This window comes from Schistocerca piceifrons, chromosome X (assembly GCF_021461385.2).
Source record: "Schistocerca piceifrons isolate TAMUIC-IGC-003096 chromosome X, iqSchPice1.1, whole genome shotgun sequence".
NCBI classification, from domain to species: Eukaryota; Metazoa; Arthropoda; class Insecta; order Orthoptera; family Acrididae; genus Schistocerca; species Schistocerca piceifrons.
Genome location: NC_060149.1, coordinates 891,057,356 through 891,201,534, shown reverse-complemented (window position 1 = coordinate 891,201,534; position 144,179 = coordinate 891,057,356). Strand labels below are relative to the sequence as shown.

The 144,179-nt window shown below is 41.3% G+C and overlaps 1 protein-coding gene and 1 pseudogene across 1 annotated transcript; both read right to left on the bottom strand.

Moving 5' to 3' along the window:
• Nucleotides 1–35,456: 35,456 nt before the first annotated feature.
• LOC124722760 (structural maintenance of chromosomes protein 4-like) lies at nucleotides 35,457–106,102 on the bottom strand. The gene is made up of 9 exons (XM_047247898.1): nucleotides 106,090–106,102; nucleotides 100,452–100,653; nucleotides 66,678–66,818; nucleotides 66,450–66,600; nucleotides 52,356–52,577; nucleotides 48,391–48,512; nucleotides 47,949–48,006; nucleotides 35,667–35,906; nucleotides 35,457–35,564 (listed from the first exon to the last, which is right to left on the bottom strand). The coding sequence occupies exons 1-9, from the start codon at nucleotides 106,100–106,102 to the stop codon at nucleotides 35,457–35,459; spliced, it is 1,257 nt and encodes a 418-aa protein (XP_047103854.1).
• Nucleotides 106,103–115,244: 9,142 nt separating this feature from the next.
• On the bottom strand, nucleotides 115,245–124,098 carry LOC124722759 (annotated as a pseudogene).
• Nucleotides 124,099–144,179: the final 20,081 nt, after the last annotated feature.

Here is a 144,179-nt window from a genome sequence, read left to right as displayed (position 1 = left end):
GTACTATATCCTTTGTTTTATCATTTCACCAGGGTGTTTCTTTCCATCTCTTTTGTTGCTTGTCCTCCCACATATTGCTTCTGCCACACTTACTAATGTTCCCTTGAATCTACCCCATTCCTCTTCTACCATTTTTGGTTCATCCTTTGGAATGCTTTGCTCTACTACTTGCAGATACTGTAGCCTGCTTTCTTCCTCCTACTTCCATATCCTTATGTGTGTTTCCTGCTTTCCTGTCCCTTTATTATCCTAAGTCCCTCTCAGGTTCATTACCAGCAAATGGTGGTCACTATTCAATGCCTCTGATGGTATTACCTTAATGTCAATGATGTTCCTATTCATCTCACTATCATACAGGAAGTAATCTGTTACCGACTTTCTCTTTAAGTCTTGACTGTACCAGGTAATTTTGTGGCTCTCTCTTTTCCTGAACAAAGAGTTCCCAACCAGCAAGCCGTTCCTTTGACAGAACTCCAACAGTCTTTCACCTTCCTCATTTCGGCAGCCCCAACCCTCTGGTTCAAGTACACTTTCGCAGCCTTGTCTTTCTTTTCCAACATGTGTGTTTAAATCCCCCATTACTATCATATTCTTCATTCCCCTCTGCTTCTACATTTCCTCTTCAAACTCTTGCTTCTCCTCAGAAGTGCAACCCACCTGTGGCGCATACACTTGTATTACCTCTATGGTTGTACCCTCGAGTGATATTTTGGTCTTCATCATCCTATCATTTATTCTCTTCACTTCCTCTTTTAATCCATATCTTACTACTATTCCAACTCCATTTCTCCTTCCCTCCTCATTTCCACTCCAGTACAGTCAGTAGCCTTTCCTCAGTTCTCGTCTTCCTTCTCCTTTCCATCTCATTTCAGCTAACCCCAATAGATCTAACTTCCTTCTCTCCATCATGTCTACCATCTCCTCCACCTTTCCAGTCAATGTTTGTATATTTAATGTCCCAAATTTTAGTCCTTGTTTATAGACAGTTTGTTGTCAATTCAATCCGTCCTTTCTGAGGTCCATTCTATTTTTGAAAGCAGAAATCACATTCCAATACTGGCTTGATAGGCCTATGATAACTTCACCAGAGCCCCGTTAGCCATCACTTTTCAGGATTCCTGTAGGACCTTTGCAGCTACCGTAGCAGTCCCAGGGCACACACAGTCCCCACTGTACCTCGCTTCTGAAGGCAATCCCATACTTCAAGCCGTTGCCCATCTCCCACGACTTGTGCGACAGGTTGGTCTCGAACTATACACAATAAAATCACCATAACTTTGGAATGGTTTGCAGTAGGATTTTCAAACTTCACCGTTGGCCATGGGGCATATTTGGAATTGGTATGGTTTGGTTTAGTGATGAAGCCGACTTTCATTTGGATGGGTTTATCAAAAAGCAAAATTGGTGCATTTGGGGGACAGAGTCCACATTTCATAATCAAGAAGTCTCTTTACCCTCAATAGTTGCCTGTATGTTGTGCAATGTCCAATCACAGAAGAACTGATATGATATTCCTTGATGGCGTGGTGACTACTGAATGGCACATGAAGGTTTTGGAAGATGATTTCATCCCCATCATCCAAAGTGACCCTGATTTTGACAAGATGTGGTTCATGCAAGATGAATCTTGACCCCATCAAAACAGGAGTGTTTGATGTCCTGGAGGAGCACTTTGGGAACCGAATTTTGGCTCTGGGGTATCCAAAGGCCACTAGCATGGGTCTTGATTGGCTGCAATATTCTTCAGATCTGAACATATGCAACTCCTTTTTGTGGGGCATTATTAAAGATAGAGTGTACAGAAATAACCCCAAAACCATTTCTGAGCTGAAAACATCTATTCAGAAGGTCATTGAAAGCATTGATATTCTGACACTTCAGCAGGTCGTGCAGGATTTCACTATTTGTCTATGTCACATTATCGCCAATGATGGGAGGCATACGGATCATGTCATAACCTAAATCTGAATATCTGTAGTGATGTTTACATGATGAATAAAGTGTGTGTGTGCACACCATAGTTTGTAACCAATGTATGTTGATTTTTCATATAGTTCAATAATCGTCACCCTGTATATGCACCAGAACTTCAGAAAGAAGTTGTAGTTTCTGGATTGATAAAAATTAAATCACTCAGAGTATGTCTCTGAACTCCTGTTTTTATGTAGTTTACGTCAGGAAAGTTTAGTTATGCCCACTTTGTACTTTGAAAACTCTCACAATGTGTTGACCTACACACAATATTGCTAGTACATTTTAGATGTGTCCACACTCACTGCTGCCCTGCAGCATAATCTTCTAGGGAAATGCAGTTAAAATAAAAAAAATGTATTTATTCTACAGACATTTCCAGTAGGAGTATTATGTAAAGGTAATTGCGAAGTATTTTGAAAAAGTTTTTTGCAGGGACTTCATGCTTTTTGCGCTTATGTGGCAATTCATTTAATGATGAATGGTGTTCGTGATTAATAATAAAAGTGGAGTCTGTTTATACTGTGAAATTCACAACCACAGTGCTAGAAACAAAAAGTATTTCCATGGAAATTATATTAACCTGGCTGGGGTTGTTAACTACTACTACTACTCCTCTAAGTTAGCAGAATATTTAAACTTTGGGACCTAAGTTACAAACACTAAAAGTTTATATTGAAATAATTTTTAATTTCTTTGCTTCATAAACCATTATGATGGTCTCTGAAATCAGTAAAGGCAAATACGTACTTGAAAGATGAAGAATAACAGCTTTGTTCAGAGAAGTTACTTTCCTGCTGAGGTACATAGCAATTAAACACAATTAAACACAAATACATCTGTCTATATTGAATTTGATCTTGGGAGGCAAAAAACTCATGAAAACCAAATCTTAATGGGTGACAAATACATTAAAAAACAATACTCGACCAAATTTCTTGGCTTGACACTTGATGCAGAGTTAAACTGGTCTGATCATGTGAATGATATTTGCAAAAAGCTATGTCCTAAAAAAACTGACACCTTTTTGTAGCACCAGCACTCTGAGGCAAATATATTTTGCACTATTTGAATCCCATCTAAGTTATGGGATAGAGGTATGGGGATCCAGCAGTAAAGATAATATGAAAAGTGTATTTATCTTACAAAAGAGGGAACTTTATGTGCTGAAGATAATCATTATGGCAGTAAACAGTAACAAAACACTTAATAAAGAAATACACGATCACAACACTAGAGGTAGAGACACCCCACATCATCTCTCATAGAACAAGACTTTATGAGAAAAGCCCTCACTATGTAGGCATAAAACTACTGAATTGCTTCCATCCTGATATCTCCAAATTGCCCATTCCAAAACTAAAAATGAAATTAAAATGATGGCTCCTAAACAATCCTGTATATTCAATAGATGAGTATCTAGATTTAGTACACTCGTATGATGGAAGACCATTTATCTAAAAATATTTGTAATCTCAGATCTTAGACTGTGTCACAAACTGTATATAGTTGAATGTCAGATATGAATACTGTGTTACAAACTGTAGATTCCTTGATCTAAGTATGGCAATAACACATTTTTTCATGTATAGTCCATATATGTAACTCTGTTCTCTCAACTAAATTTAGAAAAAGTTGTGTAGATAAAAGTGCCAGCCAATAATATGTAACCCTAGTAAGTAAGGCTCTGACTTATCCAGAAGACTGGAACAAAAAAAAAAAAAAAAAAATTTTTTTGTAATCAGTTGATGTTGGATCAAAATAAATAAATAAAAGTATCTGGAAAAAATTCCCATACTTATCAGTGTTAATTGATTAGCACTCATTGTGATCTGTCATTAGTACTGTACACACAACTTGCTTCCAGTGACTGTTTCAGTTTGTTAATCACTAACTTGGTTCATATTGCATCAATGGGCATGTTGGCCTTGGCTGTATGTAACATTTCCAATTGATCCACAGCCTCATGCAACTGATACAACATGCAGTTCACCTGAACAATTTTCAGATTTAATTGGTGAATTAGGTTGAAATTTGTAAGTGCTAAGTCTCCAGTTAGCTTGATGAACTTAAAAAAATATTTGTCATTAACATTAGAGCCAGCCTGACTGTATGGTGATGATATCTTTTTGCAGATTATTGTAATAACTACAAATTTTTCAGAGGCATCTTAGAAAAAAAAGTTTAAAAATTTAAAACTTCAGTTTTCCTTTTGCTGTCTTTTTTAGCCACATCAGATTGGTCAATGAGTGACTGGATAGAGTCCTTCAATCCACTTAGCCATTTCATGTGGGACAAGAATTTTCTCAGGTTCCCAGCAAGATCCATCAGTAAGCCACGATGGTGGAAATTATATGCTATGACATCAATCTTATTATTATTTCTGCATTCTTTTTTGACCTGAGAATGCAACAATCTTTGCTTCCACACCAATCCCTGAAGTTTGTAATTCAACCACAGTAGTCTTTTCCATCCTCAATACCCTTATTTTGCACATCCTTCTCAAGAGCATGGTTTGCAAACAATTTAACCTTCATCCAAAATTCCTCTACATCCACCATATTTGAACTAAATTATGTCCATTCATTGATTAAGAAGAATGTTAACAATGTTATCAGCTCTTCCCAGAATGAAAACTCTCCTAACTTTCTTGATGGATTTATGAACTTCAGTGGTCATAGTCACTATGATAACATGATTGCTAGTCCCTATCTCTATACTGACACTGCTGATAAGATCAGGCATGCTTGTAGCTATAGGGACTAAAATACTTTCATAGAGAGTGAATTGTTGAACTAGCAGCTGAAGACAGTCTTGGAAAAACGTGTCCATGACTACTTCTCAAGACAGATTGTCCACAGTACCTGCAATAAATCCACGAACATATCAGTCTATACTCTGTAGGTCAATGTTGCCTCCAACTAATATTATGTGACTGCAGTATTTCCATTCTACGTAACATAGACTTTGTTTGAATGATTATACAACTGTTACAAGAAAATTGGATGGCCAATAAAAACATCCAATGATTAACTTGAGTTCACCATGGCTAATCATGTATGTCCAGATAACTTCACAGTCAGACTTAATTATACCTTCACAGACACAATATTTTTGTCTATTTCAACAAACACTGCCTCTTATATGGGGTCTAAGCTGTCTTTTTGAGATAAATTCATGCCTCATTAAATATTTTATCTACTGGCCATAGAACCAAGTCAGTCAAAGCTACTTGTTCATGGAATGAGTCAGTATGTATTTACAGAATACTGGATAGAAAATCTGTAAACAAAAGAGTATAGAACTGCCCCAAAGTAAGATACTACAGGAAATTATAGAGTGAATTAACAAGTTTTCATGTTTCAGTATCTGAGACAGTGGATATTATTCTTAAACATTTTCCATGCAAGATCTTGACACTTCCCAGTAGGCTTTTCATCCACCATAGTCCTGCAAAGACAAAGTGGTAGACTTCACTGACTGTTCAACTACTGTGTGACAATAAAATTTTACATCTACAATGGTTCCATATCAGAAACTGTATGCACTATGTTTAGTTGCTCCAAACTAACATTTTGCCATGGATGCAGGCCAGTAAAGGCTGTATTATACTAGGGAAGACTTTCAACGGGTGATACAACAGACTTGTAGAAATTGAACACACCAACACAGATGTGGACTATTTGAACATTCATGCATAGCACCTGTATCCCTTCAGGCTTGATGTTGACCTTGATGGTGATGGAATCTTCCAGCAGGCTAACTGTCCATATCACAGTACCAGAATCACGCTACAGTGGTATGAAGAGAATGACAGTAAACTTAAGTTGATATCTCTTCAGCCAAATTTGCATGATATGAACCACAATGGAAGACATCTGAGATGCTATTGGACACCAGCTCCACTCCCACAAACCGCCATAGTTTATGAGAATTGTGTGACTTGTAGCTAGTGCCACACACTTCTAGAAACCTACCAAAGACTTGTTGAATCCAAACTGTGTAGAAGTTGATTTGTGGGGAAGGGACCGGACAGCAAGGTCATCAGTCCCCTTACATTAGGGAAGGATGGGGAAGGAAGTCAATCATATCCTTTCAAAGGAACCATCCCAGCATTTCCCTGAAGTAGTTTAGGGAAATCACAAGAAACCTAGATCAGGAAGGCCGGATGCATGTTTGAACCATTGTCCACCTGAATGCGAGTCCAATGTCCTAACCACTGCACCACCTCACTCAGTATGACAAGATGTCTATGAGCTGCAGTGAGTACAGAAATGAGATGACTGAAATATGCTTCATATTTAAATTTTTGTCAAGTTACATTTTGTCATATTCTTTACACAGATTTGACTGGAGTCCTGCTCTGTTCTAAAACTCTTGCTGATATAAACATAACTTCTTCACAACTTTTGTGAATGACTTAACATACCTTTTTTGGCTTTCTCCAAGACCAATGTGAGAGCTGCAACATTTGCTGGGTCAACTGTAACTTCTAACACTCTCTTTTCCTGATTCTTTACTTCATGCTCGAGTTTTGGGTGTTCTCTCTGAAGTGTCTGAAAATAATTGTCTTAAGTGGCAAGAAACTGTTCATGAATAGCAAATATGTGAATAAAATATTTATGCAAAAATATCAGATTATAAAAAAAATATGGACATTTTGTTATTTCATGATAAATTTGGAATCAAGTCAAGTTACACAAAACCAAGTAAAAAAAGTTAATTTTATCCTAATGAAAATGCAAGTAAAATTTTTGAAAGGTGTATCCATACACCTTAACAGTATTAATCAGCAGGGCTTTGATATCTGTGTCTTTCCCAAGAGACTGATTCAGAATTTATTTACTGTTCAAAATAGCTGTAAGGTCTATGTTGTGAAAATCATGAGACAAACTTGTAAGAGAAACATTTATTACATCATCTCCTCATATGCACTCTAATCAAAATAATGGGACATCTCTGATTCATTACAAAGTGTATAAAATGACTGTTCTCAAATCTAGACATTCAGGATGAGATGTTTTATTTTCGAAATGGGCAAAAGTAGGACATGGAGACAATTTCAAAGAGAAGTAAGACTAACTCAGGATATTACCTCTGATATAGCATGCCTGAAAACACCTTACCATAATTTCAGTTTCCAACTTTTGTGTTTTGGTTTTCATATTATTTATCTCTGGTGTAAGGAAACACATTTTTTTGTCAATCTCATGAATTTTCCTAGTAAACTCTTCAAGTTTTTTCTGGCATTCTTGCATCTTTTTTCCAAGGTCCTCCACAGTTTTCTGAGTAACTGGAGCTTCAGGTACTTTTTGACTCATTAGACCTTTTTTCACAGTATGGCCACCACCTGTCATTTCACCTGTAAAAATCACAAATCCAAATTAGGACAAAGAATACTGACAGCTCTTGCACATTTCATTGCAAATATGTTGTAAATGAATTCTCTACAGAAATGTTGATTTAGCAAGTCTTATGAAATATTTACTATGTATACAAAAATACTTCTGTCAGTCAGTGTACTGTGCTTTATGATGTTTAGCAGCAGAGCCACTCAGAAACACACAAAAAAATGTACAGTTTAACAAATCAAGTTCCCAAATTCCAGCATTTATTTCTAAGAAAGAATTTAATCTGCAATGTATGGATTAGGTGTTGTCATATGTATGGGAATTACTGATTAACACTGATTTTAAAGATCAAGATAGTTGTTTGTTAGTGTGTTTTGTAAAATTACAGTAAGAGATGACTGATTAAGAATAAGTATGTCTGTATTAGATTAAGGTTACTGGAGTCATCAAGGCCATTCCAAAATAGGAAATCAGAGATACAATGCACAGAGCAGACAAAGGTGGTAGTTTTTAGGTTACTGTAGCTAAATAGTAGCACTGGAGCCCTGAAAATTGCAGACACTCTGAGCAGCTGTTACAGGGGAGAACTTTCACTTCAGAGAATTAACTGGTAATACCATCCACCACCTAGACACTGTCGTACAGCCTCACAGTAAAAGATGGCCATGAAAAGGCACATCTTAGCAGGGGCAGCAAGCTTGATACATGCTCCTAAGGACTGCAATGTCAGTGGGTTTACACAGGTCAGATTGCTACTGCAGCAGTCCTCACCCAAAAAAGGACTGAGGGTGGGGCCAAGTGATGTAAAACATTGTTGTTACTGGCCATAATAGGAGTGGCAGTGATGTTTAGTTTCCAGCTGAACGCTGCTGCTACCAAACTTGGAGTTTGTTAATTTAAAGTCCAGAAACATACCTACCTACCAATTAGGAGAATGGGAGGAATCTAAATATGGTTGGCCAGTGGTGCCCTGGAGGTGCAGAGCAACTTGTCAGATTAGCTGAAGCTTCTTAAGTGCTGGTGGATTGGTAGGATGACTATAGGAAGGGAGTAACACTGCACCATCATGATTCTTTAAAGATCTAAGCTTTTATATTCAAAGGGAATTCTCACTCAGATCATTGGGGCATTGACTTCATGTTTCTTCTGGCCAGCCTCAGTAAAGCTTACTGAGGCTGGCCAGAAGCAACATGGATTCAATGCCCCAATGATCTGAGTGAGAATTCCCTTTGAATACAGAAGCTTGGGTCTTTAAAGAACCATGATGGTGCAAACATGCCTGTTTTTTCACTTTGAGTGCTGCTCTCAAGTTTGTACCTAACATGCTGCCAGTGTCTGCTACCTCCGTTAGTGCCTACTCCCATGGAGTTAATCAGACCCCTGAATTCCATGGGTCTCCTGCTGCAAGCATCCTACCAAATCCCAGAATCCGTGCCTCTCATAGGTGCATTGTGACAGTGTTTGGCCTTAATTAAAGTCATCAACCTGCCTTCATTGGGAATTTGTCTTTCTGCATTTGCTCCTCACCACTCGGAAATTGCAGATTGACTAGTCAGGTTCCAGCTCTTGTCTGTGATATGAGTATGCCTACAGAGTGGCAAGTTAAGGGTTTATCCTTTTCTGTGTTTTCCACATAGTACATTTATTAAATTTCATGCATGTTTCTCTGTTTAAGAGGATTAACTTGCGTTTTTGTAAGTGTAAATTCATTCAGTCTTTAGCACAGTAGTTGCTCACTGAACAACCAGCTATGTAGCTCTTTAACACATCAGCATGCTTTGGTGCGATGTCAGGAGGGTTGCAAGTTACATATCTAAGATCAACTGCTTTTATAGTTCACTTCTTCAGTTAGTCTTGCTAAGATGGATTGGATGTGTACATGCTGCATGCGGATGCAGGAGTAGCTGGCCACAGTTTGTGAACAGTTGAACGTGCTGTTGGCTACAGTCAGTCACGTTCGGACTGCTGCCTCAGATTGCAACAGAGGCAGAGAATCTGGTGCATCACACAGGACATCTCAGGTATCATTTCTTTTGCCCTCAGGCTCTGCTTCTGAGGTGCCTCCTAGTGCACACAACAAGGTGAATCTGCCCTCACAGGAAGGTGATTGGCAGGTGGTAACATGTTCGCATTGCTCAAGGCAGAGGACCAATGTGGAGACTGGCCACCTGGCCTTGCCCATTCATCCTATGAGTGGACAGGTGGATGCTCCTTCAGCAGGGTCCAAGCGGGCTCACAGGGGAAGGGTTTATTGGTTATTAGGAGCTCCAATGTTAGGCTCATAATGGAGCCTCTTAGGCAGATACAATTCAGGGCTGGAAAGAAAGTGGATGTTCACTCAATATGTCTGTGGGGTGCCTCATCTGAGATGTGGAACCAGCCTTGCCAGTGGCTATCGAGCATACAGGGTGCAGTCATCTGCAAGTTGTGGCTCATGCCAGCACAAACAATGCCTGTTGCGTGGTACTGAGGTGATCCTCAGTTCATACAGGCAGCTGGTGGATGTGGTGATGCTGGCCTCAGCCAGAGGGTGCAAGAAGAGCTTGCAATCTGCAGCAATGTTTCCAGAGTTGATTGAGCTTGTAACATCACGAGTCAAACCACAATAGCATTTTATTGAAGTAAACTACCTTGCAGTACGGGCTCATAGCTTAGTAGTTGGTGGCGGTGACAGCCGCTTGTATCTCGGTGTGATTCACTCACACCTGTTGCTAACACAACCATGGGAAGCGCCACTTGTGTCAGTTCCAGAGACAGAATATTCAAACCCTTAAGCATTTAAATAAACAATACTAAATCTTATTCAATTTCGAAAAAACTTTTTATTTAGTCTTTTGATATTTAAAAACGGCACTAGTAAGATTAAAGTCAGTTCGGATGCATAACAGTTTGTCCTTTGCTATCAGTTGGAATCGTAACTAGAGTTTACAAAATGTTAGGACAGTATGTTTGAATTTTTATACTTAAATAACATAAATTATTTTTCATTTTCGTAATAGAGAATTCATTAGGAATTGATATTCATTTAATAACTGTTTATTTTGTTGTGTAAATTACTGAGAGTGTGCATGTGGGGCATATGTAAAGATTCAATATTATCTCCTGTTGAACATTATGTTACTTGGTCAAGGGAAAGTATGCAACAAGCTGTTGCAACAAAAGCTGTAATTCCCCTTACTTTCTGATGACGTATGTCCAAGTGTGCTTGTTTTTGTAAGAAGGCTGCCACAATAGTTATTTGAAGAGTAAAGTTTTTTCGAAAGTTAATTCAAGATTAGTTTTTGTTTGGTTTGGTTTGGTTTGGTTGGACATTTTATTACTATTTGCAGCATAAAATGATGTAAATGCATCTGTGAATGTTGATTGGAGTAAAACAGTTTAGGTGCTAATATTTTTTGAAAGATTGACCTGATTGGCTGTTAATTTGATCAACCAATCAGAGTGAAGTCTTTCCCGCACTCTATCAAGTAGTATATGTGCTGTGAGCAACAGCATGGAGGCAGTCGTAGTCTCGCTGTCAGATGCGCAGGTCATGTTGAATGTTACCGAAAAAGTTATATGTAAAATGAAGAATGTACTGTTATTTTGTGTTCATTTTATATTGCTGTGAAAGCAGATGCATTTACAGACAGATTGTGAAAATTTGAGTTTTGTGAAGGAATTAGTTGGAGAGATAAATGTTTGTCAAGTCTCGGCCTTTGTGAAGAAATCTGTGTGGCATATTTTACAATCATTTATGGAATAGTTGGTGAGCAACGTCTTTTAAAGAAATTCACTGAAAAAGACCAAATGTAAAACTTATGTTGTAGCGGAGTATAAACAGTGAAAATTGCATAATAATTCAAGTTGAACTTTGGTACATTTCTGGCTGTCTTGCATGAGTACTAGAGTGTATGAGCTGTGAGATGAGGACAGTGATATTAGCTGTTAGTTTTAAATGCGGGCTGATGGCACCTATTTAATTTGGCATCTAAAGCAAATAATGAACTATTTGCCCAATTTTTACAGTTTTCTAAGAGATGAAACAATCACCCTCCACCCAAAAATTTTTATAACATGTTTGCATGACATTTCGCTATAGAGTTAATGCAGACTGTGCTAACATAAGTATTGATGATGTTTTTCATCGACGCTGCTTTTAACATTGCCAGAAAAGTATCTACATTGCAGAGAAGTGGGTTGGTGACCAGACGCTATACTGAGGTAGGTGGGACTTTTGAGGTCGACAGTATGACAAAAGAAGCAGTAAGCAGTTACACGAATTTTAGCCAAGCAATGCTGCAGTTGGTGCTTTATCGGCCAGGAATTACAATATAGAGTTTGGAAGAGTAGGTACTGTATATAAAAGCAGCAGTGTTAAATGAACTTGTTGAAATGTTTGACATGTGAGTGAAAAAGGAACTACACTACTGGCCATTAAAACTGCTACACTACGAAAATGATGTGCTACAGACGCGAAATTTGACTGAGAGGAAGAAGATGCTATGATATGCAAATGATTAGCTTTTCAGAGCATTCACACGAGGTGGGCGCCAGTGGTGACACCTTCAACATGCCGACATGAGGAAAGTTTCCAACCAATTTCTCATACACAGACAGCAGTTGACCAGCGTTGCCTGGTGAAACGTTGTTGTGATGCCTCGTGTAAGGAGGAGAAATGCGTACCATCATGTTTCCGACTTTGATAAAGGTCGGATTGTAGCCTATTGTGATTTCGGTTTATCATATCACGTCATTGCTGCTCATGTTGGTCGAGATCCAATGACTGTTAGCAGAATATCGAATCGGTGGGTTCTGGAGGGTAATACGGAATGCCCTGCTGGATCCCAATGGCCTCGTATCACTAGCAGTCAAGATGACAGGCATCTTATCTGCATGGCTGTAACAGATCGTGCAGCCACGTCTCAATCCCCGAGTCAACAGATGGGGATGTTTGCAAGACAACAACCATCTGCATGAACAGCTTGACAACGTTTGCAGCAGCATGGACTATCAGCTCAGAGACCATGGCTGCGGTTACCCTTGATGCTGCATCACAGACAGGAGTGCCTGTGATGGTGTACTCAAGGATGAACCTGTGTGCACAAATGGCAAAACATAATTTTTTTTTGTATGAATCCATGTTCTGTTTACAGCATCATGATGGTCGCATCTGTGTTTGGTGACATCGCGATGAACGCGTATTGGGAGCGTGTATTCGTCATCGCCATACTGGCGTATCACCCGGCGTGACGGTATGGGGTGTCAGTGGTTACACGTCTCAGTCACCTCTTGTTTGCATTGTTGACACTTTGAACAGTGGATGTTACATTTCAGATATGTTATGACCTGCGACTCTACCCTTCATTCGATCTGTGCGAAACCCTACATTTCAGCAGGATAATGCACGACTGCATGTTGCAGGTCCTGTACGAGCCTTTCTGGATACAGAAAATGTTCGACTGCTGTCCTGGCCAGCACATTCTCCAGATCTCTCACCAATTGAAAATGTCTGGTCAATGGTGGCCAAGCAACTGGCTCATGACAATAGTCCAGTCACTACTCTTGATGATCTGTGGTATCGTGTTGAAGCTACATGGGCAGCTGTACCTGTACACGCCATCCAAGCTCTGTTTGACTCAATGCCTAGGCATATCACGGCCGTTATTATGGCCAGAGGTGGTTGTTCTGGGTACTGATTTCTCAGGATCTATGCACCCAAATTGCGTGAAAATGTAATCACATGTCAGTTCTAGTACAATATATTTGTCAAATGAATACCCGTTTATCATCTGCATTTCTTCTTGGTGTAGCAATTTTAATGGCCAGTAGTGTATATTAGGACAATAGACACATGTGCTAATGAATGTGCATCAAGAATCGGCAGCCATTGAAATGAGGTGGCAGAGTATGTCGGTGACCACTTGGCAAAGAGAGGTGACATTTCTACTGCAGTGAGAACAACTGATGGTATGCAGTAGCAGATGACGTGCTGAAAGCTGAAGATCACCAGGTGTCATTATACTGCGGTGACCAGCATCCGGGGCAGTTGGCGGCCAGTTATGCAGCAGGGGCCTGGAAACTGTACTTGGGTGGCGCAGAGCTTGGCAGATGGATACGCAGTTTCATCTCGGCATGCAGTCAACCAGATGAGATGAAAGATATGTAGTGTTCTACTTTATTATCTGTGTGCATGTGGTAAGAAACTAAGAAGAATTGCTGAAAACAATCAGGAAATTGTAGATGAGAAACAGGAGGTAGGTTTGGGAAGAGTTAAAGCTGGAAATGATTCCATGAGTACTGGTTTCAGTTTTGATATGTCACAAGCTAATGCGAGTAGCAGTTTGACAGATTCAATGTATGCTAATTATGGACCAGTTAGTGAGCACAATATATTGGAACCTAGTGTCCCACTTACACCTGGCAATGTTAAAGAAATAAAGCAGGAGCCAATGTCAGCTGCTAGGAAGCAGAAGGACAATGTGTCAGATATGTTGGCAAGCATCTTGCAACATATGGGACAAATAAATGCTAATATGTGTAAAATGGAATTGGATATTGATAGTAAGATGAATGGTTTGGGTTCCAAAATTAAAACATCATCGAGTTCTGATATTGATGATAAAATGAATAAAATTGGTAATGACATTGATACAAAAACAACAAAAATGGGGTCAGATATAAAAACTTCACTAAGTTCTGAGATAAAACAAATTACATATGAAGTGGTCAAAATGGAATCCAAAATGCAAAATAAAATTTCGAATTTGAGGGATTCAAGGAAAAATGACCTGACTTCGTTTGGTAATAACACTAAAATTGACATTAATCAGGTAAGGCAAGAATGTAATGCTGCAATTGTAACAGTGGAAAGTGAACTAACGTCACAGATAAGGCAAGTTTCTGAGGATAGTGTAAAGTTAGAGAAAAGAGTAAATCCTGAATTAGATAAAGTTTATGAACATATTTAGAATGTAGAAAAATGCAGTGAAGATTGTCACATTGTCTTAGAAAGTAAAATTAAGGAAGGAAATGTGTGTACAGAAACTAACATTAATCAGTTTAGTACTGAGGTAAATGGACAGCCATGTAACCATGAAGGTAGACTAACAACGGTTGAACAGAAAGCTAACAACAATAGTGTGTGTGTAGTGTCTAATGGTGTTGTGGAATCTACTGAAATTGCCTATGTGATGCAGCACCAATATTTGAAATTTGAGCCAAATAAGAATGTTCATCCAAAAGAGTTTTGGAGTGATTTCAAAGATGTGTTGCCTAAAGTGTGGAAGACGAGCAAAAGATTGGTTTCATTATGTCAAATTTAATGGGGGAAGCTAGAATATGGGCGAAGTTAGCTTCTGATAAGTATGATAGTTTAGGGGATTTCAAACAGGCTTTCTTCAAAGACTATTGGGGAAAGAGAAAGCTGATGGAAGTTTTAAACAAGTTTTGGTTTGGGAAAAAATATGACCCAAAGAAAGATAGCATCAAAAGGTTTGTACAAAAGTGGGTGACTACCTTGTCATATTTAAATGCAAAGGTAGAAACAGAGCAGATCATTATGGGCATAGAGAATATGTTGCCATTATATTGGCGGAATAAGATCATTTCAGCTCCTCGAGATGATATTGATAGGTTTATCCATTATTTAGGAAGAGTAGAAAACATTTAGAAAGAGTAGAAAACATTTAGAAAGAGTAGAAAACATTTAGAAAGAGTAGAAAACATTTAGAAAGAGTAGAATACATTTAGAAAGAGTAGAAAACATTTAGAAAGAGTAGAAAACATTTTGAAAGAGGAGGAAAATAATAGGAGAGAATGTAGGCCTCCCATGAGACCCAATGACAATAGGACAGAAGTCAATGTAAATAGAATAGGCATACAGAGAGGTAATGGATACCGGGGTTGGTACAGAGGAAGAGGTGGTGCTGCTGGAAGTAGGTTCAATGACAGAGTACAGTATTTTGATTGCAATCAGCTACGAGTCGATGACGTAATGGATGAGCATCACCTATCAGGTAATAGAAATGTCAGAGGCAATGGCATCGCATGACAGAGAAACGTGTAGTGATCTGTGATGACACTAGTGTTTGCAGACTGCAACCGTATAGACTAAACCCTTTGTAAAGAAGGCACCTACTAAATAATGTACTGAAAGTAATGTTAATGAAATAAGAAGGGTAGAGGAGAGTGACACTGAGAAGCAATTTATTTCTTTAGAAAAGGAAGTAGCATTTTGTGTAAAGGAAAATTTTAGTAAAAATCGCAGGAACCATGCTGAGAAGGAACTTGATAGAGAAAGTAAAGACTCAGGTCAGGAGGTGGGAGTGAATCAGCACTGCGAAACCAATGTGAAACTACATGTAAATGGTGGAAGTGACACTATGGGGGTACAAGAGGATGTTGTTAATAAACTGAATCAAGTAATTTCAGAGAGTGAGGATGAAGGGACAGAAGAGGAAGAAGTAGTAAATTATTTAGATAGTTTTGATGACACCTTGGATAGGGTTGCAGAAACAAAGATTATTCTGGAGGTTGAGAAGTTAGGGAAATGTTTTGATTTGTCTATAGTGGAACAGATAGTAAAAGCCACCACAAATAATGAAGTGAAAGAAGGGGCCAGTTAAGTTAAATGTACTTTCCACAGAAGGTGTAGGCTTTGACAGGCGCGAAGTAGTGCAAGATTTATTAGAAGGACCTAAGTCTGTAATCAGAAGTGAATACGTGGGACAATCTATAGTAGAAGTAACTGTATTTGAAGAAAAGGTTCCTTGTTTGATAGATACTGAATCAGAAGTTTGCACATTGTCACAGAATTTTGTGAATGCTCTTCCAAAAAGTAAACAAATAGTGATAATGCTTGTGAGTGGGTTAAAAATTGTGGTGGCCACAGGTAAAAGCAAGAAAGTAGTTAAGCAAGCAATATTGTTACCAATCACTGTAGGTGGGATACAGATCGAATTGAATTTTTTAATTATCAATGGACTCAGTGTGGAAATGTTAGTAGGTGCCAATTTCTTGAATAAATAAATAAATTGAATAAATTTTGGAACCAATGATGCAATGATTAGGGTAAATGGAAAACAAGTAACTATAATGTTTATAGTAAAAGACATAGTGTGAATAATGAAGTAAGTGATACTCTGATCCGATACTGTAGGACTGCTGTGGTGATTGAAGGTTATAATGAATATGGTAAAAGGAAGGAAGTAGATCCTCTGAGCTAGAGAATGTCACAGTCAGAATCAATGTAAAATTAGAGGAACTAACTGATTTGACTAATGTACAAAGACAAGATCTGAGGCAAATTTTAAATAGGCAATGTGAAGTATTTTTGGACCAGCCCAGATTAGTTTGGAACTATGAATGCTATTTAACTGTGAAAGAAGATACACATTTTTTCTGAAAACCCTTTGCTGTTCCAGAAGTACGTAAGGAAGCTGTTTGTGATTTGATACAGAACATGCTCGAATGGGAGATAATTAAAAAAGCAATTAGTGTCTACAATAATCCATAGGTTCTAGTACCTAAGAAGGATGGCTCAATTAGGCTAGTTTGGGATGTGAGGGTATTACATAAAATTATCTTACCAGAAAGTGATAGACCTGGAAACATAGAAGAATTATTAAAAAAATTTAAAGATGCAAAATTTTTTACTTCTGTGGATGTAACTTGTGGTTACTGGAATTTAACTTTGGCTAAAGAATCCAGAAAGTACACAGTGTTCCTGGTTGAAGGACGATGTTACCAGTACAAGGTAGTGCCCTTTGGGCTGAACATCAGTGTGTGTGCTTTTGTTAGGGCAATGCCCCAGGTCTTAGGTGATAACTTATTAAGGCAGCTAACTGTTTGTGTGGATGACATATTAGTTTTGACTCCCACTTGGGAAGCGCATTGCATATTGTTAGACAAGGTATTAGTAGCAATTAAAATAGGGGGAATGAAACTGAAATTAGACAAAACCAAATTTGTGAAGAAAGAAATTAAATTCCTGGGACACATAGTTAGTGGTGAAGGGATTATGCCCAATCCAGGTAAATTAAAGGCTATTAGAGATTATGCAGCCCTAAGTACGCATAAAGAGCTAAAGAGTATGTTTTGCCTTTTCGGAATTTACTGAAAATTTGTACCAGGTCAGTTATTTAATGAACCGTGACTGAGGGAACCTTTGAAGAAGAATGTGCTTTATAAATGGACCCCAGGAGTGTCAAACAGCTTTCCAAAAACTTAAAGAAGCACTGGTGAACAGTCAGAATTTGAACCATCTTGACTTTTCAAAACCTTTTTGTTTAGGATCAGATGCTTGTGGTTATGGTCTGGGGGTGGAATTGATCCAAATCAAAATGGCTGGTGAAGAGCCAGTCCACAAAACAATCGCCTTTGCAAGTCAATTGTTGCAACAAGTGGAGAAAAATTATAGCATTTCGGAACTGGAAGCATTAGCCATTATTTCCGGTTTGCAGAAATTCGAGCAATATCTTTTAGGACAAAGTTACGATTCTTACAGACCATAATGCTCTAACATATTTAGATACTTTGTCAGCTTAAGCATAGCAGACTGAGGTGTTGGTCTATGTACTTACAGCAGTTTGACTATGAGATGAAGTATATAAATGGTTCTGAAAACATTGTGGCAGATGCATTATCTAGCTAATAAGTCAATTGTATGAAAAATAGTGAAAGGCAAATAAAAATATTCTATTCTATTCTATTCTATTCTATTCTATTCTATTCTAGAAGTGTAATGGAAAAGGAACAGGTGGTGGATCCATTAAGAAACAGGAATTGTGATGAAATTCTGCTGGTGGTAATTCAGCTGCATGAAGAGGGAGTGATTAAGCACATCTGTAAGAATCTTAGATGGGAGCAAAACCATGATGGTAATTTGAAATTAGCAAAAAGCAGAACAGTTCACCCTGACTTTCGAAAGATAGCCGAATATTACCAGGTGTACAAAGATATCCTTTTCAGAAGGAGAAAGAACAGTGAGGAGAACTGGCACATTTACTTCCCCAAACATGTGGATTTGTTAATTGATTTTATACATGGGAAGTATGGGCATTATGGAGCCCATAAATGTATTGCCAAATTGGTGAAGTGGTGATTTTTGATAACATGTGGCGTCAAATGCAAAAGAGGCTAGAATACTGTGACCGATGTCAAAAGGTACAAGCAAACAACAGAATTGTGCCAGGACAGATGTACTCTGTGGAACCTCAAAACAGATTAGATTTAGCAGCAGTGGATCTTTTTGGCCCTTTGCCAGTCTTGACAGAAGGTTGTGAGTAGGTGTTCGTACTGGTAGATGGTTTTACTAAGTATGTAAAATTTTATCCAATTAAAAAGGCCAGTGCTAAGGTAATAGTGAGTAAATTGGAAAAGGACTATTTTGTAAACATTGGGGTTCCAAAAGCAATTTTGTTAGATAATGGGCCTCAATTTATTTCTAAGCATTTTGAGAAATGTTTAAAGAAGAAAAATGTGGAACACATTAAAATTTCGGCCTATTTTCTACAGGGTAACATGTGTGAAAGAATCATGAAAGAACTTAATCATCTCTGTAGAACATACTGGCATTAGAAACACTCTGCCTGGGCTAGCTACTTGGAATATTTTGAGGAGGTACTTAGCAGTTTGAAACACGAAGCCACGGGTTTAGCACAAGTAGAATTAATCGGGGGAATCAGACCTAATAATTTCCTTTTTATTTAGTGGAATTCCCTAAAATTACAGAATTGGCTATGGAAGAAAAGAAGAAGGTAGCTCATGCCAATATTAGAAAAAAGGCATTGGAAATAAAAAGGAGACATGATGTGAGAGCTAGTCCAATGAACTTTCAGATTGGTGACCTAGTGATAGTAAAGACTTAGGAAAAATCTAAGAAATTTATGGCTGAAACTAAAAAAATTTACAAATGAATATGCAGGACTCTTTAGAGTTATAGAGAAACCGCATGCTAATGCCTATAGACTGGAGTATGTGAAGCCACATAAACTATTTGGATTAAGAAAAATTATTGATTTAAAGAGATACATTCAGAAAGAAGTCTAAAACCATAGTAACGACACTGGATTACTACCCAATTCTCTGTCCTGTCTTATTCCTCCAGGGCTGTGTGTCTTGAACATTGTTGTTAGCACCTGCAGAGTGCCCAGATGATTGGTTTATTCCTTCAGTTTTGGTTTTTGTAAACTGGTCACCTACCTGTCTCTTTAATCTATGCATCCTTGCTAGCCCCTCTCCCCCCTCCTTTGGGAGTGCAGAAGGAACACTTTTCTATCTACCCATTGCAGTTCCTTGTATTGCCACTTAGCACTACGAATGGGTTACGGATCTGTTGAGTGATGTGAACACTGAGGCAACAATGCTTCCTGCATTTTTCCCTGGCTCAAGGAAGAAGCAAAACCAATTTACAGCACTGTTTCTTGGTTAAACCATTGACAGCGTCCTTATATGGTCTTCCCATTCTTGTCCAGGCCCTTGTGTGAACTCGTAATAATACCATCTCGTTACGGACTTGTCGAGTGATGAGATGACTGAGGCAACAATGCTCCACCCTCCTATCCCTGGCTTAGGTGATCAGCAGAGCTGTTTTTCAACCAAACAACACAAACCTACATTGACACATTTGTTCTAATAGTGAACTAAGATTGTGACCAAAACTAACAAAAATGTAAATGAGATGACTTGAAAGCCACGGAATATTGTCAGTAATTCTTGAATGAAGTTGTGTTTGATGAATTTGAGAGTTATAGAAGTTGGCTTGAGTTATGCTTAGTAGTTTCTGTAAGGACCTGTTGTATATAATGTCTGTTTAATAAGTATTTTGGTATAGGTAATAATGAAGAACCACAGAAGTGATCATGAAAATATATATTTATTTTATGGTAATGAAGAGCCACAAATGTTGGCCTGAGTTATGATCTTTTCTGTATGTACTATATATATATTGTAAGTTGGATCATGAATGATGAAGGGCCGCAGTAACTGGCTTTTATTAGAGGTGTTGTGAGAGCCACGAAGTTGGCTGGAGTTAGGTTCAGTTATGTGTAATGAAGAGCCATAGTAATGAGCTAACAGGTTCAGTAATCCTCTATAAGGACTTTTTATATTTGTCTGGAATATGGTGTATGAGATGTACAGAGCCACAGAGGTGGCATGAGTCATGTTCAAATTTTTTACAAGGACTTTTGGTAATTCTGTATACCAACAATGGTGAGTATTCGTTATATAAGATGTGTGTAATGTGTATTGCTTAAGCCACAGAAGCTGACATAAAGTATTTTCAGTCTGCAAACCACAATATAGTAAATTTTTGTATATGGGATATGTGCGAGGACTTTGCTAAAACCACAGATGAGGGCAAGGGAATTTTTTAGTAAATTTATATAAGGACTTTCTGTGAAGTATATAGTAGTATGTAAGACGTGCTTCAAAGCTACTGAAGAGGACATAAGTAATTTTAGCAATTTTCTGAAATTGTTCTCTCTTTTTCTGTGTTGTATATAGGAAATGTTGCTGAACTGCAGAAGGTGGACTGAATGATTTTTCAGTGAATTTAATGATTTTGGCATTTCCTATATAGCTTGTAATGACATTTTTTCAAAACCGCAAGGGGTGGCAAAAGTAGTTTTTCAGTATGTGTAATGATGTTATATTTTTTCTTTGCATACAATAGCTTATTTGTATGAAGTCAAGCAGTTTTTTTTTTTTTTTTGGATCAGCAGGTTTTGTAACAGTAACTTGCTTAATCATTAACAGATTTTAAGAAAGTTTCAGTAATAGTGCCAATTTCAGGTACTGTTAAAGATGTGAGGGAGACAATTCATTCTCCACCAAGTTAGTTAATACTAAATGTAAAGAATTGTTTAATTAATAATGAATATGAATTTGCCCAAGAAAGAGTAAAAATTTGAAAAAAAAAATTGAAAAGTTCTTTGACAAAGTTTTGCTTTTACCTCTGAATCTGACAGTCAAGCAATGAGAAATTTGTAATTAGGATAAATGTGTGTGTTAGGTTAGGAGGTAGATACTAAGAATGGACATTAACACGTACTGTATATTGCTGGTATGAATAACATGACAGAACCAGAAACGGTACTGAGAAAGAACCTGATTGTTGAGAGAGAGAGCTGAACACTGTAACCCAGTGACAAGCCATGATATGAGCCATATGTAAGTGTTAGTGATCCACACCCATTTGTTTCATCAGCGAAAGTAGTCGAGATCCCAATTTTGTTTGGAAAAGTGTTGCAGGGATGTACGACCCATGTACTGCCATAAAAGATTATGTTTCAGTGAAGTTTTAGAACGCTCCATAAGTGATGAAACAGAATATGTGTTTTTAGGTTAAAAATTAGGTACAAAATGAAAAAGTTTCCACATGAGTGTTTTGTAAATTTTAAGTGAAAGAAAATGATGTAGTATTGCATTCTGGGAGAGAAAAGAATTGAAAGTTATTTTGAATAAGAATTTTCTGTATGCCATCAAGCCCTAGCCAATGATTATTTGACGTAATTATATAAATTTTATAATGTAATCTGAAATATTCTGTTTATTTGTGAAAGACTTTAGTTCAACATAGAGTTTTTGTAAGAACTATTTTAGATTTGACAGTGTTGATATGGATATTGAAATTACTAATATTCGCTCCGTATTTTGTAAGAACCATAAACATTCATAAAAGAAATTTTGGGATCTTAGGGGGTGTGTAACGTCGCAAAGTCAATCTGCAATAGTATTTTATTGAAGTAAACTACCTTGCAGTATGGGCTCATAGCTTTGTAGTTGGTGGCGGTGACAGCCGCTTTTATCTCGGTGTGATTCACTCACACCTGTTGCTAACACAATCATGGGAAGTGCCACTTGTGTCACTTCCAGATGGTGGTGGTTTTTGGGATGTTTAAGGGGGACTAAACAGCTAAGGTCATCAGTCCCCCATTCCAAAAACAGGCGAGACAAAGTCGCGGAGCAGATAAAACCCCAAGGGGGAGGAGACCCCCCCCCCCCCAGGCACTAAAGAACACAAATTAGGCAACGAAAAGTACAGAAAAGAAGATTACAGATGAACACAAGACAGAAAGAAACAGAAGAAAAGAAGATGGCCGGAGACTGGCTGACTGACCACAAGAACAAAAAAAAGGGAAAGAGTCAACCATCCGACGACACACCAAAACAGAAACAAATATTGAGAGACGCGAGGTCAAAAGACACAGAAAGGGAAAGGAGCAGGACCCCCATAAATGGAATCATAAAAAGGACTACCACGGATAAAACGTAAAACATTGTCAGCCATGGAGGCATCGTCGCATAAAATCAAAGGCAAAGTGCCCGGGAGATTAAAAGACTGCCGGAGGGCACGCAGTCGGGGACACTCCAATAAAATGTGGGCGACCGTCAGCTGGAACCCACACCGACACAGGGGGGGATCCTCCTGACGCAAAAGATGGCCGTGCGTCAGGTAGGTGTGGCCGATGCGCAGCCGACACAGGATTACAGAGTCCCTGCGAGAAGCCCGCAGGGAAGAGCGCCACACATCGGTCATCTCCTAGACAGCCCGCAGTTTATTCGGGGCTGTCATGCCATGCCACTCAACAGACCACATCCCAAGCACCTTACGGCACAACACCAGCTGCTGATCGCGAGCCGTAGGGCCGATCTCCAAAGCTGGGGCGCCGATCGCCCCTTTGGCCAGCCTGTCAACACGTTCGTTCCCTGGGATGCCAACGTGACCTGGCGTCCAAACAAAGACCACCGAACGACCAGAACGGGTAATGGTGGAAACAGACTCCCGAATAGAGGAAACCAGGGGAGAAGAGGGATAGCAGCGGTCGATGGCCTGGAGGCTGCTCAGGGAGTCACTGCAGATGATGATGGACGTACCTGAGCAGGAACGCATATGCTCAAGAGCGCGCAATATGGCCACCAACTCTGCAGTAAAAATACTGCAACCAGCCGGCAAGGAGCGCTGTTCAACATGGGCAGCGTGAGCAAAAGCGTAGGCAGTGCGACCATCAACCAGGGAACCATCAGTGTAGACAGGCTCACAGCCCGGAAATGAGGCAAGGAGCGCAAGAAAACGGCGATGGAGGGCCACAGGCGGAACCGAGTCCTTGGGTCCCTGTGCCAAGTCCAGACAGACGGACGGCCGGGGCAAACACCAGGGAGGCGTAGGTGCACGGATCCGGAAGGGAGGCAGAAGAGGGAATGACCCCAGTTCGGACAGCAGGGACTGGACGCCGACAGCTATGGAAAGCCCAGACCTAGGTCGCCGTTAGGGCAGATGGAGGACCACGGCAGGGAAAAGCAGGCGATGATTGGGATGGCCGGGCGAGCAATGCACGTGGACAGCATAGTCGGCGAGCAGTCGATGGCGGCGAATCCGCAGCGGGGGAACCCCGGCCTCCACCAGTAGACTATCCACGGGGCTCGTACAGAAAGTGCCAGTTGCAAGCCGAACCCCACAGTGGTGTATGGGGTCTAATGACTTCAACACTGAGGGTGATGCAGACCCATAGGCCAGGCTCCCATAATCCAGCCGGGACTGCACAAGGGCTCCGTACAATCGCAGCAGCGTGCAGCGATCTGCACCCCAAGACGTGTGGCTAAGGCAGCGGAGGGTGCTGAGGTGCCGCCAGCACTTTTGCTTCAGCTGAGTAAGATGAGGAAACCACGTGAGCTTGGCATCAAACACGAGTCCTAAGAAGCGGCAAGTCTCCACCACTTCAAGCAGGTGGCCGTCGAGGTAAAGTTCAGGATGAGGGTGGACCGTCCGACGCCTGCAGAAGTGCATAACTCGAGTCTTGGCTGCAGAGAACTGAAAACCGTGAGTCAGAGCCTATGATGCTGCCTTGCGAACGGCTACTTGCAGCCTGCATTCGGCGACTCCAGTATTCGTGGAGCTAAAGGAGATGCAGAAGTCGTCGGCATACAAAGAAGGAGACACCGACGACCCCACGGCTGCAGCCAGACCATTAATGGCCACCAGAAATAAGGAGACGCTCAACACCGAGCCCTGCGGGACCCCATTTTCCTGTATATAAGAGGAACTAGAGGCGGCACCCACTTGCACTCGGAAAGAGCGGCGCAATAAAAAAGTTTGAAGAAAAGCCGGGAGCTGACCATGAAGACCCCAGTCATGTAACGTAGCAAGGATGTTATGCCTCCATGTGGTGTCATACGCTTTCCGCAGATCGAAAAATACAGCAACGAGATGCTGACGTCGGGCAAAGGCCGTACAGATAGCAGATTCCAGCCGCACCAAATTGTCCGCTGCAGACCGGCCCCGACGGAAGCCACCCTGGGATGGAGCGAGGAGACCGCGCGACTCAAGGACCCAACACAAACGCCGCCCCACCATATGTTCGAGCAATTTGCACAAAACGTTGGTGAGGGTAATGGGACGATAGCTGTCCACCGCCAGTGGGTCCGCACCAGGCTTCAAGATGGGGACAATAACACCCTCTCGTCATTGCGATGGGAACACGCCTTCGCTCCAAATGCGATTAAATATCGCGAGAATGTGTCTCTGGCAGTCTCTGGAGAGATGCTTCAGCATCTGTGCGTGGATGCAGTCTGGTCCTGGTGCTGTATGAGGGCAATCGGCAAGGGCCGCGAGGAATTCCCTCTCACTGAAAGGAGCATTGTATTTTTCAGAACGACGCGTGTGGAATGAGAACGGCGTCCTCTCGGCTCGCTCCTTTAGAGAGCGAAAGGCGGGGGGATAAGATGTAGTTGCAGAGCTCTGAGTAAAGTGCATGGCAAGCCGTTCAGCATTGGCGGCAGCGTCTGTGCAGACAGCGCCGTCCAAGGAGAGCCCAGGGACACCCATAGGGGTCTAGTATCCATAAATCCGCCGGATCCGGGACCACACGAGCGAGGGGGAGACATGGGAACCCAAGGATGAGACATACCTCTCCCAGCACTCCTGCTTACGCCATGCAATAAGACGACGGGCCAAGGCACGGAGCCTCTTAAAGGCGATGAGGGTCTCTAGAGACGGGTGCCGCCTATGACGCTGGAGAGCCCGCCGACGGTCGCGAATAGCCTCAGCAATCTCCGGCGACCACCAGGGTACAGCCTTCCTCCGAGGGAGGCCAGAAGAGCGGCGGATGGCAGCCTCGGCAAGTCATGGAACATGTTTTAGAAAGACAGATTAGAGGCCATGAGAGGGGGAGTTTTCATTGCAGTTGACAAAAATGTTGTCTCCATTGAGGTCGAAATTGAGTGTGGCTGTTCTAGATTCATTCAAAGCAAGTCTATGGTCAGTAGTGCATAAATATTCAAATCGTTCAATACTAGTTGGAGGTGACTTCAGCCTGCTGAGTACAGACTGGGACATCAATGGATTCATTGTGGGGGAGTGGGGGAGGGAGATGGGGGTTACAGACAGACAATCATGCAAAATACTTCTGAACACGTTCTTTTTTAAAACGTGCCTTGAGCAGTTAGCTCGGCAGCCCACACACAATGGAAATACCTTTAACTTTGTAGCTACAAATAGACTGGGCCTTATTGACAATGTCAGTATATAAATGGGGATTAGAAATCATGGTTTCATTATAGCAACTGTGATTACAAAAGTTAATAAATCAGTCAAGAAGGCTAGGAAAGTTTTATGCTATGTAGAGCAGATAAGCAGTTATTAACATCTAGCTTTGACCATGGATTGGCATCACTTAGTAGCAGTAAGATGAATGGAGAGGAATTAAGGGCAAAGTTTAAGCAGATTATAAATTGTCGTCTGGAGAGTTATGTGCCTAGTAAGTGGATGAAGGATGGATGGTTTAATAATAAAATTTGTAAGGTGCTAAGAAAGCAGAGGCTGTTGCACTCTAGGTTCAAAAGGAAATACACAAATGCTGATGAACAAAGGTTAGCAGAGATTTGTATGTCTGTGAAAATATCTATGCATTACACCTTAATGAAAGATCTAGCCAGGAACCCGAGAAAATTCAGGTCTTATGTAAGACAGATAAAGCAAGTCTAATGCTTCCATTCACTCCCTTGTTGACCAGTCTGGTGTGGCTGTTTAAGATAGCAAAACAAAAGCCAAATTTTTAAATTTCACGTTCAAGAAATCATTCACACAGAAGAACTGTACAAACATACAGTCATTTGACCATGACAAAGACTCCCATATGGATGACATAGAAATAAGCATACCTGGTGTAGAGAAGCAAATGAAAGATTTGAAAACAAATAAATCACCAGATCCAAATGGAATCCCAATTCAATTTTATGAAGATTACTCTATGATATTGGCCCCTAACCTAGCTTGCATTTATTGTGTGTCTCTTGTCCAGCACAAAGCCTCAAGTGACTGCAAAAAAAAAGTGCAGGTGACACCAGTATATAAGAAAGGTAAAAGAATGGACCCGCAAAATTACAGACTGATATCCCTAACTTCTGTCTGCGGCAGAATCCATGAACACATTCTCAATTTGAATGTAATAAACTTTCTTGAGGCTAAGCAGCATATTTCCACAGATCAGTATCCTTTTAGAAAGCATTGCTCATGAGAAACTCAACTTGCCTCTTTCTCATATGATATACTGAGAACTATGAATGAAGTGCAACAAGCAGATTCCATATTTCTAGATTTCTGGAAAGCATTTGACACAATGCCCCACTGCAACCTGTTAATGAAGGTATGAGCATACAGAGTAAGTTCACAGATATGCGAGTGGCTTGAATACTTCGTAAATAATATAATCCAGTATTCTGTCCTCAATGGCGGGTGTTCATCTGAAACAAGGGTATTGTCAGGAATGCCATAGGGAAGTGTAATGGGACCGCTGCTGTTCTCTGTATACATAAATGATTTGGCAGACATGATGGGCAGCAGTCTGCAGTTGTTTGCTGATGTTTCCATTGTTTACGGTAAGGTGTCAAAGTTGAATGACTGTAGGAAGATACAAGATGACAAACAATATTTACAATTGGAGTGATGAATGGCAGCTAGCCCTAAATGTGGAAAAATGCAAGTTAATGCAGATTAGTAGGAAGAACAAACCTGTAATATTTGTATACAGTATTACTAGTGTCCAGCTTGACACAATCAAGTAATTTAAATATCTGGGGACAACTTTGCAAAGTGATAAGTGGTGGAACAAGCATGCAAAAACTGTAGTATGGAAGGCAAATAGTCAACTTCAGTTTACTGGGAGAATTTTAGGAAAGAGTGGTTCACTTGTAAAGGAGACTGCATATAGGACACTGGTGCAATCTATTCTTGAGTACTGCTTGAGTGTTTGGGATCCATTCCAGGTCAGATTGAAGTAACACATTGAAGCTATTCATAGGGGGGCTGTTGGATTTGTTACCGGTACATTTGAACAACACGTAAGTGTTGTGGAGATGCATCAGGAACTCAAATGGGAATCCCTGGAGGGAAGGTGCTGTTACTTTCAGGAAACACTATTGAGAAAATTCAGATAGCTGTCATTTGAAGGTGACTGCTGAATGATTCTGCTCCTGCCAACATACATCATGTGTAAGAACCACAAAGATAAGATAAGAGAAATTAGGGCTCATACGGAGGTGTACAGACAGTCCTTTTGCCCTTGCTCTATTTGCATGTGGAACAGGAGAAGAAATGACAGGTAGTAGTAGTAGTAGTAGTAGTAGTAGTAGTACAGGGTACCCACTGCCATGCACCTTACAGTTGCTTGTGGAGTATATATGTAGATGTAGTTGCAGATGACCACAAATCTCATACTCTCTCTTCCCTGTGTTAGTACACGACATTATTCACATTACTTATTGGTGAATAGCTGCAATGCCAGCTTTTATGTATTTACACTGTGTGTCACTGGTTGAGTGGCTTCCTAACTATTGATATTTTACACTGCTTTTCACTGATTATTTACATTTTCAATCATGAGATTATCTGCACTTTAAGTTTCATTATATTTCATAATCTAATTCCCTCAGAATCACCCGATTTAATTAGAATACGTTCCATTATCCTCGTTTTGCTTTTGTTGATGTTCATCTTATATCCTCCCTTCAAGGCACTATCCATTTCGTTCAACTGCTCTTCCAAGTCCTTTGCTGTCTCTGACAGAATTACAATGTCTTCGGCGAACCTCAAAGTTTCTATTTCTTCCCCATGGATTTTAAAACCTATTCCAAATTTTTCTTTTCTTTCCTTTACTGCTTGCTCAATATACAGATTGAATAACATTGGGGGGAGGCTACAACCCTGTCTCCCTCCCTTCCCGACCACTGCTTCCCTTTCATGTCCCTCAACTCTTATAACTGCCATTTGGTTTCTGTACAAATTGTAAATAGCATTTTGCTTCCTATATTTTACCCCTGCCACCTTCAGAATTTGAAAGAGGGTATTCCAGTCAACATTGTCAAAAGCTTTCTCTATCTCTACAAATGCTAGAAACATGGGATTGCCTTTCCTTAATCTAGCTTCTAAGACAAGTCATAGGGTCAGTATTGCCTCACGTGTTCCCATATTTCTACGGAATCCAAACTGATCTTCCCCGAGATCAGCTTCCACCTGTTTTTCCATTTGTCTGTAAAGAATTAGTGTTATTATTTTGCAGCTGTGACTTATTAAACTGATAGTTCAGTAATTTTCACATCTGTCAACCCCTACTTTCTGTGGGTTTGGAATTATTATATTCTTCTTGAAGTCTGAGGGTATTTCACCTGTCTCATACATCTTGCTCACCAGATGGTAGAGTTTTGTCAGGACTGGCTCTCCCAAGACCGTCAGTAGTTGTAATGGAATGTTGTCTACTCCCGGGTCCTTGTTTCGACTCAGGTCTTTCAGTGCTCTGTCAAACTCTTCACGCAGTATCGTATCTCCCATTTCATCTTCATCTACATCCTCTTCCATTTCCATAATGTTGTCCTCAAGTACATCGCCCTTGTATAGACTCTCTGTATACTCCTTCCACCTTTCTGCTTTCCCTTCTTTACTTAGAACTGTGTTTCCACCTGAGCTCTTGATATTCACACAACCAGCTCTCTTTTCTCCAAGGGCCTCTTTAATTTTCCTGTAGGCAGTATCTATCTTGCACCTAGTGAGATAAGCCTCTACATCCTTACATTTGTCCTCTAGCCATCCCTGCTTAGCCATTTTCCACTTCCTGTCGATCTCATTTTTGAGACGTTTGTTTTCCTTTTTGCCTGCTTCATTTACTGCATTTTTATATTTTCTCCTTTCATCAATTAAATTCAATATTTCTTCTGTTACTCAAGGATTTCTACTAGCCCTCATCTTTTTACCTACTTGATCCTCTGATGCCTTCACTACTTCATCCCTCAGAGCTACCGATTCTTCTTCTACTATATTTCTTTCCCCCATTCCTGTCAATTGTTCCCTTATGCTCTCCCTGAAGCTCTCTACAAGCTCTGGTTCTTTCAGTTTATCCAGGTCCCATCTCCTCAAATTCCCACCTTTTTGCAGTTTCTTCAGTTTTAATCTACAGTTCATAACCACTAGATTGTGGTCAGAGTCCACATCTGCCCCTGGAAATGTCTTACAATTTAAAACCTGGTTTCCAAATCTCTGTCTTATCATTATGTAATCTATCTGATACCTTCTAGTATCTCCAGGATTCTTCCATGTATACAAACTTCTTTCATGATTCTTGAACCAAGTGTTAGCTATGATTAAGTTATGCTCTGTGCAAAATTCTACCAGACAGCTTCCTCTTTCATTTCTTACGCCCAATCCATATTCACCTACTATGTTTCCTTCTCCCCCTTTTCCTACTCTCAAATTCCAGTCACCCATGTCTATTAAATTTTCGTCTCCTTTCACTACCTGAGTAATTTCTTTTATCTCGTCATACGTTTCATCAATTTCTTCATCATCTGCAGAGCTAGTTGGCATATAAACTTGTACTACTGTAGTAGGTGTGGGCTTCGTGTCTATTTTGGCCACAATAATGCATTCACTGTGCTGTTTGTAGTAACTTACCCGCACCCCTATTTTTTTATTCATTATTAAACCTACTCCTGCATTACCCGTATTTGATTTTGTATTTTTAAACCTGTATTCACCTGACCAAAAGTTTTGTTCCTCCTGCCACCGAACTTCACTAATTCCCACTATATCTAACTTTAATCTATCCATTTCCCTTTTTAAATTTTTTAACCTACCTGCCCAATTAAGGGATCTGACATTCCACGCTCCAATCCATAGAATGCCAGTTTTCTTTCTCCTGATAACGACGTCTTCCTGAGTAGTCCCCACCCGGAGATCCGAATGGGGGTTTATTTTACCTCTGGAATATTTTACCCAAGAGGACGCCATCATCATTTAACCATACAGTAAAGCTGCATGCCCTCGGGAAAAATTACGGCTGTGGTTTCCCCTTGCTTTCAGCCGTTCACAGTACCAGCACAGCAAGGCCGTTTTGGTTAGTGTTACAAGGCCAGATCAGTCAATCATCCAGACTGTTGCCCCTGCAACTACTGAAAAGGCTGCTGCCCCTCTTCAGGAACCACATGTTTGTCTGTCCTCTCAACAGATACCCCTCCGTTGTGGTTGCAACTACGATATGGCCATCTGTATCGCTGAGGCATACAAGCCTCCCCACCAATGGCAAGGTCTGTGGTTCATGGGTGCTCTTACCAAATGAAATTGGGACTCATCTGACCAGACTATGGTTTCCCAGTCATTTATGGTCCAACTGATATGGTCATGAGCCCAGGAGAGGTGCTGCAGGAGATGATGTGGTGGTAGCAAAGGTGCTCACGTCAGTCATCTACTGTCATTGCCCATTAATGTCATATTTCACTGCACTGTCCTAGCAAATGTGTGCATTGTACATCTCACATTGATTTCTCCAGTACTTCATGCAATGTTGCTCATCTGCTAGTGCTGACAACTCTACACAAATGTCACTGCTCTTGATCATTATGTGAAAGTGTCAGCCACTGCATTGTCCATGGTGAGAGGTAATGCCTGAAATTTGGTATTCATAGCACATTCTTTAAGATAAATAGCTCAGAATATTGAATTCCCTAATGATTTCTGAAATAGAATGTCCCATGCACCTAGCTCAAACTATCATTCTGCATTTGAATTCTCTTAATTCCCACTGTGTGGCCACAATCAGGTCTGAAACCTTATCGCTGGATTCACCTGATTACAAGTGACAGCTCTGCCTATGCACTGCCCGTTTATAATTTGTGTATGATATACTACCACCATCTGTGTATGTGCATATCACAATCCCAAAACTTTTAGCAGCTCTATAACTTTGTACTCTGTGGTCTATTTGCAGTAATCCAACCTGGTGGCATATGGCAAGCCCTCTATAGCAGAGGGTCATCGTGGCTCATTTAAATGTTTCTTCTGCAAAGGTGTGAGTGGTGTGTGATGCTGCATGTGTAGTTGACATAGACACCATCAGTGCTGCATTGATTATATTTAATGGACCATGGCAGAGAGAATATGAGCACAGTCTTGAACCAGTTTTTTTAATGCACACTGTCAGTTTAATTTTTAAAATTTGTCAACACATTCAAAAATTGGTAAAAGAACTGCACCTGCTATGCGTTTTGGTAGTTATTTATTTAAAAAAAATCATCTGATACACAGTAATAACTGGACTGCAGGCACAAGTCTTGGAAACAAATAGTTATTATGGAAAATTAGATGTACACCTGCTACTGAAGCAACATCATAGCAGTTGTACACCTGCTACTGAAGCAACATCATTGCAGTTAAATTAAGTAAGCTGCAGGAGGCAGTTTACAGTGTGTCAGTGCATGTGCATGCATGCATATCCAATTTATAGAGCTATAATGTTCATTCAAAATTCAGGAAGTCCACCACAATTTATTATTTCTTTTCCATCTACATGTCAGTCATTTTCATGAACAATGTAGTGATATCACTTACCGAACGAATATTCTGAAATTGCATCAGTGAGATTTCTTACAATATTTTGCAAGCTATAAAAATAAAAGCATTACCTTCTATTCACTCCTAACAGATGAATGCCTAAAATGTTTTGTCCTTCCTTTGTACATATTCATGATCATCCAGACACACACACTCTGCCATTACAGTGTCATATAACCCAGCACACCATTACTCCACAAAGTGTCTGAAATTTTTCATTGTTTAGTGGTATCATTCTATTGATCATGTGAGAGAGTGCCCCTGACCTTTATTAATGAAGTGTGTGTGTGGGTGATGGGCAGTTACTCAGCAGAGGATACCAGTTTTTTACAGAGTTTGCAAAACAGTTATAGTGCATAAAGTAACTCATAAATTATTGAATCCTCGAGTGAAGTATTGCTGTCACTTCATTTGATTGTCTTTAGTGCTCAAGGTTGTCTGAAGATCAGTATATGTTAGCTTATAGTGGATTCTGGAAATTTTGTGCATCTAAACTTCACTGTGAAAAAGGAAGCACTTCATGTGAATATGTGTTGCAGGTTTGGAAAGGCAGTGCTGATTAGTCCCACCTGTGGCACCCACTTACATAACTACACTCGATGTTCAAAATTTCTACAAAATTAGTCATATTAAACATGGGAGACAGTTGATAATAATTCTGAATTAATCACCTGTAGCTTCAATGATGTGTCCTTGTAAAGTAACTACTCTGTTACAATTTCCTCCAGAAAAAGCAACTCTTGTTGCTTGTGCTACATCATTTGCAACAAGTGTGTTACGTAGGGCAAAGTAAAATGCCACACAAACTCTCTCTCATCTGCTAATTTGATTAAGTCAATTAACCGTGGTGCATTCTCAGGCCTGAAAAATATTGATATTTTTTTTGTTTTATGTACACTTGAAAAGTAAGCAAATTTGACAATTACATCCAGGTAAAATGCCAAAGGAATGCCACAATATATTTTTAATTGACTTTGTTGTCATTGCCCTACTAACAACATCAAGTAATCAATATTATAGCGCAGTCATTACTATGGGTCAGTTTCCTTCCCATTCATAACATTATCCCTCGAGCAGGGGCACCATTTTTCATAATACAAGTGGGTGTGTGGAGCACTTTGTACACATGTATAGAATAGCTGTCTTTATGTTAACAAGGTAAACATGTATTATCAAAATTACAGTTTAATCTTAATTTAATTAAATAAATAACAAGAAAAGAAACTTACATAATATGAGCTAAACCACTGTTATATTAAACAATACTGAAATAAAGTTTTACTGTAACACACTGTTGCCAAGGACAGGTGTTACAGAGACAGTAATGGCCCACTCAAAGCATTAAACAGTGCAGTTGTATCAAATCTCAGCCAGCCACTTATTTGATTACTAATTATCTCTTTGACAACTGCTTCAGTGTGGGATTATGTTGGTAGGTGGGGTCATTTTTTTTGCACAGATCATAAATTTTTTCTCGCCTAGATTACTTTTATTTTATATTACTGCTGCTTGCTTGGACACATGACAACAAAATTTATTGCTGTGCTACCTGAAGGAGTAATTAAGGAATAGGTATGAGTTTGCAGCTGTGAAACAAAAATGGAACCGCGCAAAATCATTTTAATTTTGGTTGGCGCACTTTATATGCAGGCATGCCGACTTGGGGGGGTTAAGGACAATTTTTAGAAAGTAGTCACTAGACTGTAAAATCAGTGTGTCAAATGATTTACACACTGCTGCCAGTGATCCAATCAATACTGACTATAAAAATAAATATGACGTAAATTAGCAATGATCACATTGGCTTGTTACAAGTCATGGTGACTAAATTGTCAGAGTCACAAGGAGCAACAAAGCTTTACATCATCTCATGAATAACTCTATGTCATGGGTATTAGTAAATGAATCAAAAAATGTTCTGTGTGTGATTGGAGGAGAGGGAGATTAGTGTTTAACGTCCCTTTGACAATGAGATCATTAGAGATGGAGCACAAGCTCAAATTAGGGAAGGATGAAAAAGGAAAGTGGCCATGCCCTTTTGAAGGAACCTTCCCAGAATTTGCCTTAAGAGATTTAGGGAAATTATGGGAAACCTAAATCAGGATGGCTATATGTGGGGTTTGAACCAGTGAAACCCTGCACTACCCTGCTAAGTGTGAGAGATTGGATCTATGAAGGTACCTTCATAACCAATTGACATTATATAACAAATGCATGTTTAAATTGTGAAACCACACTACTGAATCTTTTGAAGCATCAAGTATTAATATGTTTAAATAAACTTTTAATTTATTTGCACTATGTTGATAGCAAATATGTTGTATGATATCTTCAATACCATTATAGATGTTGTGGTATTACCGCCAGACACCATACTTGCTAGGTGGTAGCCTTTAAATTGGCCGCGGCCCATTAGTATACGTTGGACCCGCATGTCGCCATTATCAGTGATTGCAGACCGAGCACCGCCACACGGCAGGTCTAGTCTAGAGAGACTCCCTAGCACTCAACCCAGTTGTACAGCTGACTTTGCTAGCGAAGGTTCACTGTCTACATACACACTCATTTGCAGAGATGACAGTTTAGCATAGCCTTCAGCTACATCATTTGCTCCGACCTAGCAAGGCACCATATTCAGTTACTATAATTACTATCTTCAAGAATGTATTCTGAACAGATAATATTGTGAATCATGTACCATCAAGAGCAACGTTCATCATTAATGGATTAAAGCTAAGTATCAAACTAATTACATCCACTTTCTGAATTCTCATTCCTTGTCATGTTCCAGACCTGACGTCAGTATAGTTCTTCCCTCCTTACGCCAGCCTGCATGAGCTAAAACGCGTGCATTTCGGCCTCCACTTGTAACATGGTGTTGGCTCTTCTGCTAACACAAAAGATGTCATTCAGCATATTATAACTGCCCTGGCAATTACAGTGGTGGTGTTAATTTGGTACAATAAATTATGCATATTTGCCACAGGTTTACAGTAACTGGCTCTTCAGCCTCCCCATCTCTACATCTTCCTTCCCAGCTCTTCTTTAGTCAAACGATTAATTTCTTATTGACAAACTGACAAAAAAAGCAAAACCATATATTCACTAAAGTGCATGGCACTTATTAATTGTAATTCTTAAAACCGACTGGCTGGCATTAACTAAAGAAGGGAATACAAACGTTTCTGGCCGAGTGTAACAGGGTGAATGATACTTTTGTTGGTATTCAAGAGCAATGAATGATGCCTGGCCGATGTTTGACTGACGCAACAGCTCTAGGCTTTCCTGTGCTGTTTTCCTGTATCAACTACCATGTAGTTTAAATAACCACAGGCTGTTGAAACTGCCACATAGTACATCTCGTCTATGGCACCAAGGTCTCCCTGCAATGTTTCACATGAAAAAGTTGAGATAGCTTTAAGAATTACACACATCAATTGGGAAAAAGTCGATGAAAATTGCATCTTTCCTGTACAATGACTTACCAATCTTCCAAAGAAACCTGGTAACTTATTCTGCAACTTGCAGTTCGTCAAATATTCGACAACTTTATTACTTGAAACTGATTTTCTCATTGTTTGATGAGATTCATGTAATTTCATTCGAATAACATTCAGTTGTTTTGAACATATTTCCTCTTCATGTGCCAGTTGTTTCTTTTCATCTTTGGCCAGCATTAAATCCTTTTCCACAACAGGGAATCTTTCCAGCATTTGTTGTTTTTCCTTAGAAGAATGAAGTTTTATGTCATTGACTCCTAAGAAAACTGATCAAGTTAATGAAATGGCTGACAGCCCCTACATATTATTGAAAGGTTTGTGTGTCATTTTCTTGTTATAAACTTCACAAATATTACTGTGTTATAGTGACTGCAAGGTGACAGAAGTAGAATGCTGTTTAGATCGATTAACATTCATTCACTACTGTGAGTAACACCTGACACTTTGAGTTTTCAGCATCACAAATTTTGACACCATGGGTAATTTGACAATTCAGAAGAATTCACATTCACTCACTTTGTATCTGCAACTCATAAGACACGTCAAATCACTAACTACTTAGTAAATTTTTAAGAATAAAGGAGACAACTCAGCATAGAGGCAATGCATGGTTGACAGGCTCACAAAAAAGAATGAAAGCTTTGCTAACTTTCAGCAAAGGTATATGCACGAGGGAGAGGCAGCAGGAGCACAAGATAGGAATGTGACAGATGGGCACTAGAGCCCGTGAGTTTGTGTGGCACTTCACCATCATTGCCCCCTTTCACTGTCCTGTACCCTACCAGATCATCCCTTCTCATCATTGGGTGTCTCATGAACTCGCAAGCTCTTGTGTGTCACATCCCTCTTCAATGAACCTGCAGCCACTTCCTCATGCAGTCCTATCCCCTACATCTTCTGCATCTCACCTAGACATAATCTCTCACCCTAGTGTACCTGCCAAACTGCAATGCTGGCATTAAGCTTTTTAGGCTGCCTAATGTAAGACTCAGAGGGCCATAGACATGGGTTCCCAGGTAGATGACATGTTTCTTGACATCCGCAAGGCATTTGATACAGTTCCCCACAGTTGTTTAATGAACAAAGTAAGAGCATATGAACTATCACACCAATTGTGTGATTGGATTGAAGAGTTCCTAGATAATGGAATGCAGCATGTCATTCTCAATGGAGAGAAGTCTTCCGAACTGATTTCAGGTGTGCCACAGGGAAGTGTTGTAGGACCATTGCTATTCGCATTATACATAAATGACCTTGCGGATAACATCGGTAATTCACTGGGGCTTTTAGTAGATGATGCTGTAGTACATCGACATGTTGTAACAATGGAAAATTGTACTGAAATGCAGGAGCATCTGCAACGAATTGACACATGGTGCAGGGAATGGCAATTGAATCTCAATGTAGACAAGTGTAATGTGCTGCAAATACACTAAAAGATCCCTTATCATTTAGCTACGATATAGCAGGTCAGCAACTGGAAGCAGTTAATTCCATAAATTATCTGGGAGTAGGCATTAGGAGTGATTTAAAATGAAATGACCATATAAAATAAATCGTCAGTAAAGCAGATGCCAGACAGATTCATTGGAAGAATCCTAAGGAAATTCAGTCCAAAAACAAAGGAAGTAGGTTACAGTACACTTGTTCGCCCACTGCTTGAATACTGCTCACCGGTGTTGGATCCGTACCAGATAGGGTTGATAGAAGAGATAGGGAAGATCCAACGGAGAGCAGCGCGCTTCATTACAGGATCATTAAGTAATCATGAAAGCTTTACAGAGATGATAGATAAACTCCAGTGTAAGACTCTGCAAGAGAGACGGTATGGGCCTTTGTTGAAGTTTCGAGAACATACCTTCATCAAACTGTAGATTAAAACTGAAGAAACTGCAAAAAAGTGGCAATTTAAGGAAATGGGACCTGGATAAACTGACTAAACCAGAGGTTATACAGAGTTTCAGGGAGACTGTAAGGGAACATATGGCAGGAATTGGGGAAAAAAATACAGTAGAAGAAGAATGGGTAGCTTTGAGGGATGAAGTAGTGAAGGCAGCAGAGGATCAAGTAGGTAAAAAGACGAGGGCTAGTAGAAATCCTTGGGTAACAGAAGAAAAACTGAATTTAATTGATGACAGGAGAAAATACAAACATGTGGTAAATGAAGCAGGCAAAAAGGAATACAAACGTCTCAAAAATGAGATCGACAGGAAGTGCAAAATGGGTAAGCAGGGATGGCTGGAGGATAAACGTAAGGATGTAGAGGCTTATCACACTAGGGGTAAGATAGATACTGCCTACAGGAAAATTAAAGAGACCTTTGGAGAAAAGAGAGCCGGTTGTGTGAATATCAAGAGCTCAGATGGAAACCCAGTTCGAAGCAAAGAAGGGAAAGCAGAAAGGTGGAAGAAGCATATAGAGGGTCTATACAACGCGATGTACTTGAGGACAATATTATGGAAATGGAAGAGGATGTACATGAAGATGAAATGGGAGATACGATACTGCATGAAGAGTTTGACAGAGCACTGAAAGACCTGAGTCGAAACAAGGCCCCGGGAGTAGACAACATTCCATTACAACTACTGACGGCCTTGGGAGAGCCAGTCCTGACAAAACTCTACCATCTGGTGAGCAAGTTGTATGAGACAGGCGAAATACCCTCAGACTTCAAGAAGAATATAATAATTCCAATCCCAAAGAAAGCAGGTGTTGACAGATGTGAAAATTACCGAACTATCAGTTTAATAAGTCACGGCTGCAAAATACTAACGCAAATTCTTTACAGACGAATGGAAAAACTAGTAGAAGCCGGCCTTAGGGAAGATACCCTACGGCTTATCTTAGAAGTTAGATTAAGGAAAGGCAAACCTACATTTCTAGCATTTGTAGACCTAGAGAAAGCTTTTGACAATGTTGAGTGGAATACTCTCTTTCAAATTCTGAAGGTGGCAGGGGTAAAATATAGGGAGTGAAAGGCTATTTACAATTTGTATATAAACCGAATGGCAGTTATAAGAGTTGAGGGGCATGAAAGGGAAGCAGTGGTTGGGAAGGGAGTGAGACAGGGTTGTAGCCTCCCCCCGATGTTATTCAATCTGTATATTGAGCCAGCAGTGAAGGACACAAAAGAAAAATTTGGAGTAGGTATTAAAATCCATGGAGAAGAAATAAAAACTTTGAGGTTCGCCGATGACATTTTCATTCTGTCAGAGACAGCAAAGGACTTGGAAGAGCAGTTGAACGGAATGGAAAGTGTCTTGAAGGGAGGATATAAGATGAACATCAACAAAAGCAAAACGAGGATAAGGGAATGTAGTCGAATTAAGTCGGGTGATGTTGAGGGTATTAGATTAGGAAATGAGACACTTAAAGTAGTAAAGGAGTTTTGCTATTTGGGGAGCAAAATAACTGATGATGGTTGACGTAGAGAGGATATAAAATGTAGACTGGCAATGGGAAGGAAAGCGTTTCTGAAGAAGAGAAATTTGCTAACATCGAGTATAGACTTAAGTGTCAGGAAGTCGTTTCTGAAAGTATTTGTATGGAGTGTAGCCATGTATGGAAGTGAAACATGGATGATAAATAGTTTAGACAAGAAGAGAATAAAAGGTTTCGAAATGTGGTGCTACAGAAGAGTGCTGAAGATTAGATGGGTAGATCACATAACTAATGAAGAGGTACTGAATAGGATTGGGGAGAAGAGAAGTTTGTGGCACAACCTGACTAGAAGAAGGGATCGGTTAGTAGGACATGTTCTGAGGCATCAAGGGACCACCAATTTAGTATTGGAGGGCAGCATGGAGGGTAAAAGTCGTAGAGGGAGACCAAGAGATGAATACACCAAGCAGATTCAGAAGGATGTAGGTTGCAGTAGGTACTGGGAGATGAAGAAGCTTGCACAGGATAGAGTAGCATGGAGAGCTGCATATACCAGTCTCAGGACTGATGACCACAACAACAACAACAACAACAACAACAACCTTCATCGAGGAGTCAAGCGGTATATTGCTTCCTCCTACACCACCTACATATATCTCCTGAAGATACCATGAGGATAAAATCAGAGAGATTAGAGCTCACACAGAAGCATACCAACAATCTTTCTTTCCACAAACAATACGAGACTGGAATAGAAGGGAGAACTGATAGATAAACTCAAGGTACTCTCTGCCACACACTGTCAGGTGGCTTGCAAAGTATGGACACCACTTCGAGTGGGGAGGGAGGTGGTGCAGGGCAGCAGGGGTAAGTGGAAGGGATGATGGGGAGTAGTGAATGGACAGGAGAGTAGTGGGGGCAGAGGGGCAGCATGCACACACCTGTATTTATACTTTAGTTCATTAAACATTTTGTCCAAAATCTGGCAAATTTTTTCATATTTTTGTATGTCTGCTTATTAACAAATGTCTCCACTATTCAGTGAGTTGTCCTCAGTCCTCATTTATCATATATGCTAGCCTTGACTTTTATTTTTTTATAGCTCAGGCAATTAACTACAGCTACTGTGCATCACTGTAGGAGGTACTTTACACCATTTGCATGTGCTTTCTGTGCATCACTTTTTTTTCATTTCTGCAAGCTCCCAGTAGGTTTCAGACTCTATTGTAGAAAGCTGTTTATCACCATTTTAGCATGGGTTCAAGAAATATGGTAATTTCAGCTTGTTTTAGTCGTATCTCCACAATCTACTGTAACATGCTTATATACGAGGGTTGGAACTTAAATAATGTCAACTATTTATTCACAATTGATACAAAAGAGTTACATGTTTTCCCTGTTACTGCCCTTCAAAGTAGTCGCCAGTGTTGTGTAGAACCCGTTGCCAGCAATGCAGAAGGTGTAGCATACCATTAGCAGAGCCTGTTCTGGTGATGGTGCAAATGGAGTGGTCTACTGCCTGTCAAATCTCTGGAACAGTTCTGAAGCAAATGCCACGAAGTGGTTCCTTCATCTTCGAGATCAAATCAAAGTCACAAGGATGTAAGTCTGGGTGTATGATAAATGGCACAGTACATCGACCAGAGTAGCCAAGCTTGTGCTGTATGGGCCCCTCACATTGTTGTGCAAAATGATGGGTGGGTTGCGCAGAAAGTGTTGCCACTTCTTTCACAAAGCTGGTCACAGGTGATGCTCCAAAAATGAACAGTAATACTGTTCACTGACAGTCTGCTGTGAAGGAATGTAATGCGTTAGGAGAACACCATCACAGTCATACATGAGAATCACCATAACTTTCACCATACTAGGACTCTGATGCACTTTCTACTTTCGCGGTGACCCATAATGACGCCATTTGTTGGATTGGCATTTCAGTTTTGGCTCATACGATGTGGCTCATGTCTCATCCAGTGTTATGATTTGGCATAAGAAAGCCTTTCCTTCACACTCATAGACCTCCAAGGGCATCTGAGCAGCACCGCAATGCATCAATTTCTGCATTTCCATGAAGTCATGCGGAACCCATTGGGATACTATTTTTTGTATGCCCAGGTGTTCCTTCAGGTTGTAAGACACAGTTGTATGCTAATCCGGTTTTGTGGGGAAGCTCACGAATCATATGGCATTGATCACTGTCCACTTATGCACTAACAGCATGCACTACTTCTTCAGAAACGCAAGGACAACCTGCCTGATGCATGTCTGCCACAGTTTGCCAACCTTTGTTGAAGGTTTTTACCCAATGTGCCACTGTTCTGTATGGCAATACTGATTCCCCACATGCCTCTTGAAGACCTTGATGACACTGTCATGCTGTATGACCTCTGGCACATTCAATCTTGATCCAACTCTGTTGTTCCTGTTTCGCAAATGTAGTGACACCATTACGTTAGACTGCTCGCTCACAAGTGACTGTGTTTCCCTTGATTGTGCACTCGCCAGTGATGTGGGACATGTGAGTCCATTTGCTTGTAGGTAAGGTAGGTCAACAACGTGTGGTATCAGCAACAATAGTAGAGTCCATTGCATAGTGTTTGCAAAGCAGTGTTGTCACTATTTAAGTTCCAACCTATGTACTATTTATCATTAAGTGATAGTTTATGTCATCAAAAAAAAAAAAAAAAAAAATACAGCAATATATTGTCTTTGAAACAGAGCTGGTTCTACATTGGGCAATGACCTATACTTTCTCATTCTGATAAGAGAATGCAAAGGAAGATGAGAGTCCAGAAAAAAATGAGGAATGTGATGGCACAGATGATGCATTTCCAATGAGGGAATACTCCAGAACAACAAAGCCTGTGTCATCGTCAACAGAAAGGATGTTCCATGACATGCATCTACCTAAGATGACAGATAAAACCAGAAAGTCATATCGTTGGTGGGTTGTATGGACATAAGGGTTTCACATTTGTGTAGATGCAAAATTTGTCTCTTTTGCAGGAAAATGGAACTGTTTTTTACAGTTACATAAAAAATGCAGAATAGACCTTTAGACAGGGACTTCAAAAAGTAAGTTATGCTTGTCATTGTGTGCTAAGGTCATTGCAGGATAAGAGTAGCTCACTATTAGAGGACAGTATGTGTTGAGGGTTTTTTGCACACACACTTCTGCTGTGGTTTGGATAACAAATGCATTGCACTGTGGGAGTGAAATGGTGTGCCAACTGGGAATATACTCAATTTCAAGTATACAGGATGGTATGATTCTTGTGTGAGAACCATCTGAATTGCACACAGATTCACCATGAAACTTTGGCAGTTTGTGGACCACAAGCAATGTTGCATCCAGCCAATGTGAAATGTTGCCAACAATTAAACCAAGGTGACGCAGATGTGGGTGATTCCATTAAATAAGGAAGGCCACCAACATTGACACTGACCACAGATGGGAAAGTTCAGGCAATCTAAGATTTCCTGATAAAGATGTTCGCACATTGGTTCTTGAATGACTATGACCAAGTATTGGATTTTTATCATTAAGGAACTGAACAATTGGTAGGATGTTCTGACAGTTATTTGCAGAGACTTGGTGAAAATGTTGAAAACTAGTGTCATATCTCTGTGTCACATTTGAGTGTAGTGGAGCATTCAATAAAAGTGACTTGACCTGCCACAATAATGTGTATCTTACTTTTTGAAGTCCCCTAATATGAAAGATGTAATAATAAAATGAAATTTTGTGGTAATTACATAAATACAGTGGATGGACAAAAATATGGGAACACCAGAAGAAATACATGCTTGAACGTAAATGCAAATGCTAATGAAGCCTGGAGCCTGCACTATTGTATTTGACAATGAATGGCACCTGTGGAATGTCCTCAATATGCTGTAAGCATCAGGTGTTGTCAAAACAATGTTCTGGTAGTTTCAAGTGTTATGTCAGAGCTAAGGGAATTAAAACATAGGTGAATTGTTGATGCTCATATTGTGGGTGCTTTCTGTAACCAAGGTAGCCAAAGTGTATGGTGTTTCAAGGAGTACCGAATTGAAGATTTATCAGCACACAGGGAAAGTGGGAGATCATCATCCTCTAAGTCTCAATGTGTGAATGATCATGACACATGGTCACTGAAGAGAACTGTGATGAAAAATAAAGGGATGACAGCTGCAGAAGTCACTGCAGAACTGAATGTGCCACTTGTTAATACTTTCAGCACCAAAACAGCACAAAAGCAGCTCCATAAGTATGGAACTGCAGTGTGAACTACAGTTCCAAGACTACTCATCAATGATTCAAGTGCCCATATGAGGAAAACATGGTACCAAAGCCACAAAACCTGGACTATGGACCAATGCAAGAATGTTATTTGGTTGGATGGTCTTGTTTCACATGGTTTCCATTTTCTGGCTGAGTTTACATCCCGAGAGTGAAACATGGTGGGGGTTCAGTGATGACTTTGGGAGCCATATCATCGTACTTGATGGGTCCCATGCAAATACACTTAGTACCTGGTAGAGGTTTCGTAGAACACCTTCACAATAATTATTTTTCACACTCTAACAGCTTGTGGAAAAAAACAAACACCTATGTCTTACCATGCAAGTTCTGATTTCCCTTATTTTGTTACGTTGATCATTTCTCCCAATGTAGCTTGGTGTCAACAAAATATTTTCACATTCGGAGGAGAAAGTTGGTGACTGAAATTTTGTGAGAAGATTCTACCACAGTGAAAAATGCATTTGTTGTAATGATGTCCATCCTAAATCCTGTATCATGTCAGAGACACACTCTCCAATATTTCTCTATAATACGAGACTTGCTGCTCTTCTTTGAACTTTCTTCATGTACTCCATTAATCCTATCTGGTAAGAATCCCACACCAGGTAGCAGTATTCCAAAAGAGGACAGGCAAGCATAGTGTAGACAGTCTCTTTAGTAGATCTAGTGCATGTTCTAAGTGTTCTGCCAATAAAACACAGTCTTTGGTTCGCTTTGCCCACAATATTTTCTAGGTGGTCTTCCAATTTAAGTTGTTCCTAATTGTAATTCCTAGGTATGTAGTTGAATTTGTGGCCTTTAGATCTGACTGATTTATTGTGTAATCAAAGTTTAATGGATTCCTTTCAGTGCTCATGTGGATGACCTCACACTTTTCATTATTTATGGTCAACTGCCAATCTTCACACCATACAGATATTTTTTCAACATTTTGTTGCAATGTTCCTTGATCTTCTGATGACTTTACTAGATGATAAACAACAGCATCATCTGTAAACAATCTAAGACGGCTCCTCAGATTGTCACCTGATTCATTTCTGTAGATAAGGAATGGCAGATGGCCTGAGGACTGCCAGAAATCACTTCTGTTTTACTCAATGACTTTCCAACAGGTAATACAAACTGTGACCTCTCTGACAGGTAACCACTAATGCAGTCACATAACTGAGATGATATTCCATAAGCATGCAATTTGACTGCAAGCTGTTTGTGAGGTACAGTGTTGAAAGCCTCCTGGAAATCTAGCAATATGGAATCAATTTGAAATCCCTTGTCAACAGCACTCAACACTTTGTGTAAATAAAGAGGTAGTTGTCTTTCATGAGAATGATGTTTTCTAAATCCATGTCAACTGTGTGTCACTAGACCATTCTCTTTGAGGTAATTCATAATGTTTGAACTCAATATATGTTCCAAAATCCTACTGCATATTGATGTTAATGATATGAGTCTGTAATTATGTGGCCATTTTGCTGGTTTGGGTCCATCCTGTAACACAATTTCTGATCCCCAATGGTGATGCAGTGTTCCAAGATGACAGGGCCTCTATTCACACAGCTCACATCATCCAGGCTTAGTTTTATGAGCCTGAGAATGAACTGTCATATCATCCAGGATTAATTTTATGAGCACGAGAATGAACTGCCACATCTTCCCTGGCCACCTCAGTAACCAGGTTTCAATATTATTGAGCATATGTGGTCTACTTTGTGGGGAGGATGGATGATTGCCAATCTATAAATAAAATCCACCAAAGGTATCCTTGAAAATAAGTAATTACTAGGATAAGTAATATATTTGGATCTTGTTGTAGCAACACAGTAGATGTGATGTACATGTACAGATAAACAAGTGATTAAAATTTCAGAAAAAATGGGTGATTTATTCAACAGAAAGAGATTCACAAACTGAGCAGTTGGCCCTTATGCAAGCAGCTATTCAGCTCAGGATTGATCGATAGAGTTGTTTGGTGTCATCCTAAGGGATATCATGCCAAATTCTGTCCATTTGGCTGTAGATCGTCAAAATCACGATATCATTGGAGGGCCCCATCCATAATGCTCCAAATGTTCTCAATTGGGTAGGATCCATTGATCTTGCTGGCCAAAGTAGGGTTTGACAAGCATGAAGATAAGCAGTGAAAACTCTTGACATGTGTAGGTGGACATTATCTTGCTGAACTGTAGGCCCAGGTTTGCCATGAAGGGCAGCAAAACAGGTCATATAATATCATCAGTGCAGTTCTGTGCTGTAAGAGTGCTGCAGATGACAAACAAAGGGGTCCTGCTATGATAAGAAGTGGCATCTCAGATCATCACTTCTAGTTGTTGGACTGTATGGTGGGCCACAGTCCTGTTTGCATCCTACTGCAACCCAGCACATCTTCAGATACATATTTGCTGGTTGTCAGGGCTCAGTTCAAAGTGGGACTCATCACTGAAGACAATTATACTCTAACCAATGAGATTACAGGCCAAAGATGTTTCTGGATCTGTCCCCAGTAATGCCCATCTGTGCATTGGGAGAGTTTCTATTGTTTTTCTTTGTACTCACTAAATACTACCTTGGCCAGTAAGATTGCCAGATCTCTCCACAGTTGAGAACATTTGAAGCATTATAGGTAGGGTCCCCCAACCATCTTGGGACTTTGACAATCTAACATGCCAATTGGACAGAATTTGGCACAATATCCCACATGATGATATCCAACAACTGTGTCAATCAATGTCAACCAGAGTAACTGATCGCACAAGGGCCAGTGGAGGAACAATACATTATTGACCTGCTCAATTTGTAAAGCAATTTCTCTCAAATAAACCATCTAATTTTTCAGAAATTTTAATTATTTGTTTGTTTGTTGTGTACATGTACATCACATCCACATAGATGGGCATAGCTTTGCTTTATCTATATAAAACAATTTTTTTTAGTTCATTTGATGACATGAAATTCTCCTCATGTTGCATAGAGAATCTGGCATTCTTTGTTGTGCTTGGTGATACAACAGAGATGTTTCTGTGTTCTATCACTGGTGTCTCAATGTGAACCAGTTAAGGTGCTTCCACTGCTGCAGATTGTTTCTGTGGAATATCATGAGTCACACTGCATATCATATTAAATATCATATAGTTCCAGTCAGAACTATGCCTTATTGGAATCTATCGCAGTAAGAGTTCCAAAATGGAGAGATTGCTGGAGCCTCACAAATGCTAGCTTCAATAAGTTTGAGTAGCTACATGGCAGACTGACTGCCTGGTGTCTACTGCTATAACCACGAGCTCTCTCAATGGGCACCACCCAGCCATGGCAATAGTCACCTGGCACTATGAGTGTTGCCCGAAGTACCAGTGCCCCAATGGGAATGACCACCTATTCCTTGATATAAATGCATATTGAAGTTCAGATGCCAGCAATACAATCCCAGCTTTTTTTAGGTAGACTGAAGTTGTGGAGGCTCATGATAGTTCCTTCCAATGAACTGGCTACCCAATTAGGTTCTGAGTCTAACAGGTGGTTCACCCAGAACTGGATGTCAGGGTTGAAGCACCCTGCCAGGTACCTATGTGCCACAGCATCTGGCCTTTTCTGCACAATTCATACTTCAGAGAAATTTGGAGAAGAATGGATTTTAAATACGGGTAGGGACTAGAACAAGTTAAGAAAGGTAGGAAGTAACATAAGGCCTCAAAAAGGAAAAGCCAAAACAAGACCAAGGTGAGATCTAGATTATCATCAAGAGAGCAGGCAAAGATAGAGTGAGGGAATAGAATAAGAAGAGACAGTAATTGCAGCACAGAAAAAAGTTGTACTATGTTGGTTCAGTGCCTTGTGGTCAACACACATGTAAGAACAAAACAGTCACTGCCCTAGGTGGGGTTTACAGAAGAACCACTACTATGGGAGACTGCTCCTTTTCCCATTTAAAATTCAGGTTCTGTTTTGCTACAGTTGCATGCTGCTTATTTTCAAATTTTCAAATGATACCAGTTATCTATTTATCTACTTATTTATCCATGTATGTATATCTACATACATACATAATAAACCACTATGAAGGGAATGGCCGGGGGTACTCAAGCATACTATGACATGTTAGAGGTTCTTCCTATTCCAGTCAAATACAGAGCATGGGAAGAAGGATTGAGTAATTGTATGTGCATGCTGTAATTAACTTAATATTGCCTTCACTATCAATAAAGGAGTGATACACAGAAGGATGATGAATAAATATAGTTCTTGACACTTCACGAGTTTTTGCAGTATAAATGGTGTCTATCTTAGAGAAATGGAATGAAGGAAAAACAAGTGTCTATATGCCTCCATACAAGCTCTAATGTCTCTTATCTTTTCTTTGTGGTACTTATGTGAGATGGATGTGGGTACCAGTAAGATCATTCTGTAGCCTGTCACAAATGCAGGTTCTCTATAAATTCTCAATAGTTTTTCATGAACAGAATTGTTACTTCCATCCAGGAATTCCCATAACACTTGCGCAGTGATCAAAACAACCAGTAGAAAATCTAGCAGCATGTCTGTGAACTGGTTCAATATCTGTCTTTCATCCAACCTGGCGATGATCTCTAACATTCAAGTAGTAGTACCTCTTGTACTGTAAGAACTAGGACTTCTTTAAAAAGGGCATTACCACTCACAATACCACTGTCAAGAAACATTCCATGAATTAAAAGAAGCAAGTAGTTTACAGAATATTTTGGTGAGATTGTTTAATTTTATTCCAGCAGGACCCACTGTATTGTTTTATTTCTGAGGGAAGGAAGTTGAAGAGTTCTGGAGTAAAATATAGAGTTTCACTCTGAACATTACATGTGGGTATAAATTCTACATAAAGATTGTATTACCTATTTTAAAGTGTTTGTGTACATCACAATCAGAAAGAACTTTGATAACTTATCAAAATTAGACATATGGCCTTAATTCTGAACTGTCATGATCATCAATCTTCTTTTTTTTTAGATTGCACTTAGAATGTACAAAATACCATAATACTCCTGTGAAAACGGTTATCTAGTTGAATATACTTACTCCTTTGTTTTTAAGAGACGTTCAGTCATTTTCTCAAGATTCTGAATCAAAAGCTTCAACTTTTCTTTTTCTGTACTTTCAGGAAGAACATATACTTCTAACTCAGATTTTGCTACTTCATACTGAAAAGAGAAAAACAGAATAAAGAGAGACTGTGCCAAAGCAGAAAACAAAAATTTTAGTATTTGAGTTACTAAATGAATAATTTTGCTTCCAAAGATAGCTTTTCTATTTTACTGGTGTTGCAATACTTCAAGAGTGTGTGTGTGTGTGTGTGTGTGTGTGTGTGTGTGTGTGTGTGTGTGTGTGTGTGTGTGTGTAAATTCTAAAAACCAATGTGCTGTGACTGTCAGGGGTACTTTGCACAGTACCACATGTTAGGGATTCTTCTCATTCCAGGCACATATGATGACTGTGTGTGCTGTAATTGATATAATTTTGTCTTCATGATTCCCCATTGGGATCACAGGGTATTAGATGGTTGCAATCACTGGACATGCTATGATGCAGCTGTAAAATTAATAATGTTTCAAAATGTTCACTTGCTACAATTTCATATTAGTTTCTTAATATTTTTGCATATGTTTATTTTGTATATCATTTTTCTGCCTTACAGGCATCACAGTTTTACATAGTTTTGACGTAATCTAAATACAAACATCAAGAAAAGTTTTGCATCACATCGGTTCAGAGAGTTCCACCACCTGTACAGAAAACTGGAATAGAGATCAACATAAACATCATTTCCACCCTTTTTATTGCTCATGAAAACCCCACATTGCATGTTGTACCACCTTCAGAGGTGGTGGTCCAGATTGCTGTACACACCAGTACCTCTAATACCCAGTAGCACGTCCTCTTGCATTGATGCGTGCCTGTATTCGTCGTGGCATACTATCCGCAAGTTCATCAAAGCACTGTTGGTCCAGGTTGTCCCACTCCTCAGTGGGGATTCAGCGTAGATCCCTTAGAGTGGTTGGTGGGTCACACCATCCATAAACAGCCCTTTTCAATCTATACCAAGCATGTTTGATAGGGTTCATGTCTGGCGAACACACTGGCCACTCTAGTCGAACATCATTATTTTGAAGGAAGGCATTGACAAGATATCCACAATTGGCGAGCGATTTGTCATCCATGAAGACAAATGCCTCACCAATATGCTGCCAATATGGTTGCACTATCAGTCAGAGGATGGCATTCACCTATCGTACAGCCATTACAGCACCTTCCATTACCACCAGCAGCATACTTTGCCCCCAAATAATGCCACCCTAAAACAGCAGGGAACCTCCACCTTGCTGCACTCACTGGACAATGTGTCTAAGGTGTTCAGCCTGACCAGGTTGCCTCCAAACACATCTCAGACGATTGTCTGGTTGAAGGACATGTGACACTTATCGGTGAAGAGAACATGATGCCAATCCTGAGCGGTCCATTCAGCATGTTGTTGGGCCCATCTGTACTGCGCTGCATGGTGTCGTCGTTGCAAAGATGGACCTCACCATGCACATCAGGAGTGAAGTTGTGCATCATGCAGCCCATTGTGCACAGTTTGAGTCATAACACAGCGTCCTGTGGCTGCACAAAAAGCATTATTCAACATGGTGGCATTGCTGTCAGGGTTCCTCCAAGCCATAATCTGTATGTAACAGTCATCCACTGTAGTAGTAGCCCTCAGATGGCCTGAGTGAGGCATGCCATCGATAGTTCCTGTCTCTCTGTTTGTCCTCCATGTCCAAACAACATTGCTTTTGATCACTCTGAGATGCCTGGACACTTCCCTTGTTGAGAGCCATTCCTGGCACAAAGTAACAATGCGGATGCCATCAAACCATGGTATTGACTGTATAGACATGGTTGAACTACTGGCAACATGAGCAATGTACCTCCTTCCTGGTGGAATGACTGGAACTCATTGACCGTTGGACCCCCTCTGTCTAATAAGCGCTGCTCATGCATGGTTGTTTACATCTTTGGGTGGCTTTAGTGAAATCTCTGAACAGTCAAACAGACTGTGTCTGTAATATAATATCCACAGTCAATGTCTATCTTCAGGAGTTCTGGTCACTGGGGTGATGAGAAAGTCTTTTGGATGTGTTTAAATAAAATTTACTGTTCAGTGGGGAAGATGATGATTTGCAAAAATTTTCAATTGATATAATGAAGATGATGATGATGATGTTTGTAATTGTTCTGTAACAGTAGCAACACCATTAACCTGAGAGGAAATTTCAAATCATTCATAGTGATTATTGTAGTCCAAACAAGCCACTTCTAAAGAAAATTCTCAACTAGTATGATTATATACACTCCTGGAAATGGAAAAAAGAACACATTGACACCGGTGTGTCAGACCCACCATACTTGCTCCGGGCACTGCGAGAGGGCTGTACAAGCAATGATCACACGCACGGCACAGCGGACACACCAGGAACCGCGGTGTTGGCTGTCGAATGGCGCTAGCTGCGCAGCATTTGTGCACCGCCGCCGTCAGTGTCAGCCAGTTTGCTGTGGCATACGGAGCTCCATCGCAGTCTTTAACACTGGTAGCATGCCGCGACAGCGTGGACGTGAACCGTATGTGCAGTTGACGGACTTTGAGCGAGGGCGTATAGTGGGCATGCGGGAGGCCGGGTGGACGTACCGCCGAATTGCTCAACACGTGGGGCGTGAGGTCTCCACAGTACATCGATGTTGTCGCCAGTGGTCGGTGGAAGGTGCACGTGCCCGTCGACCTGGGACCGGACCGCAGCGACGCACGGATGCACGCCAAGACCGTAAAATCCTACGCAGTGCCGTAGGGGACCGCACCGCCACTTCCCAGCAAATTAGGGACACTGTTGCTCCTGGGGTATCGGCGAGGACCATTCGCAACCGTCTCCATGAAGCTGGGCTACGGTCCCACACGCCGTTAGGCCGTCTTCCGCTCACGCCCCAACATCGTGCAGCCCGCCTCCAGTGGTGTCGCGACAGGCGTGAATGGAGGGACGAATGGAGACGCTTCTGCCTTGGTGCCAATGATGGTCGTATGCATGTTTGGCGCCGTGCAGGTGAGCGCCACAATCAGGACTGCATACGACCGAGGCACACAGGGCCAACACCCGGCATCATGGTGTGGGGAGCGATCTCCTACACTGGCCGTACACCACTGGTGATCGTCGAGGGGACACTGAATAGTGCACGGTACATCCAAACCGTCATCGAACCCATCGTTCTACCATTCCTAGACCGGCAAGGGAACTTGCTGTTCCAACAGGACAATGCACGTCCGCATGTATCCCGTGCCACCCAACGTGCTCTAGAAGGTGTAAGTCAACTACCCTGGCCAGCAAGATCTCCGGATCTGTCCCCCATTGAGCATGTTTGGGACTGGATGAAGCGTCGTCTCACGCGGTCTGCACGTCCAGCACGAACGCTGGTCCAACTGAGGCGCCAGGTGGAAATGGCATGGCAAGCCGTTCCACAGGACTACATCCAGCATCTCTATGATCGTCTCCATGGGAGAATAGCAGCCTGCATTGCTGCGAAAGGTGGATATACACTGTACTAGTGCCGACATTGTGCATGCTCTGTTGCCTGTGTCTATGTGCCTGTGGTTCTGTCAGTGTGATCATGTGATGTATCTGACCCCAGGAATGTGTCAATAAAGTTTCCCCTTCCTGGGACAATGAATTCACGGTGTTCTTATTTCAATTTCCAGGAGTGTATGTTTTTAAATGATATGCGATTACATATCAGTTCATTTCCTTGCAGTTTTTTGTGTAGCAATATTGGTTTTAAAGTAGAGAAGTTTATCAAAATAATCAGTTTAAAAAACTCAGTTAACTACAACTGCAGATCATTTTGATAGCTTATAGTGTTAATAATTAGTTGAACATTATATATCTGTATGTAGAAATATTAATATATAAAATGACATTGTAAAGAATTATCTAGCAATCAGTATGGACTACAGTAAGTACCTGTGATTTTTTCCCATCAACAACTTCCTGAATTTTAGTGAGCTTGTACTGGAGAGAATCCTTTTCCTCACATAGGTTAGCAATATCTTCCTTAACGTGTTCCAGAGCTTCCTTCAGTTGGGCATCAAGTTGAATACAGTCACTATTAATCTGAATTTCTTCATCCTTAAATTTCATCAACTGCCCTTGATATTTCTCATACAGCTCTTCATAATCTGATAGCTGTTATTTAAGAGTAAACTTATGTTATGAAAGGAATGGACTATTGTAATGATTTCAATTTAGCAATGAACAGTGTTTGCAGTTATCTCATAAATAAAGCACAACTGCAATTCAATGGCAATACAGTGACTAACATTTAGTTTCATGCATATCAAAATATGACTAAGAAGGGAAATAATTTTTCTCCTTTAGATACCTTTTTCCCTCTCTAATCCTTTCCTCAATCTCTATTCTAGGTAGTTTGCACATGAATACCAGACCACCCACCTGCTTACCAAATCACAGTTAATTTATTGGGCAAAATACAACTTAATCTCTCTTCTAATGAACATTTAAGAAATTCCATACATCATTAATTGATAATGGTCTAATTTCCTTTTGTGTGCTTTCTCTCCATTTACTTCTGTGATTACCAATTTGGGATGTTCCATATGTTTATATATTTAACTGTAGCCATCCATTTATTAACTTTGATAATGAAAGAGCAGATTTCCTACACATCTTCAGCAGCTTTAGAAGAATCTCTGTTGATAATCGGTCATACAAACCAAGAATTTGATAACAGCATGTGTAATGAATCATCATCCTCTAACATTACCTTTTGTTTATAGAGGCAACTGATACCATGATAATCTCTAATCTCGCATAGGTTAAAATTATCTCAGCTGTTTCATTAAAAGAATTCATATGATTTTATATACGATGTATTATATTTCAGACTAAAATGTATAAAAAGGAAATTAATGTGTTACAATCGATGTGTACTAATGGTTAAAATTACTCTTCTTTTAAGAATAATCAAAATCATGAAATTTCTTGTATACTTAAAATTCATATTATCAATTGCACAATCTAACACTAATTATTAAATTCATTTCTGGATTAATTTATGAAACAATGATATATTTTAGCAATGATTCATCTTTTGTCTTGTAAACTCTTTTGCTTTATGAAGCCTTTGGAATATTGTGAGTGCCACAGAATGTAAGTAGTGGTGGGCATGTCTCTAATGGAAACACATGTAGTTTGCTAAACTTGTCACCAACAATGTAATTACTGGTTTTTGGAACGTGTAAATTGTAAATTCAGCATGATTTAGAAGAATGGGAGAACAGGCAACTCTTTAACATTTATTTTGAAAGCACGAATCTAAGAAATCAAAATTTTCATCTGCAAGAAAGTACTCTTAGACACGACTGAGCCATCAACAACAACAACAAGATAATCAAGATAATAAAGATAAGTAAAAAGTTCTTCTTTTGTAATATTACTCCTCTCAAAGTTTTGGAAATTTGTGCAGGGAATGTGACTTTAATGGTGTGTGTGTGTGTGTGTGTGTGTGTGTGTGTGTGTGTGTGTGTGTGTGTGTGTCATTTTAAATTCCCCTTGGATTCCAACTATATATATATATATATATATATATATATATATATATATATATATATATATGTGTGTGTGTGTGACTTACCAAATGAAAGTGCTGGCAGGTCGACAGACACACAAACATACACACAAAATTCAAGCTTTTGCAACAAACTGTTGCCTCATCAGGAAAGAGGGAAGGAGAGGGAAAGACGAAAGGATGTGGGTTTTAAGGGAGAGGGTAAGGAGTCATTCCAATCCTGGGAGCGGAAAGACTTACCTTAGGGGGAAAAAAGTACGGGTATACACTCGCACACACACACACACACACACACACACACACACACACACACACACACAGATATCCATCCACACATATACAGACACAAGCAGACATATTTAAAAGACCTAACGTGGAATGTTTTCCTCTATTATATATATATTAAATACTGCCCACAAAGTTATAATCTAATAAAATTGGCAAATTTTTGGAATACCCAGTATCTTTAAAGATGTAGATATTTCCAAATATTTCATGTGTGCCATGTATCCGCTGTTAATTGAAAGGGATTGGCAGCCTCTCAGACACTGAAGTATCATGGGTTTGCATACATACAAGGCACTGCCTCCACAGACTGTCGATCACAACAAGGACGACAGATGGCAGGACCAGTAACATCAGAGATCTTCCGTGCCAGGGACCTATTTCCTCCACCATGTCACATGTCCAGGACTCGATCAGCATGAATTCCTCTGCACACAGGCTATATAGAGTGGCAAAAGCCAACACATAGGCAGTTCACTCCACTGGAGCTGTGGGACAATTCTGTACCAGCTCTTAGCAGCCCACCAGTCAGAGCCCAGTCGGAAGCCACCACAGTGGGGCAAATAACTTTCCAGCAATTTCCTGAGACATACTTGGCCAACTGTGCCAAATGCTCAGCTCCCATTGTTAGACATTATCAGTCGCATAGTCTTCATGACTCACTACCTTTATTCACCATGTGTTCCTGGCATATGACTTAGTGCCTGAGAAGTTGTATTATTTTTTCTGTTCCTTTTTCTCCCAGATCACTGGATATTCAGTTTATTTCTCTTATTTTTCCAAGGCTGAACAGCCAGTATCTGGACCCTTTGACATGACACAACAAATGTAGCTCTTTCTGTGGGGCATGCAGCAGGTCAAGCAAGGGTTGGTTGCCATGGTAGTGAGCTTTATGCCAGTATTTGCTGATGGCTCTTAATCCCCTGCTCAGCTGGAACTCACAGCTACAGGACTTTGTGGCACACCTCTACCCTTTCTCCCTGTTGACAAAGTCAAACCTTGGACGAACTATGTTGCGCACCTTGAGCAGTATTTCCTGGCATATGGTAACTCAGGAGACATCCATCATAGTGTGTTTCTCCTTGACTATTATGGACCAGAGGTTTTCTGCCTCCTTCAACAACTAAAACCTGAATGAGAACCACATACCCTATCATATGAGGAAGTAAAATTTTGACTCTGAGGAGGACCACATCACTGCAGTGCAGCACAAATTTTTCAGTTGCGATAAGCAACTGGGTCAGTCCAAACAGGATTTGATTGTGATGCTCCAAGGTCTTTGTCAGGAATGTCAGTTTTGGTGTTTCAGCAAAGCCTGTAAACAGTCTTATGCCATGTCTGTCATTTGGGACATGCTCCTGGTACAAGCACTCAATCAGGGGCTTTTGACAAATGTGCTGAAACTGAAAGACCCCACACTGGAGGCTTGTCTTCAGATCGTTCAAGCATTTGACCACTCATTCATGTATTAGGTTCCATACAAGATCCTTCTTCTATCTATGCAGTCAACCCTACTGCCTGCTACCCTAGCCACACCTGCTCTCTGCAGATTTTCCGCCTATAAGTAAACAGGCATTCCCTGCGTGCTGCACTCCTGCACTAACCATTTCATCACACATTCTCAGCACCATTGCCTATTTTGTCATGCCCCACATGCCTCCTGCACCATGTCATGCAAAAAACAGAGGTCTGCAGGGCTACCACCAAGATGTGGGTGGTTTCAGCTCAAGTGGACACTTTCCCAATGGAGGAATCAAACATGGTGGCCCCAGAGGTGCTTCACGTCCACGCCAATCTTTCTGTCTGAGATCAACAAATTTCCCTCCAGGTGTTCATCAATGATCACCTTGTTGACTGCCAGATGCTATTATGTGGAACACCTACCAGCAGTAAGCCTCTCCTCCACTACAACCATTCTCCCAGCATCTCTGCAGTTACAGCAGTGACATAGTGGCAGTCAAAGGAGAGTTCATCATCATATTACAACGGGCTTCCTTGTTGATACCTCAGGGGTGACAGACATATTAGGACTTGACCTCTTCACTGTTTTGGGACTAGAAATGCACAATTTGACCAGTAGCATACTGCCAGTCATTGACAATCCTTAGTTCCACACTTTTCACGAGAAGTACCATTCAGTGTTTGAGCCTCCTACTACAGGTGTTGTGAGGTTTGAAGCATCTATCACCCTCCTCCAAATAGCCATACCCTACTTTTTAAAGGCTCGGAATGTCCCATTCACCCTTCAGGATAAGTTACAGGTGGAGCTGCAATTTTGCAAGATCCTGGCATCTTGACAGCTGTTTCCAATAGTTAGTGGGCAACACCCACCATACTGGTCAACAAACTGGATAGCTCCCTCCGAATATGTGGCAATTTCAAGAACATGACAGAAGTGCAATCCACTGTGGATGCTTACTCCATCCCAAAGATATACGAGATTCTTACTGACCTCAAGAATGCATATCTGCAGCTTTCACTGGATCAGGTGTCATACGATTTGCTGGTAATCAACACATCTTTTGGTCTCTTCTACTACAGCCCTCTCCCCTTTCGGACTGCAGGCACCCCATCAATATTTCAGAATATTTGGAACACCTTACATGGGAAGTGCTGGCACAGCCAACGACCTAGATGATATTATCATGGCAGGATGGTCTTCAAAAGGCCTGGCTGGTAATCTAGATGCTCTTTTCTCCATCCTCTATTCTGCAGATCTTAATTATAATTAGGAGAACTACCAATTTTTTGTTCCATTTGTGGGATAACTGGAACATATCTTAAGCACCTCAGGAATCTGGTTGACGCTGCAGTATGTCCAGGCTGTACAGGACTTACCACCACCAACAATGTCAGGCAACTTTAATCCTTATTGGGCCACCCGAATCAGTATCTGTTATGTCTAGGAAGCTTGCATACTCGGTTTGCTAGACAAACAATCAAACAAGTCATGTTAATGAGTCTTTTTACAATTAATCAAATACAATACTTAACCTTGACAATTACACAGATGTGTTGCAAGCAAAAGGACAACATACGAAGTAATCAGTCTTTGTGGTGACCACTGTTCTATAACTGACAAAAGTCTGTACTGAGCTACTATTGAAGTCGCTCTCATTGATGCTGCTATAAAAGCACCTAATCTTAAAGATGCTATTGAACTGGGCCGCCACTAGTCGGGCATGGCTCTTATATCCTCTTCACCTAGAGGCCACTGCTGTCATGTTGTCATTCTGGAAGGGAGGTCTGTCAGCATGCGGTTGGCTGATCTCTTCTCACAGTCTTCTCTTCCATGTTGTTCCCAACTGGCGTGCCGGCGCTCACTGTATGCCATAACATTTCTCAATCCCAAAGCGACAGAATGTCATTGTATATGAAGCACGGCAATGGGAGGGGAGGCAGGAGCATGGATGCTCTGATGGACCGGAAACTGTGGCTGCAGGGGCGTCAGACTTCCGGTCGTACCCTGCCATCCGGTCTTTGCTCTGGTGGAAATGTCTCCCAGAAAATGTCTAGAAGGAATGTGTCCAGCTCCAAAGGCCCATACGAAGATATAGAAGGCATCAGCTGCTGCAGTGTGGGTGTGTCCAGCTTCATCAGTAGAACAAGAGGAGATGGAGGAGGCAAAGAATTTGTCTCCATGGGGTCATCCCACACTGTCATGAAAAAACACTCTGGCAGCTGCTGTGGCTGTGCTGTCCTTGCTATCTGTGAATTTGGGGGAAGAGATACAGAAGGATCACAGTGCACATGACAGTGGCGAAATTGATTGTGATGTTGGTGCTGCAATCCATCTGGGCCTGAAATGAGATACACACATGTGCCAAGTCGACAAAGGACCTCGCCTCATGCCCATCATCTAAAATCTAAAATTAAACTCAATCTGAACAGGCCTTGGAAGGTCTGCACACGACTCTCCTGGCTGTATGTCAGTTTATGAGACTGAAGCCGTTACTTCTCAATCAAGTAGCTCCTCCATTTGCCACACAAGGGCTGAGTGCACCCCTCTTGCCTACAGCACTCGACAGACCAGATGGTCACCCATCCAAGTGTTAGCCCAGCCTGACAGCACTTTGATGATCTGACGGGAACCAGTGTTACCACTGTGGCAAGGCCCCAGGCCCCGCCCATCATCTGCTGCCACTAACATCCCAGAAAAACACAACATGATACAACACAAAGCGATACTTGTGGCCTTCCTTCAGTGCTCGATGCTGCAGAGGATAGTGCAGGTGGAGGAGTGTATGATGGCAGTGGCCATAAAGCAATTCCTTTGGCAATGATCCATGGATGCAAATGATAGGAGGCGAGAAACAGTTGCAATGCTTCATCCCTGATGTTTGCAGAGCAAAGTTTGGCCACCATCTGCTGGCAAAATGTTCTGCTTTGCCATTGGACTGTGGATGAAATGGTGCACTAGTTAGATGCTGTATGCCATTGCATTCACAGAATGTTGCAAATTCATTTGATGTGAACTTAGGGCCATTGTCCGACACTGTGACCTCAGGCAAACCTTTGAGGCCAAAAATAGAGGACAACACTTGAACTGTGCTACATGACTTTGTTGAGTTCACTGGCACAGCAAAAGGAAACTTGCTATAAGAGTCAACCACAATCAACCAGTGAATGTCCCAAAAAGGTCCCGCAAAGTCTATGTGCACACATTGCATGGTGATTACGAGTGAGGCCAAGCAGGGAATTTTTGTGGTCAAGCGGACTGATTTTCCGCATGTGCTTGACACTGTGACATAATATGTTCTATTTGGGTGTACATACCCTGCCAAGTGAAGTGTTGACATGCTAACTGTTTCATACAAACAATCCCCAAGTGTCCTTTGTGAAGTAATGCAACACCACTTTTTGCAAAACCCTGGGGATCAGTACACATGATTTTCCATTGTCATTTTGAAAAAGAATCACACATTGCTGTGTAGCAAGGCTATGCCTATGTGCAAAGTATAGGTGCATTACAGCATTCATTATGCTAAGCAATGGGTGAGGCCAAGATGTGTGAATGTATTTTAGCAAAATGTTCAAATTGGAATCAGCTTCCATGGCATGTGCAATTTTCCTATAGTGCAGAGGAAAGGATTGAAGCAATTCAGAGTAATGAGCATCAATGTGACACCAAGTTGCAGCAGAAGCATCAAAGTCTGTATCAGAGCCAATTGGAAGACATGAAAGTGCATCAGCATTACCATGTTGAGTATTATCAGATGATACACAATCTTGTACTGGTATTGAGACAACAATGAAGCCAATCTTTGCCATTTATGGGCAGTTTGTACAGGAACCGCCTTCATCTGATGAAACAAGCACTGCAATGGCTTGTGATTTGTTACTAAGTAGAATTTTTGCCATACAAATAGTGGTGCAATTTGGTGACACCATACACAGTACCCAATGCCGCCACCTCTATTTGTGGATAGTTACACTGAGCTTTAGATAACACTTTCGATGCGAAAACAATAGACTTGTCATTATCACTAAATCTGTGCAAAAGCAATGCACTGATTCTGTAAGAAAAAACGTCAACTTGTAACACAACTGGTTTGTCAGGATCAAAGTTAACCAAGCCTCGATCACTGAGCAATGCAGATTTTAGTTTTTGAAAAGCTACTTGGCACTCATCTGTACAAACAAAGGGGACACTCTTGCAACACAAGTAATGCAATGGAGCTGGGATTTGTGCAGCATTTGGTATGAACTGAATATAATAGTTCATTTTCCGTGAGACTGACTGCAATTCTGTGACACTGCAAGGAACTGACAGATCACGTATGGCTGATAAATGTGACTGAAGAGTATGTACACCTTGACTGTTTATGACATGACCAAGATACTACAACTCAGGTTTAAAAAAGTTACACTCATTTGGTCTACACTTTAGTCCTGCATCAGATAACACATGAAATAAAGCATGCAGTTTTGGAGTGTGTTCTTCAGGTATGAGACTTGCCACAACAATATTGTCCAAACAGTTTGGTATTTGAGCAGTCAGTTGTTCCAAATACCGTTGGGAAATGGTAGATGCAGAAACATTGGAAAAATGCACACACAAATATTTAAGCAAGCCCAAATAAGTGTTCACAACACACATGCTTTGATATTTCTCATCTAGTGGTATTTGAAGATATGTATCTTGCAAATCAATTTTTGAAAAGTAGTGACCAGAACCTAATCTGTCCACAATATCCTCTGGGCAGGGCAATGAGTAGGTATCACTCACAGTTTGTGGGTTGACCACAGACTTAGTCAACACAGAGGTGAATGTGACCTGAAGGTTTGGGGAGAAAAACCAGTGGACTTGCCCATTGAATAGTTTGTATGGATGCAATAGCTCTGCTATCTTGTAATTCTTTAAGTTTAGCAGCTGCTTTATCCTGTAATCCAATGGGAACAGTTCTGGCCCAGCAAAATTTTGGCTGAGCATTGTCTTTTGTAGTAATATGTGCCACAAAATTGTTAGCCTTGGCTAAACCTTCAGAAAAGATCTCAGGGAATTCTTCCAACAAGCAGCATTGTCTTTGGCATTGAATGCAGTCGCTGACAACACATTGTCCTGGATGTGAAAACCAAACAAATCAAATGAATCAAGGCCAAATACATTCTCACAACCGTGTGATTGTACCACAGTGAAAGTCACAGTTCATGCATGCGAGTGATACATGGCAGGCAAAGTACATTTTCCAAGAATGGGAATGTCTTATCCATTGTAAGCCATCAGGTGTGTGCTAGTTTTAGACAGGTGTGGAGAGCCTAATAGTTCATGTGTGTTATGATTCAGCAATGTAACAGAGGCATAAATGTCCAACTGAAATTTCACACGTTTTCCACTAATATGCAAGTGAACAAAAAGTTTGTTGAACTGGTATAGCACTGAATAAACTGTTTGATTGCTAGTTTTGCTGATGTCTGCAGCATGCTTTGAATACACTGAACTGGGCCTTGCGATTAGATATGTGTGAGTGGGCAGAATTCTTATGTTAGTTCTGTTGCAAACATATGGATTGTACGCGACCTCTCTTGGTGCAAACATAACACTGTCCTTGTGTGGATGAGCAGTCTTGGCATTTGTGCTGTGAATAGTACTGAGGAAATGACTTAATTCCATTCACCTATTTAGAGGACTGTTAACATGTCTTGGCATGCACATGCTGTTGCTGCCTACTGGGCTTGTCATGAGCAAGGGACAACTCATCCAGACGAATTTGTGGCTGCTCAAATTTATTGTCTGCTATGACATTTGAATCGTACTGATCTAGAATTTGCAGTACATGATGAAATGATGGACCTGACTCTTTAAAAATCTGTTCTCCAAGTTTGACATCAGTTAGATTTTACATGATCGCATCGTGCAACATAACATCTGAATATAAAGAACCACAAGCACATTTGAATTTGCATTTCCTCATCATACCCTCCAAATCTGTTGCCCACTCACGATAAGTTTGTTTTGACCTTTTCTTGCAATGAAAGAATTTTTGCCTAGCTGCCACCACTTTCACTTGCTGGTTATACGAAAGTTTACTCAGAGTGACGTTAGGAAACAATTTCTGAAAGAGGCAAAAAACTGCACTTCTCACTGATGAAAAAAAGTAATTTAGTTTCACACTATCTGATACTTTGTGAGAAATGATGTGGGCTTCATACTGTTGCAACCGCTTGAGCCATTCCTCTTCTTTCTTTTTCATTAAACTGGCGAAAAGGCAGTATGGCACTCAGAGCTACAGTTGTTGCATGTTTGGCTGTGTCAGGTGTTTGGTTCACCAATAACTGCTGTACCGAGCTTAGAAGGACTGCAATCTGCTGTGTCTGAAACTGCAACATCTGTGTTAGCTGCATTGCATCTATTGTTTGCAGCTGAGGTGCCTGAGCAGGAGAGGGGGGAAGATGGGTTGCTCATTTTGGAATAAGCAAATGCAATAAACAGACAATGCAAGCAATAAAGTAAGTGCCTACAATGCCCACCTGAAAACACTGAATAGAAAAAACACCATAAGACTCCATTAAAACATGTAAACACCCCTGCAAAGAAAAGACAAGGTAGAATTAAGGTGCCAACAAAACACAAAATACCATGGCAAAACAAAACTGTGGCAACTAGTGGATCTGGGTGCAAAATGTGAACAGGTTGTCACTTTGGTATTCATTCACCTCATTGCCAATCTTTTGTCCAGCCTTGTCATCAACTGCATATTGGGTTTGCTAGACAAACAAGTTGTATTAATGAGTTTTATTACAATTACTGAAATACAATACTTACCTCTGGCAGTTACACAGATGTGTCACAAGCAAAGGGCAACACACAAAATAATCAGCCTTTGCAGTGACTGCTGATCTATATCTCACAAAAGTCTGTCCTGAACTGCTATCAAAGTTGCAGTAATTGCTGCTGCTGTAGAACTGGCTAATCTTGGAGCTGCTGTTGAACTGGGCTGCCAATTGGCTGATCTCTTCTCACAGCCTTTTCTTCCCTGCCATTCCTGACTGGCATGCTGGTGCCGTAACACTATTGTACATTCATTTCCCATGCTGCAATGATAGCTGCTCCACTGCAGCATCTCTTATGCAAGAAGATGGCATGGCACTGGCATAAGACATGTGACTGTGCTTTCTAGGCCTTTAAGTGGGCATTGCTTCAACCACCTGTCTGATGGTTTACGATCCATCACTTCCTATAGTCATTGTGGTTGATGTATCTGATTATGGTGTGAGAATCAATGGAGTGGAAGGACAGGTTGCCTTCATTGACATCAGCCCAATGCAACTATGATGATGGCAATGATGATGATGATGATGATGATGATGATGATGATGGGTTTGTGGGGTGTTCAACTGTGCGGTTATCAGCACCCTTATGAAGTCCCAATTTTTTCACACTCCAATTTTTTACACAGTCCAGTCTAGCCACCGTCATGGATGATGATGAGGAGGAGGAAAGGATAAGGACAACACAAACACCCAGTCCCCGGGCAGAGAAAATCCCGAACCCGGGACCCAGTGATCCAGAGGCAGCAATGCTAGCCACTAGACCACGAGCTGCAGACCCAATGCAACTATGAACAAATAGAAAAAGAAGCTCTGGCTTGTCTTTGCCTTAACAAAATACCATGACTGTCTATGGTGGTCATTTTACCATATTGACTGACCACAGACTTTGGCTCACCACCATCAACAATGGGTTCAGATTCTACACCTGCTACATTGGGGCATCGTACTGACTGAATTTCTGGTGCGGCAGAAAGTATATTGGATCAGGATAGACAGTAACATTGCTGCTTGGTGGATACCTGCACATCTTGCCGGATCAAACAAGCAGCCCCACCAAGATGCTGTTTTCTGTGGCTGGAGCCAATGACACGATGGTCATGACTCCACTTGGATTTGGCACACCTTTTTCTCCGCCATTCATAGTTCATCCTGATCGCCCAGATGTCTTCTATGCCACCTCAGCATGTGATTCAAGCCTCGACTCACACCTTCATGATTGAAGGTCAGCCAGAAACAGTTGTCATAGCCAATGGGCCTCAGTTTACATTCATCAAGGACACATCCTTATGTGAGTCCAATGGAATTGGTCTTGTCCACACAGTGCCTTTCCACTGGGCATTCAATGGTCTGGTGGAGCAGTTTGTTTGAACATTTAAGAATCAGCTATCAAAGCTTCACCATTCCCACTCTCTTGGTGATGCACTCTCCACCTTTTTGGTCTCCTATCTATCAACACCACAGGAAGGGACCAGTCCAACTGAACGACTCCATGGATGGCTGCAGCGATTATTTCTCTCCCTCCTCCACCCACAGCAGCCACAGGAGACTCTACCACATGGTCTTTCAGACACTTTCGCATCCATGATGGTGTCTGGGTCCTGACATTCTCACAACAAGGCCACTGTTGGACTCTGGGAGTAGTGACATAGCAGTTGGGATGGGCAATGGGTCACAGTACAACACATTGATGGTTTGCACTGTTGCAGACATCTGAACCAAGTCTGCCACAGGATACCACCATTGGAAACTTACACAGACTCAGGACTTTCTCATGTTGAGGTTCATCTGCACCACAGTGGGACACTGTGGTCCCTTTGTCTCCCAGTACCCTGCCCTCTGCCAACACTGATGAATGTCAAATAGAGTGCTTGGGACCCACACCCTACAGGGGGCCCTGCTGACACCATGGAAATCAACGATGACTGAAATTTACTACCATCTCTCTCTCGTACCCAGCATTACCTAAAGGGAAGACACTGAGGCATCAAGGGTTTGCATATGTACACGATAATATAGCCTCCCCAGACTGCATTGATCACAAAAAGGGCAACAGATGCCAGGACAAGCACCACCAGAGATCATCCATGCCAGGGACTTACTTCCTCCACTGTGCCATGTGTGCAGAACTGGATCAGCTTGAATTCCTCCATGGTCAAGCTATATAGGGCAGTACAAGTCAACACTTTGAAAGTTCGGTCCACTGGAGCTATGGACCAATTCATACCCTGGCTCTTAGCAAAACATCAGTCAGAGTCTGCTCAGAAGCCACCACAGTGGGACCTATGACTTTACACTAACATCCCAAGATGTACCTGTTGGCCAACTATGCCAAAATCTTAGTTTCCATCATTAAGGATTATCAGTGGCATAGTCTTCACATCCCACTACATTTATTCACTGCATGTTCCAAGCATACACCTGTTAGTGTCTGAGAAGTATTATTATTTTTATTGAGAAAAGTTTTCCTTTGTTATTAAATGTCTCCACTGCAGTCATAATAAACATTTGTTCTTGTTTACCTGTATGTTGTTATTTCTTATCAAGCATCTCCCAATGTGAGATATAGCAATGTGCCTTTTCTTGGTCAAGGATTATGTCAGTGAGGTATTATTTACATAGGTGATACAAGAAGAAAGATTAGTATTTAATGCCCTGTCAATAATGAAGCTATTAGAGGCAGATCACTATCTGGGGTTGGGGAAGGACGGAAAGCTAAATAGAGGTACCAGCTACTCCCAGCTTAAACAATTTAGATAAAATGTGGGAAACCTCTAGATGACTATATGGTACATTCTTCAGCAAGTGTGTTCAGTTTACTATCACTGACCAGAGGAGGATTGCAACTCTGGTTGACACATAGGAAGTGACAAATGTTTCCCTTTTCCAAAATCCACAGAAGGTGGTTACTGATCATCCACTCAGTAGTATTTCCACATAGATAATGCTGATACTGGTTGTGGTAATAAAGGAAAACTTGTTTCGGTGCATGACAAAATTCTTTAGTGCCCATCAAATGTAAAGTGTAATATGAAAATAACTCACTCTCACGATGTGGCATGTGTGTGAACATACAATTAGAATTAGTGTTCTGACAAAAACTTTCTATATGGATAAATGTAAATAGGTCTGTCATTCAGGAGCAGTTTTCTTCTTTGCATAATAGTACAACACATTAGACTGTGGACTGAAAGGTATATGGACCACACTGCATCTGTGTAAACAACTATTGTAATAAGTTGCATCACTAAGAAAAAGCATCTGTAGCAATATGGGGGTTGAATCTTTTTCCACAGTATGCTTTACAAGATGTAGATTAAGCTTGATGCTTCCCAGAATACTAGTTATGAGTATCATCATAATACTACCAGTATGGAAACATCCTGAGTGAACAAATTGTTTCCTAAGAGACCAGTCTCTGGTGGTCTACCATTCACATTATTACTTTTCTCACTTAACCTATGCCTGGATCATTCTTGAACATCATCTTGTCCAAGGTCATTTGCCCTCACTAGCCATGTGCATTATGCAAGGAAATCAATAAATGCAATTTGCAATAAACCTTTCATATTCTGTCATTTCCTCCATGGCAGCTTGAGTGATTTTCTATGCAAGGTCAGGCAAATTTTCTGGCATTGTCCGGTTAGTTTCCTTCAATAGATTATGTGGCATAAGCTCTCATAGTGTTTCATAGGGAAGAGAGACATATGACTTGAAACAAACTAATAGTTCCTTTTTGAGTTGTGTTATCTATTTAATATTATGAAACATTTTTATAATATAACAAATTTTTCAAGGAATAACCCAGTAAAATTAGGATGGACAAATTAACAAGTGCAACTTGCATTAAGGTGAAAGGTTGATTCTTAACTTAGTTTATACTTTTGTTCTATACAAGAGAAATTATCAGTCACCTGTTTTTTCTCATCTTGCAGCAATTCATTCATTCTTGCCTGCTTCTCTGCAGCTGCTTCAGCCTCTGCTTTCAGGCCAGCACCTTCATTATTATAACTTCCAGACTTTTGGTTCAACTTGTCTTTTTTCATTACCTGCTGATCTCTCTCTCTGTAAAATTAATTAACTTTAACAAAAAACAAATTCAATTATGTTTAACCTGTTAATTAATAATATTGAATACCTACTGATTTAATTCATCAATGTTTTCAAGTAATTCCTTTTTTTCTTTTTGAATGATTTCTACTTCTGACAGTTTCTCTCCTAGCAGTCTCTGAAGTTCAGACTTCTCTTGTTCTTCTTTATCAATTAACTCTTGATTATCTTTTCTGCAAAGAGGAACATTATTAATGTATTTGCATAACTTCTGATCACTCGTGACTAATGGTGTGCTTAAGGAACAGAAACATTCTACCTGCTCACCTCACTGTGTATGATCTAGTTCAAGAAGAAAAGACTCTGGCATATTTTTAATTTATTGCATAAACATGATTAAATATCTAAATCGAACTACAATATGAAAGGCAAAAGGGAAACTGTTGTACATAAACATTCAAAATAAGCTTGAGGAAAAGGTTGGGTGGCCAAGATTACAATGCAGCAAATACTAAGCCAAGAAACTTCAAAAAATTGTTTGAATACAGATTAATATTAAGTAATGTTAATTTTGGTAAATTAAAAGAATGAATATGACCAACTGAAATAAACACAAACCTTTTTCTCAAGATGTAAATTGAAACTATTTTTGCAGTCTGGTGTTTCACACTTTTAATGTCAACTGTAACTGACAGGCCATGTGAGGTGAGAAGTGGAGGAATCATCCACAAGTGAGGTGGAGTTTGTATAGGGTTTCCCAACAGTTGATGACACAGTGTTCATTGCTACTGTAAGTAAAGTGATTCTTAAATCATGCTCTAGTCTGGAAATGAGTTCTAGACTTTATCTGAAATACCATATTACAAGCAACAACCATACAAAGGGGGGGGGGAAGACCATGGAATCTCTGTGCATGTAAGTGGGCAATGCTTTTTTTTTTTTTTTTTTTTTTCCATCATGTGGTGGCGGAGGCATTTTTAATATTGAAGAAGATACTTAAAAAAAGGTTGCTTACAGAGGAAAGCCCAGCTATTAGAGCTAGTTTATGAATGTTAGATTAATATTCTCTGAGATCATTGCAGAAACAATTAAACTTCTTCTTCCAAGGTGCAGTTAAGATAAGAGTTGCTCATCCACACTAGCATTTTCTGGGCACAGCAGACAAGGGTAATACTAATGCAGCAAGGTATGTTGAATGCATTTGATGTAGTAGTTAGCATTGCTGGATGGTGTGCTGTGGGTCACCAGTTTGAACCCAACCACTGGCAATTATTTGTTATTTTGTATTCATCCATTATGGAAAGGTCTTGTGTTTGTATAGTCTGTAACATTCGATGGTGTTATAAATAGCCACACTTTTCATCCGGGGCTTGGTATTATTCTGGCTGTATGTTGATTTTCATAATAAATGTGCTTTCATTGCTGCGTGTTACTCTTCACTGATGACTCTGCTTTCACATTTGGACTCAGTTCTAAGAATGTCATTGCTTGGTGGAGACACTGGATAATTCCAAACATCTACATCAACATAGCTTTTACATTGCCTGTCTGGAGCTATCACCTAAATCAACAGGAACAGAATACAAACAGTACTTCATTCCCAATGGCCATATATTCAGGAGAAAATGGATTCCAAATGAGCAGTAAAGTCAGCAGCATGCTGGGGATCCATCAGTGCTTCTCTGGAGATGCTAGTCAGGGCATGACTAGATTTGACTGGGTCACAAAATGCTACAGGTGGGATGACATGATGTGATGGCAAATGGGTACTTTTAATTTGATGGTACAATCCAGCAGTCATTCAACCATAATGAAGAGAAGTTCAATAGCTGGGATGAATTCCAAGTTGAACTGAAGAAAATGTTTAATGACAATCAGCAGCAAGTCTACTTAATGTAAGAACAACTGAAGAACAGGGCTCAGCTTCGTGGGGAAACAACACAGACCAACCTACATAATATTTTAGCCTTATATCAGATTTTGAATTTGAATATGACAGAAGCTGACAAAATCTCGCATTTTATGAGTTGCAGGAAACCTGTACCAAGCTCTTTTGGTAAAGGATGTCACAATAACTGAGGAATCCATCAAGTGGTGCCAGCATGTCAAGGAAATGCAACAGAAAGAGAGTTGGATAAAGAGGTATGAATGAATCCTGACTGCGGTCCCTACGGCAGTTGTGTAAGATAACTGGACCTCCTCTCTCTCATACACCACAAGCAAGGGAAGAGAGAAAGTATTTTTTTGCAACCAGATCAGGCTGTACACCATTGCAGAGAAAGAGGACAAGTTTGTGTTGACTACTACATCACCAAACATCAATCATCACACCTATTCAGACCAGTCAACTGCAGACGATTATAGTCGACCTGTGGAGTGAAGCCAATCACTATACCCTGGACGAGGTCAGTCCCCAATGTACTGTAGCTGTCCCACACTGACAAATAGAGGTACCAGCTACTCCCAGCTAAATCTTCAAAGGATGCAGACAGGGGTCCATATGTGGGCCCATATTTTAGGACATAGCTACTGAGCCAATGATAGAGCAATGGGAGTAGTAGCCTACACTGATGATATGCTCATAGTGGTATCAGGAAACTCAAGAAGACAGAACAAAAGACTTCACAGCTTCTCATAGACATCAATGAATGGTGTTTTTTACAGCAGAGGTGGGGGGGGGGGGGGGGTTGCCAACTAAACTACTGGTGGAATAATACCTGGTAGATAGAGAGGGATTCGACAGAAAAGGGGCATCACATCTACACTTTTTTCCTATACATGAAGGAACAAATAAGGTTTACACATATAGATCAGAGACATGGCATGGTTCATACCCAGAACACCTCTATTGGTTTGGTCTCAGCCAAACACCCATGTGCACTTGTGGAGGAGTAGGAACTCCAGAAAATGCCACTTTACACTTTGATTATCTCTCACACATATGACCCTGAACTGAATGTGACAACATAGGACAAATTCTGTAACAGCTGGATGACTGGTGCATACTGAATGGCATAACCGATAATGTGTCATGTACCTTACACAGATTATACAAACAAGAACAATCACATACATAGATAAGAGCAAACATGCAAACACAAGAACAGGATACTTGAGATGACACAGATCCAAGCACAGAAACAAACTCAGATGCTGAAACAGATACAATGAGATTAATGTACAGTCCTAGATGTAAGATAAGACTAAATAAAGAAACACAGAAATTGATAAACTTTCATAAAATATTTTAAACTATGTGGAAACGTCTTGACCAATATGTGTAAATTGAAAGATATACTGTAGCTTAGGTAGAATCATATAGCTTAGGTAAAGAAATACCTAAAATGAAAATGATGCAAAAGGTTGTTGTGCTTAGGTAATATTTTACCTTAAAACAACACAAACACCAGGAACACAAAATAACGAAGTCAAAGATGCACAAATAAAATGTACTGATTATGCCCCATGTAAAGCACATATGACCTGTAGCAAATGTAATAGAAGGGTAATACAAACACATGCCTATGCATATAGATTTATCAAATGATTATTAAAGCTCTATTTTCTATACTACCTTAAATGTGATAGTCTTTATGATTTACCAAGCTCTCACACACAAGATAGCTTGGTAGTGGGATCTCTAACAGAAATCTATGTACTTGTCTATTGTCTTTTATTTCTCCTTCTTAAATGTAAGCGTCTTATAATTTCAGAATTTTTTTCCTAAATTTATAATTTGTCAGAATAATGATATGTCAACCTCTTTTCTGCCTTCCTAAATTCCTATATTCTATTCATGAACCATTAATTTTAAGATTTTCATTTATAAATTATTTTAAAGTCTATAAATATTTAAAGCTGTGATATTTTTAATCCTTACTACAAATAAGAAGCAAAGAAAAGCCGGACAAGTAAGGGAATAGAAAGAAGTGATAGTACTATGCTTCACAAACCAAAGGAAGTATTGGGACAGTGGCAAGAACACGTAGAGTGCCTAGATGAGGCTGATCAAAAATCAAAATATATTGAATTAGAAGGGGAGATGAGAGTTACAGAAGAGGACAAAAGATGCTGAATCTTGGAAGGAGAAGTAGAAAAGGCTTTAAGAGAGGTGTAGCATACTGGCCGCGATGGCAGAGCGGTTGTAGGCGCTTCAGTCCGGAACCGCGTCACTGCTACGGTCGCAGGTTCGAATCCTGCCTCGGGCATGGATGTGTGTGATGTCCTTAGGTTAGTTGGGTTTAATTAGTTCTACGTTATAGGAGGCTGATGACCTCAGATTTTAAGTTCCATAGTGCTCAGAGGCATTTGAACCATTTTTAAAGGTGAAGAATCATCTAGCAAGTGGAATTGATGGCAGCAGAATTGTTAAAGAACCTTTGGAATAGTGGTGTGAAAGAGTTATCATATCGATGTAATAACACGTATAAAAATGGTGAATGACTGGATGAGTTTCTCTGAGTTATCAATTGAAAAGAAAAAAAGAAATGCCAAAGAAATTTGAAGATTTTCGAACTAGAAGTTTGATTTCTTATGTAGCTAAAGTTTCCTTAATGATGATAAATAGAAGACTTCAAGCAAGACAGGAAAATGGTATTGCAGAGGAACAGTATTGATTTAGAAGAGGGAAAAGTACAAGAGATGCAATTGGACTGCTGAGAAATATAGGTAAGAGATATATTGACAGAGAATGAGAAGTTTATATTGTTCTCATTGACTTGGAAAAATCTTTGGATACGTTACAGTGGAATAAATCAATAGACATTCTAAGGGAGAATGACGTTGACAAGAGGGATTGAAGGCAGATTAAAAATCTTTACCTGCGACAGAAAATATGAGTACAAATTAGGAATAAGCAGACATGAAAACACAATTGGAAGGTGAGTGAGGGAAGGCTGCTTTTTCTCTCCCCCCTCAATACTGTTTAACATATATCTGCAGCACATGATTCACAAATGTTTGAAAAAAAATTAGAGGAGTGCAGTTGGTAGGAGGAGGATAGAATGCATTTGATTTTCAGATGATATGGTGTTATTGGCAGAGAACAGAAGAACTATGACTAGAATGTTTAAAGAATTAAATAAGGCCTGTGGGGAATTCACAATGAGAATTAATAAGAGAATATGTATAGAGATAAGTGCAAGACAAGTAAGAACAAATATAGCGTTATCACAGGAAGATATAGAGCAAGTTAGTGATTTCAAATATCTAGGACACATTCTTACAAATGTTAAGAGATTAATAAGGAGGTGAAAACATGTATAGCAACTGCCAATGAGGCATTTAACAAGAAGATGAGGGTTCTGTGTTGGTGGATGGACAGGGACCTGAGGAACAGACTAGTGAAGTGCTTCATCCATAGCATGGTATTATACAGAAGTGAGACAGAGACACTGAGGAAAGATAAAAAATATCAATAGAAGCATTTGAGATGTGGATTTGGAAGTGAATGGAAGGAACAAAATGTGTAGACAAAGTGAGAAATTAGGTGGTGTTGAGAATAGTGGGGGAAGGGAGAGAAATTTTAAAAGTAATCAGGAAGAGGAAACAAAATGGGTTTGGACCCTGGATGAGAAAGGATTTCTTACTGATGGATGCTGTGAAAGGAACAGTAACAGAAGAAGAAGAAGAAGAAGAAGAAGAAACCAGACAGTGGATAGTATAAGGATAGGAATCAATTATGATAACTAAGTGGGTAGCAAATGACAGGACTGCATAAAGAGTTACATGTGAAGAACTGCCCTAGAGCAGAATACTGGTGATGACGAGGATGATGATAAATATAAAACATCAAAAAGTTTCACACCCTGTACATATACAATTTCATATTGTGAAAATATGACTTGCCTTAGTAACTAGGTGGGAGGCGATTTGTAAATGACAGCAATTAAAAGAATTAAAACAAATCCCCTGGGTGCCTAATTTAGGAAAACTAAGTAAAGAGACCATCCATGGAGGCGAGGCCGCCACAAGAAAAACTTCCCCATGGATGACGGTTGCCAAGACATCAGGAAATCTCACTGATGTCATCATTAATTGCCAACCTGACTGGGGACTCGCTGACCCAGGGTTATTGTTGCTCACTAAAAAAGATGCAAAAGTAATTGTGATGGAAGTTGCAAAATCAGAAATCTGTCCAGCTGACAGGAATCTGTACTGAAAGAATAACTATCAATGACAGAATACGGACCAAATTTGTAATTGTGTCAGAATTTTATTCTCAGATTGGATTTCTTGCTGGCATCAGCAGCAATCCATAGTCTGTGGAAGATCAGACACCCAAAAGAATGAAGCTGTCTCAACAACCACACATAACAAAGATTGCTCTGAATGGGTGTTTACCACTGAAAAAACTGTTATATCACCGTCATCAGCAAGACAAGTACCTGTTGTCAATCTAGATGCTGAGTTAAATTACAAAACTTTTGCTAATATCCAAAAGCTACTCAGTCCAACAAAAGAAATTTCATGTGAGCAATGATCATAAGCATCATATGTGGTCAAGGAAGACCTTTGATCCAAACTTTCAAAGGCAGCTCCAATGTGCCCTTAAATACACTCCTGGAAATTGAAATAAGAACACCGTGAATTCATTGTCCCAGGAAGGGGAAACTTTATTGACACATTCCTGGGGTCAGATACATCACATGATCACACTGACATAACCACAGGCACATAGACACAGGCAACAGAGCATGCACAATGTCGGCACTAGTACAGTGTATATCCACCTTTCGCAGCAATGCAGGCTGCTATTCTCCCATGGAGACGATCGTAGAGATGCTGGATGTAGTCCTGTGGAACGGCTTGCCATGCCATTTCCACCTGGCGCCTCAGTTGGACCAGCGTTCGTGCTGGACGTGCAGACCGCGTGAGACGACGCTTCATCCAGTCCCAAACATGCTCAATGGGGGACAGATCCGGAGATCTTGCTGGCCAGGGTAGTTGGCTTACACCTTCTAGAGCATGTTGGGTGGCACGGGATACATGCGGACGTGCATTGTCCTGTTGGAACAGCAAGTTCCCTTGCCGGTCTAGGAATGGTAGAACGATGAGTTCGATGACGGTTTGGATGTACCGTGCACTATTCAGTGTCCCCTCGACGATCACCAGTGGTGTACGGCCAGTGTAGGAGATCGCTCCCCACACCATGATGCCGGGTGTTGGCCCTGTGTGCCTCGGTCGTATGCAGTCCTGATTGTGGCGCTCACCTGCACAGCGCCAAACACGCATACGACCATCATTGGCACCAAGGCAGAAGCGACTCTCATCGCTGAAGATGACACGTCTCCATTCGTCCCTCCATTCACGCCTGTCGCGACACCACTGGAGGCGGGATGCACGATGTTGGGGCGTGAGTGGAAGACGGCCTAACGGTGTGTGGGACTGTAGCTCAGCTTCATGGAGACGGTTGCGAATGGTCCTTGCCGATACCCCAGGAGCAACAGTGTCCCTAATTTGCTGGGAAGTGGCGGTGCGGTCCCCTACGGCACTGCGTAGGATCCTACGGTCTTGGCGTGCATCCGTGCGTCGCTGCGGTCTGGTCCCAGGTCGACGGGCACGTGCACCTTCCGCCGACCACTGGCGACAACATTGATGTACTGTGGAGACCTCACGCCCCACGTGTTGAACAATTCGGCGGTACATCCACCCGGCCTCCCGCATGCCCACTATACGCCCTCGCTCAAAGTCCGACAACTGCACATACGGTTCACGTCCACGCTGTCGCGGCATGCTACCAGTGTTAAAGACTGCGATGGAGCTCCGTATGCCCCAGCAAACTGGCTGACACTGACGGCGGCGGTGCACAAATGCTGCGCAGCTAGTGCCATTCGACGGCCAACACCGCGGTTCCTGGTGTGTCCGCTGTGCCATGCGTGTGATCATTGCTTGTACAGCCCTCTCGCAGTGTCCGGAGCAAGTATGGTGGGTCTGACACACCGGTGTCAATGTGTTCTTTTTTCCATTTCCAGGAGTGTATATGTGCACAGGGATAGATGAACCAGTCCAGGAAGGACAGCTTAGGTCCATCAATGAAGACTCTTGCTCCATTACCACTACATGTGGCATATTGGCGGAAGCTACTATCACTGCCAAAGGATCTGGCCTGACTAAAGAACATCAGTGACCGTCAGACATTCTGCACATATATTCAAATGCTTTCAAATCCAGAGTGGAGAAGAGACAGATGAAGTGGCACATGGTAAAACACCAGAGTAACACTGGGGATAGTATACCAAATAGTGTGTGTTGGCAGATGAACTACAGACAATTCAAGAGGAAGTGGAGAAGATGCTGCAAGATGACATCATTGAATCTTCACAGAGGCCTTGGCCATCTACTGTGATCCTCGTGAATGAAAAGAATGGCACATGGCATTTCTGTTAACTCCTGATGACAGAACAAATTCATGAATATAGATTTCTATCCATTGTCATCCCCTGATGACACCTTATACTATTTGAGAACAGAAAAACATTTCTCTAGCATGGACATGGAGGAAGTTACAGGCAAATCGAGGTTGATGAGGCTAAATGAGAAAGACTGCCTTTCTAACTCCCAAAGGCACTTACATGTTCAAAATTATGCCATTGGGATTATGTAATGGTTCAACAACCTTTAGCATATGATGCACAACCTGCTTCTACACTTTAAATGAACTACATATTTTTGTTGTCTGGATGACTGTCATTTTCTCAACAACATTTGAAGAAAATCTTAGCTCCATGACAATAGTTTTGAAGTGTGTTCAGCCTGCAGGATAAATGTGATCCTGAATCTGAAAAAAAGTGCCTCTTCACCACCCAGGAAGTGAAAGTCTTGGGGGAACTTAGTGAACACTGATGGAGTTCATCAAGATCCAGGGAAAATGAGTGACTGCTCTCATTTTCTGACTTCTTGGCATGTTCATGATGTCAGAAGTTTACTGAGAGTCTGCTCATGTTACCTGTGATTCACAAATGACTTCTGTACCTAGGCACATCCCTTGCTAGACCTACTACAGGTAGATGCCAAATTTTTCTCAAATTAGGTGCAAGAAAGATCATTCCTTATCCTTAAGGAGGTGCTTACATCTCTCTAGCCCTAGCATTGTACAGCAAAAATGCCAAGACAGAGCTTTACCCTAGCAATATAGTTACAGGATAGGTGCAGTTTTAGTACAAATCTAACAAGGTACTGAAGAGATGATAGTTTATGCTCCTGAAGTACTCTCCAATTCTGAGATGAACTACTCTATAACCAAGAAAGAATACCTTGCAGTTGTTTGTGCCATCAACAAGCTCCAGCCATGTTTATTTGGCAAACCACTCTCATTTGAGATGGATCACAATTCTCTCTGTTGGCTGGGTCATCATCATTCTGAAGCATGGAGCTCCCTGTGTGATGATTTGTGATTGTGTAAAGTTTCTTAGTCAAGAGAACAATCAGAGGTAATTACATATTATGACATCACCCACAGGATGACAATTGTTTACCAAACACAGACTAATGGCCCTACAAGATGCTTCAATAAGATGTTAGCAGATACTCTCTTGATGCAGACTGATATCAAACAGAGAGATTGGGATACTACACTGCTCATCTTGAGGTTCAGATACAACACAGCAAAGCAAGACACTACAGCCTATGCACCATTTTTTCTGCTCTACAGTCATGAGACCAAAACATCAATTGATACACTGTTCCAGCTTCAATGGGGCAATACACAGGATGACTACATAACCAGGACTGAGGTAGCAAGGGAGTTGGTCTGCATATGAAGCCTGGATGCTCAGGAGGAAGACAGAATGCAGCAATTTCAGGGACTGGTTAGTGAGATACAGCCCAGGAGAGGCTTGCATGGATTTTCACGCATGTACAGAAACTGAGGCACTCAGAAAAGATACTGAAGTGCTACTCTGCTGTTTATATACTTCCTTGTGTGTCAGACATCATACATGAAACTGAGGATTATAGCCCTTCATTAAGAAGACAAATGTGCAGAGACATCATCAATGTCTTCTGTACAAATCCCTACCACAACCCTGAGGTGCAGATAGGCAATAGTGGCATCTTATTCATGGAAACTGAAGATCCATTCAGTTATTGTGAAGCTTCGATGGGAGGAGCTATCTTTGACACTTGTCAGTATAGAAAATATGACAACACAACCAGAATGCAAGGATCCCCAGTGCTACCAGGAGACCACAAAAGATTGAAATCTAAGATGAGAACTTTCAAAAAAGTGAGTTGATCTTTCACCAGGAGAGCAAACAATGCTATGAGCCAGGTAACATGTAGTAGTTAGCGTTGCTGGATGCAGGATGCTGCTCACCAGTTCAAACTCAAGTTTCTGCCATTTATTTCATTTGTAATGTTTTTATATTCTGGGATACTTTATGTTTGTATAAATATTATCACTCTCTGTCCAGGTGTTTGGTTATGGCTGTATGCTGGTATTAATAATAAATGTGCCTTCAGGGCCAAGAGTTTTGCATCACTGACATTGGATGTTTGAATCTGGATTTGATTCTGATTATGGCATGGCAATATCTAAAATGTAACAGTCCTGTGTTTTATGATTTGGTAATTTCTGTAACACTTGCATATGCAAATAGGTGCCAACTCCAGCATATCAGGCCAGAATGCTGAAGGGCGGCATTCCAGCCCAAGAGAAACGAGGAAGGAAGAAGGAAGAAGGAAGAAAGAAAGGCATGAGAGGTGCCCTGTCCATGGAGCAGCTGGAGGCTGCCTAGAGGCAGAAAGTGCAATGGGGGCCACAATGTAGCAGTCGCGCGGTTCCAAACTGAAGCGCCTAGAATTGCTCGGCCACCGTGGCCGGCAGACAGCTTGAAGCTGCAGTGTATGGGCACCACTGTTGTGGGCCGGCTATGGGGATCCAATGGACGTCCAGCACATCAGAATCCTCTGATCAGTCCTCACCAGTGACCATTCCAGTGACTGCTTGCACTGAGGTTGACCTCTCACCTGTGGTCAAATGGGATGTCGCCTCAGCACATGCCAGATGGTGAAAGACTTCCCAGGGAGCTGCACGTAAGACCTCCTCAGTTAGTCTGACAAACAGGTTTCAAATGCTGCCTGTGGATGACACTCTATCTCAGATAGATGCAGTCGCCTGTCCTGTTTCAGAGGAAACCTCTCAGCCTGCTAGATCTGGGAAATCACAGAGGGTAGGATTATTGGTAGTTGGGAGATCCAATGTTAGGTGCATTATGGGGCCCTTAGGGACACAGATGCCAGGAAGGGGAAGAACACTAATGTGTACTCTGTGTACATACTGGATGGAGTCTTTCCAGATGTGGAACGGGTTCTTCCGGATGCCACGAGGAGCACAGGCTGCAGCCAAGTGCAGCCAAGTGCAGCCAAGTGCAGCCAAGTGCAGCCAAGTGCAGCCAAGTGCAGCCAAGTGCACGTGGTGGCACACATTGGTACCGGTGATGTATGTTGCTTTGGATCGAAAGAGATTTTTTCTTGTTTAGTGCAGCTAACAGAAGTGATAAAGGCTGCCAGTATTGCTTGAGGAATGAAAGCAGAGATCACCATTTGCAGCATAGTTGACAGGACTCATTGTGGACCACCGAGACAGAGTTGAGTGGAGGATCAGAATCAGAGGCTCAGGTGGTTCTGCAACCATGTAAGCTGCAGATTTCTTGTCTTGCACCATAGGGTGGTCGGGTTTTGGGTTTTGCTGAATGGTTCAGGAGTCCACTACACGCAGGAGGCAGCTATGCAGGTAGCAGGGGCTGTGTGGCAAGGACTTGGTGGCTTTATGAGATAGAAGGTCTCGGGAAAACATGAAAAGGGCTTCAGTCACAAAGGGTGCAGACCAAATACAGGAAGAACATAGATATAGGAACCATCAGTATAACAGTTGTCAATTGTTGTAGCTATGTTGGGAAAGTACCAGAGCTCCAAGTGCTAATAGAAACCACTGATGTTCAAATTGTTATGGGCACTGGAATCTGGCTAAAGCCAGAGGTAACATCAGCCAATTTTTTGTGAAGAACCTAATGGTGTTCCAAAAGGATTGGCTAAATGCAGTTGGTGGTGCCATGTTTGTCACACTTAGATTTAATTTAACTTGTTGTGAAACTGAAGTAGATAACTCCTGTGAGTTAGTATGAGCAGAATTCATTCTTAGCAAATAACATAAAATAATAATTGGACCCTTTTACCGACCTCAAAATTCAGATGATACAATTGCTGAAAGGTTCAAAGGAAACTTGAGTTTAATTCCAAGCACTTACCCCACTCAAATAATTATAGTTCATTGTGATCTTAATTTACTCTCAATATGCTGGCAAAAATTCGTCTTTAAATGTAGAGGTATGCATAAAACATCATCAGAAATTGTACTAAACGCATTATCTGAAAATTATTTCAAGCAGTTAGTTCATGAGTCCATGCGAGTAGTAAAACGCACATGACCTCTTAGCAACAAATAATCCCGAGCTAATAACCAGCATCTAAATGGGTACAGGAATTAGTCAACACAGGGTTGTTATAGTGAGACTAAGTATTGAAACCCCAACTCCTGCAAAAAGTAATGAAAAATATACATATTCAAAAAAGCAGATAAAAATTCATTTGACACCTTCCCGTAGGCCAATCTCCACTCCTTCCGAATTAAAAATGTAAGCGTAGATCAGATGTGGCTTGAATTCAAAGAAATAGTATTGAGAGAAATTTAGAAATTTATACCACATAAATTAACAAAATTTAATGCAGACTTCAATGTAAAATGCTTATAATAGTTTCCACAATGAAACTTTGTTTTCAAACTGGCAGAAAATCCAATGAGATTCTCATTATACATGAAGTACGCTAGAGGCAAGACATAATGTCTACTCTGCAAGGTAGCATTGGAAATACTATTGATGACAGTGCTGTGAAAGCAGAGTTACTTAACACAGCCTTCTGAAATTCCTTCACAAAAGAAAGTGAAGTAAATATTCCAGAATTCAAATCAAGAACAGCTGCCAACATGAGTAATGTAAACGTAGACAGGAGGAGGAAATTACTGTTTAACGTCCCGTCGACAAAGAGGTCATTAGAGACGGAGCACGAGCTCGAATTAGGGAAGTATGGGGAAGGAAATCAGCCATGCCCTTTCAAAGGAACCATCCCGGCATTTGCCTGAAGTGATGTAGGGAAATCACAGAAAACCTAAATCAGGTTGGCAGGACGTGGGATTTAACCGTCGTCCTCCCGAATGCCAGTCGAGTGTGCTAACCACTGCGCCACCTCGCTCGGTAAATGTAGACATCCTCAGAGTAGTGAAACAACTTGAAGCACCTCTTCTGGTCCAGACTGTATACCAGTTAGGTTCCTTTCAGAGTATGCTGATACAATGGGAAGGGAAGAAGGAGTGGGAGGGAGAGGAACCCATGCTGGAGACACTAGGGTGGGAGCTCTACTCCAAACGACTCATGCTATGGAAACAGAACTTAGAAAGGAAGGTCAAATCCTATGGAGGACAAAAAATAAAATAAAATAATGTAAAATTTAAAATAAAACAACATAAAATAAGGAGAGAGAAAAGGGAGAGAGGAAACATGAGACATAAAAGGAATTACAAAACCAAGGGAATAGCTGGGTCATCATAAAGCGAGCACCTAGGGAGAAAGGTGGCAGGAAGGTGGGAAGCTAGGATGGCAAGGAGTGGATTTAGGACACAAAAGGCAGCACAAGAGAGAAGAAAGGCTGCAATAGGTCAGCACCTTGTGCGTGCCACAAATGTACCCACAAAAGAGTTGTGGGCCACCTGGGGGATCTAAAAAACAGGAGTTAGACTGTACTGTTTGAGGAAGACACACCTCTAATGGGTCATTCACAGTTCAGCACTCAGTGTGAGCAATTGTATGGCACCAACGCAACTGTCACAGAATATTATTAGACAGTAAGTACCACCTGTGTAAACATTTTTCAGTGTATATTTTCTTTGCATACCATGATACACTGAGCACAATAATACCATTATACCACAGAAATAACAGCACTGTCAGATAAAAATATACTTTGCAAGTTGTAGTCATGAGTGGAGAAAGTAAACAGAACTGAAGTGATGAATGATATTGCTATCGATTACTGTAGCACAGCTCTGATATTGGGAGAATGAATTCGTTGTCTAGTTCACATTCACTGCCACTAGAAATCAGGTGTCTTCTGTTTGCTTGGTTACCATCACACAGATATCTGTGTGAGTAGGACTTCATCCTGCCAGTGTGATTGGAAGGAGGAATGAGGCAGATGTACAGTGGGTTTTACAGCTCACAGCTTGTGGTCCCTCACCTTCAGCCATTCTTCCTTCCATTGATGATTGACCTTCTGGTTCAACAGCTATTTCACTGCATAAAGACATGTTTAAGGAAAGCTACTGAGCAGCCAAGAGATTTCCCATACATATATACAGTCTTAAAAATGTGATACTCATCTAAAATATTGTTGAATGTATGTACAAAAACCACATATTGGGTGCTGATTTTTTAAATATTAGTCAAATCTGAAACAACTCTGGGCCTCCAAAGAAACCTCCCTTACTGTAATAAAATGTTCACCACATCTGCTTTCAAATTATGGTTCTTTGCTTGGATCCTAACTGGCCCCCTCTCTCACAGATGACTATTGAAAAGTTGTTCTGTGAGCAAATAACAGTATGGTGTGCAGGCAGCTGGGTTACTGAATACATTTTTGATGCTTGTCACAAAAGTAGTAGTTACTGCCTGATTGGGTGTGGTGGAGTGCCTCACTAACTTCAGCACAGAGGTTGAAATGAGGATAATTCTAAATGAGCCTCTAGAAAACCTGATACCCTCATGGTGGTGTGAATCCTTGACCTTGGATCTTACAGTACGATTGTCTAACAGAACCATATACCAATAATCATGCTGTGACTGTACAGAAACACAATAAAACTGGGGGAGACCTGCACGGTCTGCTCCATACACATGGCATGCAACACATTTGCACCTCACCGACTTTAAAATTTAAAAAGGTTTCCCTCAATTTCAGTTCTGGAACAATAAATAATGGGAACTATTATAAACATTCATTTGCCTGATTAAATCTTAAAACCAGTTTTTCATGCATATTCCTCCAGTCTCTCTATGGTTATCTGCAGCTGGCATGTATTTGCTGAAAAATTGGAAGATGAATAAAAACTGTAATGTCATCCACAAATAAAAAGCACTTAACAAGGCACATTGCTGTGAGTGCAACTATGATACCTACTTGGGGGCATCATTGGTCCTTCCTCAGTATAAGAAGCGATATTAAAATTTTCTTGTATAGAAAGATCTGATAAAACATAATTGACTCAGTACATAAATTATGTGAGAAGAGGAAGGACCATACAAATACAGTGAGATTGGAGGCATCACGCATATCCCCATACATGTAGTTGTCTGAGGACATTATGCCTCCAAGTAGTATCATAGATTTTTAAGTTTAAAAAAACGAAACACTTATAGTTATGTGCTGGCTATGTAAGAAACTCTGTTTAGCTGTCTGTAGCAGTATCAGGTTATTAACAGTGGAGCAACTTCTTCTGTAACAATACTGAAAGTGACTAAGAAACTGCCTGGATTCTAAAATCTGAAAGTAGCAGCATTGAATATTCACTACCACATCTTTCATAGCTGGTGATTGCAACATAGTGATAACTACTTGGATATCTTTGGTCCTTGTCCGTTATAAGAAGTGAGATTAAAATAGTTTCATTCCAAGCAGAAGGAAACTGTTCTGAATAACCGAACACCACCCATTTGGATTTTTTGTGATCTCTCAAAGGCTTTTAATTGTGTAAACCATGAAATTCTGCTAGACAAGCTCAAGTATTGTGGCATGAGTAGGACAGTGCACAAATGGTTTAATTCGTACCTAACTGGAAGAGTGCAGAAAGTTGAAATAAGCAGTTCTCATAATATGCAAAGATTAGCACATTCCTCAAACTGGGGAACTATCAAGAATGAGGTTCCACAAGGGTCAGTCTTGGGACCTTTGTTGTTCTTAATATATATTAATGACTTGCCATTCTATATTCATGAGGCAAAGTTAGTTCTCTTTGCTGATGAAACTGTCAATAATGTCTTTCAGAAAATTACTAAGTGGTTCCTTGTAAACAGACTCTCACTGAATTTTGATAAGACACAGTACATACAGTTCCGTACAGTAAATGGTATGACGCCATTAATAAATATAGACCTTAATCAGAAGCATATAGATAAGGTAGAATATTAAAAATTTTTAGGTGTGTCCATTGATGAGAGATTAAATTGGAAGAAACACATTGATGATCTGCTAAAACATTTGTGTTCAGCTACTTATGCAATAAGGGTCATTGCAAATTTTGGTGATAAACATCTTAGTAAATTAGCTTACTACGCCTATTTTCACTCATTGCTTGCATATGGCATCATATTTTGGGGTAATTCATCACTGAGGAATAAACTATTTATTGCACAAAAGCGTGTAATCAGAATAATAGCTGGAGTCCACCCAAGATCATCCCGCAGACATTTATTTAAGGATCTAGGGATATTCACCATAGCTTCTCAGTATATATACTCTCTTATGAAATTTATTATTAACAACCAAACCCAATTCAAAAGTAATAGCAGCGTGCATAACTACAATCCTAGGAAAAAGGATGATCTTCACTATTCAAGATTGAATCTAACTTTGGCACAGAAAGGGGTGAATTACACTGCCACTAAAGTCTTTGGTCACTTACCAAATAGTATCAAAAGTCTGACAGATAACCAACAAGTATTTAAGAATAAATTAAAAGAATTTCTGAATGACAACTCCTTCTACTCCATAGAGGAATTTTTAGATATAAATGAAGAAAAAAAAATATAAATAAAAAAGTTGTTATATTAACTTAATTATGTAGTTAAATTAACTTAATTATGTCATGTATTGGAAAATTTGACTCGTTCCACATCATTACGAAATATCGTATTCATGATCCATGGAACTAGTATTAATCTAATCTAATCTAATCTAATCTAATCATATTAAGTTAAAAAGTTAAAGTAGGATCTCCCTAGAAGCTTCAGTGAGATGCCACAACTTTCTGTGATGTATATTGTCATGAAGTGGCACCTTGTCGCATAATGCAGCCTATGTTGACTTGAACTTCCACATAGAGAAGGGGCAGTTATAGATTTCTTAACTGCTTCAGTTAAGTATGAACTGCCCCTCTCAGCACGCATTTGGTATCAATAGAAAGCTGGATCTTGACTGGCAGTAACAGTGATTTGAGTTAAATATTCCACCACAGTCTGCACGGTATCTTTTTTGCTGGTTAGGAGACACACATTCTTCATTACAGCATAACAGGGCACCTCCAACCACTACCTGAAATCCTCCCAATGGTTTCTCGTACATGAGTTAGTTTAGTGTAATGTTTGGTTGAGTTCATGAACCTTTAATATGATCTCTTTCTGCTCTCCCTATTTCTACAACTGTTCTTTGCCCTACTCACCCCAGAGGCTGTGAGGTCCTCATCAGATATGCAGCACCTCAACCTCTGCAAAACCATGTGCCAGTCCACGACGGGGGGGTGGGGGGCGGAGGCAGGAGAGAGACGACGGGGGGTGGGGGGCGGAGGCAGGAGAGAGACGACGGGGGATGGGGGGCGGAGGCAGGTGAGAGATGACGGGGGGAGAGGGGGGCGGAGGCAGGAGAGAGACGGCAGGGGGTGGGGGGCGGAGGCAGGAGAGAGACGGCGGGGGGGTGGGGGGCGGAGGCAGGAGAGAGACGGCGGGGGGGTGGGGGGCGGAGGCAGGAGAGAGACGGCGGGGGGGTGGGGGGCGGAGGCAGGAGAGAGACGGCGGGGGAGGGGGTAGGGGGCGGAGGCAGGAGAGAGACGGCGGGGGGTGGGGGGCGGAGGCAGGAGAGAGACGGCGGGGGGGTGGGGGGCCGAGGCAGGAGAGAGACGGTGGGGGGGGTAGGGGGCGGAGGCAGGAGAGAGACGGCGGGTGGGTGGGGGCGGAGGCAGGAGAGAGACGGCGGGGGGTGGGGGGCGGAGGCAGGAGAGAGACGGCGGGGGGTGGGGGCGGAGGCAGGAGAGAGAAGGCGGGGGGGTGGGGGGCCGAGGCAGGAGAGAGACGGTGGGGGGGGTAGGGGGCGGAGGCAGGAGAGAGACGGCGGGTGGGTGGGGGGCGGAGGCAGGAGAGAGACGGCGGGGGGGTGGGGGGCGGAGGCAGGAGAGAGATGGCGAGGGGGTGGGGGTGCCAGGCAGGAGAGAGACGGCGGGGGGGTGGGGGGGCGAGGCAGGAGAGAGACGGCGGGGAGGGGGTGGGGGGGCGAGGCAGGAGAGACGACGAGGGGGGGGAGGCAGGAGAGACGACGAGGGGTGAGGCAGGAGAAACGACGAGGGGGGGAGGCAGGAGAGACGACGAGGGGGGGAGGCAGGAGAGACGACGAGGGGAGGCAGGAGAGACGACGAGGGGAGGCAGGAGAGACGACGAGGGGAGGCAGGAGAGACGACGAGGGGAGGCAGGAGAGACGACGAGGGGAGGCAGGAGAGACGACGAGGGGAGGCAGGAGAGACGAGGGGAGGCAGGAGAGACGAGGGGAGGCAGGAGAGACGAGGGGAGGCAGGAGAGACGAGGGGAGGTAGGAGAGACGAGGGGAGGTAGGAGGGACGAGGGGAGGTAGGAGAGACGAGGGGAGGTAGGGGAGACGATGGAGGAGGAGGGAGAGGATGAGGAAGAGAATGTTAATAATGCCCAACAGCCTCAAAGCCTGTGCATGCCTCGTGTTAATGAGAATGTGTTGAAAGTGGATGATGTTTTGGACCCAGACCAATATATCATTGTGTGAGTGATAGGAGAACAGCATAACATACTACAAAATGTATTGCATTAAAGTCTCGCTGAACATTTGGCAATGCGTAAGGTCTGCCTGTACATCATTCTATAGATGCTATCGAATGAACAAAACAATGTTCATTTAAAAATTTCACGTTATCTTTTGGATTGCTGTGAAAATGACAAATTATTTGAGCAATATAATAACATGGTACAAAACACGGGTTTTTGAATACAGCCCTGAATCTAAAGGACAAAGTGTAAGTAAGACACAAAGTGCAAGTAAGACACAAACTCTTCCCTGAAGTCAAAAAAGGTAAGGATGATGAAATCCCAAGTGAAGTTGGTACTCTTCATCTTTTTCCATGCCAAAGGCATTGGCTACTTGGAGTTCGTGCCACAGGGACAAACTGTCAATAGCCAATTTAGTTTGAAGTTCTTGAAAGGCTCAAAAACCAAGTGCTTCATGTCAGGAAGGATACCAATGGAAACTAGTGACTCCATCACAACAATTCACTGTCTGATACCACCTTCCTGGCCAGCTATGGTGTTGCAATGCTGCCGCAGCCACTATACAGTCTCAATCTGGTACCAGCAGACTTCTTTTTGTTTCCTTGAATAAACAGAAGCTTAAGGGACCATAAGTTTGCAATGGCAGATGCTGTGCAAGCCACTGTGATGAGGTATCTGAAGGTGGTTCCTATCAACATGTTTCAGGTAGCTTATTAGAACTGGTAGAATCGCTGAAAAAAGTGTATTGAAGCCCAAAGGTGTTATTTTTGAGGAACACTAAACATCTGTACTCTTATTTCCAATAAACTGTTCTTTATGGATTTATTCAGTTTGTTCTCTGCACACACCCTGCATATCCTCATTTCCAAATAGGGATTTTTCTTTTAATCTTGATCTCCAGGATTTTCTTCTGGTTTTGAAAAGGTTGGAAGTAATTGCTCCAAACGAATGATTGCTTTTTCAGTTCATGTAGAGCAGAGGAGCTGTACAACAATCCAATCTCCGTTCATACCTTGGCCCCACTTTCCACAAGTTGTAATATGTTCCATACTGCTGGTTGAAACATTGCAGTGATATGGGAGAATGGTCCCACTCTTAGGCAGTTGAATTGCACTGTAATATGCTTCAGAATGAATTAGTGTGTCTTTTCTGATTCACAGTTACTCTAAATCTACATCCATTAGGACCCTATGAGTTAAATCATTCCTGCTAGAATTCAGAGCTTTGAGAAGTTCTGTCACAATTGAGTAATCCCCAAGAACTTTTGTCATCTTAAACAGTTCAGTCTGGATGACATGACAGTTTCCATTAGTAATGTGCCACTCCTTAAGCACTTGACAAATGTTAGTGTGCCTGTTACAGAGTGTAACACTTCATGTACATGGAAAGGTGACACTTTTTTAGTACTTCCCTCCTGTCTTAACACTCAGAGGCACATTCTGAGACATGGTAAGTATCCTGTTCCTAAATTGAACCATGGACCTTGCCGTTGGTAGGGAGGCTTGCGTGCTTCAGTGATACAGATAGCCTTACCACAGGTGCAACCACAATGGAGGGGTATCTGTTGAGAGGCCAGACAAACATGTGGTCCTGAAGAGGGGCAGCAGCCTTTTCAGTAGTTGCAGGGGCAACGGTCTGGATGATTGACTGATCTGGCCTTGTAACACTAACCAAAACAGCTTTGCTGTGCTGGTACTGCGAACAGCTGAAAGCAAGGGGAAACTACAGTCATAATTTTTCCTGAGGGCATGCAGCTTTACTGTATGGTTAAATATAATAATGTCCTCTTGGGTAAAATATTCCGGAGGTAAAATAGTCCCCCATTCGGATCTCCGGGTGGGGACTACTCAAGTGGACATCGTTATCAGGAGAAGAAAACTGGCATTCTACGGATCGGAGCGTGGAATGTCAGATCCCTTAATTGATTAGATTAGATTAGATTAGATTAGAAAATTTAAAAAGCAAAATGGATAGGTTAAAGCTAGATATAGTGGGAATTAGTGAAGTTCGGTGGCAGGAGGAACAAGACTTCTGGTCAGGTTATTACACGGTTATAAATACAAAATATAACAGGGGTAATGCAGGAGTAAGTTTAATAATGAATAAAAAAATAGTAGTGCGGGTAAGCTACCACAAACAGCATAGTGAATGCATTATTGTGGCCAAGTTGGACACGAAGCCCACGCCTACTACAGTAGTACAAGTTTATACGCCAACTAGCTCTGCAGATGATGAAGAAATTGATCAAATGTATGATGAGATAAAAGAAATTATTCAGGTAATGAAGAGAGACGAAAATTTAGTAGTAATGCATGACTGGAATTCGAGAGTAGGAAAAGGGAGAGAAGGAAACATAGTAGGTGAATATGGATTGGGGGTAAGTAATGAAAGAGGAAGCCAGCTGGTAGAATTTTGCACAGAGCATAACTTAATCATAGCTAACACTTGGTTCAAGACTCAAAAAAGAAGGTTATATATGTGAAAGAAGCCTGGAGGTACTGACAGGTTTCAGATAGATTATATAATGGTAAGAGAGTGATTTAGGAACCAGGTTGTAAATTTTAAGACATTTCCAGGAGCAGATGTGGACTCTGACTACAATCTATTTGTTATGAACTGTAGATTAAAACTGAAGAAACTGCAAAAAGGGTGGAATTTAAGGAGATGGGACCTGGATAAACTGACTAAACCAGAGGTTTTACAGAGTTTCAGGGAGAGTTTAAGGGAAAAATTGTTATGAATGGGGGAAAGAAATACAGTAGAAGAAGAATGGGTAGCTCTGAGGGATGAAGTAGTGAATGCAGCAGAGGATAAAGTAGGTAAAAAGACAAGGGCTAGTAGAAATCCTTGGGTAACAGAAGAAATATTGAATTTAATTGAGGAAAGGAGAAAATATAAAAATGCAGTAAATGAAGCAGGCAAAAAGTAATACAAACATCTCAAAAATGAGATTGACAGGAAGAGCAAAATGCCTAAGCAGGGGTGGCTAGAGGACAAATGTAAGGCTGTAGAGGCTTATCTCACCAGGGTAAGATAGATACTGCCTACAGGAAAATTAAGGATGCCTTTGGAGAAAAGAGAACCGTTTGCATGAATATCAAGAGCTCAAATGGAAACCCAGTTCTAAACAAAGAAGGGAAAGCGGAAGGGGGAAGGAGTACATAGAGGGTCCATACAAGGGTGATTTACTTGAGGACAATATTATGGAAGTGGAAGAGGATGCAGATTAAGATGAAATGGGAAATATGATGCTGCGTGAACAGTTTGTCAGAGCACTGAAAGACCTGAGTCGAAACAAGGCCCCGGGAGTAGACAACATTCCATTAGAACTACTGACGGCCTTGGGAGAGCCAGTCCTGACAAAACTCTACCATCTGGTGAGCAAGATGTATGAGACAGGCGAAATACCCTCAGACTTCAAGAAGAATATAATAATTCCAATCCTAAAGAAAGCAGGTGTTGACAGATGTGAAAATTACCAAACTATCAGTTTAGTAAGTCACAGCTGCAAAATACTAATGCAAATTCTTTATAGATGAATGAAAAAACTGGTAGAAGCCGACCTCAGGGAAGATCAGTTTGGATTCTGTAGAAATGTTTGAACACATGAGGCAATACTGACGCTACAACTTATCTCAGAAAATAGATTAAGGAAAGGCAAACCTACGTTTCTAGCATTTGTAGACTTAGAGAAAACTTTTGAAAATGTTGACTGAAATACTCTCTTTCAAATTCAAAAGTTGGCAGGGGTAAAATACAGGGAGAGAAAGACCATTTACAATTTGTACAGAAACCAGATGGCAGTTATAAGAGTCGAGGGACTTGAAAGGGAAGCAGTGGTTGGGAAGTGAGTGAGACAGGGTTGTAGCCTCTCCCAGATGTTATTCAATCTGTATATTGAGCAAGTAGTAAAGGAAATAAAAGAAAACTTCAGAGTAGGTATTAAAATACATGGAGGAGAAATAAAAACTTTGAGGTTCACTGATGACATTGCAATTCTGTCAGAGGCAACAAAGGACTTGGAAGAGCAGTTGAACAGAATGGACAGAGCCTTGAAAGGAGGATATAAAATGAACATCAACAAAAGCAAAACGAGGATAATGGAATGTAGTCGACCTAAGTCGGGTGATGCTGAGGGAATTAGATTAGTAGATGAGACACTTAAAGTAGTAAAGGAGTTTTGCTATTTGGGGAGCAAAATAGCAGATGATGGTTGAAGTAGAGAGGATATAAAATGTAGACTGGCAATGGCAAGGAAAGCATTTCTGAAGAAGAGGAATTTCTTAACATCGAGTATTGATTTAAGTGTCAGGAAGTCTTTTCTGAAAGTATTTGTATGGAGTGTAGCCATGTATGGAAGTGAAACATGGACGATAAACAGTTTGAACATGAAGAGAATAGAAGCTTTCGAAATGTTGTGCTACAGAAGAATGCTGAAGATTAGAGGGGTAGATTACATAACTAAAGATGAGGTATTGAATAGAAATGGGGAGAAGAGGAGTTTGTGTCACAACTTGACAAGAAGAAGGGACCAGTTAGTGGGACATGTTTTGAGGCATCGAGGGATCACAAATTTAGCATTGGAGGGCAGTGTGGAGGGTATAAATTGGAGAGGGAGACCAAGAGATGAATACACTAAGCAGATTCAGAAGGATGTAGGTTGCAGTAAGTACTGGGAGATGAAGAAGTTTGCACAGGATATAGTAGCATGGAGAGCTGCATCAAACCAGTCTCAGGACTGAAGACAACAACAACAACAACAACAACAACAACAACAAATGGAATTATCTTAAGAGCAGTAGCTTGTGTTGGGCTTTCTGAAGCCTTTTTTGCTAACTGGGTTTTGTTATCCCCAGAGAGTACATCCTTCCTGTTGGGAGCATTGCTTTGTTTTGAATGCATTTTTGTTGTTTTATGGCCAGCTATGGAAACAAGTGTCCACACAGACAGATGGTAAACCTTAAAACTGGGTTTTGGCAGGCTCCCCAGCAGTTGCTCACTGTTGTGCTTCAACAGTTATGCACCTCACTGGCATGCAGCACACCTTGAGATTTTTTTTTAAATTTTTGTATAATGGTTTGTATTATCCTTATGTTTTGGGTGGTAAACTGTGCTCCCAGTTCCCTATGACATACAATATTCCACTGATGTGCCCCATGATGCAAACTGAAGTATATGCAGAGCGTACTGTTACAGAAAGCTGGCAACACACACCAGTCCCCAGTTCAGGAAAACTGGGTTTGTCAAACCCATGCTGAGCCAATTAAGACAGATCTCTCTGAGAAAGATTTGGGGAACACTTGAGGCTTTGAGAACATGACGGATGTTGCAAGCATTACCCCAGTGAGAATCTGACTTATCAGTGTGTTAATCATTTTCTACATGAGAACTGTGTGATGTGCAGTAGACAGAAGATGGGGAATCAATCTACATTTGTAGCAATACATCATCAATAGCACTTTGTGGCATGGCTAGTGTTATTTACAGAACATCTGAATGCAGCTGAAAACAATATGGATGAATCTCTCAAGTCCTATCAGCCACCACAAAAGAAAGGCTGATCACAAACAAATCAAGGATGAGGACCATTGACTGTGCAACTAAACTGATGAAGTGCCACATATATTGATCAGTCAGTCTTCAAGTAACATCCAGCTGATGGGCTCCCAGTGTAGCCAAATTACAGCCAAACTGTATCAGTGAAAAATGTGAGTAGTAAAAGTGATTTTTTACTTCCAAATAAGCAGCCAATAAATCAATTTTAAATGTGTTTCTCCATTTTTAGTCATTGTGGAGAATATAACTAAAATATGTATGCTACATTTGATGGCAATTGGGAGAACAATCAGAGATCATGGTAGTAACAAAGGGAATACCATATTCACCATTTCATCATCAAGGAGAAAAATAATTAAAGCTGAAACACTGAGTATTGCAACCACAAATGCTCTAATTAGACCATCGTTTCAGTGTCTATAAAAATGTCATCTTCAGAAGGATATTAGTGTCAGTTGGGTTAAATGTCACAGCAGGGGACACAAAAAATAGTCAAAAGGGTCAGTATAATATAAAATTTCTAATACATGATATTAAAAATTTGCCCAATGTGGTGGTATTAATTGATTTATACTTCACCTGTGTACAGCTTACACGTAAGTGATGCTTGGGCCAAGGAAAGCTTCCAGTGAAAGGGGGCACTGTTTTCAGAATTTTAAAATTCTTATCTGTACACACCTCAAAGGCTGTTTTTAAACATGCAGTCTCTTTTTTTATGAAAACACAACTACTGTAATGAGCTTTCTTAAAATGCTGCAGAATTGGCTTTTTCCATAACTTCAGGAGGAATCTGATGACTTCGTTTCCCAACAGGCTGCAGCTCCACAGCACTGGCATGACATACATACATCACGCACTACATACATACATCAGTTTCTCAATGACACACTGCCTCAACACTGGTTAGGGCACATGAAACCCTGAGACACTGTCTTGTGTTCTTGGCCTCCAAGATCATCAGACATGACCTCATTAGATTTTGTCTTCACTGGATATGTGAAGGAAAGTGTGTTCATCTCCCCTTTACATTGTGACATAGAAGTAGTGAAGAACAGAACAACAGCCACCGTAACTTCTGCAAAAGCAGGTCCATTGTGTAAAGTTTATGACAAATTTAGCTGTTGTCTAGATGTTGTCCATACTGCTGTTGGTGAACACATGGAGTATTTTTAATATCATAGCTATAACATCAAGATTTTGTGAGTATTTTGCAATTGATCCCATGTTTGTAGTATGTTATTATCAATAAATATCAAATTTTCTAATCAGACCATTCTTTTTGAATCACCCTATCTATCTACATTCAGTCTTTGGATTGCAGGCTCTTTTAATAACAAAAGAAAACAAATTTGATCATTAACATTTTGCATTACATCTCATATACACCTCCACAGATTCCACATCATAAAAGACATTTTTATATTCTTGCAGAGAAGAGGATGAAACAGATGACATTTTTTTGCAAGTTCCAGATGACATGCAATTAATGTACCACTTACAGATGACTTTTTTTTGTGTGCCCATGTGCTCTTACTGTTCTCTCCATACAGGATGCAGGACACATTTGTTAAAAGCAATGACGATTCCACAGAGGGAATGGTTTAGAGCCACCTTAATTTGAGCTAGCTTACTTCATCACCACCTTGGTGCCCTCACTCACAGTGTGCTTCACCTGCTTACCCAGCAGCAGAAGCCACACAACAGTCTGGATCTCATAGGATGTGATGATTAAGCAGTCACTTAGTGCACCAGGTATGATGTCTCCACTGCAGTGTGTTCAAAAATGTCATTCACGAAGCTGTTCATGATGCTTACTATCTTTGACAAGGTGCCAGTGTCAGGATGTGCCTGCTTTAGCACCTTGTAAATGTAGATGGCATAGCTCTCCTTCCTCTTTTGCTTCATCTTCTTACCTTTTGGAATGTTGTTCTACACCTTTCCAGCTTTCCCACTATTCTGGGGCAGCATGTCATAGGTACAAGCAACAGCAGCAGCTGTTCAGATTAGACAATAAACTCCTCCCTAAGTGGTGTGTGTCTGTGTGTGCCCAACACACACACACACACACGCATACACACACACACACACACACACACACACACACACACACAACCTGGTGGCTCTCTATGGTGTAAACTAAAGACCAATAAACAACATAAAATCAAATTCATCAGACAACTTGAGATCCTCAAGGCTGTTTGCAGATTCATTAGATGGTTTGGAGTGAAAGGGATTAAACTGCAAGGTCAATGGTCCCTTCATCCATTAAGTGGCAAACCAGGAGTGGTTATCAAAGGAAGGAGGTGAAAGGCAAATCCTGGAAAGCTGAAGTCTAACTAAACAAAATTAATAAAAGAAAACATGCAGAGATAAAAGCCCAGAAAAAAGACAGCAAAGGCAAGATGTTAAAAGATTAGTCAAGACAAGGCATTAAAATCAAGATATAATAAAAAGATTAGAAAGGTGGAAAGGGTAGAGACCAGGCTGGGCAACCAAGCAAGGGCCATCAAGGGACCCCAGGGGAGGGAGAGGTGGGGAAGGGAGCAGGAGAGGGGTGCCCTATCAATCTCTCAGGTGCTCAATGAGGCCACAAAGTCTTACCTTACAGTGATGAATACAAACCACCTTTGTGGGCAAAATGTAACACCAAGTCAAATGCTTTTGCATCATCTGCTAGCACCACGGGTAGCATGTCATGACTATTAATACGCCACCTCAAAGCAACCAAATTAGGGCAGAGTATGGGTAAGTGGATCACCATCATGTGAGGTCCACTTCAGCTGTGAGGGGGGATTCTCATATCACAGAATGTGGTGGACACAGATCATTCAAGGGTGGCCAATGCAGAGTTGACAGAGGACTGTGGATTCCCTGTGAGAAGCACACATGGGGAACTGCCACATGGTCATGGTCTCCTTAATTGTCCTCAGTTTGTTTTGGAAGATCAGGGCAGACCGTTCTGAGTTTGAGACACCCAGTAATTGATGGCTTATAAATGACTGAAGGTTGTGTTCTGTGACCCCTATTTCCAAAATCAGCATCCAGGTGGCCAGCTTGGCCAAACAGTCAGCTTGTTTATTTCCTGAAATCCCAACATGACCGGGGGTCAAAACAAAAATGACTGGCTGTCCAGTTTGATGGTCAGAGACAAGATTCTGGATAGCCGTAACCAGTAGGTGAGGAGAGTAGCATTGGCCTATAACCTGAAGGCTGCTAAGAGTGTCACTACAGATTAGTGTACTCTTGCCACTGTAGAAATGAACATGGCCAAGGGCTAGTTTAATCGTCATCAATTCAGCAGTGAAGACACTGCAGGCATTTGACAGAGAATAGAGTTTGCTGCACTATAAATGTGTATAGACAAAGCCTGTACATCTGTTGACTGTTGAGACATCAGTGAATACCACTTCTGAACCCAGATATGTCTCCAGGACAGAAAAGAACAGTCAACAAAAATCATGGTGTCAACAAAACTTTCTGGATCAAAGGAGACTTCAAGACAAATCTGAGGTTGTGGCATAAGCCATGGGGTCAGATGCTATGTCTCCCTGATGAGAGTTGACAGTGGGGAAGTTTCAGTTCCAGAAAGACACTGGAGATGTGCAGCAATTGTAAACTGAGCTCTGGGTCACTGTTGTGGGAGCTCGAGCTCCCTTCCAGGAAAGAGGACACGGCAGTTGGGATGTTCAGAGAATCTAGTAACACCTGTACCATAATTTAGCAGCTATTGTTGGTGCCTGATAGGTAATGGAAGGTCTCCAGCCTTGACTAGTAGGCTGTTCACAAGGCTGCTGTCACAAGTTCGACCCCACAATGATGAATGGGATCCAGTATGTGCAGTGCTAAGGGTGATGCTGAACCATATTCAAGACTCTCATAACCAAGACTTCCAAGGACAGACTCAGGGCTTTGTAGAGTCCAAAAAGATAGAGCATTTTGCACCCCAGCTAGTGTTACTCAGGCAGCAAAGTGTACTGAAGTGTCACCAGCACTTTTGATTAAGTTGGTGAAGGTGGAGAAAGTGACATCAGGTGGGAATCAAGGACCAGTCCCAAAAATTGGTGTGTCAAAACTACTAGAAGTAATTGATTTTCTAGGTAAAGCTCTGGGTGTAGATGGGCAGTACAATGGCAACAAAAGTGCACGACAAGAGTATTGGTGGCTGAAAACCAAAAGCCATGGGTGAGAGTCCATGACTGTGCCTTCTGTATGGCACCCTGTAGGTGACGCTCAGCAGTATCCATTCTAGAAGAGTAATAATAAAAGCAAAAATCGTCAGCATACAAGGAGGATGAAACCAAAAACTCCACAGTCACCACTACATCATTGATGGCCACCAGAAAGAGGGAGACACTCAGTACAGAACCCTGTGCGACTCTGTTCTCTTGGATATGGGAGCTACTGAGTGAAGCACTCACTTGAATCCAGAATGTATGGTGTGACAGGAATTTCTTGACAAAAATGGGGAGTGGGCCCTGGAGACCCCACTCATGTAATCTAGCAAGGATGTGGCGATACCATATCTTGTCCTAAGTCTTCTATAGGTCAACAAAAACAGAAATGAGATGCTGATGATGCGCAAAGACTGTCTGGATTGTGGGCTCCAGGTGAACGAAATTATCAGCAGTGGAATGGCCTTTGCAAGAACTCCCCTGAGATGCAACTGAAAGACCTAAGACTTAGGGAGCCAACACATGCACTTGTTCACCATGAATTCAAGCAATTTACAGAGAACATTGGTAAGGCTGATTGGGCTATAACTGTCCATCTTTAGGGGTTCTTCCACAGTTTCAGTACCAGAACTATCATCCTTTCTCACCACTGAGATAGGAATTCATCCTCATTCCAGATCCAGTTGAAGAGGGCAAGGATATCATGCTGACAATCCACTACAAGATGTTTCACCATTTGGTTGTGGATGTGGTCTGACCCTGGGGCTGGATCAGGGCACTGGACTTGGGCAATGGATGGTTACCATTCAATTAAGGGAGCATTATATGGCTCCAAGTGCTGGGTAGTAAAAGATACATGCATTAGATCCATCCACTGTTTTACAACCTGAAAGGTGAGATGGTAGTTCTCAGACTCAAATGCATGGCCATAATGCCCAACAAAATATTCAGCAACAGCATATGGATCAGTATAAATGGCACCACCTATGGAAATACTTGGTACACCTGCAGGAGACTGGAGGCTGTAGAGGTGCCTGGTATTTGCCTATACCTGTGATTGAGAGGTATGTGACCCAATGGTGGAAACATGTTGTTCCCAGGTTTCTTGCTATCATCATTTTAGGGGGTACTGGATGTGGGCATGGGGCCATTTAAAGGCAATCAGGTGTTCCAGTGAATTGTGCTGCTTACTCCATTGGAGAGCCCGCCTATGATCTCTAATGGCCATAGCAATCTGTGGGGCACACCAATGTACTGTCTTCTGACAGGAGATTCTGAGGAAGAGTGGGTGGTTCAGTTGGCTGCCAAAATAATGGTTGCGATTGTATACTGAACAGCTACATCAATATTGCCTTGTGAAGGAGAGCTAAGGACGACAGCAGAAGTGAACCCATCCCAGTCAACATTATGGAAAAGCCAGGTGAGGGTCCAGGAGAGCAACGCTGAGGAAGGGACAGAATGATAGGAAAGATTTTAGTTTCAATGTTTTCACCATGGCCAGTGGTTATTGTTCCCCCTCGCAAAGGGTTATGGGCATTGAAGTCACTGAAGACTAAGAATGGTGGGAGGAGCTGAGAGAGTAATGCAGACAGTACATCCTCAGGCATCACATCATCTGGAGGGATACGAACATTACAGATGGTAAAATCCTGATGTGCCCTTAGCCAAACAGCCACACCCTCCAAAGGTGTATCAAGAGACGCGCACACACACACACACACACACACACACACACACACACACACACACACACACACACACACACACAAACAAACAAACAAACAAACTCCATGCAATAGCCCCTCATAGTTGGTACAAACCTCAGCAGCCACAGAGGGCCGGGGTCCGAGTTGCTTGAAACCACGTTTCCTGGATGACAATACAGAATGCAGGGTAAGTGCTTAAAAGCTGCTGTAGCTCAGCCAGATGGTGAAAAAATCAGTTACAATTCCACTGGAGTATCAGACTGACTGAATAATGTGGGTGCATGAAGTGACCGTGAGGAGGGATGAGTAAGATCTAAGATCCTGCAGCACACTGCAAGGGGGGATCTGGCACCTCAGTGGCCACCGGGATCTCCACCTTGGGCACAGAAGGAATACATACAGAGTGTGGCATAGGGACCACTGGGGTTTCCATTGTCTTAAAGGACTTCCATTGTCTTAAAGGACTTCCTTTTGTCTTTCTTGTCCTCCTCCTCCACCTCCTCCTCCTCAAAAGACAAGGGCTGGGAAGATTTCAGTGACAAAGGAAGAACGCAAAGTTCAATGGCCAGCATCCTGTGGTTCCTTTGGCCACTGGCTGGCATCCAGCTGTGGACCAGCAGGAACTGTGGAAGGAAGAGTCCCAAGGGATGTCTTCCTAGCTAGAGAAGCTGGAGGAGGATGAGGCACCTCTGGCTGGGGGATGAGGATTTATGTCGAGCCAGTGCTCCTGCATTGGGTGCAGTGGAAGCACCAGAAGGGCCCCAATCATTTGGGAAGGAGGGGGGAGGGGGCAGGTAATAGTTGTGGCTCTGAGGACCTCTTGTAAGACATGCAACGGAGGTAAGAACTGTCAACAGAGAAGGCAACAACATTGCGACCATAGTGCAGGATGGTGTCATTCTGGTCCAAGGTCTTATAATTCTGCATTTTCTTCTCCCACTTAAAAGTGGAGCAATCTGGTGAGCAGGAAGAGTGGAGCTTTCACCAGTTAACATGGCTGGGGGAATAGGCGCATGAATGTTTGTGTGCAATGGAAGTCCACAATTCCTGCAGACAGGGGTAACTGTGCAATGGAATGACTTACATCTGAACTTCATACACATGAACCATCTCATAGGAGGAGGAACATAGGGTTTCACATCATACCCACAAACCATCACTTTGTCCAACTCGGGCAACATACCATCCTTGAAAGCCAAGATGAAGGCCGCAGTAGCAACTTGATTTTCCCTTGGTCCCCTATGGATGTGATGGATGGAGTGCACACCCCATTCTCTAACTGGGCCCACAGCTCAGCGTCACATTGCAGAAGAAGATCAAAGTGAAAAATGATGCCCTTGATCATATTGAGACTCTTGTGGGGAGTGAAAGTGGTGGAAATGTTACACAACTTTTCACAACAGACGAGCACCTGTGACTGTGCAGGGGATGAATTTTTATCAGGAGGGAATTGCTCTTCATCTCAGGGGTGGCTGCAACCTCTCAATATTTGTCTTTAATGTGTTCAACAAAAAATAAAGGCTTTTGTGATTGAAAAGATGTTCTTGTCCAGCCTGGTAGACCAGGTATTGGGGGAGGGAGGGGAAGAGGGGGGAGGATTTTTCTCCTTGTCTTCTGGCCCTGCATTGCCTCCATGGCATGTCCAGGGTAGGAAATGCATTGGGATCTTACTTTTTTGCATCATCCGAGTCATTTCCATTTGAAGAGGCTGCTGAGGCCATGTTATTACTAGCAGAAGTAATTTTAAGTCACTTGATGTGCAAACTATCATCCATGGTGCCACTCAATCTGATTGGGGGCTCTCCCCATGGGCACCACCCAGCCACAGCAATGGCTACCTGGCCAGTAGTCCATTGCTGGGAGTCTGTGTGCTCCATTCATGACAGGCACATGCTCCATAGCATAGTGCATATGGAGCATACAGCACAGCCACCAACAGTGTAATTCCTGCACAGCCAGGGGGCTACCACCATTCAAGTACTTGACAAGAAGTTGACAGGCAAGCCAGTGTTATGTTGAGTAACAGCATGCTAATCAAAAATAGTAGTAAACACAGCTTCTTTTGTTTTTATTCAGACCAACATATCATCAAGGTAAGAAACAGAAGGCTAGTCAGTACAGCACAGAGTCATCCAGGTGAGCCACAGAAATTACCAGCCACCCTGCAAGTGTGGAGTGAGGGAGTGAAGCAAAGTGGCCAGTGCACGAGTCACTGGTGCAAACAGTGCCACCATGATGTGGGACAGGAGAAACCATAGGCATGTCCCCTGTACTCTAAGTATACTATGAAAGCTTGGGCTTCATTACATCAATTTTGACAAAATAGTGGTAACAAAGCAAGCCAATAAGGAAAAGCTATCACAAATCCAAGAAAATGCCTAAGGCTAAACAAGGATTTAAGCATCTTTTTGGTTTTGTAATCTTTTCCTTACTGTATATTTGTTTGTTGCACTACTGTGTGGGCAATGTAATTTGCTCTTGAATCTGGATTTATCATGTAGACTTTCCATACATGTGCTCATTTTGTTACTCATATTCCATCAAGACTGATGTAATGAATGTTTAACTTTCATACTACACTTGGAATTTAGGCAGTGTGGTCTTTGTTTCTTTCATCCCATGTCATGGTGGTGCTCTTTGTCCCGACAACTTGTGTACCACACTCTTTGCTTCACCACCTCACTCCAGACTTGCTGTGCAGCCAGTAACTGCTGCAGCTCACCTGGATGGTTCTGTGTTGTAATGATTAGTTAGTAAGCCTTCTGCTCCTTGCTTCACTGATATGTTAGTGTCTCGTCCAGTGTTTCAGTCTTTGGTTATAGGTACATCCTGGTTATATTGTGTAGGATGTTTTCAATTTCCCAACTTTTTATTCATTGACTATTCAACCTACAACACTATGGTAACCATAAAGATGAGGCATTCTATATTCTCTGCCATATTGTTTACCATGTTTTAATTTTTGCAAGCACACTTGTGTTTCTATTTATTCTCACAATTAGGTGCTTAAGGTTCTGGTATTACTTTGATGCATAGTGGTTCAGTCATAACCACTGTTTATTTCTTGTCATTTAGATATGCACCTGATGATGTAGCTATCTGCCAGGAAACTAGTAATGCCTTAATAAAACTTCCAGAATGACAGCGCCTGCCCGTGAAAGGCAAAGGTCTCGAGTTCAAGTCTCGATCGGGCACACATTTTTTATCTGCCAGGAAGTTTTTTAATAAAACTTGTTCAAGATACCGCTGTTTGTGGCATTCTTGTATAAAATGTAATACCATAGCTGGGGACATCCCAATCACAGAGTTGGTTGTGAATATGACTGCTAATATTAGAGAAAATGGGCAGAATATACATTTCTTTAAAAAAAGAAAGATTAATCAGAAAACTCTAGTCTGCATGGTTTTCAGTGATAACATGTCAACAAATTAAATAAAATTGAGACACTCATCATTAAATATTACAACAAGTGTTTGCATTGCACCACATTACAACTAACTTTCCTTTACATTTAAATGGTAGCTTAAGGTTATTTGTCAAACAGTAGTGAGCTAATCCCAATTATTTAAGACATTACTTGGAAGTGAAAAGAAAGGCTTACATGTACTTCTGCATCAGCTCATTTCTTAATTTTGCAATCTCATTTTCAGCTTTCATGTAGTTCAATACTTCATTTTTAGCTCCCTCCAACTGCTGTTTGTCTCTCAGAACATTTTTATAGCTTTCCACCTTTATTTCTTCCTCTTCTTTGAGCTCCTCAACTTTCTTCTGGAGCTGTGTAATAGGTACCTGTAATAACTGAACTACAACAATTATCATTGAATGTATTTCATGATAAAAACTGATTTTGTATTTTTTAGTGACTAGTCTGTGTGGTAATTTTGTATGAAGGAAGTGACAAACATTAGATGTTTTTCTGAGACCCTTGTTTATGAATATGATTTAGTCACCTCATAACATTCAGTTTACAATTTGGCCAGCAGTAATACAATAAATGGTAGTCAATAATTTGAAAATTGTTGTAGTTCTAATGCTTCTGCTTTTTACTGTCTCTTGTCTATTTGCTGTAGCCCACAATGGCTTCCATGAAATAATTTTTCTGTAGTGGGTACTGATACTACAAACTTTTTTTTCCAATATGAATTTTTGCTTTGAAGTTGAGTGTGTGTTGATTTGAAACTCCCTGCCTGATTAAAACTGTCTGCTGGTTGGTTTCTTGAGACAGTTTAAGGAACTAAACAGCTCTGAGTTTCAAGAGATCATCCCTCTGCAGTTTGTGACATCTGCCCAAAATTTGATCAAATTGTGGTATAGAATGATGAAATTCTCTTTCATACCTTGCAGGACTAGTACTCATTTCTCACAGAACTGGTAGTCCCATATGGTGCACAGGAGAAATTCTGTGAAGAAATTTTGGAAGATGAAAGAGGTGATGGTAGGAGCGAAGTTGTGTAGGTGGTTCATGAAACATGCTTTGATAACTTAGCAGCTAGAGCACTTGTCCATGAAATGTGAAAGTCTCAAGTGTGATTATCTGTCTGGCATGCAATTTTAATCTGTGTGGAAGATTCAAATCAGCCCTTATTTTCTTATGCATCTTCTTATTAGGAGGAACATGTAGTGCTTTTCACAGCTCTCAGTAATGTGTAACCACTACAAACCCATTTTCTAGAATTCCGTCATTTTCAGGTCTAAATCCTTTTAATAGTTCTGCAATATAATCACTTTTATGGACCTGTATTTTAATTTGAAACTGTGTTTGTGTCTGTTGTGTGAGACTGTTCTTGATCTGATAACTGGTACTGGCGTGAGCCCATGCAGAGCACAGGCAGAACATTTGATCTCTCAGACATTTCCAGCCATTCACTTAGTGTTGATTTTGGTTTTGACATGATGCGTGCTTTGGAGCAGTGACTAGCATAGTTAATGTCAGGCTATGACAAAACTGAGGCTAATGAACTCAAATCCTCATTTTATTACTGCATCATGGACATAAAGTTTATTGAATTGTGGCAACAGTAACTGATGCTGCAACTGTACATTTAGAAAGTTCAAAATATCACAGAAACATCATCAACACTTCTTGTAACTATGTTGATGCTGTCAACACCAATCATTCTGATGTTTGGTGATTTGAAGCCAACTTTGAATGCAGATGTTCAATGGTTTCTAAATTTTTAAATGGTACTAACATTTCAGATAATCATGTACAGTCTGCTTTGTTATTCAATTCTAGAAGTAAACAATATGGGCTGCTCCACAGTGCCTGGGTCACTCTACAGTATTCAGGCTATTGTGAGGAGTATGAGCATTCTAAGAACTTAGCAGCTTGTAATTAGAAATCTTGCCTAGTTTGGTATCGTCTTATTTAAGAAGCAACCACATATAGTATCTTCTATACTACTTCCACCGAAAGTCAAAGAGTGAGTCAGTTGTATAAATCATAATCTCCTGACCTATAGTCTTTTATAATACTCGCAGTAACACAGCTTATACTTGTACTGACTGTTTAATTTATGAAGTGTTTGTCTTATTTTGTTTGGGCCAGTGTTCAGAAAGCCTGAACACAGTTTTATCAAAGTTCTTTATATAGCTTAGTCATATGATGGTCCATCAGCTGCCTCACATGCATTCAACAATGACTAGTCAGCTGTCCAACATGCATCCACTGTTATCAATCAATTTAATTTACTTTTTTTGCATGTTCCATGGATCATACTTGCAACAACTCACCCTGTAGTTTCAAAGGAGTAAATGTATTTTCAGGCTGTTGTTAGCATGTCTAATTTTTTTAAACGGTTTAACTAATTTTCAATGATATACTTTTAAACAGTTGCCTACATGAACTTTTATGATGTTATCAACATGTTTTTGTGCAATAAATACTTTTTGCAGCGTGGATTTGTCCTAGAAAATTATTCAGTATATCACCAGACTATGTGCTAATAAGCTATTTTTTTATGTTTTTATCACCAAATCAGAAACTGCACATAGAGTAAATGTTTATAATATTAAGCATTTGGAAATATCTATAATATGTAATTTCCAAAATGAGTTCTGAGCAGTACGCACACCCAGGAATTTTGGTCAGTTTTCTGTATTTCCATTCTCGCAAGCTCCATTGTTGTTGATGGTGACATGTTACCTTATTATTATTATTATTATTATTATTATTACATCCAGGACAGAACAGTACAGTTATCTGAAAATTCAAAGGATACCTATAATATATATACGAGATTTTGTACATGTCGAACTGCCTTGGGAAGAACTGAATGAAATGACATGTAACGTTTCTATTCCCTTATCTACAGGGTGATCAGATAGGTAAATTACATTAACTACATTTCCACTTCCTAGTTCATTTAGGTAAATAAAAGATTGTTAACTTTGGTATTCAAGGCCTATAATACTTTGCTGCATGATACTAAATGCACATCCCAATTTCTCTAGTCTGGCATTATTAGAGATTTCATTTATTTTAGTCTCTTCCAGTACTGCCCGTCAAGATGAAGAAGTTAACCTAAAAAAGGCCCCCCCCCCTTAAACCAGTAATTACAGAAATTTTGTCATGTATGACTGTGGACCCCTTATTCTCTCGGCTAACAGATCTGTCAACTATTTCTTCTCTTACTATTGACATGTATCCCAGTATCACAAACTGGGACTACTGTAATGTGAGCCCTACTTGAAGCCCACAACAACCCCACTCAATTCTCAATTAACTGACTTTATTGCTTTGTTAAGGCTGATCATGTTGAGGGTGAACATCAATCAGACTCAACACCTTTGTTCATAGTTGCTGCTCCTAACATGTCTGTCACTAATGATACTATATGTATAATCTTGGAAAGGCTGTTACAGTTGGTGCAGGGTGGAAATTGCCTGTAAACAGCTTAATATCCTATACAATCTGCCCAAGGCTCGTACTTAGTTTCAAAATACCAGTGAGCAGGAGCTTAACATTTCCAACAACTGCTGGCCTATGCCTAATGCATGAAGGCTACCTAGCAGCAGGAATTTTCCTCTCTAATTTGATTTACAGTCCAAACAGATTCGCCTGTCCCCAGTATGCTGCAACCTGATTTCATCTACCGCTGGATGAGGCTTTTAATCTCCTACCTCAGGTAACATGTTAAGTTGTAGTCCACTGCTCAGTGTACATCCCATGCTGATCTGTCAGCTTCCAAATGTGTATCCTACATTGAGAATTACATTTGCAAATTCTGCGGTACTAGTGCACAGAAGTGCAATTCAGCGTATTAGGAATGTGGTTAGTTATTCCTAAATTGGTTTATGTAAAAATGTTAACATATAGGACAGAAATTTGCTAATCTTATTAGTGGTAGTTATTGCACTAGTAGTATGCAACAGGTAGGAAAATGAAGGAAATTCTGTGTTGAGGGTTTCCACCAATTCAGCTGGCATGATTACCAATAGCACAAAGCTACATGTTTTGCTTAGAAGAAATGTGGGCACGTAGTTGCCATCTATCTATGTAGTGCAGAACCTGCACCTTGGTGCAGCATGTCCCAGGAGAGCATCAGGCCATCGAGTGTTGCTGTGGTATTAGCTGATGGTGAACTAATGATGCAACTAATTTTCAACAATTTGGGCGTCTGTTTTCATGTGGATACCCTAATTCATGCTAAAACATACTGTCATACTGGCTCATCACCTTTGGAGGCAATGAGGATTTGTCTGGTAACATACATGAATTGGGCAATTTCTTTAAAAGGACAAGTAACAGTCAATGTTATCTATAGAAATGTGTAGACTACTAACAGTTTTTGTAGTGCCTTCACCAACAGCAACTAACATTTTTGGTTTGGGTGAATGTACTGGTTTTGTTTTTCAAGTACAAGGTTCAGTTTAAATCTCTATAGTATTCTGTTTAGCGATTTATACATTTTATGCAAAGAGAACTATAATTCATTAGAATAGTACTTGGACTGTGCATTAACTTTGAAGCGTTTGATTAACAACACCACTATAACACTTTTTCTAAATTTCAGTCTAAAGAAACCTTTACAGTTAAGATATCAGATACATATATGAGTGTATAGCAGAAAACTCCAAACACACAAAATTCCTTACAATAATAATAAAGGAAAATATGAGTTGGGATAAGGACATAGGACATGTAAGTGGGAAACTCATCTCAAACCTATTTGTGTTGCACAAACACAGCTACGTAGAAGAAAACAATATTATGAAAATGATATAGTATGCAGTAATCCATTTGATGTTTAGTTATGGATTGGAGAAGCATCTCCTGACTCCTAAAACAAACGTTAATGGACTATTCCAATTACAAAGAAGAGCAATAAGAATGATAACTGACCCTTAACCTGCAGAATTGTGTACACCAGCACTTAAAGATCTTAAGATACTAACACTATCCAGCATATACAAATACAAACTCCTACACTGGACAAAATTCAGATATGCTCCTGAAACTTCAGGTAACAAGATACAATGCAATGATGACACAAGGAAATGGAACCTCTTCCATGAGCCCATAGACAACATCGTGAAGTACAAATCAAAGCCATCCCATGCATGAAAAAAAGCCCTAGAAAAACCCCCTTTGAAAATGAAGTACATAATAAAAATATTTTCAAACCTCCCTCTAACCTTTGATAGAAAAATTTTACTATGGTGTAAATGATTTTATGAACACTAAAGTTTAATACAAATTGCAATGCAGTTGCTGCATAAAAAAAGAAATTTAACTTAAATGTACAAGTACACATCATAAGAAAAATTGTAATTAATATTAAACTGGCCTAGAATACTATAGTACAAAATCATAATTTACTAAATGCTAGTTAGTAAGGAGTGTATACCTATCAGTGTATGTAATACAGTTTTACAATGGAATTTCCAGGATGGCACATAACAATATTATGAAAAGGATAGCTGCTATTCATCATATATCTGAGATGCTGAGTTTCAGGCTGCTGAAGCCATGTGTATGCGAGTTGCATTTGTATGCATGGGTAGGGAAAGCAGAATGATCATAGAAGCATCAGGTGTTGTGACATGAATTACATCTAGCCATGCTCATGATTTTAATTATAAAGTCTACTGGCACAAGTTGGATTTGTGGTTATTTTAGAGCTACTATCAGTTTGCAATCTTACTTAAATTTTAATCCTCTTTTCTGTCTAGAATTATTACTGGCAAAGCTACAAGGCAACCAGCTCTGTTCCAAGATATTCCTAGATAATACTTACCTGAAAATACCATTAGACGAAGAATTAAAACATTTTATGGCAATCGATTAGATTAGATTAAATTTACTTTCATTGCAATTGCTCCATAGTGAGGGGGTCCTGCAGGATGTAGAACATGTCAGAAAAACATTAATACATGACAAATATTTACAACTGAAACAAATGAGGTAATGTACCTTCCACAGTTCCTAAGTGGAATGATCGTCTTTTTTTTTTAATGAACATATGAAAGAATCATTTTACAAACACTAATGCACTGAATTCAAATTAAAAAAGTTGTTTTTATTTATAAGGTAATAAACATGTAATACAACTACTATAATTCTTATTTACAATGAACACATTACTGCACTGAAATGGTGCGGAAGTTAGATTGTACTTACACCCACCCACCCACCCACACACACACACACACACACACACACACACACACACACACACACACACACACACACATCTGTTGGTTCTACTGAGAAATTCATCAATGGAGTAGAAGGAGTTGGCCACCCATAAATCCTTTAGGCTTCTCTTAAACTGAATTTCATTGGTTGTTAAGCTTTTTATGGCTGCTGGCAAGTTATTGAAAATGTGTGTTCCGGAATATCACACCTTTTTGTACAAGAGTGAGTGAGTTTAAATCCTTGTGAAGATTATTCTTATTTCTAGTACTGATTCCATGAACTGAGCTGTTGGTTTCAAAAAGTGATATATTTTTAATGACAAATTTCATTAAGGAGCCTTTTGGGCTCTATGAGTATAATACATTACCATCCACCAGCTGTATTTCATAAATGCTTATAGCAGCTTATACAGGTGATACCACTTGCTGCAAACTATCTAGATGATGATATAGTTACTGCATCTACCTAACAGCAAATCTTAACAAAAGAAAACAACTTTTAGTAGCCTACATGAAGCAAAAATGGTCTTCAGCCCATATTAACCCACACTGGAGCAACTCTTGATCTGTGTACATCCCTCAATCTTACAGTTATTCTTAGTCATGATAAATTGCCATGGTAAATTTATGCTCTATGCTGTACAGATATCGTACCTCTCAGTTCTTTTAAAAAAGAGGAAACAAATTTCATTTACACTGTTCGCCAGTCATTATTCACCTAACAAGTTGTTTGAAAGTCTGATTTCTGCCCCACTACATTTACTCCTGGTGGCAGATACTTTGCATGTTAGAATAGACAGTAGTCTGTGAAATAAATCCCCCCCCCCCTTCCCCAATGAACAGAACAACTGATTTCATACATGTCTGAAACACAGGGCCTCGAGTGTATAACAGTCACACAAGAAAGGAGACACTGTCTACTATTTATGGTATCGAATAATGCCATGTTTTCTTATATGGAACAAAATTCTACCTGGTTATGGTCCACAAGCCACTAATATAACTCTCTAGGCTCTGGAAAAACCTTGCAGATAAGGCAAAACAATTATTACAGTGGTGGGCACTGTTATTGAGCTGTTACTGTTACGAGATAAACTACTGGTCCACCACTCTACACACCAATGTTGATGGCCTGTTGAATTCAGAAATGAGAAATCACCATCAGTTTGATAAGCAGGAGGCACTGTGGTTGGTTGGTTGGTTGATAAAACATTGGGGATATGTAGGACAAGTTCTGCCATAACAGCCATGGAGGTGGTAGACACAAAGGTCACAACCTAATGCTCTGTTAAGTGGTGGTACCTTGTGTGTGTGTTTCAGTTAGCTGGAGCACCTGCCCAAGACTAAAGAACTGGCAATATGGAGGTATTTCTAATTGCTCCACAAATTTAGTGTCAATCGGGGGGTAATTCTGCTAGGTACAGAAATGTCAGAGTGCTAGGTGAAATCACCAATATGCTAACTATGCTTTCATATCATGTCCTAAGAATACTGTCTAACATCACAATCAGCTCTGCCCATGACAGCTAGACAATTCTTCTGATAAAACCTTTTTGTGGCCCAAGTAACCACTCAAGGCTCCCACAAGTGCTGGCTATGCCTCTCAGCTGATCTCAAACTTCCACATGCTACATAATGAAGTCACTCACCTGTGCCCTCAACAAGGCAAAGGTTTGAACTATGAGCTATAGGCTACAGTTATGAGCCCACATTAGGCAACAAGCTCTGGTATACCTATGGAGGTCAAATTACAGCTCCCTTCCTTACCACCATAGTAAGCTCCTGAGACTCTGCCTACACCACCAATTGTCATTCACTTTTAATGAAGACTAAATCCACAACCTTGTAGTAATTATTGAACAAAGTCATTCCACATATGACTCTTAAAAACATTTATTGCACCTGCACATTTGACATTTTGTCATTTTTAAGCATAGTCGGATGTTGAAGCCCACTCTGCAACAATGAGTCACGACATGCTGGCACAGCAGTCTGAATCCAAATATAAATGGTACTAACTAATGTTTAGCAAATTATGATTTTTTTACAGTAATATTCTACAGTTATTTCATATTAATTACAATTCTGCTTCCAACATTAATGTTACATGCTGAAGAGCCAAAGAAACTGGTAAACCTGCCCAATATCATGTAGGGTCCCCACGAGCATGCAGAAGTGTCACAATATGACATGGCATGGACTTGACTAATGTCTGAAGTAGTGCTGGAAGGAATTCATACCATGAATCCTGCAGGGTTGTCTGTAAGAGTATGGCAGGTTGGAGATCTCATCTGAACAGCACATTGCAAGGTGTCCCAGATATGCTCAATAATGTTCATGTCTGGGGAGTTTGGTGGCCAGCAGAAGTGTTTAAACTCAGAAGAGTGTTCCTGGAGCCATCTTGTAGCAATTCTGGATGTGTGGGGTGTTGCATTACCCTGCTGAAATTGCCCAAGAGTGTCAGAATGCACAATGGACATGAATGGTTGCAGGTGATCAGACAAGATGCTTATGTATGGGTCACCTGTCAGTGTCTTATCTAGATGTAAAAACGAGCCCAAATGACTCAAACTGCACATGCCTCACATCATCACAGAGCCTCCACCAGCTAGAACAGTCCCCTGCTGACATGCAGGGTCCATTGATTCATGAGGTTGTCACCATGTCTGTACACATCCATCCACTCGATACAATTTGAAACTAGACTCGTCCAATGAGGCAACATTTTTCCAGTCATCAACAGTCCAATGTTGGTGTTGATGGGACCAGGTGTAAAGCTTATGTCATGCAGCCATCAAGGGTAAACAAGTGGGCCTTCAGCTCCAAAAGCCCATATCAATGTTTCGTTTAATGATTCTCTAACACTTATCAATGTCCCAGCAATGAAAACTGCAGCAATTTGCAGAAGGGTTGCACTTCTGTCATGTGGAACAATTCTCTTCAATTGTCATTAGTCCCATTCTCGCACAATCTTTTTCCACCCACAGCGATGTCAGAGGTCTGATATTTTACTGGATTCCTGACATTCACAGTGCACTCATGAAATAGTCATACAGGAAACTCCCCAATTCATCACTACCTCAGAGATGCTGTGTCCTATCACTCATGTGCCTACTATAACACTGCATTCAATCTCACTTAAATCTTGATAACCTGCCATTGCAGCCACATTAACTGATATAACAATTGTGCCAGACATTTCTTGTCTTGCACAGGCATTGCCAACTGCAGTGCCTTATTCTGCCTGTTTACAAATCTCTGTATTTGAATATACATGCCTATACCAGTGTCTTTGGTGCTTCAGTGTATTTACTCACACATGCAAGTTTTATGAAAGGGACCTGGAGACTCTGGGAGCTTTCAGATTAATTTATATAATGGCGAGACATATTTTGGAACCAGATTGTAAATTGTAAGATCTCTCCAGGGACAGATGTGAACAATGACCAAAATTTTGTTGTTTTGAACTGTAGATTAAAGGTGATGAAATTGCAAAAAGGTAGGAAATTAAGGAGGTGGAACATGAATAACTTTAGTGAACCAGAAGTTGTCGAAAGTTACAGGGGGAGCATTACTAGAACATGGCAAAGGAATACAGTCGAAGATGAATGGGTAGCTTTGACAGATTAAATGGAGACAGCAGCAGAAGATCAAATAGGTAAAACGAAAAGTATTAGTGGAAATCTTTGGGTATCACAGGATATATTAAATTTAAATGATGAAAGGAGACAAAAAAATGAAGCAACTGTAGCAGGCAAAAGAAATAAAAATATCTAAAAAATGAGATTGACAGGAACTGCAAAATGGTTAAACTGAAATGAATTTAATACAAAAGTAAGAATTTAAAAGCACATTTCACTAGGGGAAAGACAGATACTACAAATAGGAAAATTAAAGAGACCTTTGGAGAAAACATATCAAGAGCCCGATGGGAAACCAGTCTGAAGCAAAGAAGAGAAAACTGAAAGCAGAAAGGGATATACAGAGGGTCTGTGTAAGGGAGATGAACTTGAAGGCAATATTATAGAAAGGCAAGAGGATACAGATGAAGATGAGATGGGAGATGTGATACTGCGAGAACAATTCGATAGAGAACTGATAGACCTAAGTCAAAACAAGGACCCTGGAGTAGATGACATTCCATTAGAGCCACTAATAGCCCTGGGAGATCCAGCCATGGCAAAATTATTCCACCTGATGAACAAGAGATATGAAACAGGTGAAATACACTCAGACTTCAAGAAGAATGTAATAATGCGAATATTGTCAAACTATCTATCTGACAAGTTGTGGTTGCAAAATACTAACATGAATTCTTTATAGAATAATGGAAAAACTGGTAGAAGCCAACCTCATGGAAGATAAACTTGAATTCCAAAAAAATGTAAGAAAATGAGAGGCAATCTGACCCTACAAGTTTCTTAGGTTAAGGAAAGGCAAACCCACATTTCTAGCATTGGTAGACCTAGAGAAAACTTTTGACAATGTTCAATGAAATATTCTCTTTGAAATTCTTAAGGTAGCAGTGGTAAAATACAGGGAGAAAAAGGCTATTTACAGCTCATACAAAAACCAGATGAGTGAGACAGAGTTGTGGCCTATCCCCTATGGTATTCAATCTGTACATTGAGCACACAGTAAAAGAAACAAAAGAAAAATTTGGAGTAGAAATTACAGGTCTTGGAAAAGAATAAAAATTTTGATGTTTGTTGATGACGATGTAATTTTGTCAGAGACAGCAAAGGACTTGGAAGAGCACTTGAATGGAATGAGCAGTGTCTTGCAAGGAGGATATAAGATGAGTATCGACAACAGCAAAACAAGGACAACAGCATGTAGTCGAATTAAATCAGATGATGCAGAGGGAACTCAATTGGGAACTGAGACACTAAAAGTAGTGAATGAGTTTTGATACAGGGGCAGGAAAATAACTGATGATGGCTGCAGAAGGGCAATGGGAAGAAGAGTGTTTCTGAAGAGGAGAAATTTTTTAATGTCAAATACAGACTAAGGTGTTCGGAGCTCTTTTCTGGAAGTACATGTATTGAATTAGCCATGTATGAAAGTGAAACATGGATGGTGAACAGTTCAGAGAAGAAGAGAGTAGTAGCTTTTCAAATGTGGTGCTACAGAATAATACTGAAGATTAGATGGGTAGAGCAGATAACCAATGAGATGGTACTCAACAGAATTGGGGAGAGAATAAGTTTGTGGCATAACTGGACTAAAAGATAGGATCGGTTAATATGATGTGTTCTAAGACATCAAGGAATCACCAATTTAGTACTTCAGGTGGGTTGGGGGAGGTGGGGGGTAAAAATTGCAGAGGGAAACCAAGATATGAATACAGCAAGCAGATTCAGAAGGTATAGGTTACAGTAGTTATTCAAAGATCAAATGGAGAGCTGCATGAAATAAGTCTTTGGACTTAAGACAATCACAACAGCATGGTGTTATAACTACATCCATTCTTCCACAAAGCATTTGAGCATGACAAGCACAATAACAACAATTACATTGGTTGGTTGGTTTGTGGATTAAAGGGACTAAACTGTTTGGTTGTCAGTCCCTTTTTCCTTACCCACATAGTTTTCGAATTAAAACCATACACCAAACGAATTCTATCACCTGAAATCTAAGGAAGAAACAAAATTTGTAAAATGAACTATGTAACCACACTGAAGAAAAAAAAATGACAGAGGGAAGCCAAAAGTGGAAACATTAACTAAAAGGAAAGAAATGGTAGAAGGTGCTAAAACCATATAGCAGATGGCCTGGGCTAGCTGATTGCAAGAATAAAAAACAGATGGGTCAGCCATACTGAAACACACAAATTGCTAGCCTAAAACCACCAGGCAAGAGAAAAAGAGATGGTTGAAAGATGACCAAGAAGTCAGATAGCACCAGGGGGAGTGAGGAAGAGTTAAAATGAAGGTAAGGTGAAGGCCTGGGAGAGGAGGTCACACACCCACCCTTAACCTGAGAGAGAGAAACTCCCCTTAAGCTTAAAATTAGATCAGCCGATGATACATTGTGAACTAACACTGTGGTAGTGTGTCAGGAAGGTTAAAAGATCACCTCAGGGTGGCTGTATTGAGACAGTCCAACTAGATGTGGACTACTGTCAATTGATAGCCACAGTGACACTGTGGTCCAGATGAAGGCTACTGAACATCCAAGGTTTTTGAGGACATAAACTGATTCCTGGATAGCTATTACCAATCGATTGCAAGGGAAGCACTGGTCAAGAGCTTGTAGACTGCTTAAGGAGACACTACAGATGAGGAAGGACTCACCTGTGCAGGAGCAGATGTGCTCAACAGTGTGAGAGATGGCTACCAACTCTGACTGAAGCCATCTGGCAAGGAGAGCTGTTCAGTATGTCTCGCATGAGCATAAGCAAATGCAACGTGACCATCGATATTCAAGCCATCAGTGTAGTCTATTTCTGAGCCCTGTCACTCGCCAAGAATGAAGAAAAATTGACGGTGAAGGGCCTCAGGAGTAACAGAGTCTTTTGGCCCTTGCAGTAGATCCAGATAAAGTTGTTGCCAAGGCATGTACCATGCAGGTATACATAAGTCGTCCCAGAGGAAAGATGGTAGAGAAGTGACCAGACAAGGACTGCAATTATAATCTCCAGTTTGGGCCATTGTCGCAGGAGATCTATCACCTTTTTAGGGAAAAGTGGATGGTAATTTGGATGTTGAGGCAAGCTGCAAATGTATATGATATAATTTGCCCGCAGCTGTTGTCGCCTGATCCACGATAGAGGAACCCCAGTTTCCACAAGTAGACTGTTCACTGGGCTCATTTGGAAAGCTCCCTTCCCAAATTGAAATCCACTGTGGTGTATAGGGTCTAGCATCCACAATGCTGAGGGTGATGCTGAACCATATGCCAGGCTCTCATAGCCAAGATGCAACTGTACAAGGGCTTTGTACAGTTCCAACAGTGTAGGGCAATCGGTACCCCCATTGGTGTGACTCAGGCGTTGTAGAATGTTAATATATGACCAGCACTTTTCCTTAAGCTGACAAAGGTGGGTAAGCCCAAGTTATGTGGGAGTCGACAAGCAGACCTAAAAAAGCGACAAGTCACCACTACATTACATAGTTGGTCATTGAGGTAAAGTTCTGGATATAGGTGGAAAGTACAATGATGATAGAAGTGCATGACAAGTCTTGGCAGCAGAAAACTAAAAGCCATGGACAAGGGCCCATGATTGTGCCTTTCGTATGGCACTCTGCAGTCACTGTTCAGCTACACCAAAGTAGATGAGCAAAAAGGAAATACACTGAGAAATTCCCACTCTCTGAATGGACTGTTATACGGCTCAACGTGGTGTGTAGAAAAACATAGGTGTTGTTGTTCCACCTGCTGTTTCAGGGGAAGAAAGGCAGGGCGTTAATTCCCAGATGCAGAAGTTAGAGCATAATGCTCAGCAAAATGATCTGCAATTGCATCTGGGTTGGTTTATACAGCTCCATGTGCAGAAATCCCCAGTATACCTGCAGGGATCTGATATACCTTGGAAGGAGAGGTTCACATTCCATTGGTGCAGATGTATCATTCCCAGCACTCCTGCTTCCATCTTTTGATTAGTTTATGGGTCCAGCCAATACATGGTATGGTACTTCACCATCTGGAGGAAGACAGATGTAGCAGATGATAATTTTCTGCATTGTCCTCGCCCTGAGAGCCATGGCTTCTAAAAGTGTTTGAAGGAGCACATGTTCACTACATAGAGAGGTAAGAACATATACGCATACTCCACCTACCATCATGTTACAGGCAGTATAATTTCTGGAATATCCCCAGTAGCCATGAAGGGCAGGGTCCACATTGGTGGAAACCAGGTTTTCTGTAGGGCAACAGAAGTAGTAGGTGTAATGTTTACGAGCTGTCGTAACTCAGTCACCTGGGGGAAAAACTGCGGCAATTCCACTGGAGGATGACTTTCTGAAGTCTGGGAAGGCATGAAGTGACCAAGGAGGCAGTTTATGCCTCAGGGTCACCAGATGCCACCTGTTGAGGGCTTATCTCTGTGATAATTGGTTCTGAGGCTCAGGGAAGATCACCTCATCCTCAGGATTGTAGCATGCCAGAAGTGGTGGTGTGGGGGGACGGGGGGCACTAGCATCTCTTTCTTCCTTATGGTTTTCTTCTTCTCTCATTTATCTTTCAGTTTCTCTTGCTGGGAGGGCTTCTCTGAGTTCATCTCAGGAACCAGTGAGGATTGTGAAGCTAGTGGCTCCTTCAGCCACTGACTGGTGTGTCCAGCTTCATAGCCATGGAATCCAGTGTCCTGAAGGACCCCTTCCTTGTGAGAGGAGCCAGAGAATGCTGTTGCCTCTTGGGCTGAGGGATGGGAACAGATATCCCCAATGGCTGGGGGAGGGGGGGAGGGGGGGAAGGCTGAGGGAGGGGGGAGGGAGGGGGGAAGGGGGGAAGGGGTAGGGAGGGGGAAGGGGGGAAGGGGGAGAGGGGAAGGGGGATGGGGAAGGGGGAAGGGGGAAGGGGGAGGGAGGGGGGAGGGAGGGGCGAGGGAGGGGGGGAGGGAGGGTGGAGGGTGGGTGGAGGGAGCGTGGAGGGAGGGGGGAGGGAGGGGGAGGGAGGGGGAGGGAGGGGGGAGAGAGGGGGAGGGGAGAAGGGGGAGGGGGGATGGGGAGGGAGGGAGGCATTGCACCCACAGTAGATGTTACAGGAAATAACAGGAGGCATAGGCGAAGGAGGAGGAGGAGGAGGCATAGGCTTAGGAGGAGGAGGAGGAGGCGTAGGTGTAGGAGGAGGAGGAGGAGGCGTAGGCATAGGCGTAGGAGGAGGAGGAGGAGGCATAGGCGTAGGCGTAGGAGGAGGAGGAGGAGGAGGAGGTGTAGGAGGAGGAGGAGGCATAGGCATAGGAGGAGGAGGAGGAGGAGGAGGAGGAGGAGGAGGAGGAGGAGGCATAGGAGGCGTAAGAGGAGGCGTAGGAGGAGGAGGAGGAGGAGGCGTAGGAGGCGTAGGAGGAGGCGTAGGAGGAGGTGTAGGAGGCGTAGGAGGTGTAGGAGGAGGCGTAGGAGGCGGAGGAGGAGGCGTAGGAGGAGGAGGAGGCGTAGGAGGAGGAGAAGGAGGCGTAGGAGGAGGAGGAGGAGGCGGCGGCGGAGGAGTAGGAGGCGGCAGAGGCGCAGGAGGAGGTGGAGGAGTAGGAGGAGGCGGTGGCAGAGGAGGAGGAGGCGGAGGAGGAGGAGGAGAAGGCGGAGGAGGAGGAGGAGGAGGAGGAGGAGGAGGCGGAGGAGGAGGAGGAGGAGGCGGAGGAGGACGAGGAGGAGGAGGCGGAGGCGGAGGAGGAGGAGGCGGAGGAGGAGGAGGAGGAGGAGACGGAGGCAGAGGAGGAGGAGGAGGCGAAGGTGGAGGAGGAGGCGGAGGAGGAGGAGGCGGAGGTGGAGGAGGAGGAGGTGGAGGAGGAGGAGGAGGCGAAGGACAAGGAGGAGGAGGCGGAGGTAGAGGAGGAGGAGGCAGAGGAGGAGGAGGAGGCGGAGGAGGAGGAGGAGGAGGCGGAGGCGGAGGAGGAGGAGGCGGAGGCGGAGGAGGAGGAGTCGGAGGAGGAGGAGGCGGAGGAGGAGGAGGAGGATGCGTAGGAGGCGGAGGAGGCCTAGGAGGAGGAGGATGCGTAGGAGGACGAGGAGGCCTAGGAGGAGGAGGATGCGTAGGAGGAGGAGGAGGCCTAGGAGGAGGAGGATGCATAGGAGGAGGAGGAGGCCTAGGAGGAGGAGGATGCGTAGGAGGAGGAGGAGGCCTAGGAGGAGGAGGCCTAGGAGGAGGAGGCCTAGGAGGAAGAGGCCTAGGAGGAGGAGCCCTAGGAGGTGGAGGCCTAGGAGGAGGAGGCGTAGGAGGAGGAGGCGTAGGAGGAGGAGGCGTAGGAGGAGGAGGAGTAGGAGGAGGAACAGGAGGAGGCGTAGGAGGAGGAGGAGGAGGCGTACGAGGCGTAGGAGGAGGAGGAGGCGTACGAGGCGGAGGAAGAGGAGGCGTACGAGGCAGAGGAGGAGAAGGCGTACGCGGCGGAGGAGGAGGAGGCGTACGAGGCGGAGGAGGAGGAGGCGTACGAGGCGGAGGAGGAGGAGGCGTACGAAGCGGAGGAGGAGGAGGCGTACGAGGCGGAAGAGGAGGAGGCGTAGGAGGAAGAGGAGGAGGCGTAGGAGGAAGAGGAGGAGGCGTAGGAGGAAGAGGAGGAGGCATAGGAGGAAGAGGAGGAGGCGTAGGAGGAAGAGAAGGAGGCGTAGGAGGAAGAGGAGGAGGCGTATTAGGAAGAGGAGGAGGCGTAGGAGGAAGAGGAGGAGGCGTAGGAGGAAGAGGAGGAGGCGTAGGAGGAAGAGGAGGAGGCGTAGGAGGAGGAGGAGGAGGAGGAGGAGGCACAGGAGGAGGAGGAGGAGGAGGCGTAGGAGGAGGAGGAGGAGGAGGCGTAGGAGGAGGAGGAGGAGGAGGCGTACGAGGCGTAGGAGGAGGAGGAGGCGTACGAGGCGGAGGAAGAGGAGGCGTACGAGGCGGAGGAGGAGGAGGCGTACGAGGCGGAGGAGGAGGAGGCGTACAAAGCGGAAGAGGAGGAGTTGTAGGAGGAAGAGGAGGAGGGGTAGGAGGAAGAGGAGGAGGCGTAGGAGGAAGAGGAGGAGGCATAGGAGGAAGAGGAGGAGGCGTAGGAGGAAGAGAAGGAGGCGTAGGAGGAAGAGGAGGAGGCTTATTAGGAAGAGGAGGAGGCGTAGGAGGAAGAGGAGGAGGCGTAGGAGGAAGAGGAGGAGGCGTAGGGGGAAGAGGAGGAGGCGTAGGAGGAAGAGGATGCGTAGGAGGAGGAGGAGGTGTAGAAGGAGGCATAGGCAGCATAGGAGGAGGTGTAGGTGGCGTAGGAGGAGAAGGAGGAGGAGGAGGAGGAGGAAGAGGCGGTGGAGGAGGAGGAGGAGGAGGAGGAGGAGGTGGCAGATGCGGCGGAGGCAGAGGCATGTTCCCCAACCATCAAGGGGGCAGGCGTAGTCTGGTGTCCTCGGGTGCCCAATGTAAGAGGCATAGCTGTTGAGGACACTGTTTTCATAAGGGTGATGTTGTATCCACAGCTTTTTGAGGACGTCATGTGTATAGGGTGAAGATTTGTGATTCTCTTTGCCTCTTTGTAGGTCAACCTGTCCAGAATCTTGTATTCCATTATCTTCCTCTCTTTCTGATGAGCGGTGCAGTCCAGCAAACAGGAGGAATAATGCTTGCTGTAACTGATGCAAATGGGAGGAGGAGCACAAGGAAAGTTCGCTTGTGATGGACGTCCACAGTCCCAACATCCCAACATGTGGGCTGGCATTACATCAAGGGGACATGTGCCCAAATTTCCAGAATCTAAGGCACTGCATAGGTAGAGGAAGATAGGGTTTAATATCACACCAGTAGACCATCACCTTGACTTTTTCAGGCAATGTGTCATCCTCAAAGGCCATGGCTGGTAGCAACTACATTATTCTTACACACCTAACTAAGTGAACAACTTGTCACCGTAGGCTGGTGTGCAACTCATCATTGGACTGCAAGAGGAAATGTCTGGAGAATATTTAGGCTCTCATGGGGGATGGTGGAGACCAGTACATCACCCAGCTTGGCACAGACCAGCAATGCAAGTGACTGGGTAAGGGATGCCGGTTTTATCAGGATTGACCCATTCGACATTTTGGATATTTCCACCACTTCCAAACTTATCCTCTACGTGCTCGACAAAAAGCAAAGACTTTATGACAACAAAAGATTCCTTATCTGATTGTGCACAAACTAAGTATTGAGAATATACCTCTACTTGATCTTTAGTCCTGTGTTCTTCCCATGGTGTAGCCAAGGAAGGAAACAATTGGGGGTCATATCTCTACACATTATATTGCACCTTACCTCTCAGAGACTACTGGGGCCATTCAACCACCACTATCAGACATCTTCATCTGCTTCATTGCGAGTCATCCACCCTGATGTCACCCATTCCAGTCAGGAGCTCTCCCCACTGGTGCCACACAGCCACAGCAAAGGACATCTGGTGCAATGGCCATTGATGGGTGTCCTGATGCCCCAAGAAGACTGGCATCTACTCCTTGATGTACATGGGGAATTTGCAGCTCAGGTATCAGCAGTGTGATCCCTGTATTGTCAGGGGAGCTATGAACAAGAAGGTACACGATTACCCCTCCATGATCGACTGGCCATTTTGGTGGATATCTGGTGCCAAAAGAGCCATCATGATCATGGGTGCAGTAGAGGACAGTGGACAATGGGTGTACGTGATGCCCCTGTAAGTTGTCATTGCCCAAATAGCTGGATTACAGGTGGAATTCCAAGGCCATGACAATAATAGCTGCAGAAGATTCCACACATGATGGACCATGTAAAGTGTCCTTCCTCAAATAGCCTGCACTTCTGTAGAATTTGGAAAGGTGGAGGCCAAATCCTGAAAGGGGACCATAAATTCGAAAGCCAAAAAATGGAAGAATAAAAATGAAAACTACATCCACAGCTTGCACTGAAATTTATTGCTCATGTAGCCAAATTGGTGCTTGTAATCCAACCACCACATGAATAATGTGGATACAGTGGTTATTTTTATGCAAGCTGATTGCTGATATTGTGCTGTTTAATTTTAAATTGTCCCCTCCACTCTTGCAACTAAATTGAAACTGGAGACATTAATACGAAAGTTCTGACTTCCTTTCACTGTGGATTTCAGGCACAGATGAAGACTTGAATGTGTTTCTGCTGATTGCCCCAAAGCTACATATTTGTACTGCACCAGTTGCTTTAACAGAGGTTAAGATGCATTCATTAAGCCTTATACTAAAATGGGAAGGGATTTGGTGAACTTCTTACAGGCATGTCAGTGGAGTCAACATCATGTACCTGTGAGAATCTCAATCAGAGGGGCTGTTTTGTTAAGTATAGGTCACATGTCCAGCAAGAAAGTTCAAAATAATTTAAAAAGTGTAACACTTCCTGGAGTTGTTAAGGAGGTTAATTACATCAGAACATAAGTAGTTTAATAAATAATGTATAGTTTTCTTCCTTTGAAATTAGCCAGTTGTTCTGATGATGCAAATATTCTGTACCATTTCATATTTAGTAACTAGTCAGAAAGTAATTAAATGTGCTATGTAGTTATATAGTGTTATGTGATTTATAGAGTGAATATTGGAAAAAGGAGTTTCTTTTACTTCTAACTGTAAATATCATGTTGCTGGAAAACTGTAGTGTTAAAAAGGGATTTTGTTTCATTGTTTTGTTTCCTGTTGAACAAGAAGAAATGACTGACAGTTTGTTAAGTTTTAATGTCAGTTACCTAAAAGGATTGACAAGTAGAACACAGAAACACCATCTGTGTGCTGCAATCTCACTTACACACAAACTTTCTATCCTGTGTGAAGTTAGATGGAACAATTTTAACAAAGTCCGAGATTAGAAAAGGTGATAAAATGTATATTCTGTTGTCGAAGTACCATCAGAACAAGAAGGAAATCGATAAGAAGAAACAACTTACTATAGCTGAAGAACATTCATGCAGGAAACTGACTACTAGTATCAGTTGCTGCAAGAAGTAAATACAAAATGTTTAAGTATAACCAACTACTAATGTGAAATTTAATGTACTTGCTTAATGGGTGGGATTGTATGACAGGAGATTTCCTTCAGAAATAAGAAGATATTTAAAAAAAAAAGTAATTAAAGTCCATGAGAACCTTATGCTATTAAAATAACTTATACGTGAATAAAGTGAAATTGTTTCCATCCCAGAAGGTAATTTAATGGCCCTGTGATAGTTTCACAGTACAAAAATTACTGCAGTGAATTAAGTTGTTGTAACATGTAAAAGTATGTACTTCAACATTCATATAAGTAAATTATAATTTGAGTTACATAAATAAGAGTAACAGTTATACATTTACCCAGTAAATGTTGCAAGCCTTAAATAACACTAACTCCAGGTGATATTTTTGTGATCTAATTAACATATTTAACATTAAAAAACCAAAGGAATTAATGGTGTTACATATTACTGGCTTCCGTCATACTTAGAAGAAAGAATGTAAAATGCAGTGTTGTTCAATTTTCCAACTGAAGAAATTGGAGAACATCTGTAAGGGTAGGAGGGAGTCTTGCTGTATTTACCCTCAGATTCATTATTGTTGCCTGTACATGTGAATGAAGTATCATTCAGCAAGAGTTTTTAAACCTTCTCAAATTGGAACAGAAAGAACAGTCATTTGTTTTCAACGAATGAAGCAGATATCTAAAAATGTACTTTCCCACAATTTTGAAAAAAGTGTACTCATACCTGTACCAACAACTGTGTTATTAAACAAATAGAAATACTGTGCATAATCTAAGTTATTTAATAAGGCAGAATAGACATGTCTAAGAAACACATTGATAATAATTAGCTTCTAAACATATTTCTGGTCTTCTCAGACAATTAAGTATGCCAGTTTCTGAAAGAAACAATTCTCATAATACTTTTTGCATTCTTCCATTCAGTGTACTAAAGCATAAAATTTAATAGTTATTAAGACCTTTAGAAAGAACATCTGTTTCACCAAAGCACAAAGTAAAAATACCTATTCTTCATCCATCATTATATTTGTAGGCTCCTCTTCAAGGAATCAGGCATTTTATATCAATAAATTTATGCAGGCAGTGGGTGGGAGACAGTGTTTCATTAGAAAGTTGTACTGAAATATTTTCATCACATTAAGCTGCTCATATATCATAGGTTCATTTGATTCTACATGATAAATTTCATCACATTCAACACAGCTTTGATTTAGAATCTTTTCTATGGTTTATAGAAATTCACTTGTGGCAACATCACTGATAGAATTTCCTTTTGTTTTGGAGAAACTGGACACACAGCTATAAATATTAACACAAACTGCTGCAACTTCCTAGGAGTTTCTGCTCATAGGCATATGTGAAGAGTGGTATGTATCATTTACCACAAAGTCTCTTCACTATTACCATTTTCCCCAATGAATTCCTTATCCTTACCAGTACAGTAACTATTTAGTGTACAGGGAGCAGATGGTTGAAATACTGCTCCTGCTACTCTTGAGACAGATGGAAGTGAGGGACACTTTTCTTTGTTTATGGAAAAGAAAGACAGTTATTCTTGCCATAGGTTAAAATTTCACCAAGTGTTAAGTAGAAAAAACAGCAGCTTAAATCAGTTTTACATAACATAATCTTAAATCGTTTGAAAAATCTTTGGCATAAACTCAATCATCTAATGCAAAAATATTTTCACTGTGTTGCCATATTAACAGAGACCAATGTTGTCCCAGATATCAACTTCTGTTTTCATGCAGAGAGAAAACTTTTGGAATAATGGATCCTATCTCTACATCCAACTGTGCAACATCTCAGTAGGCATCAGCATGTGCTAGTGGAAAGGTTATGCTGTCAGTCATTAGCATTTAAACTGTTTCAAAGAGTGCGCTAAAAGAGAAGTCCAGGAACTAATGTGGTGGTTGTTGGCAAATAGTTATGTGGCATCTGAAATTCATTATGGTATTTGTGTTGCAGTGATGAGTGAACGTGTCTTATCAGGTGTCACTTGTTGAAATGGAAGGGTTAACATCTAAGGCAATTAACTAAATGACCAGCTATCTGTAGTCAGTGAATAATCTACTCAGCAAATTCATGTAAGTTTGTGAAAATGAATTTTTTTTTCAATTTATTAAATTTGGTGATGGGAGAGGGGAGGGGGAAGGTGGGGACAGGGATATTGCTGAAAACTAAGGTTACGTTAATTTCAGAACTACTTTCTGAGAACAAAAGATGACTAGATAATCTCTTCCTAGCACTTACATTTGGATAATAATGAAAAAGGTGAGTGAGTGGGTTGGTTGGTTGTAGGTTGGTCAGTTGGTCGGTTAATTAGTTCATGTTCCATAGATCATCTGAATGTTTCTTTTATTCAAATAATGTGGAATGAGTCAGTTTATAGGATATGTATACATGATTAGTGTTAACATTAATGAACACACAATTATTTTTAGTCCTACTCATGCAACTACACTTCCTTTTTTACATGCTACCAATTTTTAAGCAGAAATTTGTCAATGGAATAGAGGGAATTGTCTAAGAGAAATGATTTTAAATTAGATTTGAAATTTGCTTTGCTACCTGCCAGACACTTTATGATATTAGGCAAATGATCAAAAATTTTTGTTGATGTATGTTAATCTCCTTTCTGAACCAACAGCAACTTCAACGATGGCTAGTAAAGGTAATTTTTCCCTCTCTAGCATTGTAGGTATGGACATCAATGTTGTTCTCAAACTGTGAGGGATTACTTATGAGAGATATCGTTAGCAAATGTATGTATTGTGATGCTGCAGTTAAAATGCCTAGATCCTTAAAGAGGTTCCTACAGGACATCAGTGGGTGAACACCACATATTATTCTAATTGCTCACTGTTCTGCAACCAATACTTTCTTTCTAAGTTATGAGTTACTACTGAAAATTATTCTGTATGTCATTATTGAGTAAAAGTGTTCAAAATAAGTCTGAAAGTTCAAAATCAGCTGAAAATAATTGTTTGAGAAGCTGAGCAATATGATGCTTCCAGTTTGAGTTTTTGTCAGTATGTACACCCAAAAATTTGGAACATTCTACCTTATTTACTGACTTTTTCCTATGTGCCACATCAATTTTTGGTGTGACTATTTGTTGCAAAGAACTGAATGTAGTAAGTTATTTAAAAATTTAGGGAGAGTCCATTTTCAGAGAACCACTTATTTGAAACTATCATTTACCAACTATTCTGTTGCTTTCTATGAAACAGTATTTATTACAAAATAGTATTTTCTGCAAAGAATACCAATTTTGCTTGTTGAATGTTAAGTGGAATGACATTCACATATAAAAGGAGAGGAGTGAACCCAAAATTGAATCCAATGAGATTTTTTTCCCCAGTCGCTAAAATGTTCTGTATTTCCAATACTGTCTGAATTATTCTGCACAACCCTCGCGTTCCATTTGTTAAGTAGGATTAAAACGAGCTGTGTGTAAAGCCATCAACTTCATACAACTTGAGTTTTTCTAAGAGAGCAACATGATCTACACATTCAGATGCCTCGGAAAGATCACAAAAATATCAACTGACAACATATTATTATTTACAGCTTGTACTATTTGATAAGCAAATGTTTAAATAGCACTCTCAGATGAGCAACCCTTCTGGAATTCAAACTGATATGCTAAACAAATTTTTTCCACTGAAGTGTGCAACTACCTTTGGGTATATTACTTTTATAAATAATTTGGAACAAAATGTCAAGAAAGAAATTAGATGATAAGTAAATCTGTCTTGCCACCTTTCTTATGAAGTTGTTTAACAATTATTGCAGATTTTAACCTGTCTGGAAAAATTCCTTGTGCCAGTGATGCATTGCATATATCACTAAGGACTTTACTTATTAAGTCGGAACAACTTTTCAGAATTCTGTTTGAAATTCCATCAAATCCACATGAACTTTTTTCTTTACAGTTCTTATAACTATATTAATTTCAGTGAAGAATGTTTGTGCTACTTATAGTTGACTTTTTGAATGACTTTTTTAATATATTCCCTTGCTTCTTGAGAGCGGTGTGCTGACCACACGCCCCTCCTATCTACATTCGCAACTGAGGATGATACGGCGGTCAGATGGTCCCGATGGGCCATGTGTGGCCTGAAGACAGAGTGCTCTTGCTTCTTGAACTGGACCATTTAATCTTATGTTTGGTGCTAAGTTTAGAAAGTAATTATTAAAAATACATGCAATTTGTGAATTATCGGTCACAACACTATCATATAGCTGAACTGTTATGGGAACCTTTACAATGAATGGCTATCCTGTCTCCCACTTGACAATGTCCCATATTTCATCTCCATTATTTAGTTCTGTCATGACATGCATACTTCTGGACATAGATATTAGGCTGGTAACACCACATCTTGACTTACCCTGGCCCTTACGTACGTTTCCCCTCTTCCTCTTGCACAAGTCTTTAATTCCCTTAATTATACATTGCTTACATTTTTTACAGATCTTATGTATAATTTTTTAGCAAAGTAACCTTCAAATACTGATACAAATTTACTATGGAATAGATTGAATTCAATATTAGCATCTCTTTCTACATATAGTTGCAAAAGAAGCTGAGTAGCAACATGGTGTAGTGCTTATGATACTAAACTGTTACATGGAGAGTCGTGAGTTCAAAACTCACCTGGACTGTACAATTTTAATTTCTATATTCAGTTCAAGTACATTCTATAAGTATCCACAGATGTCAAGAATCATTTTACTGAAATGTTCTGTAACTGTACATATACTGTATGTGTTCTGGCTGGAGGCAGTTTGTTCCACGCTCTTGTATGGGCAAGTACTGAATAAACCACCTCCTACATGACATTACTTTGGTGGAGACACTGGTTATTGAAACCTGTGATGGCACACATTATCGATGACACAGTGACTCCCATCAGGCCACAACAGAGCCGCAGTTTACATGGTGAGAAACCTGAGTCCTAGCCATATTCAACAGATCGCAATCTATCGGAGACAGACGAAGGAGAGAATGTTACGATGACAGCAACTGTGTGCCACCACATGTGACATCCTTCCGGGTTCTCTGGTGGTGATGACCAAGATCCAAACAAGTGGCTGAAGGTATATGAGCATATAGCCAAACTTAACAAATCATTTTAGCCGATGCCAACTCTGGGACGATGAAGACGAACAAGAAGATGTGGGTGCAGGACGATGTGGGTCACAATCACTGCAAGCTAGCTGTTGGGGAGGATGCTCCCCAACACGCTGATCAAGGTCTCCATTGTCGTTTAGAAGCTCCAGCCGATTACCTAGCTGCCGCAACCTGGAAAACTAAAGGGTGTGACCTTCCTTGGAAATGAGGCTGCCGAAGAGAAAAATCCTCCGCCATTGATCACTACAAAAATGATAGGAAACTATGTCAATATCCTCATGGATGGCCAACCAGCCCAACCTCTTGTGGACTCTGGATCATCATATTCAATCATTTCTGAGAAGTACTGTCACCAGTTGCAGAAAACTGTATTCCTTGACAATGAAACATCTCTGCCAAAGGTGGCTAATGGGAAATATGTAAAACCTACAGGAAGATGTGCCATTCATGTGGGTATAGGTGGCCATACACAGCCCTTAGAATTCATTGTCTTACAAGAGTGTAGTCATGACATTCTCGGATGGGACTCTTTGAAAGCTTCTCAGGCAAGTATAGATTGTGGTCACTCAAAGATTATGCTAGATGAGATGAGATATTGTGGAGAGGAAGATCTGCGTCCGAGTGTGTGGAGACTGTGTGTGCTGAATGAAGTGATGATTCCTGTAGCCAGCGCTAGAAAGGTAACTGTCACGTGTCATGCCATGCATCAACACATGGATCTTGTCATGGAATGTAAGATGAGCATACCACTGAAGAATAACTTGGTCATCACAGCTTCTGTCATCTCATTTAAGAATGGATTCAGTGAACTGTGGATATTTAACTGTCACCGAGAACTGCAGATCCTTCGAAGACACGTGTGCAGCAAATGCTGAGCCATTAGTTGAAGAACAGCTGAACATCATAGAAACCTCCCATGCCAAGTCTGTGGGCAAAATTAGCGCTACCGCTATGAGACAAGATCTTCTAGCAAGACTATCACCAGATCTCACTAAGGAACAACAGAAGAAGCTACTTGACATTCTTCAAGAGTTCTCCAAATGCTTCAATCCACAGGTGAAGAGCAAATTAGACAAATCAACAGTGAAGCACCAGATTAGCACTGGAGAACATCAGCCAATAAACCAGATAGCATACCATGTGTCAGCAATGGAATGTTTAATAATTCATGATAAGGTAGAGAAAATGATGAAGAATGACATTATTCAGCCTTTGCAGAGCCCATGGTCATCTCAAAATCGTCCTCGTCAGGAAGAAGGGTGGCAGTTGGCACTTTTGTGTTGATTACAGGAAGCTTAATAATGTAACTTACAAGGATAACTTAAAAGGACATTTACCCCCTTCCACGAATTGATGATACACTAGACTGTCTGAAGTGGGCTAAGTTTTTCTCAACCTTGGACCTTATACGGTTGTAAGACAATTGTCTGACGTTACTTATGAAGTTGATTTCGACACCGACACAAGATGACGAAAGATCAGAGATATGGTCCATGTCTTTCAAGTAAAGCCTTATATGGATCCTGCAGCCCAGGGTAAATTCAAAGCTCCAGCGACAGGCAAAAAGTGGAAAGGTGATGAAGAGCATAGAGGCAAAAGAAGTTCTAAGAAGTTCACTGCCAGGGGAAGAATCAGTCATCATGAGTCGGAGTATGCAGGACCGATGACTCGTTCCTGGACTAGGAGGACGTAACACTGAGCTGCTGTTCTCTTAAGGAGGGAACAATGTTGCAGACGAAACTGAGTAGCACCGTAGTGCAGTGGTTATGATACTAAACCGTTGCATGGAGGGTTGCAAGTTCAAAACTCACCTGGACTGTACAATTTTACTTTCTATATTCGGTTCAAGTACATTCCAGATGCATCCAAAAACGTCAAGAATCATTGTACTGGAATGTTCTGTAGCTATATATATATACTGCATGTGTTCTGGCCGGAGGCAGTTCACTCCCCACTCTTGTGCAAGTGCTGAATAAACCTTCTTCTATGTGACATTATAGTTCATCCTATACCAGCCCTTTTGCTTACTTTTAAAACATTGTAATCTGTTCTCATTAATAAGCCTCACTGCTTTTATGGGCCCACCTCAAGGTTCTAAGTTTCCATGTTTATTTCCATTAATTGTGCATCATGATCAGATAGTCCATTAGCAATTGGGTACACATTAATTGTTTCAGCCTGGACACTGTCCGTTATCACTGTCCTACTACTTTGCTGCACACAATCTGGAAAACTGTTTACTGAAATGTGATTGAAACATCCAAATAATAATTCTAGTTAACTTTTCTTGTCTGTATATTTTAATAAATCCACAATGAAATCTCTGCAAACAACTAACACTTTCTTTTTCTCTGACAAGAAGCTCAGTAGTGCATCTAGATTTCTCATAAATAACTGAAAAGTTTCCTAGAAGGGATCTGTAGACTGTTACAATTATCAAACAAGTATTCTGCAGTAACAACTCACAAGCACATGCATCAATGCAAAAACTATCTGTTTCAATATTTTTGATTTTGTGTCCAACTTTAACACATGTTTCAACTTCTCATTTTTCCATATTAACTTTATACAAAAATGATGCAAGTCTATAATCCCTGATATTTGACTTCTTCATCCCTGTTGTTAATGATGTTCAGACAGGTGCAGAATCTATATCAATTCTATCTTGTTTTTTAACCACCTAATATTCTAATGACACTTTAATATCTTTTTCCAATGGCGAGACAAAACATGAATGGTTAGTTGTCACAGCACACCATCAAACAAACCAAACAATGACCAAGGAATTATCTGTTGTACAGGAAATGGCTAAAGCTTTGTGGGATGTGAAAAAAATTGAGTACATGTATTTTATGGAATATGGTAAAACTATCACTTTGAGAGTATACTGACATTCGCAACCACAAATCCTGCCCTTTCTCTGGTAAACAGGTAAGAAAGGTTCTGTCATTTTAAATCTTAATTTTTTTAAATCCATTATCTATAGAATCCAGATTTAATTACAAATTATTATGTTCTATACCCATAAAAGACTGATTACAACCATTTTGAGGCCAACATATGGCTGACTACAATCTTAGCTGGCAAAATTTTACAAATAGTAATTTTTAAATGTGTAGTGGGGCAGGGCGAGGTTGGTCATTTGTGTTATTGTCAACGCTATCATTCAGTCCACCTACCTTGGTAGGATTCTTGCCAATGCGCCTTCACTTTGTGGTAGCAGCTACATGTTAGGCAGTGTAAAGCATCATTGATGAAATCACTACCCAATACCTACCACACAAAGGCCACGTAACTCTAGTTAAAAGTCAGTTCCTGAAAGTTCATTGGGCATTAGGGATATTCAGTCCACTTCCAGAAGAGCATTTAAAATTAGATTAACTCTGTTTTTTATTTGTATTGAAACACATGAAATGGCTATCAAGTCTGTAGGATGTAGTCCATCATGAGACGGGCACCACGCTGACACTGGGACAGATCCTCACACTGGATGATGCAGGGGTCATCCAAGTGGAGCCAATGCAAAGCCAACAGAGGACAGTAAATGCACTGTGAGAAGCATGAAGGGAAGTCAGCCACATGGTTGTAGTCTCCTTTATGGTTTGCAGTTTATTTGGAGAAATCAGGGGACACCAATCCACACTCAGAACTTCTAGCAACTGTCAGCGTAGAGTTGACAAAGTCCAGTTCTGGTAACCCCCCCCCCCCCCCCCCCCCCCCCCACATCCCCCTCCACCCAATCTCCAAAGCCAGTACCCTGGTAGCCAGCTTGGCCAACCAGTTAGCATGGCTGTTCCTGGGATGACAACACGATCAGACGTCCATACAAAGAGAACCAACCATGCAGCATAGTGGAGGTCACACAGGAGACCCTGGATGGTCATGATCAGGGGGTGTCAAGGGTAGCACTGGTCAATAGCCTGAAGACTACTCAGAGAGTCAGTGTAGACTGAAAACATCTCACTGGCAAAAAAATGAACATGACTGAGGACTCCAGCAATGGCTTTCAATTCTGTACTAAATACACTTCATCTGTTCAGCAGGAAGTGTACTTAATGGCACCTTGCATATATGTAGGCAAAAATGGTTCATCAGTCAATCGTAGAGCCATCATTGTATAGCACATCTGAGCCCAGAAATGCATCAAGGACGTCCAAGGACAGGCAGCAAAAAACCATAGGGTCTATTGATTCTGTTGGTCCAAAGGGGAGGCTGAGGCAGATCTCAGTATGGGGTGCACCCCATGTGGACACAAGTGACAAGAGGTGACAGTGGAGAAAGATGGATTTCAGTGTAGAGACTCCATATGCAAACTGCAGCTGTGACTCCAAATCTTGGTCTCTGTTGTAGGAGGTGCATCTTCTTACCAGGAAGGAGGACACAGTAGTTATGACATTAAGGGGAGCAGTGAATATGGGATGCATAGTTGAGCAGCAGTTGTTGGCATCTGATTTGTAGGGGACGACAGGTAATAGGATGTTTACAGGGCTGGTCCAAAAACTATCTGTCTCAAGTCAGACCTTATGATGGTGCATCAGGTCCAGCACCCACAGTGCTGAAGGCAATGCTGAGCCATACACCAGGCTCCCATAATCAAGGTGCAACAGAATCAGAGCTTTATAGAACCATGAGAGCACTGAAGATATTGACAAAGCTTCTCAAAGAAGTGAAAAAGTGATTCAGAGCAAGAGGGTATTTTGGATGATTTGGAAGGGCCAAAATCTGTGTTAGCGGCTCCTAATCAGTCACCTGAGGTATGTGGGATTTTTTAGAGGTCCAAAGATGGTACAAAATGGCTGAAGGATTGTCCTAGGCAAAGTGTTCATTTTCATTCAAAGATTATTATTACCAATTCTCAAGGTGTAAAAGGTGCTGCACAACATGCTGAAACAGAGACTGAAAATTGGAGTCTTTTTTATAACAAACAGTATGTTGAATACTATATTTACACATACAAATAATCAAATAAGGACTATCAGGGGAAAATAGCCAGAAAATAAAGAGCAGTACCACACCAATGATAGAACTTTGGAGGACTTGAAGACATTTATGAGACTTTTGTATATAGTGGTCCAAAACCACTCAAATAGACAAAATGTGAATGATGTGTGGTGTACAAATGGTACTGGAGATGCAATCTTTCAGACTATTATGTCATTGCAGAGGTTTTACTTTCTCCAAAATTGTTTGAGATTCAATGATAAGAACGCCTGGGACAAAAGGAAAAAGAGATATTTCTAATAATTTTGTTGAAAATATTCACAAACACTATAAGCCATCTGAGAACACTGATGAGATGGTGTTATCTTTCTAAGGGAGTTGTCCTTTCCATGTATACGTGCCAAACAAATCAGGCAAATACGGCATAAAAATATATGCTCTTGTAGAAGCAAAGATGTTCTATATCCTCAAACCAGATGTTTACTTGGGAAAACAACCACCAGGACCTTACCAGTTTAGTAATGAAGCATATCATATTGTAAACCACTTAGTGGAGCCAATAACAAAAAGAAATAAGAATTTTACATTCGATAACTGGTGTACTAGTTACCCTCTTACGATCCATTTCTTGAAAGAACATTCATTGACTTCTGTCAGTGTACCTGATATTTCCAAAAAGGTACAGAAGTCTATAGATCTCAAATTGGGTTCCAGAATGGTTTTATATTGGCGTCCTACATACCTAAAAAAAAAGTAAATAAATAAATAAATAAATAAAGTTGTGCCGGTTATATCCACTTTACACCATGATAAAAACATGCACCAACTGACAGGTGATAAAAGAAAACCAGAAATGATTACTTATTACAATGCAACTAAAGCCAGTGTCAATGTCACAGATGAACTGAGTGCCACTATGATATTGCCCGCAACAGCAAACATTTGCGTCTGACAATTGTTTATGGTATACTCAATATGGCTGCCACAAATGCCATCACAATCTACAGAGAAAATAACAAAGGTGACAAAAAATGCATGAAGTGCTGAGATTTCATTTGTAATTTAGGTTTGAATCTGATAAACGACAGTCTTCACATTATTGTTGTTCAGAGTGTGAGAAGCCAATATGGGTGTAGCAAGCAATTTTTATGTTTGGAGAATGTGCTGATCTGTAGGTGTAATAGTGGTGCATAGCTAAGTAATCTCATAAGACCTTTCATTTTCTTTTTCTGTTTTATAATTAGATGATAATATCATTATGTTAACTGAGCAAAGAAACTGTAATTTTGTTTGAATTTTGTATGAAAAATGATAAACTTATGAAACTTTTACTTTTTCTGAGAAAATATTCACTTCTTCATTATTTCACGCAAAAGAAAAGGTTTTATATCTTAAATATAGTATTTTACTTACTCATCTTGTTTCATAGACACCATCATTAATATTCCAAGTAAAAAATACTTAATGCTCGATTATAGTATCAAAAATTCATCATCAAAGTTTCGGGGATCTAATACCCATCTCATAGCTGGTGTAACAATTTCTCACCTCATTCACATTGGGTTAATCATATGTGGCACTCATGTTCATTAATACATTCTTTCACAATCCATACTGTTTCACCTATATACACACTGCCATGCAACCACACACGATTTTGTAGAATCTTGGATTGTGGAAGTAATCAGATGCATCCATTTTGCATTGGAAAAAGGCTTGTATTTTGTTCTGACTGAAGCATGTGCTCTGTGGGTAACTGAACAAAAATACAGTCAATGGTACAACAGTTTGTTCTTTGGTTTGATGTGGGAGGAGACTGACTGGAATTGTAACACATGAAATATTAGCTCACTTTATTATAATATAGATACAAAGGTTTACTTAACTTGGGACAATCCACTTCCATAGGAATGTTCTGAGTATTTACAACCTACCAAGCATATTAAATAACACTTATACAGACAAATTTACAAGACTCTTCACCTGAAATATAACTGCCCTATGAGGTGTGGCTACATCAGCATTTCTCATTCATCAGTGCGGTATGCTGTGACTCATTTTCTGTGATTTTGTTGCAAGGTGCTAACCTTGCTTTGGTATCCTGTTCTTTGGACAACACCACATCTGTATGCCATTTTTCTGTAGAAAATTGTACTGAAACAGAGGATGACAGACTAAAGGTCGAAATACTAAATGTCTTTTTCCAAAGCTGTTTCACAGAGGAAGACTGCAATGTAGTTCTCTACATTGTTGCACAGATGACAAAATGGTAGATATTGAAACAGATGATGGATGGATAGAAAAACAATTTAAAACGCTCAAAAGAGGAAACGCCACTGGACCTGATTGGATACCACTTCGATTTAACACAGAGTACGCGAAGGAACTTGCCCCCCTTCTTGCAGCGGTGTACCGTAGGTCTCTAGAAGAGCGTAGCATTCCAGAAGATTGGAAAAGGGCACAGGTCATCCCCGTTTTCAAGAAGGGAAGTCAAAAAGATGTGCAGAACTATAGGCCTATATCTCTAACATTGAGCAGTTGTAGAATTTTGGAACATGTATTATGTTCGAGTATAATGACTGTTCTGGAGACTACAAATTTACTCTGTAGGAATCAGCATGGGTTTCAAAAAAGAAATTGTGTGAAACCCAGCTCGAGCTATTCGTCCACGAGAATCAGAGGGCCATAGACATGGGTTCCCAGGTAGATGCCATGTTTCTTGACTTCCGCAAGGCATTTGATACAGTTCCCCAAAGTCGTTTAATGAAGAAAGTAAGAGCATATGGACTATCAGACTTGTTGTGTGATTCAATTGAAGAGTTCCTAGATAACAGAATGCAGCATGTCATTCTCAATGGAGAGAAGTCTTCCGAAGTAAGAGTGATTTCAGGTGTGCCGCAGGGGAGTGTCATTTGTTGCTATTCACAATATACATATATATATAAATGACCTTGTGGATAACATCAGAAGTTCACTGAGGCTTTTTGCAGATGATGCTGTAGTATATCAAGAGGTTGTATCAATGGAAAATTGTACTGAAATGCAGGAGGATCTGCAATGAATTGATGCATGGTGCAGGGAATGAGAATTGTCTCTCAATGTAGACAAGTGTAATGTGCTGCAAAGACACAGAAAGATCCTTTATCATTTAGCTACAATATAGCAGGTCAGCAACTGGAAGCAGCTAATTTCATAAATTATCTGGTAGTAGGCATTAGGAGTGATTTAAAATGAAATGACCATATAAAAATAATCGTCGGTAAAGCAGATGCCAGACTGAGATTCATTGGAAGAGTCCTAAGGAAATGCAGTCGAAAAACAAAGGAAGTAGGTTACAGTACATTTGTTTGCCCACTGCTTGAATACTGCTCACAGGGTGTGGGATCCGTACCAGATAAGGTTGATAGACGAGATAGAGAAGATCCAATGGAGAGCAGCGTGCTTTGATACAGGATCATTTAGTAATCGCGAAAGCATTATAGAGATGATAGATGAACTCCAGTGGAAGACTCTGCAAGAGAGATGCTCAGTAGCTCGGTACGGGCTTTTGTTGAAGTTTCGAGAACATACCTTCACCGAGGAGTCAAGCAGTATATTGCTCCCTCCTATGTATATCTTGTGAAGAGACCATGAGGATAAAACCAGAGAGATTAGAGCCCACACAGAGGCATACTGACAATCTTTCTTTCTACAAACAGTACGAGACTGGAATAGAAGGGAGAACCAATGGGTACTCAAGGTACCCTCTGTATGTATTCTAGTAGGCCTATCCATACCTTTGGTGCATAGCAATTTCTGTGTTGTCTTTTGGAGGCAGTGTTTTTAAGTTGTGTACAGGAGCCACCTGCTTCAGGGGGGTAGCTGAAGTAAATTTTAAGAATTTTATTGAGCATTCACATTTGTTTGCTGTGAGCAGAGATTGTGTACCAACTCCTCATAGACTATCACAGTTTCAGCACGCACTGCAGACCTGTTACCATTCAAATGGCAGGGATTGCTGAATGAGGGACACATTTAATGGACTTTATTCACAATCCCTGGCCAATGTGGATATAAGAGAGGATTACACGATGCTCTGAATTCAGGTAAATACAGGATGGAGCACAGTCGCTTCGTGCTCTTGTATGCTGGCACCTGACCAGCTACCATGTCGTCCTCCTTCCACTCTTCCACGACATTGTTGGGTCTTTGATTGTAGTGGCCACCTTTCCCAGCAGTTGGTTGCTTCCATCGGTGCCTCAGAAGTACACCCCTTTTCAAGAATGAACCCTCCAGGGCTCTTTCTTGGAATTTGTCATTCTATCATTTCAATTAACCACTATGATCCAGACGTCTACAACAGAACCCAATCCTGCCATCCTGTACAATCTGGTGTCACATATGTGGGATACTTTCTCATCCTTTGATACAGTACAGTGTTATTTTTGCCGCTGGTTTTCGTGACTACCCAATTTTAGCATGACCACACAAACACCACTGAACAACTTGACCATTCCAGGGCATAGATGGACACCTGGATGTTTGCTACCAAATGATGGCAGCAGTAGCAATGGTCGATAGCTTATATGCTGATCAGGGAGTCAGAACAGAGAAGAAACGACTCACCAGAACAGGAATGGATGGTCTGAGGTGCATGAGACATGGACACAAGCTCTGCAGTGAATACACTACAGCAATGGGCAAAGAATGCTGTTCAATATGGCCTCTGTGGACATAGACGAAGCCAAGAGTACCATCAGCCATTGAGCCATCAGTGTAAACAACTTCAGAGACCAGGAACATGTCAAGAATTGAGAGGAAATGTCAGCAGAGAGCGGCAGGGTTAATGAAGGGGTCTGGGTCTGAGCACTATGGGACTTAACAGCTGTGGTCATCAGTCCCCTAGAACTTAGAACAACTTAAACCTAACTAACCAAAGGACATCACACACATCTATGTCCAAGGCAGGATTCGAACCTGCAACCGTAGCAGTCGCGCAGTTCCAGACTGTGAGCCTAGAACCGCGAGACCACTGCGGCCGGCAGGGTTAATGAAGTCCTTAGCGCCATGCAAAAGGTCCAGACCAAGCTTTGGCTGAAGTGTATGTGAATGGACCTCAAGTAGAGGTGGTAAAGGCAAGGACTCCAGTTCGGAGAGAAGGGCTCGCACGCAAACCGCAATCGTAGTCCCTGACCTGGGCTGCTGATGCGAGAGATTAACTGCCGCGGATGGGAAAAGGAGACAATAATTCAGATGCTCAGTAGAACTACGAATGTGTGCAACATAACTGGTGAGCAGTTGTGCACGTCAGATCTGCACTGGATGGACTTCGGCCTCCACCAGGACACTGGTCACCGGACTCTTTCTAGAAACTCCTGTCACAAGGCGAACACCACAGTGGTGCACTGTGTCGAGTAAACACAAGGTTGATGGCACCACCGAGCTGTAAATGAGCCTCAAATAGTCAAGGTGGGCTTAAACAAGGGTTCTACACTACAGTGAGTGGATCGTCATTAAGATCAAGTTCTGTTTCCAGATGAATGGCACGATGCTGACAAATGGATGACACACAACTTTGCAGTTGAAAACTGGGAGCTGTGGGCTAGAGCCTATGACTGTGCCTTGTGAATGGCTCCCTGCAGGCACTGCTCAACAATACCAGTTGGTTGGTTGGTTTAAAAGAGGGGGGGGGAGGGGGAGAAGGGTTGGTTTGTTGGTTTAAAGGAGGGGAGGAAGGAACCGAACTGTAAGGTCATTGGTCCTTGTTCACAGCAAGGTAATTACACAAGGGAAAGAAGGAAAGAAAGGAGACATTCAGCACAATAACAGGAGAATGGAAGAACCAGAAGAATGACAGAAGGACAACCAAAAGTATTATGGAAAAAACAGGAGAGAAGCAAGAAACAGGTAGAAGGGATGAAAACAAGAGAGAAGATGACCGTGGCTGGCCGACTACGAGAATAAAAAGGAAAATCCAGCTACTCTGCGACACATTAAAACATCCAGCCTAAAAGTATTAGAGTGGAGAACACAAAGGGCCGAAGGACATGCATGAAAAGCTATATAGAATGATAAAACCCACCGTCATGTATAAAATGTAAAATTAAATTAGCCAATGAGGTGTTGTGAGCTAAAATTAATGGCAACAAGTTTGGTAACTGAAGAGTCTGTCCAAGGGCAGCCAAAAAAGGACAACTCACCAAGATATGTGCCACTGTTAGCTGGGTGCTGCACTGACACTGAGGTGGGTCATCATGGCACAGGAGGGAGCCGCGTGTCACCTAAGAGTGGCCAATGAGGAGCCGACAGAGTCCCTGTGAGAGGCCCACATGGAGGTCTTCCACACATTTGTAGTCTCCTTAATGGTATGCAGTTCATTGTGCATGCTGAGGTTATGCCATTCCATCTCCCAAAGCTGCAAAACCTTGTGGCGTAGTACTGAACACATGTCAGTTGCAGAGAATCTGATCTCCATAAGCGGTTTCCACGTACCCTGTTTGGCCAACCTGTCCGCAAGTTCGTTGGCTGGGATTCCGATGTGACCTGGAGTCCAGACAAACACCACTGAATGACTGAACTGTTCCAGGGCACACATGGACTCCTGAATGGTCGCTAGCAAAGGATGATGAGGGTAGAACTGGTCGATAGCATGTGCTCAAGGAGTCAGTACACAGAAGAAACGACTCCCTAAGGCATGAACGCATGTGCTCAAGAGCATGAGGGATAGCCACCAGCTTAGTAGTGAAAACACTGCAGCCATTGGGCTAGGAAAGTTGTTCAATATGTCAGCCATGGACATACGCAATGCTGACGTGATTATCAGCCATCGAGCCGCCAGTGTAAATCACTTCATGGCCTTGGTACATGTCAAGAATCGAGAGGAAGTGGCAGCGTAGAGCTGTTGGGTTAACTGAGTCCTTAGGGCCATGTGAAAGGTCCAGGCAAAGCCATGGCCTAGGTGTACACGATGGATGTGTACGTGAATGGACTTCGAGTACAGGTGGTAACGGCAAGGACTCCAGTTCAGAAAGAAGGGATAGGCCACAAACTGTAATTGGAAGCCTGACCTGGGCCACTGATGCGGGAGATGAACCTCCATGGGAGGAAAGAGGAGACTAATTCGGATGTGCAGGAGAACTACGAATGTGCGCTATGTAACTGGCCAAAAGTTGTACACGCCTACCCTGCAAAGGAGGGACTCCGGCCTCCACCAGAACGCTTGTCACCGGACTCATGCTAAAAACGCCTGTCACTATGTGAACACCACATTTGTGCAGTGGGTCGAGTAAACACAATGCTGAGGGCGCCGCCAAACTGTAAATAACACGCCCATAGTCCAGGCGGGATTGAACAATGGCTTTCTACAGCTGCAGCAGTGTAGAGCTATCTGCAAACCAGTTGGTGTTTCTCAGGCAGTGAAGGGCCAAATTGAGGTGGTGCCAGCACTTCTGCTTAAGCTGATGAAGTTGGGGTAGCTGAGTCCATTGGGTATTGAAAACCAGTCATAAGAATCGATATATTTCCATTACTGTGAGTGGATCATCATTAAGGTAAAGTTCCCGTTCCAGATGAGTGGTACAACACCGACAGAAGTGCATAACACACAACTTTCGGGCCAAAAACTGAAAACCGTGAGCTACAGCCAATGATGCGCCTTGTGGATGGCTCCCTGTAGGTGCCGCTCAGCAACAACAGTACTTGTGGAGCAGTACGGAATGCGGAAGCCGTCTGCATACAGAGAAGGTGAGATGGATGGCCCAACAGCTGCTGCTGCTAGACCATTAATGTCGACTATAAATAGAGATACACTCAATACAGAGCCCTGGGGGAGCCTATTCTCCTGGATATGGGGGGAACTATGGGAGGCACCAACTTGGACACGGAAAGTGTGAGTTAACAGGAAATTTAGGATAAAGATCAGGAGGGGGCCTCTGAGATCCCACTCACATAACGTGGCAAGAATCTGATGTCGCCAGGTGGTGTCATATGCTTTTCATAAATAACAAAAGATGGCAACCAGGTATTGGCATCTGGAAAAGGCTGTTTGGATGGCAGACTCGAGAGACACTTCGTTATCAGTGATAGAGTGACCCTGGCGGAAGCCATCCTGACATGGAGCCTGTGGGCCATGAGACTCCAGGACTCAACCCAATCACCAACCTACCATATGTTCTAGCAGCTCACAAAGAACGTTGGTGAGGCTGACTTGCCAATAGCTATCCACATTAAGCGGGTTTTTGCCTGGTTTGACACTAGTATGATGATGCTCTCCCACCAGTGCAATGGAAAGATGCCATCGCACCATATCCGGTTGAAGTTGATGAGGAAATGTCGCTTGTAGTCAGATGAGAGAGATTTAATCGTCTGACTGTGGATCCGATCTGGCCCAGGAGTTGTGTTGGGGAAATGTGCTAGGGTACTGAGGAGCTCCCACACTGTAAATGGGGTGTTGTAGGATTCCTTGTGGCATGTAGTGAACGAGAGGACTTTCCCTTCCATCCACTGTTTTAGAGTGGGATTGGCTGGGGGCTAGTTCTCTGATGCAGAGGCTCGAACATAGTGGTCAGCAAAGTGCTTAGTAATCACGATTGCACCGGTAGATAACACACCTTTTATGTTAACACTGAGAACACCTGTTGGGGGCTTGTACCCGAAAACACGTTTGATCCTTCCCCAGACGTAGGAAGGTAATGTATGGCACCCAATGGTCGAGACGTATCTCTCCCAACACTCATGCTTCCGTCGTTTGATAAGTTGCCGAACGCGGGAACGGAGCTGTTTAAAGGCTATAAGGTGCTCCAGGGAAGCGTTCTGGTTATGCCGCTGTAGAGCTCGCTGACCATACTTGATTGCTTTAGCGACTTCCGGCGACCACCAAGGGACTGCCTTTCACCGGGGCACCCTAAAGAGTGAGGGATCACGTTTTCTGCCACAGAAAGTATTGTTGTACTCACCTGCTCAACCATCACTTCGATGTTCCCATGTGGGGGAGATTCAAAGGTGACAGCAGAGGTAAAAATTCCCGAGTCCACCTTGTTTAAAGCCCATCTGGGTAGGTGCCATGTGCCTGACACTGGGGCAGTGACAGGGTGATGCGGAAGTGGTCACTACCACAAAGGTCGTCATGTGCTCTCCAGTAGATAGATCGGCAAAGTCCTGGGCTGCAAATTGATAAATCAATGGCTGAGTAACTACCGTGAGCCACACTGAAATGTTTGGTGGCACCAGTATTTAGGAGGCAGAGGTCAAACCAAGACAGTAATGTTTCGACATCTCTGCCTCGACCAGTAAGCATGGTGGCCCTCCCCAGTTTTCTTTCTCCTGATAATGATGTCCTCTTGAGTATTCCCCATCCGGAGATCTGAATTGGGGACTATTTTACCTCTGGAATCTTTTACCCAAGAGGACACCATCGTCATTTAACCATACAGTGAAGCTGCATGCCCTCGGGAAAAATTACGGCTGTAGTTTCCCCTTGCTTTCAGCCGTTCACAGTACCAGCACAGCAAGGCCGTTTTGGTTAGTGTTACGAGGCCAGATCAGTCAATCATCCAGACTGTTGTCCCTGCAACTACTGAAAAGGCTGCTGCCCCTCTTCAGGAACCACACGTTTGTCTGGCCTCTCAACAGATACCCCTCCTCCATTGTTGTTGCGCCTATGGTATGGCCATCCGTATTGCTGAGGCACGCAAGCCTCACCACCAACGGCAAGGTCCATGGTTCATGGGGAGGAGTCCAATACTAATAAAAGCTAATTGCATTGGTACACACAAACTATTCAACGGTCCAATACTAATAAAAGCTAATGAGATTACATTTATGTAAGGAAATTTTCTAAGTGAGTGAAAATCAGATTTGAAGTTCTTGCAAACAGTCAGTGATCATACTCACAAAGGTGTGGTGGTTAATCTGTGGACTACATTATGTATCATTAGGGGAACAACAGGTATTATGGGCCATTTAAGGAGAAATGTAAATTACAAAATATATTTGTTGCTTAACTCAGTTAAGAACCATACCAATATCATAATGTTTAGAATTTGAAAACATTGTTTTGAATAAAATGTTTTATTGTTTAATACTATACACAATGTATAACATATTATAGCTCATTTACCCTATGATTTATTTAGCTTACAGGGATCACAAAAGTAAAAAAGTACGCCATCGATGTCTACACGGAGTTCTTGTGCCCAGCCTTCACACTTGTTGCACTGAATCCAATTTTCCTCATAGCTTTCTCCACACACAATACATTTTACATTTACAACGTCTTGAGAAGTGCTTGGTATTGGGACTGTCATTATGAAAAATTTTGATTTATTCATGTTTCTTCTTCTTATCGATCATCATTCATTCTTGTTTTGGAACTTTCATTTGTCTCTTTTTCTGTTTTGCTTTTTAATTTTGCTCTTTTGGATCTATCTTGTCTGTCAGCATATTTTTTTATTGGAGCTGGTGTCAATATTTCACTTCTCTCTGCCTTTCTTTTCCAACATGTCAACCTCTTTTCGCTCTTGGAGGGCAAATGCAACACCTCTTTGAAACACTTGCAAAATCAGAATGTCCACACTTGAGTGTAGTGCATTGGAGAAAGTGGTGGTGTCTCCAAAAGTGATTGTAGAGTCTGCCTGGGAAGCAAGCTGAGGAGGGGGAGGGGGGAGGGGGTTATCACAGCTGTTGGTGATATCGATGTGGGTGTCCTAGATGTAGCAACAGCAGTCCCATCAGACATCATACGTCATCTCAGGGAAAGGTTCCTGTACAATGTTGGTAACATCACTGCCCATAAAGTCCATATCAGTTAATTTCTCTGAATTTGTTGGGTAAATGCCAGTGCATTTAAATGCATTTTCAGAAGTATCTAGTACACGCACTTGCTTGTAGGCATCAGCTACCAATTTTGCAACATCAAAGTCATTAATTCTTGACCCTGGATTAGCCCTCATCCACAAACTGCAAGCAGTGTTGTAGCAGTTTTTGAAAGGTTTCATGAACGTCTTATCTAGAGGCTGCAACTTACGAGAAGTGTGTTGGGGAATACTTAACATATGGATATGGTTCTCCTGAGCAAACATGATGATGTCCAAGTCCTTGTGACTGGCATGCCCATCTACAATCAGCAAAACAGGATCTCCTGCTGAGGGCTTTGTGAAGGAAACAAAGTGTTTAAGCCACTTAAGGAAAGCCTCAGCTGCCATCCTGCCACTAGAAGTTGGAAAAACTAATGCTTTCAGTTGGAGCACCAATCATGAGGTGTCATTCATTCATTTTCTTGGATAAATAAAAAGTGGAGGAATAAATTGTCAAGTTGCACAGATGCAAAATAGAAGTGTAACATTACACCCCCTCTCTCCAAAAGTAATTTTCCCCACTTAACATTTGCCTTTCACTGTAATAACCTTGTCATTTTCATGCACACATGATACACCAGTTTCATCTGCATTAAAAATTCGGGATGGATGAAAAGAATGCTTTTTTAAGGGAGTTTCAAACTGGCGGAAGAAAATTTAGACCTGTGGTTTATTAAACTCTACACACCACACAAGACTAGCTGATTGGGGTTTTCTGTAGGTCAGATTTGGGTGCTTCTTCATAAAGCTGACATAAAAATCTTTTGCTTCTATTTTTGTCCTTTTACTGAATCTGTGACTCAAATTTAATTTTTCTGGCAGGTCATAGGCCCATTTCTAAAACCCTGTTTTGGACAGGGACACCAGTCTCAAATCTAAATCAATCAAATGAGCTACTAACAGTTTTTCACATCTTTCATCAAAGGTTGCCTTAAGAGACCCCATTTGTGGTTTCATATCAGTTGACTCATTATTCGCTATAGCTTTTAACTTCCTTTTGAGAGTGCATCTCGGTACATAATATCAGTCAGATGTGGCTCTTTCAGAAAGTTTATTTTCCAGTATGTTTCCAACAGCATTTTTCATATCATTCTCTGACCATTCTCCCCAACCTTCACCTGGTTTTTTCTTAGATGTTGGCATAGTATCTTAGAAACGTTCTGTAGCCCATACCTTGCAAATGTCACATGGCTCATACTACTCGACTCACAGTGAGATGAAAACATGGTAGTAAGCAACATTGTTAGAGCAAATGAAATGAAATTGTCAGTGTCTTATATTAATAGAGCAGTCTAAAAAAAACAGCTCTAGTTTCGTAAGTATATTCTTACCTGCAATGATTCAGTGTGAAGTTAAAAAGTATTTGAGGCTACAACTTGTAGGAGCACAAACAAACAATAATCACTCTCAGATGATACGACACAGGGAATCAAACAAACTCTCTACAGATGGAAAAATGGCGCTGGCAGCAAAGATTACACTGTGTACCATGCTGCTACATAGTAGTGAATAGCTGATATACCAACTGGTGCATACTACCCACCGTTCCCCTATTTATGTAGCAACGTTAGACTACACAGAAAGAAATAAAATTATTGCTTCAGTTATCTCTATTTTGGTATAAATATTGTCCAAATATGAGTTTAATATGAATTGGTCTTTGCACTCACTTCATGTCCGAGATGAATGTTAAAAGTTGAAGTCATTGCTTGGGAGTGCAATTGCAAGGTAAATTTACAATTTAGCTTGACATAATATAAACAGGTATCATATTGGAATAATTTAGGTGTCTTGCTTTGGACAATAGGGAGATAATGCATATTGTTGCTGTATTCTGCTAGTCTCATCATTGCTGGTAGATAGCCATTGTCAGTGTGATTTGGATATTTCTGTGTATCTATTTGTGGTGGAGTAACATTGCTGTACGGCCTCAGATTTTGTGTATAGTGAAAACACTGTTTGTTATTATCTAGCATTTTAGTCTGCTGCCCCACCAGTGTTCATTATCATTGCAGTTGCTGATCACCAAAGGGTTGATCTGTCCTCAATTTGTTGTCTAAGAGTGCAACTACTGTACAAGCTAGGCTTCAAGTGTTTGCCAGGCGCTCGGCTACTACTGGAATCTTCTGTGATCGGATAGTGATCCACAGTCATAACATCAACTGTCAATACAAAAACTGTACCTGATCCCTGCTGTAATGGTTGATTGGTTTGCTCAAGCAATTTTGCACAGCAGGAAGCCATACATCAGCAGCATCACAATGTTAGTACAGTATGATCCTTGTTGTTTTTGAGTTAGATCTTGAGTTCCGCCAGTCGGTGCATTACACCTCCAAGAGTAGGATATGCCTCATAGAATGAGTAGGGGGACTGGGACAGGCATCCTAGACTAAGTGCGAGGAGGAGGGGGGAGGGGAGGGGAGGACTGGAATGGGCCTCCAAGAGCAAGGAGGGCTGTGAGGAGACAATGAGTGTGTGTGGGAACCAGAAGAGGTCAGAGAGAGGAGGAGAGTACATACACCAATGAAAAAATATGGTGGTGTGGCTTCACATGGATAGGGTCAATAATCTAAACTCTTTAAAAGCAAACTATGTGAAAGAAGTGACACTGAAATGCAAACAACCAAGTTAAACATCAGAGAGAGACATTTTCTGAAAATTTTACTTATTTTTCTGTCTTCACTTCATCTTTCCAATCTCTCTACCATCTAACCACCCCCCCCCCCCCCCAATCACTAATCCAATTTTATATATGCTGAATATAAGAAAAAACTTTCATATGAAGTCATTTCATTTTTGCTTTGCTGATGATTCAAGACACGTACTTACAAAGCCAGAAGGGATCCTGCATTGAAATTTTTCATTGTCTACTACAGAGAGGCAGAGAGGCAATGAAAAAAATGGCACTTTGTTGCTTTTCCACACAGAGAGATGGAAACAGCTACTACTTCTGCTTGTGTATCCAAGATGACAAAATTTCTGTAATAATTAGTGTCAAATAACATGAAATATCATGACAAGTTATTAGTAGATATATGGTATATTGTGGATGATGTATTTAGCAGATAGTGTATGAGTCACAAGTACACTGTAATTCAAGACATTTCTTTCAGAAATGTAACTTAAAGTACCTTAATACACGCTTAAATGTTCCATAGTAAATATTTTTAGGTATACAAAT

What these genes read in the sequence shown, in the direction of transcription:
- LOC124722760 (XM_047247898.1), bottom strand. An exon ending in TGCAAGATGAGAAAAAACAG is followed by an intron (nt 52,578 to 66,449) that starts GTGACTGATAAT and finishes CTTAAATAACAG; the next exon opens with CTATCAGATTATGAAGAGCT. An exon ending in TTGATGGGAAAAAATCACAG is followed by an intron (nt 48,513 to 52,355) that starts GTACTTACTGTA and finishes TTCTCTTTTCAG; the next exon opens with TATGAAGTAGCAAAATCTGA.